We start from the raw sequence: 144,179 nt of genomic DNA on the forward strand, positions 1-144,179 counted from the left end.
ATACTATCCCTCCTCTTTCCATCCATGCATATAACCTCTTGCAGATAGCTATTTTTCTTTATCTCAACATTTGTTCTCAGAATACACAATAAATGACCTTCTGAGGTGAAAACATACTATACTCCAGCAAGGGGTATATTATTAATTTAACATAAAAATAAGAAATGTTAAAAATAGATAAGGCATATAAAAGGGCATGGAATTTTACTTGGTTGTATTGTTGTGAATCCAGGTTTAATTTGCAGACATTAACTAGAGATCTATAGGCTTGATATTTTTTTCAGATAAAGAACATACTCTGCAAAAGAAAGGAGGAAAAAGTAATTATTTTTGTGAGCATAAACTATCAAATTTGCTAATTTGGACACTAGCTTCACTCTGAAGCTTAGCCAGCCTTTTATAATTTAACAAGTAGCCCTGATAATCTGCTACATTGTGCACAATCAGTGTGGTATTTCTAATTAAATGTGACAAACCCCCTGAAACTTCCCTTAGACAAATGTGGGAAGTTTAGAATAGCTTGAACTGGTTTAACTATTTTAGGTTATATTTTCAAGCAGTCATTTTTAGAAGAGTAACAACAACATATAGAAAACTATAAAAAGCCTGTACAAACGCCCAGAAAGTCATCATGCACTTCTTTTGATGCTGTGTAAACAATGCTTACAAAACCTTTACCATATGAGATAGCATAGTGAAAGCACCTTTTTTTTTCTCTCTATGCATGTTAAAGATACATTGTGCTTATTTGGAAGGGAAGTCTTTGAGAAAAATAATTATCTCATATGCAGTGTGATCACAGCTGCTGTCTGGATGGCTGCTTAGACAGTTAAACTTCAAACTCCTGCTGCAAAATGCAGTGTGTGCAAGGGCTCTTATAAATGACCTACTTAATCTTGATGGAGGCAGTGCTGGACCACTTAATACAAAGGCATCATTTGATACCTTCACCTCTCCTGGAATAAGAGACGTCCTTGTAGTGCAATAAAAGAGTGACTGGAGGGTGATGTACAACAATTTGGGCATCAGGAAGCCAGAATCCTTCAGTCGTCATCTGTGCATTAAAATACAAAATTATTACAGTCGTCTTTTCCATACCTAACTGTGATTAAACCTGGTTGTGTAATTCAATGTATTTATAGAACAATATCTTTCTCTACTTTTGTGAAAATAGTGCAGGCCTTAATGACCAATTTCTTGATTAAGCAAATGAAACAGTGAGGAAAATGTTGCTAGTATATACATGTGCCATCTACAGTCATGTAAGAGGGTACGCATTTTGCATATTTCAGGAGATGAACTTTGCCTGCAGCAATGCAGCCCATTTCTGGAAAGTACAGAATAAATTCCTGAGACCATACATGGGGAAAAGAGAAAGAAAGTGGGGAAGAAATGACATGAAAATGCAGATCTGCAGCTATTCATATATTAGGGGACTTCTGGAAACTGATGTTGTTAACATCCTTGCAGACGAAGTGCTGAAGTAGCTTTTGTAGAGGCATTTCATTCTGGAACGAAAGTATATTTTTATTGATAGTGTCTCTCTTTTGCTATATGAATACAGAAGAGGTGATGCTGAAGCCCCAGTCTTGGCTAAGACACCTAGCTAGTGTTGTAATATACGTATAATATAAAGCATATATTCAGTAACATCTGGTTTATAACAAAAACAGAACTATGTTCTTTGCATGTATGTTTTGCAGGCAAAGAAATCAGGAGATTGGTGGAAATATGTGTTTTCATTCATACCTCTAAAGACAGTGTAAAAAAATGAACAAAACAAAAAAAATTGCCAAAATGTTTGTGGTTTCTGAAAATATTTATTTTTCTCTATTTTGCAGTTGTGACTTCATGTGTGACAATGTGGTCCAGGAAGAGAGTTCTGTTTCCTTGAGAACTTAATGACAGAGAAACTGGTTCAAGGAGAGGAAGACAGAGTTCTAGATAAGAGTTCTGTGATTTAGAGAGAAGAAAAACATAACAAGGGAAAAAAAATATATTTTATCTGTCTTTATTTCCCGTCTGTGTGTGTGTTTTGCTTCCTGTTACAAATGAGTAAAGGCAGGAATTTTGAGAAAAACAACTTCTATTTATTATTTTAATTTGAAACCAATTTTTGTAAGTCACTTGTGAAAAAAGGGAAGATATAAATGCCCATAAAAAGTTATAGACTCTCAGATTTCCTAGTGCAATAAAATGAGTCTCTCTTTTATACCTGTTATTCCCTTAGAGTGAGTAATGCACCTGACCTAGCCTATGCTTCCTTGTTTCCATCTTTGTTGATGAGATACATGAACAGCATTTATTTCCTGGCTGCCCTCTCATTCTGTCTCTCTTCTCAAGCACTTGGATTCATGTATAGCATATTTTGCCTTCATGCATCTTCTTGCATGATGAAGCATCTGCCTGTGGTGCCGAAGCTACTGGCAGTGCCTGTGTTTGCCCCAGAGCACATTACAGATGGTAGTGTCATTGCAGATAATGATAGCCTAATATACCCACGGCAGCAACAGGGGACAAATGCTGCTTCGATTCGGTTTTCAGTAGCAGATCTACCCTGCAGACTGGGGTGGAGAGGGGATAACTCCTCTTAAAACCAAGCAGAACTGGCAGTTTAGGTAATGGCCACTGGGTGGGGCAAAAGTGCACATCATTTAAAAAAAAAAAAAAAAAAAAAAAAATATCCAAAACGTGAATGATGTCGGAAACAAAAACACTACTCCTTAGGGTGACCAGAAGTTTCTCAAATATGTAAAATAACAATTTCTACATGTGAAACAGCATACATTTGTCATTAATTTTATAACTTCCACAATAATCTACATCAGATTACACAGGGAACCATTTCAAGGCATCTTGTCTCTCAGGATACAGATGTGAGTAAATCATGCCCTATAATCTTTCATCATCCGCAGTGCTTTTTCCAGGAGGGATTTACACTCACACATAAAAGAAACACTTAAACCCCCACTGTAGAATGGCAAAGGACCTTTCTTCCAGAGACTGCAAGCATCTAAAGCGCATACTATTTATCTTTTGCCTTTCTGCAGCATAGTCGGATGAGGAAAGCCTTAGCTTTAGATTAAATAGAAATTTATCACTATTTTTATTGAGTGTAATATTTTAACAGATTGAATTTGTCCTATTTCTCAGTTTACTATCTTGAGATCCTAAAAGAAAATCTATGTATTTTTAATGATGAACTTGATTTTAGTGCAAAACAACATTTTTTTTTCTTATGTAGTTTGCCCCACTAATGAGAGCATGGACTGTATCAGAAATATAGGAGAGAAGCCAGTAGCTGAGCAATTGCCCTGTGCATGAACTTCTTGTATATTCTTTTACCCATACTCATATCTGTGATCTGTTTTCTGCCATAATGTGTTTGCTCTGCTTGAAGCCCTTGAAGAGATTTCTTCCCATGGAACTGCTTTTCTTTTCAAATTTTTCTATGGGCAGGAAAACTGTTGGCCTGATTTCAGCAAGTCTTCAAAAAGGAAGACATAGGGAAGAAGGGAGGAAGTATTACAAGAAGTATTACAGAGATTTCTAACATTTTTTCCCAGATTTATTCCTGAAGAGTGATCAGAAAATAAATAAATAAAAGAATCACTATCATGTTTGTAACACAACTGTCATTTTCTAAATTAGCTAAAGGAACTGATCTGCATGCAGTTGTCCAAGCACTAACTCCAAGATAGAGTGTTGCCATTTCTCTTTAGAGAAAGACTTAAGAAGACCTTTTTTTCCCTCTTCATCTTCTGCTTCTTCATGACTGTATCTATCTATAACTCTAGAAGACCTCTCACATTTATGAACTCAGTAGCTAATATCACTTGTGTCACATGATTAGTGGACAGGACAGCTTATAACACAGTACAATTTTCTGGAGAGAGAAAAGAACATCATATCCTATTTTCAGCAAAAAGTCCAAAGCAAGGTGATAAAAGTCATTATATTTCCTCAGTCATTTAACTCCATGGCTAGCACCATTTTTCACTGACTTCACAACTAGCTTTCTTTCTACAAACATGTCTATTAGCATCTGCCAGTGCTGCAAGTCCTCCTGCCCCCAGGACTATTTCACCTTGCTCTTTTTAGAGGAACTGACCACTTGGACATATTTCTACTTGCAGTGCTCGGTCTACAAAATGAACTGTTGATTTCAGCCACTTTCCTGTGCAGCAGGCATAACAATAAGCAAAAAACATTAGAACAGATGTTACTATCTATTAGTAGCTTTAGAAGAGAAGACACTGGAGAGCTGAACTACCTTGCAGAAATTTCCAGATGTGAAAAGGTCTAATGCGCATCACTTTGTTAATGCTCCTAGCCTGTGGGTAAATGAACTTCATTCTCCATTGTTGCCAGCTTCACATTTTTCAAGATATTCGAAATTAAAGTAAGGAAAACAAGCACAGTCACAGATAACAGTGCTTGGACTGCACAGAGTGTTTCAGAGAATACTAGTGCAGTAAACAAACAAACAAACCTCTGCTACTGTCTTAGAATACCTTTTAATTGTCCTGTTCTGGTGGTGCTAAACACAGAAACAGAAAAAACTAAACTCAGCAGAAAAGGGGATGACTGAAATACGAAGACATTACCCCTGGCTCTCCAAGAAAATGTGTAGTACAGCTGGGTGCTGGATATCAAACTCATAACTTCTGTAGCAGCAAAATCATTTTTTCATGCTGTCTTGTACTTCGAAGCTAAGATAATCATGTTTTTTTTAATCATGTCATTACTGATAGCACTTATTACTTAAAAAATTGCCCAGTGTTGTAGTACAACTGCCAGTCAAACTGTATGTGCTTATACCAGAGCTGAATCTGTTTAGTAAAGCATTACAAAATCTGAAGCACTTGTAGGTAACCATGACCATGTACAAATGAAGAGACTGAAACGCAAGTTTGGGATTTTCCTTCAGGTAACTCTTGCTATCCACTGCTACAGTACAAAGCAGAGTAAAATTAATTCAGTTGATATTGACTTGAGGATACTCTAACTAGGTCTCCAAAGGTATCTTCGTCCAAGCATTGGTAGTCTGTGAGTTACATCTCTTCCAAGAATCAGTCATGATCCCTGTCTCAATTAGTTGCAGCTTTCCAGCCAATGCTGTGAGTACACTGTAGATTTCCATTTGGATTTATACCTCCTGACTTTGCATCCTTGTCTTTGACCACTGAGAAAGTCTGCTTCTTTATAAATGATTTGGGAATTAAACGTTGCAATACAGTCAATGTGGGTTCGATAGTCAATAAACAATTGTCAATAAAAACTTGAAATATTCATTTAGGGCCTAAAGTAAATTTAATAAAAATTGCATAAGAGTTAATTAACATAAAACAGCCAAATGCAAAATGAATTAAATAAACTAAAATAAAGTTCATGTTTTAATCAGCAAAGCCTTGTTGCTTAACAGCTCCTCCAGGCTTAATGTTCAGCTTAGTTTCTGGATCACACTCTTTCAAATTGCTCCACAGAGACATAAATCTGACTGTAGCTACTGTATACGCTTGTGAGAATGAGTACATGTGTATATTTCTGTGTGGGAATATAAAATATAGTGTGATGATGCATTGCATGTGAATTAATCTTTTCTGTAGTAGGAAAAAATACACTGCAATATTTTTCCCTTACAGAACACTTTCAAATATTTTCAACTTTCTTTTGTTCGAGGTGATACAGGGAAATTCAAGAATTATATTGGACTTAATTAGACTGTGTGAAACCAGAGTAAGGTTATTGACTTCACTGGAATTTTACTGAATAAACACAAACATCTTTGAAATCTAATGCTAGCCCAAATTTATTTCCTTTGGAGTGCCCTCACTACAATATTTCTTTTATTGAGACCAAAAAAAAAAAAAAAACCCAAAAAAAAAAAAACCCACACAACAACAAAAAACCCCAGCAACCTGTTAATCCATTGATCTAGGACACATATTTCAAAATAATGTCCAAATTACACTTAAACCCACGGAACTAAATAAATTACCTGGATTAGGGCACATGTGTTATCATGCTCTGACTGATCCATTATGCCTCATTGTGCAATTCTCTGAACGCTGTCAACACAAAGCTTGAGATGCCTTTTCTCCATCCAGTTTCTCACTGAAGTTCCAAAAAACTTGACCACAACATGCTGTAAGCAACAAAGTTGCTGTTGTTTTAGAAGGTACAGCACCTGAGGAACCAATGCACTAGCTGGCTGCTTCTTGGATCTGAAGTGAGTAGGTTGAACTCCCAGGAAATGCCCACTGGTCCCCCTGGGACCCTGCCTTGCTTCTGTGTCTCTGGGAAGATGGAGACAGAATAATTCTGTAGCCTTAGCTGTAACACTGACTCCAAGAGGTATCTGGCAGGTATTTTTTGTGTACTCAAGGATATGTCTGAATTGTCCGTACAGATGTTAAAAAACCCTATAATTTTTGTTGCTAACTACATGGAAATCTGCTTGTATGGTCACCTAGCTTACATTAATGATCTACTCCATTCTTCAGTCTATACTTCTGCGAAGGACTTCTACTATCATATAAGTTAACTAAGTTTTTTTCCCTATATATAAGATCATAATGGTACTGTTCTGCATCACAAAGATTGTGAAGCTTAATAAAAGTGTCAGGAAGTGCTTTTTGAGCCTCAGATGGAAAGTTTCACACTACTGGAAACTGTCTCTTTATTTTCTGAAGTCTACAAATGAATCTGCAGCTCAGAGCAAGCTTGTGAAAAGCAATTCTCTGAGGCAAAATAGTTCACATGGTCCTGCTTAAGACAAGAAGGTAATTTCTGTTGTGGAAGTTATGTGTTTCAAGTACAACTAATTGAATTATAGAAATTTTTGTGTGGGAACAATTACTGAATAAAATCATGCTAACATAATTAATATTAAGGAGAACTTGCTCGGGGTTTTTTTTAAGCAGTACTGATTTCAAGTATCTCATTAAATGTTTGGAGATCACTATTGAAGAGTCCCCTCTGACAAGCCTTTAGCCATCCGTACTGTGTCTGAAAAACTACACTTGCGGGAAAAAGGCCAGTCATCCTTTTACTATTTATATGAGTTAGAGAGTCACTGTGTCAAGTTTTCTGGGGTTAAGCACATACTCAATGGAAAAGATTTTTAAGGGAGAAGCATGACAATATGTTTGACAGACAGGAGAAGACAACCCCTCAGGTACATGCTTGATTTTAAACAAAGTTGCTAAGATACAAGCTTATGATCAATGATTTTTATAGTTTGAAATGCTTTCTCCGGGACCAACAACGCCACATCCATATCTCACTGCTAGACCCACCCAGTTAAACTCAATTGATTTTTATGGTGTGGAGGAAGGTTCTCAGGCCTCTTTAATTATGATTTCCTACAACTTCTCTTTGGTATTTTTTTTCAACAGAATGAGGCCTAATGGCTACCCAAAGTGGTTTAAATGCATCACAAACCAGAGGAACCTCACGAACTTCGAAAGTAACTATTGAAACACAGGTAGGCTTTCCCTGCCTTGTATCCCATGGTGCAATGTCACTTGTTCCCATGGAATCTCCTTTGACAGTATGGTGGAAACAAAAGCAGATTACATTCTGCCTATTTCTTGGCAAGTTTTTGTTTCCTGATCATTGATATTTCCCAAAAGAAAGGGTGGTCCTGGTTAAGGCATCCAAGAAATTCTTCCAAGGGCTTTAAATACATTTTAAAGCAGATTATATCCTCTTAAACAGAGCAAGGATATCAGCCCTGGACCTACACCTTGTGCAGTCTCTGCACTAAGCTGAGATACAGCACATGCTGCTGCTGCTGCAAAAAAGTGTGGCTGCGAATTTGTCAGCAGAATGCCCCCAAATCAACGCAAAAGTAGAGGTCAAAGCTAAAGTGGAGGGCAAATCAGTTATTGAGCAATCTCTAAAGAAAACCAAGGCCAGGTTAAATGCAGCTTATGCAATCCTTTTTAAAGAAAAAATTCAATAAATTTACAGAGTTGCAAGCCTCATTCCCAGGCTTGAGCAAATGAGGGCTGAGTGGACAAAACATTTTCTTTGTATCAATCTTCGCTGTTGTGCCACAGACAACTGACCCTGTGGATGACTTGAAATATAGTTCTGTCAGTCATTGGATCCTTCAATTGCTGTTTCCTTACCTGGGATGTCTACCCAGCAGAACATTTTAAGTTTTGACAGATTGTTCATCAGTTATAAGGACAACTATTCGGAGTGAAGTATAGGATCGCTCCAGACAGGAAAGAGAAGATAATGTACCAAAGTGTAACAAAATTTAAAACCTTCAATGTCTAAGTTTAGAGGATCTACAATTAAGAATAGTTTGATTTCAGAGGACTTGCTTTATTTGCAGTTGTTTGTCTATACGAATTGCGTATCACTAGGTCATTTGAAAATCTATATGTGCAGACTACTGAATGCATTTTGTACTATATTCTAATGTAACCATTTAACACTCATCTTCATAGAGCTTCTGTTGATATAGCATCTACAGTAATTCTATAAATAGTGTGGTTTTATTGATTTAACTTATAATGTCCCAGCAGATTATTCTGATGCATTTTGTTCCTTCAAACTAAGTGAATAGACTTGAAAAGTGAATTTATATTTTGGTTTCTGATTACATCTCAGAACTACTGGTCAATATTAGATAAGCCAAGCAACTAACTGCATTTGTCATGTTCTTGCACTTCTTATTTTCAGTGCATATTTACATTCTAGTTTTGATAGCAATGTTCATAATCTATCTTGCAGATACATTGAATCTACCTTAAGAACTAAAGGTAAAACGATGAAGGTATTTTATTTTAATAAGTAAAGTTCCATCTGCATCTTCACAAACCTGTAAATCTTACAGTATTGGCATTCTTACTGTCAGCTAGGTCATCCAAGTATGGATGGCTTTGCTAGAGACAAAATATATGTTCAGGCTTAACAAATCAGCCCAGTGTTCCACATAGTTAAAATTAGTTTTATTAACAATAATCATTGCACACAGTTTCAGGTCCATGCTATAATGCTCTTTCCAGCCAGCCATGAGGATGAGAGGTGTACTGTCTTCCCAGTTTACACTGATTATTACTTTATACCCAGGGAATTAAAAATTCACGGTAGGGATTAAGGAGTTTGATTTCTACATAGTAAACAAAGAAGCATTCCCTCTGGATTCTCTTTTATTTCTTTTTCTTCTTTTTTTTTTTTTTTTTTTTTTTAAATCAACGGGGTTTTTTTGTGGGTTTTTTGTTTGTTTTTTTTTTTTTCTTGCAAACACAGATCCCTGTTGGCTATTTGTATACTGCATTAAAATATTCTTTTATCTCTTTAAAGTGTTACTATACATTTTTACTCAAGTTTCTTCATGCCATGTTACAGCAAAATAGATGAATGCATTGAATTGCTTTTTATAGATTTCAGTGTCTGATAGTGACTATGATTTTCAAAAGTATAGAGGGCATTTGATATGCAGCTCAATTCCTTCATGTCTCTAGGAAAGTAGTAACCTCATCAGACATCAGTTTTTTAGGCTCTTTCTTCTTCTCATTTGAGAAGAAATGCTCTTTAAAATGTATTTTCTTTTGAAGCAGCTTGTAGCAAGCAGTAGTAGACTGCCCTTTGTCATAATCTATTTAATTGGAGATCATGCCTGGGACAAAATGACCCTGTGTATTCATGATATTTCTGATGAATAAATTTAGTTTGTGTGTTATTCAGGATCATTTCTGTGCTAAGAATGCTGTATTTACTGAACATGAAAAAGCAACTAGAAAAAAATACTGTCTAGATTCTTTAAGGCTGAATTTTTTGTCAATGGAAAATAACAATTGAAGTTAAAAAACTCTAGAAACATTTTACTCCTCTACATTCCTCTACTTCATACAAAGAAATCTTCTTAACCTCTCTATATAAAAGACTTCACAATGCTCATAGATATTTATTGGGTGACCAAAACCAAATTCAGAGTTTAATTTCAGGAAAAGAAACCTGAAATTTATTTTAAATGTATTTTATTGGATACGCAAGGTTTCATGGGTTTTGTTTTACATGTTAAGTCTTTTAAGTGATTTTAGTATGTTCCTTTTTGGGAGGTTTCTCCTGCTATATTGTGATATACTCTTCACTTAATTTCTTCTGTACTCCTTTTTTTTTTTCTTTTTTTTCTTTTTTTCTTTTTTTTTCTTTTTTTTTCCCAAAAGATAAGCACTGCTGTTGAACCAAGTAATTGGACTGCTGAGGACCGAATACTGTTGAATGTGAACATATAGCAGAGTTCCTTTGCAGTAATTATGTGAGTGTTTTAATGTGTCTGACGCTAAGGTCAGGCAACCTGTATATCCCTCAACTATTCTACAAAGGGATAAACATTATCAAATTTCTTTTATTACATCAGAACAACTGACACATTAATTAACATCATATTTAATATACCTTATGTTGTAATTTTTTGTAGGAGTTGCCTTTAAAAGTGGAATTTATCTATAAATTTGTGATTTAAAAGAACATTCAAACACCCTTGAGTGTTCTAAGTAATGAATGTTCTAAGCATGAAATAGGTTGGAGGCTTGTAAGTCAGGTAAGTAGTTATACCACCTTAGTGACTATCTCTTAATGGAAAAGCATCACAATGGTACTTGAAGTTTAGTCAAACTGGGAACAGTGATTTAGTGATTTACTCTGAACTGAAACTAGCAAAAGTAGCCCAAAATTGTATTTAAAGAATTTTTAGAAGTGTGTGCTCTCAGGATGGCTTAGTCTCAAGTTATCCTACAGCTTTTTTTTGTTTTTGTTTTTGTTTTTTATTCCCCTCTTTTTTTTTTTTTTTTTTAACTTGGATAACACCAAAAGAAGTAGCAGATCAAGTGGGGAGGTCAAAATATACTGAATGTAGATTATTATACTAATGAAAACTTCTGGACTCAAAGGGAGCTTGTTCTCATTTGTTTGGTTTTGGTTTTGGTTTTTATAGATATATTTAATCCTGTGGCATATCTTCAAGCTTAAGTAGCCTAGAGGAGTTGTGGAATATTACTTTATGGAACACTTTATCTTGGAGAGGCATCTGTATCCTTAATATTCCCTTTATGGCTAGTACAATTCTTCTTGTCTTCAGTGAAAGTTTTGTCTGAATAAGTAGTGAAGGAGCTATTCACATGAATAAATAAATAAATATATATATACACACACACGCATGCACACAGAGTTGCATGAACATACATATATAAAGACAGAATAGGTAAATCTCAAAATACGATCAATCAGAAAGAAGGATAAAGAAAATATAAGAATAAAAATAATACGAGTGTCGGATTTTAGACTGGTGAGTGTACCATTTCAGCTGCTGGGTAAGAACTACATTTAAATTCAACAACAGTGAAATCCTTTTATTTCAATATGTCGGTGGTATTATTCCATCAGAAATGAATCAGAAAACAATAAATTAAATTTTATAAGGAATTTTTAGTATTGGTTTGTCTTGATTGTTCAAGTAAAAGAGTTAAGGGTAATTCACAAGTGAAAAATAATGTATATTCCGTTGAGTAAGTAATAATTAGTTCATGCTTATAAAGTGCTTTCGGGAAGCACGTTGTTACATAGAAGGAGATATATTTTTACCATAGTGTCATGTAACTCCTCTAGCTATTTCCTACTTTCACAGTATATAATTTTAAATTGTTCAGTAATTGATACAGCCTTCCTTCTTGGGCAAAACTTGCGTGAAAGAACTCATCATTGGATTGCTCTAGAAAGGTAAAAAAGCGACACTAACTTCCTGCTATATACACTTAGAAATGTTCCCATGAAGTTACAACTAGTTTTGTGACTGCCTTATTCTATTATTACATGAGAATTGCAACCCTGATTTAGATCCAAAGCTTATTCTGAGCTGAGTATCTCTCTGAGAAAGTGGCTGGTGTCAAATGCTTTAAAGTACTGGAGCCCTCTCCATAGGCAATCCATATCATACAGTCTGTCCCCACTTGACATTTTTTTGTTTGCAAGCAGAGATTCAACCTCCAAGCATGCGATGCTTCAATATGTCTCAATATAAAAAAAATCTAATACTTGATATCTTGTGGGCAAAAAAGCTACGTTCTCCAGGTAGAGATGGATGAAGAATAAGTTTTGGCAGTTAAACACAGAGACAACTGAGTGAACCAGTAGGCTGCCATAACAGTCATAATCATGTAAGGGATGCTCAAGGAATAAGAGTCCGTGCAAGGAAACTCCAGCCCTTAGCTGTTTTTCATTCCCTAAAACCATCATCACCTCCATTATCCATCATCTTATTTTCAGTCAACTAATTTGCATCCATGTTATGATTTTACTTCTCTGATGTTTTATTTCACTACCTGGGGATTATATCACAGTGTAACTTTCTGAGTATGCTAATCCTCTCACTCAAACCATTTATTTATTCTGGGTTTAAAACTAAACCAAGATCAAAAACCTTCATAATATTTTGGTTTGTGTTTCATTTAGATAATTTTTGGTAGATCTTATAGATATACTGTCCAAAGACTAAAATGCTACTGCAAAAGTGGTAATGAGTGAAGCCCCTTCTCTGTAAAAATATGACTGAAGTTGATACTAAATCCTTGATTATGTTCCTAATGTGATGCCGTTTGAGTCTGTATTCACTGTATCTCTTATCAGGCTCTATTCAGTTTAAAAAAGATGGAGGGTAGTCGATTCCTTTGCAGTAGAAGGCTTTTTACTTTGTTGAGAAGTTAGTTACCTTAGGCTCCTAATTTCATTAGGAGACTAACTGCAGTTGGTATCCTCAAGGGCCCAGCAGATTAAGACTTGTGAACTAAACTGAGTTTATGAGTTCTCATGGGGGTGTACTCTGCAGCTGGCACGGAGTTATGGGGATCACCTATCCCTTCAGCATGTCCATATGCAAATGGGTACCAGAGGTTCTGGTTAACAGCAAATGGTCATTACTGAAGGGAGCCCCTCGAAGCACTATAAATGGATGTAATGAGCACATTTTGCCCTGGAGGGTCCCCATGGATCGAGGGTGGTCTAAATCTCTGAATTGCTCTCCAGTCTTCTTGAAGTTCTTTGGTTTGCCTGAGATTGTCAACCTACCAAATGTAGGCACCTGACATAAATGCTAAATTAGGCAAGTGATCATCCTGCAAGCCAACTACAGTCAATGAAAACTGTGGCCTCTGCAGAGAAAGAAGCCACTTCAGAGCTGAACACATCCCTTTGATTTCCATCAGTTTTCTTCAGGTAGAAAGACTATGTGAATGTTGTCATTTCCTTATCACTTCTTTCTTCCAGGTAAATAGTCAAGGACAAAACTATAACACACTGTATCCTTCAGACCAGAACATCACTGTATACCCAGTCCCAGTGAAAAAGGAAAGAAGAAAGATTTGACATAGCATTTTGATTTGTTTTTCCTTAAATTTGTAAGGATACTGAAGAGCAATAAATGCAGTTTGGTGCAAATAAGCCTTGCTCTAGCACTGCTGTGTAAAGACACTTACTTCTGGGTTGTGAGCTGGAATACATTCTGACTCTGTTTCCTCTCTCCTAATTAGTTTTTAATCCATAACATGACTGTGCATCATCCTCTCTCATTGCTTAACATCCTCAAAAGAAGAATTTGTTCAAAAGGCTCTTGAAATTTTAAATCAGTTATATTGCCTGCTCCTATTATGTATATTGTTAACTATCCCAAGTAGTACTAACCCTTTAATAATGTAAAAATCTCTGTAACAATGAGCTTTGTAGTTTTTTTTCCTTTTCATGATGTCCTCATCAGAGATTCTTATGGACCTTTGGTCACTGATACCAATTAAGAACTATAGACATACAGGAGGTCAGACTTAGCTCTGTACAATTCTTGCCTGTTCCTATCAGTACCGAAAGTGCCTGGTATACAATTAATGTGATATGCATGGTACCTTTATTAAAACATAGCATAGCAATTACCATCTGTGAATTCTCTCTAACAGTGAGGTTTTTAAAATTTCTTTTCTTTAGTAGCCTATCTACTTAAATTTTAAGGGCTTGAGTAGATGTAGTTTAGACTACAGACTAAGTCTTATATATATATATACATATATATATACGACTTTATTTTTAGATATCACAAAAAATGTGCATAATGGAATATTAAGACTTATACCCTCAAAATGAATATATGGGAACTCATATTAGGGGTTTTTAATAGGACTTGCTACCCAGAAAGGGCAGGCACAAGCTTTTGCACAATCAATATTATTTTACTTCTTTTATGCACAAGAAACTGTGTAGAAGCTCAAATGAGAACTTGCTTCCTTCAAAGCATGAATCCAGTCCACTTCTGTTCCCTCGTGCCTTATTAAAGTGTGTATCACCTCAGACTGACAACTGGCAAATGCCCATAACCTTTCTGCTGGTCTCCTCAGCAGTGTCTGACACTGTCAGTCATACATTCCTGCTGACATGCTGTACAATTCTAGCAAGTGTAGGCAGAAGCACACTGAAGTGACTCTGATCTTTCTTGTCAGATTAATCCCAGAAGGCCCCATTTCCATCTCCAGAACTTGCCAATGAATAGCTTTGTAAGGTTCAATTCCTTCCTCTTTCTCATTCAGTATCTGTATTTTGGGAAACTATGACTTGGCAGAGGCTTGGGAAAAGACTAGGAAGAAGAACATATACCCCACCAGAAGAACAAGATAAGAACCAGATATTATAGCAGCAGATGTGCCCAAATACCTTTTATTTTGAGCTTCCCAAAGAAGTATGTGTAAAGTTTCTGAAGAAAAATCGAAGTGTAATTTTTATCTGCTTGCTTCTGCCCTCTTGTCCCTAGTTTTTGTTCTGCTATTTACGTATGGACTTGTGCTGTAAGTTGGTCAGTGAAGACATCTATGTCAAATAAAACACATTTGAAGCTTCACTTTTTTATTGCTTGGTCAACTTGAATCATTGATCTGATCTATTTCACAACATAGGCTCATACACAAGATGCCACCCCAGCTGATGAGACCGTGAGCAGCAGCCTGGGGGTGGGAAGGAAGGAGAAGAGGAATGTCTCAGCTGCCTTTGTTGCCAGTGACACCAAAACACACAGTTCCACCCCTTGTCTAGCTGAAAACCACACATCTTACAAATGGCAGTGAATTTTCAGATGCAGGTCCTCAAAATTCATGCACTTGGTACATCCAGTGCCTGAAAAAAAATGAAGCTTTAAGAAGCACTTTGAAGGCAATTTCATGATACATATTCATTTACTTCTTAGTTTTACAGAGAAAAAGAATGAATTTTCTGTTGAAGATACAAACTCTTCATGGTCTTTTGTTTTAAAAATGTTATTTGATCATGGAACATTATTTTCTATTTCATCTGTGAGAAAAGCAGCAAGTAACAGAATTAAATACTAATAAAGAAAGATCGAGATGTACCTCAGTTTTGTGCGTGTAATTCAAGGAGTTAAAAGATTTTTTTTTTTTTTGTGAAGTCATGTATCAGAGACTCTAACATACCATTTGGACTGTTTCTTTTCTACACCTAAATGTTTCTGAGTCAACAGGCAAGAGTTTTACATATCTTATCCCTTAGCTTCCATTTCTATACCTATTAATTGAGTAAATAGTAAGATCTTCTTCCCTTCTTGTGCAGCTTACTAAGCTATCTCATGAATAACTGTACTTCAAAGGCCGCATATTATACCCAGTCATTCCATCTAAATGCAGAACTGGAGTAAATTCTGTAATTCCTAATTTACCCTGATCTTAAATCCATGGTTTTATGAATTAACATAAAAATCCATTTTTTTGACTGGTCTGGTAAAATTACCTATATATCCGTAGAGATTTTGCTTTTCTTTCAGAGGCATCAAAGAGTGCTTTCTTTTGAAGTGGTAAGTACTTGGTATCGTGGCTTAATGTAGTACTGTATTGTTTTGTTTGGCCTCAGCGTGCTGTTGGTCTGATCCTTCACACAGCAGAAAATACTGTGATCTGATATCTGGGACTGAACCAAGTAATTGCAGGAGCTAGGCTGCACCAGGGAAAGGGGGAAGGTTGTGTCTTTATCTTTCCCTGCTAATACCTGCTGTGTACTCTTATCTCATTTGGTAGATTAGAAAGAATTTGAAAAGGGATAAATACCAAATATTCATATTTTTCTTTGTTTTTTTTTTTTTTTTTCCCCTTTTTAAACAGCTATGTTGCAGCTTCTACTCACTGTAACAGGTTGATAATATGGCGGGAAATGGCGATGGTGATTGTTGCCCTCTGTAAATCGATCTCAGAAATAGTTTAGAGAACTTGCAGACAATGTTTCAAACAATGTTAGGGGGGTGACATACAACTGATCTTGAATCACACATCCAGAATGATCTGCCAGGGTTAAACAGCAAGATGTTCCTGAGCCTGTACTGCCAATGTTACTATTTTAAATGTTCCCCAATTAAATAATCAGGTGTAACATAATAAATGTTTGAACATCATTTTCTCCCCTCTTCTTTCAGTCCAACTGTCTTGTAGTTTATGTCACTATGGCCTACTTTTCAGCAAAAGCGTGTCTTAATATTGAGTGTATCAAATCTAATCCTACGGTTTATTGTGGGCAGCCCCAGTTGGTCCTGTTCTAAGGCTTTCCCTCCCTTTCTGGTGAAAAGCACTTGTACCGTAGCCCTGCTGGTGGCCTGAATCACCTCAATTTGTTCTAGCAATCAGAGGCAGCTGCTCCATGTGAAAGGAGTGTGGACCACTGAACAGAGCATTAGGACTGACCTCGGGCTGAATGCAAAAGGCTCAGCCTTTTCTGCCAGGCCAGTCGAGCATGTGCAAACAGATTTGCTGAAGTACAAAATGGTCCAGTGATTTAAAGCAAGTTTCCTTCTCTCTTTCTCTCTTTTAGCTTTTCAGAAATGAAACAGGATAGAGGATAGCCTGGGTAAAATCTTAGCAGCATCTGTTCCCTTTCACTAGGGTCTTGGCCAAGGACAATGTCTATTCAAAGAGGTACTGACATTTTATTGAAAAAGAAAAAAGCCTTAAATAAAGAAGCTTTTGGACATGTTTCCCAACACACACAGTTGTGTCTTTTTATGGGTCAGAATGCTTTTGAAGAAACACTTTATTCCCCCTCCTCTCTCCCTTTTCTGGTAAAAGTGTCAGAAAACAAATCTTCAGCAAATTACAGAGCTCAGTGGTCTTAGAACACTGAAGAACAGTTAAATTTTCCCTTGTTTGCTTTTATTCTCTGAACCAAAGGGTGTTTGACAACTGAAATCTTAACCACACTTAATAAAAAGTGTGAAGGAATTTATGTTTAAGAATCTTTGACATCTGTTACTTTCTAATTTCCACATTAATTTATCTTTTAAAACAACTAGTAATAGAAGTGGAGCAACTGCAGCATTTTAGCACTATTGCGATGACTGATATTTTTTGAAGGTGTATTTTGTAAAGTTGTTAGGTTTGTTTTCCTGTGTGCACTCCTCTCCATCCCCCCCACAACCCCCCACCATAAATAGTAATTCCATCCAGCACTTACGAAGAGGCAGTTACCTGTTTCTGTCTCCCTCTTTTCCTCACATAGCTTTTCACAGGCAATTTTGCTCTGTCCAACCATGACATGCCTTCATAAAAATGACAGATGAAGCAGCTGAGTAACTGGTGGGTATATTATCCTCCTGCAGGCATCTGCTGCTCAAAAGGCACCTATTCTTTTGTTGGCCTTGAGACTGAGGATGTATGTTGCATCCCATACATGAAGCCATTCTTTTCAGCCTTCCACTATTTTGAAGGTAATCACAATAAATTAAATAAAAGCTACTCAAAAGTCTAGTAGCTACTCAATTGCATAGATTACCAATAAAGTTTTATATAAGTACAGACTTTTAGACACAGAAGATAGTGCTAGAATCCTCAAGAAGAAATCTTGCAATGTTTCCAGTTTTACTGAAATTTGTTCGATCAGGACAAGGTCATTAAAAATAACATTAATATATATGGATGAACACAAGCTCAATGACATGAGATGACTTAAAGTAGCTGACTTATTTGTATATTGTGTGCATGTATGTAGTAAATTATTTATATTTATCTGTATAGTGGTACTTCACACTGAGATCAGGGTGCTTGTGCTCTGTCTGTGTCCCATGGTTGACCAAAAAAACCCTTGTCTCAAAAAGTTCACAACAGAAATACATGACAGACTTCAGTGACTCAAGTGAAAACAAAAGCAGTACTTCTGTCAAAACAATCAAGGCAGGTAGGACTGGTAACACTAATGTCAGTGTTGCTGAATGATTAGACACAGCATCCTAGTGACCAGTGCCTGATGTCTCCAGAGGCCAGTGTGAAGGGGATTGAATCACTCTTCCTTTTGGTACTAGGGCACTAGGGCACTATACTATTAACCTGCTAAGTGTGGGAGGAAGCAGGTTTCAGAGAGCTGCTATTTTCTTTCACCTGCCCTCAGCCTTTTTTTTTTTTTTTTCTCTTTAGAGGTATGGGTAGAAATAGGAGGATATAGGAACTGATCAACCAATGTTTTTATTCTTGCAGCACAACCATTGGTGTAACACTGTGGGACCTGAATCTTCAGAGCAATGAGCAAAGATTTTCACCACTTTCTGCAGGGGTGAGAAAAAGTGCTGTGCTCCCTACACTGAGCTAGATTTCTAACCAACAATGACTTAGATCTTCCATAAAACTTATTCCTCTGTCACTGAATCAAAAGATGTTTTTCCATTGATTTTCATGAATGCAGAATCTGTCTCAAGAACAGGTAGAAGTTGGATAGGATTAAGGGATTTATAATGCTTTTAACATTTTAAATATAAAAGTAATGTCTGATTTGTCATTCATGAGGAATAAAAAAAATAATGGATATTTTAGCTGGGTGGAAAACTGACATATCAAATTATGCCTCCTTCAGCACTTACACCAAGTAATTGTGAGAGTGGGCAGTTCAAGATGATGAAGATAGTCACATTTTTTCTCTAGCTCACTTAGAAGATATTTCCTTCTGCTTCCTATACAACTGCTTACATACAGTTTTAGAATTCTTACTCCATAAATATTCAGGTATAAAAGTTTAGCATTTAGGTTAACATTCAGACATGAAAAGTTTGATTGCCTGAAGGTGAAAAACAAGGGTCACCAGCATGCTCCTTGCTTGTAGTGTTTCTTGTGCTTATAATGGTCAGATTTTACAGTTTCTAGATCTTTAGTGTTTTGAGGTTGGGGGATTTTTTGTGCTTGTTTTTGTCTTTGGTTTTGGGTTTTTTTGAAAGAAAGAGAGCAAGCTTGTCCAATTATTGCTGTGGTCCCTGGACAAATGTACAGGTAAATAAAATTTGCTTACTTAGCTAATGTGTTTACACAGGGAAGCTTATGAGCTTCTTGAATACCAGTGATGTTACAGGAGTAGAAATAATTTGGGCCGATTATTCAGAAGAGTCTTATAAAACTGCAGTTGCAATCTCTGGTTTTGTTCATGCAAGTATTCAAGCCTGTATTGACAAGCTACACTGGAACGCTGAATTGTGGTTTGGGTTTAGAGGTCAGTGGAGTAGTTATTCACATTAATTTTGTATAGATGCAGAGTATAGATTCTGACCTGATGTGACACATCCTGCTGTGTGTGGGCATTTACTGGTTTATTTGTGCATATATTGGCATTATTCACAAGTAACTTAACTGCAGAATTTCAGACAAGTGCTACACAGTAGCACCTCCTGAAGCGTGCAAAACTCCCTGAAGTCAGTTGGACTTCCTATGTATGACTTTTCATAGGATCAGACAAATGTTTTCAGTTTAGATTGCAATGCCTCTGAAAAATTGACCTTACTTGTGCCACAGTGTGAATGCCCTGCAGAATTGAGCTTAATATCCAGCAGAAACTTATCTAACCTAATTTTTTTCTGCATACATCAAAAACAGAGGAGTGTTGATTATAAAAATAGTGATGCTTCTTCTCCACCAGCAGGATCTTGCTGTTTCATCAACAGATGCTCATAAATGTAGCTATGCGAGGTCTGTTATAGAGCTAATGTTGAACTTGCCCAGTACCATTTCAATTTTAGTGTAGGTCCAAGGATTCAGAAGTAGTTGGCACTTTGTTTGCACTTCACAGAAACCAGATTTTCTTCTGCTCCTGCCCTGACTGTGCCTCTCCTAGTGTCTTTTGTTTGAATGATCTCCTTGCATGAAACAGAAAAAAAAGGCTTTTTAAGCATTCTTCCTCCCTTTCAATTGTCTTACATAATTTCCTAGCTCTTACTTCTAGTTTTTTTATTCTAAAGTTGTTAAAATAATTGTAATGCTTTTATTCTTAGCACTTTTCTTTGGCGGCTGCTGCTTTTTTGCCTTTTTTTTTTTTTTTTCCCCTATTGGTAACCCATACTTCTTGCAGAGCACTCAGTGTACAGCACTGCCAGCTTTGTCCTGCCATATTCTATCTCAGTGCTGGCCAGCTTGATACATCCACTTATGATATGATGAATAGTATCTGGAGCCTGGTCACACAACCTACGTTCTGATCTTAGGGATTTTTTTAAGCTACCTATCCTTGCTTGTACAAATAGTCATTCCTCTGTGGCCATAATGAAATACTCCTGTTCTATTTTCAGTCTTCTGACAGCCTACCTGCCATGTGCCACCGGCTTCTTGTGAGATTTTCAAAATTCTTTCCATGCGGTTGTTTTTCAATTGATTCCTCCTTGTGCTGTTCTTACTGCTGTGTGACTAATAAATTATTCTCAATGGCAGAATCTTTTAATTTTGCAGCCTCCTTATGATTAAATGAGCCTATTTTCTATCTACAGTTTCTTAACTTTACAGCGTACTTTTCTACAACTCCTTCTGTTGCCTTTCTCTGTTCTTCCTGAATGAACTCAATTTTTATCTGCATTCACATTTGTTACCTTAGGCAACAGCAACTTCATATTACTTTTACAGTTACGTTGCCTTAGATGATTAACTAGATTTACTTCTGAAGTATACCGTTCCTGCAAATATACCAGTTATCCATCTTTACTAGTATATGTAGGCAAAATACATAATCAAAAGACTGCAGAAACTCGTGAGAAGTTACATATGAACCTCAGAGTAACAGATGGAGCCATTATGGTAATGATGAATTGATAAGGTAGCACTTCGTAAGTGGAATGAGTTGTTGTCAATACACAGAGACCTCATAAATTCACCAATTCAATCCCCACTATTGTTATTTGCTACAGTTTGTTTCATATTATTATGTCTTTTGCAATGACAAATCTTAAGAGGATATTCTGCTAAATGTCTTCTAAAGAACAGGTTGGGGGTTACTAAGTAGGTCCCCGGTGGCTCCATAGGGGGTGGGAAAAACTCCTGGAATATAGACAACCATGTAATTGCTTCCAAAAATATGTTTAAATGGGGAATTAAGCCACAACTGGGAGGATACAGAAAGGTAGAGACACTTCTGTGTCGAGTATCTTCTTAAAGGCCATGAGTGTCTTAAATTTCAATAGGCTTTTTGGTTTTCCTTCTGCTATTTGTAGAAATGAAAACATAAGGAGACTGAAGTCAAGCAATCCTCTGTTCTAGATTTTAATCAGAGCAGGTGCAACCACAGCAATAAGCAGTAACTTCCCATGTGATACAGAAGGTGAGAAATCAGAATTAATGCCACCTGTAAGTAATATCTCTGTACAGCAGAAGTCCTTACCTAAGAATGATATACGGAGGCATTAGTACTTGTACAGGGCAAACATGTGGTGGTAAGAAGTGTTTTCCTTTAAAAAAGATCTTAAAGTGCAAGCTCTCCTATCTGCCTCATGAAAGCCTAATATCCATATAAATTTTATGGAAAAGTAGGGAAGAGTTAGCATTTTGCCCAAGAGGACAAAGGACTTCTGTAAACTGTTGCTTTAACAGTCAGAAGAGTTGTACTCCAGGTAGCCAACCCCCTGAGACACAAGACAGGGATGGGGAGTAGAATGAAAAATGAAGCCCCAGTAATCCAAGGGGAAATGGTTAGCAACCTGCTGCACCGCTTGGACACCCACAAGTTGGCTAATGTGATGCTCATCTACAAGAAGGGCTGGAAGGAGGATCCAGGGAACTACAGACCTGTCAGTCTAACCTTGGTTCTGGGGAAGGTCATGGAGCAGATGATCTTGAGTAACATCACACGGCACATACAAAAGAACCATATGATCAGGCCCAGTCAGTATGGGTTTATGAAAGGCAGGGCCTGTTTGACCAGCCTGATCTCCTTCTATGACAAGGTGACCCACCTAGTAGATGAGGGAAAGGCTGCAGATGTTGTGTACTTAGACTTCAGTAAGGCCTTTGACACCATATCGCACAGCGTTCTCCTGGAGAAGCTGGCAGCTCATGGCCTGGATGGGTGCACTCTGCGATGGATAAGGAACTGACTGCAGGTCTGGGTCAAAACAGCTGTGGTGAACGGAGCCAAATGCAGTTGGTGGCTGGTCATGAGTGGTGTTCCCCAGGGCTCAGTATTGGGGCCAGTTCTGTTTAATGTCTTTATCAATGATCTGGATGAAGGGATTGAGTGCACCCTCAGTAAGTTTGCAGATGACACCAAAGTGGAAGGGAGTGTTGACCTGCTGGAGGGTAGGATGGCCATACAGAGGGATCTGGACTGGCTGGATTGTTGGGCTGAGGCCAGTTGTAAGAGGTTTAACAAGGCCAAGTGCTGGGTCCTGCACTTAGGTCGTAACAAACCCAGGCAATGCTACAGGCTCAGAGAAGAGTGGCTGGCAGAAAGGTAGCTGGGGGTGTTGATTGACAGCCAGCTAAATATGAGCCAGCAGTGTGCCCAGGTGGCCAAAAAGGCCACCAGCATCCTGGCTTGTATCAGGAATAGTGTGGCCAGCAGGAGTAGAGAAGTGATTGTGCCACTATACTCAGCACTGGTGAGGCCCCACCTTGAATCCTGTGTTCAGTTTTGGGCCGCTCATCATAAGAAGGACGTTGAAGTACTAGAGTTAGTGCAGAGAAGGGCAACAAAGCTGGTGAGGGGTCTGGAGCACAGGTCTGATGAGGAACGGCTGAGGAAACTGGGGCTGTTTAGCCTTGAAAAAGGAGGCTGAGGGGAGACCGTATAGCTGTCTACAACTACCTGAAATGAGGTTGTAGCATTGAGGGTGTTGGTCTCTTCTCCCAAGTAGCAAGTGATAGGACAAGAAGAAATGGCCTCAAGTTGTGCCAGGGGAGGTGTAGACTGGATATTAGGAAAAAAATATTCATGGAAAGGGTTGTCAGGCATTGGAATAGGTTGCCCAGGGAAGTGGTGGGGTCACCATCCCTGGAGGTGTTTAAAAGGTGTTTAGATGAGGTTCTTAGGGACATGGTTTAGTGCTAGAGTTAGGTTATGGTTGGATTCGATGATCATGAGGGTCTCTTCCAATTGAAATGATTCTATGATTTTATGAGTGTATAATCGAAGTTACTCCTGTGCACACAGTCAATGAATTACTAGCATCCAGGTAGCAATTACCAGAGATCATTGCTTTTTTTCAGTCTGTACATATAGATGGTATGGATAGTAATGCTGATGTTTAGAGACTGTCAGTGGCTCAGGAAACTGAGGACAACAGTAAACGTTTTCCATTTTCTTCCTCGGGTCAAAATCCTCCCTAAGAAGTGACCATGAAAGTTCTTATTGTGAAAGAAGCATTTGAGAGCATGTTTCAGATCAGGTTTTGTGGTCCTAAATCTGTCTGTGTATCTGCTACACAGAACAGCATCACAAGTTGTACTGTGAAGAGGCATCCTTGATACTTTCAGAAGTCAAAAGCTGGGAAAGGTGCCAGCACCAGTGCACCCTTTGATGCTGCAGTCAGTCTTTATGGGGCCTACCTAAGAGACAGTCTAGCGTGGTCCAATGTTTGTTTTTACAAATTGTAGACTTTCCTCCAGAAACAGCACACCTGTACCTCTCAAGATGACTAAATGCACCACAAAACATATTAGAAGGAAATACAACAGCACTGTAAGTATGGATTTCAGCCAAAATTATCCAGCCAATGTATTGGAATGGACTGACTCACTGGCAAAAACCCACCACCAAGACAGTCAAGAACAAATTGTATTAAAAAATATACATTTGCTTATGTTACTCAAAATGGTAGATTGCCAAAAGTGACTATGAATAATTGCTTCTTTATATTTTATACTGCCTGTGCAATGAAATTAAATTGGCCTGCTTAGTCACACTTTTTGCTTGGAGACACTGGGCTGTTTTGCTCCCATGAAAGTCAAAGGGTTTAATACATTTTATTTTGATATGACAGCATAAGCATTTAGAAAAACAATCGGACAGAAATATCTACCCTATTTTCAACATGGTAAAAATAAGTTCAAATGTTTTCACAGGCATACAGTTTAATGAAAGGTTTTGCTTGAGAGAATATAGATTTTGGAACATAAAGCACATCCTTGAGAGAGGTCTGGTAAGTTAGTAAGAACATCATGAAATACTCTGTGAAGGTCTACACATGAAAGCTTTTTAATTGGGTGATAATTGGCTATTCCAATTCTACATTAAAAATATCTGGATCAGAACCAAAATCAAGGAGAAAGAATCCTTCCTTTATAGATTTTAAGTGACTGTAAAACTGTTCAGTCCCTATTTTGAATCTGAAATCTGTAGAGCAGAGTGAGTTTGAAGGTGCTGTCCCTTGTAGTTTTGGCTAGTTGGTTGTTTTGTTTTGTTTTTTTGTGTTTTAGTGGTTTTTTTTGTTTGTTTTTGTTGGTTGTTGTTATTGGTTTTTGTGTTTTTTTTTTTAATATAATCCCATTCCCAAACAAACTTTTTTTTTGTTTCTTTTCTCTTTTTAAACTGTTCTATTTTCACCACTGAAGTCACAGAAACTGAATTAAGTAGGAAAAGATAAGGTTTCCAAGAAGTACTGGTTATGTCTCAGAACGAATTTGAAAGAAGATAAAGCAGAGGTGTTTGTGATATTTAGTGATGAAAAAAGATAATCTGTCCTTGAACCTTGTCCTCTAAGGATCAGTGCAAAGAGTCTTATTTTGATTAAGTTGTGAAAGATGAATTAGGGATTGGGGGAAAGAGGACAAAGGAAAGAAGAATCCTTAATTACAATCTTAAGCAACTGTGTGCAATCATGTTTCAGGATTTTCTTGCCTGAATACATCTTATTACATTGTAACCATGCACTCAGATGCTCCATAACTTGCAGAATGAAGATTGCTTCTAGTTGCCCTCTTTAAACCACTTCTTCAGTTCACAAATGCCATGATGCTGAATTGCCTTTCTGATTAGAACGGTGACATTGAAAATCACGTCTGAAAATTAAGGTAAAAAGTGAGGAACACATAGGAGTTACATATTGCATTTACTAAAATACTCATGCATGTTTGCACTCGTGTATTCAAATGCTACAAACACATTCAGAAATTAAAATGATGTAAAAAAATATTTTGTGATCTAAACTAATGGGTTTTGTTTGGGTTTTTTAAAGAGGTAACTGTCCTCAGACTACTATATTCTTGTTGACACCACACTTCATAGTATAATGTATCATGTGTAATAGGAATTAAAGTTAATTATAAATGCACATTATTAGTTTGCTCATGGTATGTTGAGAATGCCTTTCTGGTAAAACTATAAATCAAAAGACATTTTGTTGGCCAAGGCTCATTTCTTACAGTTGCCCTTGGTACAATCCATTGTTCTAAAAACAGTAGGTGTTAAAAATATTTTTGTCCGTGGAAAATGTCAGTTCAGCAGCTCTGCCAACACTTGGAACCTCTACTGCATTTTTTTTTCTTTTTTTTTCAGGAGGCATCCTGACTCCTGGCTGATCACGTCTCAGTTGTAGATTTGTTTCATTCTGCAGATCCAAAAGGCTTCAGCAGTGCTGAAATGAGGCAGAAACTTTGTGCTGCCGCTTTCCCAGCCGGACCAAGTCCAAACAAAGCAGATATTCATTTCTCAGAGCGGCTTCCCCGGGCAGCTCCGGGGTTGCGGGGCTGTGCGTGGCTGCTGCCAGACACCAGCCCCAGCATGACACTGTGCCTTCACCTCCTGCCGCTGCGCAGAGCGCCAGCATGGGCACAGTCGCCTCTCTCCACCGTTTACTGTATGAAAACACCTGTTTTATTTATTCCATGTATTTTTTTTTTAATCCTCTCCTCCCCCCTTCATTTCCCTCCCCCTACCTCCCGGTTTATACGGGGGGGGGAGTAGGAGGGACAGCACAGCACTGGGGAGGCGGAGGGCAGTAGTATTACGGGGTTTTAGGTCCCTTGAGTAGGTCTGTGTCTTGCCCCGGGAGAGCTTCGCCGGGACCTGGAGAGGGAACCTGGCCCGTCCGCTCACTGCCCCGTAGCCCCCGGCTTCCTCACCGCCGGCTAAGCGAACGGGCCGGGGAAGGAGGTGCAGATTTTGCAAGTAGAAGTAGGGCAGGCTGGGGAGACTGAAAGGGCAAAACTGTAAAGAAGGGAACCCGCAAGTTCGGATTAGTTTTGCGACTTTGCCTTCACGCCTCAGGAGCTCAACTGCTAGCGGCTTCTGGGACAATTTGGGCGGGCGAATTAAAAAAAAAAAAAAAAGAAAAAAAGAAATCTTAAACTCTCTCATTGAGCTCCCTGTTTCAAATGCAAATCGGGAGATAGATTGGCTCCCGCCCCACCCCCTGGCCCGGCTCCTCATTTTTATCCAAAATACTCCATCTGTATATCCTGTCAAGGTGGTGGAGGAGGAGAGACGGCGGGGGGGAGTGGGGCCAGGCAGGCTGCTTGCTCCCTGGATCCCTTTTCAATAGCCACCGCCGGGTCTTGGGAAGGTACAAAGAGTCCCCGTGCCTCCTCCAATCGCCCTCGGACGGAGCTGGCAGCCGGCTCCGGCCGCTGAGCGGTGATATCCCCTTGCCCAGAGCAGCATCCCCACCTCCTCTGCCTTCTTCCCTCCCTCCCCCCTCCTTCCTTCCCTCCCTCCTCTTCCTCCTCCTCCCGCAGCCACGATCCGCACCCAGTCGGAGCTGGGCTTGGCACCGGCACCCACTTCTCTCTTCGTGTGCCCAGCGGCTGGCCGTGCCGCGCCGTGCCGCGGAGGACGAGGAAGAGGAGGAGCGGCGGCGGCGCTCCTACCTCCGCGGGTGCGGGCGAGTGCGCGGGCGGGCGCGCAGCCCCCATGCCAGGCGGGCGCCCCGCCGCCCGCAGCCCTGCCCCCGCCTGGGAGCATCCCGCCAGCACTTCGCCGCGGAGGCACCATCGGCCCTTAGGATTAAAATACTCACTGCGCTGGGCAGCCGAGGGAGGGGGGGAGAAGGTAAGTGCCGGCTGCACCTGTGCCTTTCCTTGCTTTCCTCTCCCCTTCCCCCTCCCATGTAGGTACAAGCAGATCGGAGTAGTTGCAGGCAAGGGCTGCGTGCGGTTCTTTTTCTCACCCGTGTCCCTAAACTGCTTCTGCTGGGCAGCGGGGCTGTGGCTCTGCGCAGTCAGCAGGGCAGCGCTGCCGCGGCGCAGCGGTAAGTTTCGGTTTCCTCCTGCTCGGGGGCGGCGGGGAAGGGACCGGCGGGGCGGCCGGGGGAGCGTCCGCGGGGGCACCGGCAGCACGTATGGCAGGGAAACCGTGGGAAGTAAGAGCCCTAATGGTAAACGCGTGTGTGCACCTTCTGAAACATAAGAGAACAATAGCATCTCTCTGACTCTTTGGAGAAGTCTCACAGACGATCGGGGAGGTAGAGTGGGGGAAGGGAGGACCACAGACTTCTGCAAAATACAGGCAACACTAAGTCCTGACTATCTCGGTCTTTTCTGCCAAGCCTAAGTGTCTGTCTTGTTTGATCTGAGAGTCTGGCACTGATGCTACAGAGAAAAAGATTACTGAGGCCAGGAAATTTCCCGTGTTATTTCCCAGAGCTTTCCTTCTTTTATGTTAAGGGTGTCCTAGAGTTTGCAAATGTTGAAATGATGGGAGCTTATTTCATTGATTAGTATTCAGCTGGTAAGCCTAGCTCTGCAGTGCTTGGCTGTTTGATACTGACCCTTCCCCCTCTGCCCTGTCCCCACATCTATCCACACACAGGCATGTCCTGCTTTCCTGTAATAGGTTGTGTGCACCAGCGGGAAGTGATTTGTGATCTGGATGCTCAGACTTCTAGTTGCTAAATGAAGGAAAAACTACCCCTTTTTGAGATAAGATTTAGTCTTTATATTCATGTTTTCAAAAGGTGAGGTAGTTCAGGTGAGCCAGGATTCTGCAATGTCTTCCCTGGCAAATTGAGGAATTTAGGGAAGGACGGGAGACGGACACTAGTGAGGCGCTCTGATTCTGGGAACTGTGATGCTGATACTTTAATATTTTCCTATTGCAAGGATAAAATCTTGTGTTCCAATAGAAAACTTCTCAAGTTAAAGCAGAGACTTGAAAGGGCAGCATATACTTCATAGTCTCTCTAACAAGACATACTGCCTTACCATTTTTCAGCTAAAACATAGGTGATTGTACAGCTTTGCAGAAAATAAATCACTTTTCCTGGACAGATAAGTAAATAAAGGAGCCAAACTCTTAAGAATGCCAGTTTCTGAAACAATCTCTCCTTGATAGTGACGTGTGACTTTACTTTTCTACCCTTGTTATGTTTACTAATTGTTCCTTGCAGGAATTGTTACTGGTCAAAGCCAGAAACTTATTCTGTTTCTGAAGAAGATAGGCCTATATAATCTCAGGTGAAGATCTATTCAGATGGACAAGTTAGAATAATAACATGAAAGCAGCATATGTAAATTAAGTTTGCTTAGAATATAGCTTCTGACGGTACAACAGGTCAATAGTAAACATCAGTTGGGAAATTATGCTGCTTTGCTCATAGCAATATTACAACAGTTTTAAAGATGCAAAAGTGAAGTGAGGATGTTTAGAAATAATACAACTGTGCCTAATTAGAGCTGGTTCAGTGCAACGGGTGTGTTATCGTCTTTGGGGGGAAAAAAAAGAACAAAAACCCCACTAAACAAATCCAAAAGAACTATCTAGGGACCAAATGTGACATCGTGTTTGAAGTCCTTGTACACACTTTTCTAGCTCTCAAGCCTGCAACTACCAGGGGATCTAATCTAAACACATTTCTTTTTTAGGGTCATGAAGAAAGGCTAAGTAAGATTTGAAAAACAATTACAATAAAATCCACAGCAAGGGGAGAAGAGCAAAGAACCTAAAAGCTGACTCTAACAATTTTAATGTAAAGTATGTGAAATATCTTGGGTTTGAGTACTTAATATAGATTAAAAGCTACCTGGAATATTAGGGAAATATCAAAGGTAATAATCTGAGGTACCACTGCATGTTAGAAGTGCCTGTCAGTTAAAGTGAATAAAAAAACCCAAACATCAGTAATGTAGACTATTTTCTTGCAAAAAGCCATTAAAGATTGCAGTTTTAATCAGAGGGCATTTCACCCTTATAATGGGAGACTTTACTGTAATTAAAGGCTGATGTAGGTCATTAGAATTGTGTTAAGAGTCAGATGACAGCCTCACAAGTCTCTTAGGTCTCCTTTATTGATTTAATAGCAAAGCACTCTTGATTATTTGCTATTGATTTAATAGCAAAGTATTCTTATCTTTCCATATAAAAGGGTAATTTTAATGTATTTCTATAACTGCAGATTATCCATGAATTATCTGATGAGCAGAATGGATATAGCATCCACATAGATTTTTCGCCTATCCTTTTCATATATAACTGTGTGTGTGTGCATGTTGTGTCCATATTTTTCTGTTTCTTCAGCAGAGACTTGACTGAAGAAAATCATTATTAATGCAAAACCTTAGGTTGTTCTACTCTAAGTTAAAGTCCTACTTTCTTATAAACCTGGCTAAGCGTTTTCTCAAAGGTATTCAACTCACGGATTGACTCCAGTGTCAAATGAAAACAGAAAATATTTTCAACTTGACTTGGGTGTCAGTTTCAGTGACAAGTTGGCTACTAAGTTTCTATGTATGATTTTGGCTATTGATTCAATATCTGATCTGCTAAGCAGCTCTTCAGTGAAGGCCCTTCCTGAGGCATTCAGTTATAAACCCTTTAGTTTATTATGCACATTTTTTTTCCTATGTATGCTTTCATGCTACTACTGGGTGTTTTCTTATGGCAACAAAAATAATTAGCTTCTACCTGAGGAAGGGTGCATAAAAGAGATGATGGTTACTTCAGTTCTTGTCAAACCAGGCTTAACTCTAAGCGGTAATGCAGGAGTGCCTCCTCTGGGAATTCAGCGGTTCTGCAAGAAAGTCATCCCTAGGTATTATGTGAAGTTCCTCAGCTTAAATGAGGCTGCAGAATTCGAGCTTGTGGAAATTTAAATATTTAACTTGATTGGTCACAGGTATACAAATACTGCTGGTGTTTCTTTTCAATAACTGATCAAATTAGCATAATCCTTTCCAGCAGTTCAGATCTAAATGTACCAAGATAAGGTAAAAAACCAACAAAGCACTTTAACAGGGAGGAAATATTTTTTAAAAAACAAAAACAACTTTCTTTTGTTAATTTTTCTTGGGGGGAAAAAAGAAACCTACCAACAACCTAAACAACTTAGCACTCTAGCCACATACAATCTTATGATCAACTGCAGAGCAGAATGAAAGACCAAAAGCTGTTGCCTGGTTTTCTTTATGCATTTTCTGAAGCCATATCATTTATTGGAGTGTGCCTAGCCTTTTTCTGTTGTCTCATCAGTTCCTTTCACCTGAGTCAGGGGGTATTGGAGTTGGTTCAGTGTAACAGTGCCATATGTTTGGAGCAGGGATAGTTTTTTGCTTGATAACCAGATGCAGACTGCAGGATGTGCACTACATTTACAGATCTCCCATGTGAATATTTGGGCCAGTTAGCGGCAGGAGGCTGTGGTCTGTAGTTGTAATGTCATCTGGCACAGGGAGTTAATAGGTTGCATTGCACTGCCTTGACTTGCAGAGCTTCATTTCACTGAAAGGTCCTCACCTCACTTGCTTCAAGGCACCCTCCTTTTTTCTTTCTTTTTTTTTTTTTTCCTTTCCTTGAAAAAAGTGATAACCAGACATTACAATCTACACCATAATTAGACATGTTATCTTCTCTAAACACTTAGTCTCAAGGATCACAAAGTTCCTATGCCTCCAAAAGAGTCTCCTGTGATATTTAGGATGTGTGACATGGAGGACCTGCAGGCTCATAACAAAGGGGAATTTTCTCTGCCACGGAAAGTGACACCCTTTCCAATGGTCATTGTAAAATTGAATGTCAAAACATAAATACTTCAGTGAGGGTAGTTCAGCTGTCAGGGGGCTCACCTGCTGATTCCACTGTGTTTAAGGAATCATGGTTCAAAATCCAGTGGCAACAGCCACCCTCAGAATTATCTCAACACACAGGGTCTTATTTTATTGAATGACTAAAGTAGAGGAAAAAAACTCCCAAACATGAGATAACTGTGCGCTATTGACCAAGCTAAAGCAAGATTTACTAGCAAGTATTGTCTGGGTTGCACTTTCAGAGACAGTGAGGTCCAGGTTTTACAATGGTATCAAAAACTGAAGCAATATGACGAGAGGAAAGTAATGCCAGGGAACGGGGAGAAGGAAGGCAATAGGAATGGAAAGCTCTTCAGTTGCACCTTAAATGGATGCCCTGAGCTGATGGTGAGATTTCAGCACAGAGAAGTGTAATCCAGACTGGTGGAGTTTAGTAATGAAAATGTTTTAGATTCCTACTTCTTCCCAAATAATTTTGTGCACTGGAAAGACTTTAAGACAATACACAGTGAAGGACAAAATTCCCTGTTGGGTTGAAGAGGCTGATAGGCAAATGATGTGGTTCATAGCTTAGGCTGGTACTATGACACTGGTAGCAATATGTAAGTGGAAGTCTGTAGGAATTTGTACTTTAGCTACAAAGGTTAGATGGTAGGAAGATGACTTTAACAGCACTCAGCAAATGGCCCTGCGAGGCTGGGGGAATCTCAAGGGTAGGGAAAAAGAGCTTTCACAAGGATATCTAGGAGACTGAAGATGTATTTGTCCATATCTGCAGATTCTCACTGCTACACACAAACAGCAAGGACTAGTCTTGATGTGTTGTTTTAGAAATTATGGAGAGAAGCAAAATATTCAGAGAGATTTTCAGTGGGTGTAAATTACCCTTAATTGCTTACAGAGAGGGGAACTACTCCTTAAAGCTGAGGATCTTATTCATGATCTGAATGTTTTCAACAAATCAAGTTTGCCCCTCTGAGACAATGTATAATAGTGTCTTTTTGACATTAGCAGATTGTTTTGGCAAAGTAGAGTAGTAACATTTTTAAGATTAGCAGTGTTCAACAGAACACTTCTGCTACTCAACTATGGCTTAAATATAGTTCAATTTCCCACAGTAGATGGGAGAAAATGTAAGTTTTATGGTATGCATTGAATAAGGAGGTTATTATGTTTTCAGACGTAGATTCTTCAGTCAGATGTTTTTACATATCAACTAGCAATTTAAGAACGTTAACCTGAGAGAGTAGGTATTTAGTGGATATTTTTTATGTTTTTCTTTTGTATTCTTATAGCTGCTCACAGAGACATCATGTTACTGCTCTGGTCAGACATGGTATGTGCACAGTCCAGAGCACATAACATACTCTTTGAACTAAACACTGGTTGATATACTTTATATTTTTCGTATTTGTGATTGTCAGGGCTATATGCAAAGTACATATGGAATGCAATCTTAAAAGTGAAAGATACAGCCTAGTGCTTTAACTATACCAGCGGACAAAGCAGTTTTATTTTTAAAGCCTGAATTAATTTTTATGTGCCAAAATGTGAGTGAGGAGACAAGACTGCATTTGCTTCTGTTCAGGGAGGTGAGTAGCATTTTGGAGATCCAGAAAAAAGATGCTAAGGTGCACTTATGGCCTGAGGTAATTAATGACATCAATTATGAGCATAAATATTTCTCATTTTCCTGTATTCTGAGTCCTGTTTATTCTGAAAGTGACACTATTTTATAAAAAAGCATATTTAAAGACCAACTACAAAACAATTGCAGATCTGATCTGCCTTCACACTCAAACCTATAAATGCAGATGACAGAGAAGGCACTGGAATCAGAGCACTGCATTCCCTCTATTGTTGTCAGTGTTAGTCATATTCACTTCTGCAAAAGTGTAACTCTGAACATTGAATTTACGTCTTGATGAGATTAAAAAAACCCAACAGCACCTTTTAGTTTTCAGTTTAATGAATGCTGTGATGTTGCTTATGTCAACTTGTCAACTTCATACTTATGCACTTCACAGAACAGGTGATGCTGAAATGCTAGTTTTGCTTGAATAGAAGTATTATTTTATTTTTAATACATAACCATAAAATTTACATATATTTATATATTTATATCAGTAAGAATGCTAGCAAAATGTAATTTAATCAATAGTTATTCCTAAACCAGAAAAGATTTTTAAATACCAGAAACTTTTCTTTTGCTTTGGGAAGTATTGCACTCAAAGGCAATGTGCTGAAAGAACTATAAATAAAAACCAAAAAAGAAAGGGCTCTAAGAAGAATATGAAGACTTATCTTGAAGAAGTAGAGGAAGGGAGGGAAGAATGTTTCAAAGCAGAAAGTACCACCACACAACTGAATAAAAATAATTGGAATTCTGGAGACTGTATGATGAAAGTATTTGAGAATGAGTAAATAGGAACTGGTTTGTTTTGTCTGTGTTTTTTGTTGTTGTTGTTGTTGTTTGTTTTTGTTTTTGTTTTTTTCCAAGGGGTGTAAGTTTTCTGCTTTTCATCAGATTGTGCTGTCTAGCATATGGGCTGGATTTCAGTTGGTATTTTGGGTGCATTTTTCAGTTCTGTGCCGTGGTGTGTGGCTGGGGACCATGGCACTCCATATGGTGGCTTTCATACTTCCCTGCAGGTGTAAAAGAAAGGATTTAAGAGAACACTATTTGAGATAAAGGTTAGAGCAATTCTAGGTTAGAAATGTCTGTTCAGAGCAAGAACAAGACATTTCAAACTGCTTAGCAGAAAGACTCTAGCATATTGTAAATGTTTTACTGACATTTCTTAAGAAAATCCATTTCATATTTTTATCTCCGTTAAATAACAATCTGCTGTCTCTTTGAAATAAACTGGCAGTTTATCAATATCAGATGACTTTAACCTGATGCGATGTCGACACAGAGAGGGAAAGTACAGGGTGCATAAGCAGCCTCTAGTACAAACAACATTTACCTTGTTTGAACTGAGTGGTAGGAAGTGAACGTATCATCAAGGAAGCAGAAACACCCTCCCTAAGAGTCGAGGCAGCCCTCTCAGTAATTACTATGTCCTGTGGTCATGATTTAAACAAAGGGCCAGATCAAAACTGAGCTAGGACTAGTTGGGACTAATCATTTTAGACTAAGCTAGCGAGGATGACACCTGTGTGTTAATCCTGCTGTGAAAAGAATCTTGGTCCATGTTGGAGAGACGCCTTTTATAACCATAGCATCACGTCTTTGAAATTAGAGTCTTTAGGTGAGACATTGTGTGTTCTCTTTGTTTTGCCTGTAGGGAGACACTGGATTTTCATATATGGAAGCTTTCAAATTGCTGCTGCTTAGCAAACATGCTCAGTGGGTTTGTGGTTTATCCCACCAGTCTCTAAGCAAAGCCTTTCTTGTGCAGGGCAGTACCACAGAAGGGATTACTATAAAAAGGCTTTAAATACAGTCTGTAATCAGAAGAGCTTTTTATTTGTTTCGTGTTTCTGCCCTCTAGGTACCTTTGGCAGCACGATGCATAGGCTTTCTCCAGCTAAAAGAGCCTGACATACTGAAAACAGCAGAGATCACATTTCACTCAGCTTTAATAGTAGTGGGTAGGGATATAGTGATTATCTAGAGCATTTAATGTGTATGTGATTTAATGTCTAGCCTTCTTAGATTAATTAAATGTAGAAAGGATGAAATCTTCCTTCTTTTTAAGTAGCAGCAGTTCACTTCAAATGAATGCCTTGATATCTGTTTTAAATTTGCCCTCATTTTCACCTTGAGTTTGGCACTTCCTAAATACTTCTCATCTGTCTCATTGCTCACTCGAATAAGGAGGATGCCTATGTCAGAGAGAGCATTGCTTACCTGGGGTTAATGCAGGTGATTCCCCTGAAACACAAAGCTATGTTTCGTTCTGAGTGACAGAACTTACACTTCTGAAAACATGATATTAAATATAAGTTTTTACTTGGCCAAAGAGGGCTCACAATTGCAAAAGGCGGGAAAAAAGACTTCTTTAAACACAGAAGGTGTTTTGTTGTTGTTCCTGTTTGGTTTTGTTTTTGTTTTTCTTTGATAACTCATTATTTTTATTGAGATCTACCATTTATTAAACAATCAAGATTTTTAAATAAAAATGGACAAGATGCACAAAAAGATAAAAATTATATGTGTTAGTGGTGAAAAATCATTTGTCACTTAATCAAGGTTTCATTGAAAACACAAAATCAAGTTATCCTGTGATCTTTTTGAACATATTTGTGAATAAGTATATAAACTAGTCTAACATGCTTCTTACCATCCTTGACATTTGCTTTAGGAATGTGGTAAAAATGAGCAGGGAGACTGCAGGCTTTTTAGCAGGTCAGATTCAGATCAGAACAAATTACAACATCTGGTGTACTGTGACTAAGAATCAATCGAATTGTTCTGATTCATCTTATGCTCCTTTATTTTACCTTTCACTTACATGGAAGAGAGTTAAGCTAGCATATGTCCTTGCCATTAATATAACTTCCTGCCTGTTACTGGTTTGTAATTATATCATGGCAATGACAAGTAAAGCAGATTGTAGCAGACAGAGGAGGAAAAATCAAAACAAATAACTGTAAAAAACCCTACACTTGCTTTGATTATTTTAAAGAGAAAAAAAAATATCAGCCTTTGTACTGGGCAAACTGGTGTGTTAAGAGAACACTCACGAGAAAATTTTATAAGTGTAAATACAGAGCTATCAGCAGGAGTAATACCATTCAAGGAATGGTCTCTAGACTCTGAGACTTACTATGTAAACTCAACTGTGCTGATGATGAGAAAAATATTAAGTAAACATTTTCAATGCATTATGTGAAAGCTGCAAATGATTTGCATTCTTTAAAGGAAAAAAAAAGTTCTGACAACAGTTCTTGTCTTTTTCCTGGATAGGTACCTATCACACCATTTCTTTGGTGAAGGCTCTTCAGCAGTGGTGACTTCTTCCAATCGACCACTCTACAAATTATTATCTCTGGACTCCCAGTTGACACCCTGCCGGAGGCTAGAGCTACTGAGACAACTGGATTTGTGCCTGCTCTCATCAAGGTTTTATCTTACAAGGGGGAAAAAAAAAAAAAAAAAAGATGAAGTTGGGCAAAGTGGAGTTCTGCCATTTTCTGCAGATACTAGCTCTTTTCCTGTGTCTTTCTGGGATGAATCAAGCAGAGTTCTCCAGGTCCAGGTCAAAGCCCTACTTTCAATCAGGGAGGACAAGAACGAAACGCAGCTGGGTGTGGAATCAGTTCTTTGTGCTGGAAGAATACATGGGTACAGACCCACTCTATGTAGGAAAGGTAGGGGATTTAAACAAACTTTGGACGGTGCAGATGCTTGTTTGTTGGTGTGTTTATTTTGTGCAACCTGAAAACTACAATCCTGTTAGTGTGGTTGAATTAAGCCAGGATGGGACCATGCCATAGTTTCAAAAGGAAAAGTGTTTAGCATTTAATACCAGCGATGCATTATATTCCTGATTCCTCCTGCAATTTTCTTTAAGAGCTCTATGTGCTACCTGTGCTTCTTTAAAGGAGTACAGTAATGAAAGTGGTTTACCACCAATGATACAAAGAAAATATTTGATTACCTTTTTTTTTCTTTTTTTTTTTTTTTTTACGTAGGAACAGAGAAATACAATTTTTTTTTGTTTATTTTGTTTTTTTTTTTTTTTTTTTTAATAAGACCTGAAAGCTAGTCCCAGAAAATAGAGGTTCTGTGTTGTGTTTTTTGCTCCCTAAAGATCACTGCTGAAGCCAAGAGAGAAAGAACTGGGTGTCTGAGGGTGTGAAAAGTAAAAAGGAGGGCATGCCTGTATTACTGCTTTGCTTTGATGTTGCCTGTCTGGCAGAATGGGACCTTGAGGGCCTTGCTGCCCCCCATGCATAGCACAACCTTGTGGCCTGACCTTCCCTCTGATGGGCACCAGGCCAGTGCAGAACAAGCCCTTACATCAGCGCATCCCAACTGGCTCGTTTTGGCCGCCTGTGGCTGCATGTGGAGCACACTGAGCACAGCTGTGAATCTGGGCCTCAGCTCATTCACTGCCTTGTGCTGGTTGGTAGCACACTTCCTTCAGCAACCATGAAGGCTAAAGAAAACAAAACAACACCCACAACAATAAAACCCACCCTCAAAACCCCAACAAACCAAACAAAAACACTCTTACGTTTCTATGTAACATTTACGTGTAATCATCTTACTGAAAGAAAAACCCATTTTTCTATGTAATATCGGAATCAATAAATAGCATTTCTCATTAAAATACAACAAATGCATAGGAAACAAGGGAAGAAGTGACAGCTTTTGGCAAAATGGCATGCTTACAAAAAAGGGGATGAAGTAATCTGAAATCCACGGCTTCAAATATACAAGTGCAATTTCAGCTGACTTAATTCATCCTACTGAGACAAAACCTTGATGTTTGTGTTAACACAGTTAAGCGCTTAGTATTTAATCATGCCAACTGAATAATCAAGCTAAATGAGAAAATACTCTCATGATTACAGCTATGGTTGTGTTTAGGTGCTTTTCTGAACTGGGGCTAGTACTTTGCGCAATTAAGCCCTTAAGAAAAATGTGCTAGAATCAGAAATACCATTTCGTATTGCAGCAGTCCTGAAAGTTTCTCTTAAGTTGTAGGTTACGTAGCAGTCTGCATTCTGATGCCTTACAGCTGCTGCTTCGCTTTGTGAGTTTTGTCTTTTAGGCAAAATTTTTCTCAGGTTGGAGCTTCTGTTGTGCTTCTGGAAAATGACATATTTGGCATTCTTGTCCACCAATAAAAAGAGAAGTGTGGCTGACAATTTAGCATTTCTCTGCTGGAAAATAAGTCTCTTTAAATACTTGACTGAAGACAGCTTTTGATCTGTAGCAATTCTCATGTTCATTCGCTTGCTATATTATGGCCAAAGATGCTGTGGTAGCGCTAGAGTACATGATATTTGCATGTATGTGGTATTTTTAGCTTTACAGTCTGCTCTTTCCCGTCCTTTACAGGAGTTCTAGCATTCATAAGCAGTTATCTTCTGAAAAGCAAACCATTTTTTTTTCTGAAACTGTCTGTGCCCAGCCTGCTTTTGTATCAGCAGTATGAATTGTTGGCTCAGGAACTCACATTTGTACCAGCGTTTCATTTTGTAGGAGAAGCAGATAAAAATTTGCACTTGGAAAAGGGAGCCCATCTTCCTGGAAACAGAGCCCTTGCTGAGCATCTTGTAAGATAAGACGTGCCCAGTTCCTAACCTTCTCACTGTAGAGGCTTTTTACTCTGTGGTTCCTGAAGTGCAATCATGACCGAAGCAGCATTCTCACGCAGGGGAGCGAAGAGGTGAAGAAGTGATTTTCTGTCTGTGTATTAACTTATTATGTGTAGCACCACTCTGAAGTGAACAGCAGTTTCCTTCCTCCCCCTCTTTGCCCCTTAAAAATATCACAGATAGGGGCTGAGAAGATTGAGATTTGGAAAGAAGAGTTGGTTGTTTTTAAATTTTATTTATTTATTTCCCTTTGGTGAGGAAGCTCTGGCAAGCAAAGAGCTGGCGTAACTCACTTCTCTCATCAAGCAAAGTGGAGGCAGCAACCAGGCTCTGCCTTGTGTTCTGCAGAGTGCTCTGCTCCTGGGGACGTCCATCATACACTGCCTTACATTCAGGATGCTTTGCAGGGTGCCAGTCTAACCGCACATCCAGGAATGAGGAACCTTCCTACAGATTTTAAGGGCTGCGGCATAAAAATGCTTCAGAAACACTCACGCAAATGGAGATGCAATAGGGAATATTTTCTCCCTGCCACTATTCAATTTTACAAAGCCCTAGGCAATTCTGCTTGGAAAGCAGCATTCACAGAACGTTAGGCTTACATGGCAAATCATTCAAAAGTCATGAAATACCAATGTTAATTCTATGTTCAGCATTACCTCTTTTCTCCTGGGCATGTGCATCCTGACACTTTAATTGCATAATCACGCAGGGTCAAATTCTATTCCTTTTAAATAATGTAACAGGATTTCAATTCACCTCAGAAAGAGGGGTCTTTCACTTAGAATAAGTTTTCAGTGTTTTCATGTTTGTTTATCAACACTTCAGATCCACAGGTGAGATATATTGTAGCCTTCCTTCTTCTTGCAGCCTTGAAATCCATTTATTGGCAGAATGTTTTTTCTTTTTCTTTTGTTCTCGTTCTCATTCTTGTTCTCTTTTGCTTTCGCTTTCTCTTTTTCTTCCTTCTTTTTTTGTTTGTTTTTTTTGTTTGTTGGGTTTTTTTAAGATGTATTTATTATCTTTAGGCAGCAGGATCTTGTTTCTCATGTCACTCTGGAGAAACCTCTGGAGCAGTTCCATTAGTTCTACATTAATAGGAGTCAGAGGCGACTCAGGTTTATTGGGTTTTTTTGTTTGTTTATGTATTTTTTTTTTTAATGTAGTTCTTTCTTCTCCATGGTATGAATTTTAATCATATTGGATTCAATCCTGAGTAATTCTGAGTGCCTCTTGGGAGGTACTTAGCATGTAATCAGATTGTGGACTGAACTATACACAATTTCCTTCTGTCCATCAGCACAGCATATATTATGTTCATTTAAAGGGCTGAAGCATTTCACTGTTTAGCCCATATACCTGTTCAGATAGGAACTGTTATTTTCCAGATGTGCCATGTAGGAGATGAGGCAGTTAACTATGATGCTAATTTAGTCAGAAGCATAGGTGGCTTCTGCTTTCTGGAAAATATTTACTATTCCTTGGTAATATGTTTTGTGAAATGGCTTACTCTGTATTTTCCATGTAAATGACTGTAATGGAATCAATGTGGGCATAAAAATAATAGTACAAAGCAGTTTTAAATGATTCAATATATAAACACATAAAATTAGGAAAAAATGTATGCTATTTTATCAACTATTTGACAAGCTGTATACAATCACGTAATTAAGGTCTATATAGCCAAAAGGTCCATTGGCAAAAAGGAGTGCAGTTCAAGTGGAACTTTAAAATTTTGTTGATATCTTTTTTGGTTTTGTTACGTAACTATCAGACATCCAGGCTTTGTTTTGGGTTGAGGGGTTCTTTTTCATTGTTATTGCTGGGTTTTTTTTGTTCTTTCTGTTTTTAATTTCATTTTACCAGTGCTCTGCTGCAAAAGTGTCTGTGTCCCCAAAAGCGTTGTAATGACATAAAGTCTCAGCCAGTAACACTTTCATTTTTCTTATTAAAAGAAGAAAAAACAAAAGAAGCCCACAAATAAACCTGGAGAAATGAAACAAGACTGTGAACTCCATGTGAGATGCTGTTTAGTGGCTAGCTTCACTGTTTTCTTTTGGATCCAAACCAAAGTTCCTTTTCCAATGGCTCTAAATTTAGGTATAGTTAAAGATAGGGACACTCTCAAGCTCTTTGCTGAGTTCAACTATTTTTTTTTTTTTTTTTTTTCCTGAAACCTCACTAACATGTGAAGGACTGAAAATAAAAGAGAAAAAGACGTAGCCTTGATTGAGCACAAACCCAAGAAGCTGATATTTGACTGGAAGGCTCACTGGTACTTCTCAAAAATAACACTTGGAACTTGTAAGATGCCCTGCATGCAGCTGTTATTTACAGGTTTGTGCTAAGGCAGAGTGGGTAAAGGTTTTTCAAGCAGCAAAATAACAAGAAGTGTTATGTTATTGTTGCCACAGAAAGTGGATTGTTTTTTCCAGCCTCATAATTCTGGAGGGATGGAGGCCAGACAGGGAAGAATACTGGCTTTTTTTGTGTTTCTTTCATGTTTTTCAAAGGTGTTGGTGAATGTGTCAATAAGATGATAGAATTATTCACTTATGATATTTATCTGTGGTGTGACTAGATCAAGCCATAAAGACACAGTCAGAAATAGATCATAGCCTGATACTTTCAGATGTGACTAATGACTTTTTGAGTGCCTTGGATAAAATACTTCAAGGTGGTGAGAACTGTGGTAGTGCTGACCACTCAATCAAACTCAGACCGATATGCAGAAATATCAGCTGCTGAGAAACTGAGAGAACTTCGTCTGTGAATGAAAAAGCTGAGGACCTCTGAATAGAAATCAGCCCAAATAGCTCTTCATCTCTCTAGAAACTACACTCCAGCAGTTTTACTGACACTTTACTGACACTTTGGGAAATGGAGAAGAGATGGGGTGAAATTACTAGAGGCTAAATGTGGGTGAAAGAGGCTAGGCTGCCTAATTTGCAGATAACAGGGCAAGAGGTGGATTGGGTGTGATTCTCTTGAAGGTTCTGTCCCTCCCACTACTTCTGGAGGCAACCTACGTGTGCTCTCTGCCCAGCCTGGGATCTTGCCCCTCCAAGTATCCTGCACAGAATAAGTGTTCACATCTGGTCTGCAAGTAAACTCTCAGCTGAGAGTAGCTACAGCTCTGTATAGATTTTTGTTGTTGTTGTTCCCCTCAAGTACTTTTGGAAAAAAAAAAAAAAGAACAAGCTAACCTAACAAAAAAAAGCCAAGCACAATCCTAACTGACTATTCTTCATCTGTCTTTGTGGACACTATGTGGAAAACAAAGATGGCATAAAAACTCCAAGAGAATCTTCCCCTTTGTTATATATTTTGTTTCTTTTCTGTTGATGCTATTTTTAGTTTTAGCATAATCTTTGAAGTGCTGTTGTTTTATATATTCCCAAAAGGCCATTTAAGAAAGTGACAAAGCAAATCTGCTGTATTTCTCATATTTATCTATCTCAGGAACTCTTTGTTGTTCTGTGCTATGTAAATTGATAACAGGTGACCTTTTAAGTAAAATGGGACATGCCATTCCTGTCAGTGTTTTTCTTTCACAAGTGCTGCAAATGAAACAAATGAACAGACAAAATAGTCAATTGCTGCTTACCTACTTTGTGGATTGACTAGTTCTTGGTGAAAGTATGCTTCAGCTGTACAACAGTGGTATGAATTTATCATCTCAGCTTGTACTACACAGTCACTAGTAGCACACAGTTTTCTTTACTTTTCTTTGTGGTGGGCTTTGTGTTATTCCATGCTTTACTTTATTTGGATTATTCCAAATAACTCAGATCTGACTGAGTCTGACTGAATCTGGCAATCCGATGTTTCCTACTTGACATGCAGGGCTAAAGTGTCTCTGGGGAGAATGGTGAGATTAAGGCCCACAGGAAGATTTATCCAAAGGAATAACCTAAAATCTACTGCTTTTCCTGGTTGATTTCATTAGCCTGCACAGCTATAGTGTAATTTCCTCTTTCCCTCTTTGTAGGAAGTCGTCTTCTCATATAGCTGAATGGATACAGAAATGGTTTTTATGCCAGGGATTTAAAGTGATGACAATTTCACAAGCACAAGCACTAAAAGACAATTTGTATGTAATTTCATTATTAGAAGTGATAATAGAGTTGAGAGAGTTATGATTGGATACTGAACCAGAACAAGCAGCTTTTTGATCTTTTAGTACAATATAGAACATTGATCCTTAACATGTGACATTACAGACGAGGAAGGTTAGTGAAGGTGAGGATGACATCCATAAATTAAGTAGCCCTCATTGCAGCTTTTTTTCAATGGCACAGCTATGCTATTTATATAATCCGGTAATACCAGTTCTGTATTTCAGTAGACTAATAGGCTCTGCTGGCAGTGTTCTGCTTCTAATTTCTTCTGGGCATTATTTAAAGTAATATTTTATGGGTCTCTGACAAAATATAAAAACAAGAGTAAAAGCTAATTTTGCAGTGAAACGTAGATGCAATTCTGTATGCTTGGTTCCATCATAAGAAAATACCTTATTTTCATGAGAGCATGAGATCTACAGTTTTTATGTCAGTCAATTTCATATTCTTTAGCTGACTTTTTTTATCTGTATTCCAGAGTTCCTTCTTTTCGTCTGCTGAACTTGTTTTTAGTCCTCTAGTTCATGCTATAACCTGTCACTAAATATCCAGTTTTAACTCTGTCCTTTAGTCTCACAGTTGTGTATTAATGACATTGGAAATCCAGTGCAGTAAAACTAGGGCTACCAAGAACTGTGAGTATTTGCATTATTCTAGGGCTAAGGAAGTTCATTCATGAACCAAATTCCCATTGTGCTGGGCACAGTGCAAGCAAACACAACCCCTGCCCTGAAGCAATGTTCTTGTAAGACAAGAGGCAATAGTGGGTTAAAAAGCAACGACAGAATCCAAAGAAATATGGAAACATTAGTAAACATCCAGAAAATAGCTTGAGAACAATAGCTTACTGCTCTGAAGATAGAATATTATTTATTACAAAAATAAGGCTCATACAACATTTTTGAACATTATGAAGAGATAACAGGGAGTTCTTCCTTGCCTTTATTTTCAATCCTTTACAGATGACAAGTTAGTTGAATTTCATAAACTAGATCTATTTGATATCTGTTTTACTACAAGACTACTTCTTCTTTCAGACCAGTGAAGATAAAGGATATTTTTCCATTGCTTTCAAAAGATCAAACTGTATATGCTTTACATTTTACATCTTGTAGCCTACTATCACACTAGCTTTTTGATCTTAACTTTTTTCTTATACCTGTACTGTTAGACATAATGGTCTGTCTACCAACCCATTGGGCATTCTTTCTGTGTATTAATTATTCTCCATGTGTCACAGTCTAAAAGTGCTGCCAGGACTATTGCTACCTTGTCACAATTCTTCTGCTGAATGTCTTGCTCCACACTACAGGGCTCTTTTTTTTTTTTTACTTTTTTTTTTTTTCTCCTTTTTTTTTTGTGGTGTGTGTAATCATTTAGTACAATAGTACCTGTGTACACATATCAGTTTTTTGTGTTAGTTAAGGGGAGTACCTGGCACAACTTATTTAGAGACCCTGAAAAAATCAAAGAATGGTTCCTTCATATCCAATAAGTTAGCTTTTACATAAATATAGTGATGATAACCGCTGGAAAATCTCTGTGTTATAATCTTTTTCTCCTAGCATAATGCATTTCCCTGGAAGAAGTGGCTGAACTAAGTGCTAATGGTGGAACTGCTGAGAGAAGAAATAAGTTAATACACAAGGTTGCTCACTTCTTTCAGAATAACTATTAGGTGCATTATGCTACCAGCATCTTCTCTTGTCAGTTTTGCTTTGGAAGAGGCACATACTGTCACGTAAATTAGAGATAAGTAACTCTTAGAAAAAGCAGTGGAGTTTATGCTGTTAGAACTGTAGTTCTGTCCCAACTGTCCAAACCATAGTCATGGTATGAATACCAGCCTACACCACAAGCAGAAGTTTGTGGATGTCATAATGCATAATCTCTCATAGCTTCAAGGCTGTAAGCCAGTTAATTTTTTTTTTTCCTATTTTTTACTTGATAGTAAAAATATGTTGTCGACACCTAACTATCCATCACTTGACATATATCTATAAACAGGATCTACCTTAACCTTCCCAGGCTAAGGGTGAACTTAGCCAATGAAGAAGCTCTATTGACAACAGAAGAACACATCATGAAAAGGTACCGATTACCCAAATCAATAAATCTGCTAATAAAATAATACAATATATCTAGGGTTAATTCTTGCAGATGTTTTTGTATTAGCTAAAAATTTACTACCATTAATAGTTCCTTTCATGTTCAGTAGTTGCTTGCTGGTGCTATAGCCTTATGCTGTTGCAAAGGGAATGTTGTTATTTATGTGGGTGTAAAACATGTAGTACAGTAGTTTTACTTTATAAATCATCAACAATATAGTGAAGAATAAACTTTATTTTATCTTTCAGATAAATAGGAATACAAAGACAAATTTAGCTCTTTTGCATATGGTAGTTCATGCACAATTACTCATGTAACAGAAAATAAAAAAATATGCCTTTACTGGCTCAATCTCAGGCTTTCTTTTTCAGAATGCTCCGAGAGAAGAAGGTAGTTCTAAACATTTGAGAAGTCAAAAGTTTTTTAATATATGTTGGTTATTAAGTTATGCTGTTCACAGAATAACTGAAGATTTAATCCAGAATCTTGAGATCAATATTATCCACACTAGTAGAGTATCTGCAAGTGTTAATTTCTGAATACAACTATTTGGCCATTTAAAAACTGAATTTTTAGATGCTATTTTATTATGTAGGTTAGCAAAAGAGGAATACTGAAGACTGTGACAACAGGTAGCAACGTATTCGACATTTTGACAGTGAAAAAATAGTGCCTTCCTTTCATATAGTCATATAGTATTCTTAGAGCACTGGATACCTGCTTTATGGTGTTTCATATGGATGAACAGGATATATGTTGAGAACAGCTAGGGCCAATCTGACATAATGTTGTATGTACATCACATGGGATTCTTTGGCCCTTTCTGAATAGAAAGAAATAAATTTAATATCATTTTCCAGGTGATATAAGGAGATTTTGCTGCATGATTTTCATGAAATGTTACCGTAGTTGTACCATCCCATTTAGTTTTTCTATTTCTGTAAATCACGAGAAATTACCTTGAGGACTACAGAGACGTGCAATTTTGGTGCTGTGGAGTGAGTGTGAGAAGGATTAAACTCACAAAGTTATTTTCCATTTGAAATGCTTCCAAAATATGGAAAATCTGGTACTTGGATACATGTGTGAGGATGATAAGCTGCTGCCTAAACATTTTCATACTGAGGTACCAAATTGTAACCCTGCTGAGTTGGCAATCAAGCAATTCATTTTCCTTACGAGGTAGGCAGGTGCTGTATTGGGCAAAGTTTAGCTTGTTGTTCCCTAACAATGAAAAGTTTTCAGACACAGTTGGGAAAAGCAGATGGTCATTAGTTAAGTTTCCATATTCATGGTATAAATGCAATGCCATAAATTAGCAAAGTACTTAATTTGTCTTTCTTATACAATTTACACACATTATATGGGCAGAGTAGGCATTTGGGAAAGTACTTGGCATATTTTTGTTACTTTTTTAACTTGTAGGGCTATAACACTGCATAGTGTTTACATTAAAAACTGTGAAATAATTTCTCTTGCTCCTAGATGTTCATAATCTTCATGCATATTTAGACTACTGTCCTCCCCACCCATCTTACCCTTTTCCACTTAACTGTTGCTTAGCCAAACAATACATATTTCACGCTTTTACAAAGTTTTCCTCATTAGTCAGCACTGCAGTACAACACTGCAGTCCTGTGTTCATCTTCACTGGTCTTTTATTCATTCTCTGTATTTTTTTTCAATATCTTCCCGACAATAAAAAGCCCTGGACAAAAGCACTCAATTACACCTTCAGCTAAACAGAAAATAAGCCAAGTGAAACTGTCATTTCCTGTCTCATTGTATGAGTCAAATTGTACAATTCATGTTTCTTTCTTTTCAAGCTCATGTCCACTACTACTCAGAGGATCTTAAAGCCTTATTGCTTTTCTGTTTTATACTTTTTGCTGAATCAAGTATAATCCTGAGTGTGTATCAATCCCTCTTGAAAAATTTGGAGAGCAGAGGATATATTAGTTGTTTAAAAAGTTGTTTCAATTTTTCTGTTTGGCTGATAAATTGAATGAAGTCATGTCAAAAGAAGTTTTGTGGAGGAAACCAGCAGGAAATGGAGTGATAGCAATGATTGAGCATATACATAAATGTGTGCCTGTGTATATGTATAGGAAAAAATTGAGGTAAGTTACATTGAGGAATAATTCCCACTTGTACTGACACATTTATTCAACTCAGATAAATTTTAAGATTAAAAGAAAATTTAGAGATTCTAGTCTTAACAATTTTAGTACAGGAAAATAGAGACTGAAAAAGTTTAAGAGAAGAAAAAGCATCCCAGAAAGTATATGTGAGAATGCAAGGACCATGATTGTATTGGTTCACCTGAAATTGAGGTAATTTTCCATGAAGTTAGGATCTTTTCTACTTAGTAGCTAGCTCAGTGCTTTGTCTTGGATTTAGTGTGAGAATAAAGGAGTAGCACTCTGGGACAGAGTTAACACTTTCTTCCTGTAGCTTTCCAGTGTTTTGGTTTTGATATGTAAATAATGTAAGAACTCATAGACATCTTGGCTGTTGCCAAGGGGATTAAAGGCTTTTTCAACTGTCCAGCTGCAGGTTCAAGTTAGCAGCTGGAAGACGACATAGTAGGGCAGCACCTAGACTGACATTCAGGTTTACCAACAAAGTATTCCACACCATGAATGTCATGCTCCATATTTAAGCGGGAAGTTGCTGAGGACTGGCCATCTTTGATGGCCTCTGTCCACGAAGGGTCCTGCTCCTGCTTCCATTGTCTGATTCCAGTGATTTCCCTACACCTGCTGTGATCTCTGTGTTTGCTGGACTCATTATCCTTGCAGTGTCTGACCTCTGTCTTTCATTGGTGGGAACCAGTGTTATAGCAGCTAAGTATAGCTCTGTATATTTTTATAGCTTTGTATATTTTATGATATTTACGTTGTTTTTCACTCTACTATTATTCTATTAAATCTGTTTCCATTTCAAGCCATGAGTTTTTTCCTCCTTTCCCCTTCCTTCCTCTCCCATGTAAGGAAAGGCAAGAGAGAGCAGTTTTTTACTGTTTAGCTGCTGTCCAGGCTTAAATGGTGACAGTGATGAAGCATTATGATATGTTTTTCTCACTCCAGAGTCTGCTGTAGAGATGAAAAGAACATACCAAAGCAATCAGTGAAAAGATTAATTTAGATTAAGGTGTAACAATCATATGTATAGATATTGATTTCCTTTGCTCTTTGCTAAGGATTCTATATGCACCTGTATGGGACATAAAGTGGCTTAAGTTGCATCAATCCACCACACAGTTCTAGAAAAAAGGCCTTGTAGGCAACAGTGCTAACTGACTTAGTTATTTTAACACAGATGGGAAAGGAGGGCAGCTAGCCAGAGATCTAGTAAAACCCAGGTTTGAGAAATCTGTAGTAGACTAGGTCTGTTAACTAGCAGCTGCATTTAAAAGGGACAATAATCTAAGTAAAGCCCATTTGTAATTGAAGGAGGAAGATGCCATGTACAACAAGGTATTCTGCGGTACAAGACAGCAGCAAAACTAAGTACCATCGAGACAATGACTAATAGAAAAGTGATCTTATGTTTTTTTTTCCTGGCAACAGGGGAGCAAAAGGTAGAAAAGTATAGAAGTAAATATTTCTTATAAAACATTACGAAAGAGGGTTAGAGAATTTGGAATTTGATCACAAAAAGCCTAAAACATGAGCAACATGGTGCCCAACAACATAGGACAAGAAAAAAGAGCCTTCCATCCCTAGAGGTTCCAAGAATACTGGGTCAAGGTACAGTGTGGATAAGCAATAAAGCAAAAAAGCAAGTCTGAGCTCTTAGCAGATGGATGTAAGACTCTGAATATGTCCAGCTGCTAGTACAGTAACTGGACTGTGTCCAGATTGTTTCCAAATGAAGAACTGCTAATCAAAAGGATTAATGCTCTTGACTACCACTAAGGAAGGTAAACTGCACCTTATAGAGTAAATTTGTGTTTGGAATTAAGGGGATGAAATAATGACACTAGTCGGTTTTCTATGTCTTTCAGAAACTCAATAGACCCCTTTCCTTCTAGACTGGTATTTCGACATTCATCATTTTATGTAACTGATTCCTTCAAGCTATTTGCAGGCTACATTATAATTTTTCCTGCAGATTAATTTCAATGTTCCGTCAAGACTAGATTTTTTTCTATACTATGTAAGCCACAGTATCACATTCAAACCTTTCCTTTCTTCTATTATTTTAGTAAGTAGAGCTAGGTAGAAGATGATGGTCATTCTGCTAGTCTGATGGCAAAATCATCTTTCCAGGATGTTGGTTTTTGGCCAATTTTACTTCTAGAAGTACACAATTAAATCAATGACTGCTTTACATGTGGGATGATACAGACTGAGGGCCCAGGTCCTTTGTCTTGCTTCCAAAATACCTGCCAAGCAGACAAGGAGGCTATGAGGATGACAGAAGGATTAAGATATCCACCTTGATGAGAGATCCTTCTGATACCTTTAGAGATATAAGGGTCTGTATCTGCAGACTATGTTAAAAATTCAATATATTCACCTTTGCTTCTGAAGTAATTATATCTTCTTTGTGTTAGATATAGTGGCTCAACTTCTGACCATTTCACGTGTGCTTTGTACTATGCTTGAGCTGCAAAGACCAATTTGGAACACAGATTTGGACTGTAGCAGGATGAGCTAACGGGTTGTGGATCAGATTCAATTCTCCGGAAAATTACTTTGTAAGGTAATTAGCAAGATACAGGGGAAGCATGCTGCAGCTTGACCATCAAGGTCAGAAGAGTTAAGTTTATTACAGTGAACAAAGTGATCAGCAATATTGCAAATTTTCCTGGATTCAAACAGTCTTGCACTTGTAAATAGCCTTTACTGATGACGGAATATGACAAATATGACCCCAGAAGTGTCATTTTAGAGAGTATAGGGGTGAAACCAGATCTTCTTTTCCCATAATTACTTGTATCTGCTAGAAACATAAATACAAGTGATGATGAACATTGCGTTCAATGCTTTTGTAATCTATTCTCAAAAACAAAGTACACTTTTGGTTTTGTTGGTGGCAACAGAAGTAATGTAATAAAATAAGATAAATTTTCTTGAGCTCTAAAGAATTAAGATACTATTTAATAATGTTTGGTAGAGGATAACATTACTTTAAGCTGTTCTGTTCTTCATACTCCTGAAGCTGTTTCGCATTAATCGATAGACTTTTCCTGATGTTTCGCTGTAAGGTTGAGCTCAAGGAAAACATTCAATACTGTTATATATATATTTTTTTTTTAACTCAGCTGAAGGTTGAAATGCCTTCAGGGAGGAGCATGGGTCTGTCAGAAGCAGCAGTAGGTTGCCACATGAAAAAGGCAGTTCAGGGCCATGAGTTTTCACATTGGCTTAGAAACCCAGGGTGTCTTCACTAACTTCAATACAATGGTATAATATGTGTCTGATTGCTTACAGAATAGCAGATAATTTGCTCTTAAAAGCAACTGTATAAAATTATACTTCATTGCACAGTAGACTAATTCTATGTGTGAGTCACACCTGCCTATTCTTGTGATAATTTTTTTTCTACTTATTATTATTAGTCCTGCTGAGCTAATACAGCTGAGAGACAGCAAACTGTATTCTGTTATTTCTTGAGTGTCATCCACAGATGTTTGTTATGTTCCACTGACTTACACCTGCACAACCCAGTTGTAAGCTATGGGACCATACATTTTTACAATAAGAACAGAATCTGAATATAGTAGAAGTTTTATTTAGGTAACCAGAGGCATAAATCATGTCCTGGAAATAAAAAGCTTGCGTTTGCAAGACTCAGTCAAGGTTGCAGTACAAGCAGCTTACTAGTGACTTGTCCACTAAGTCTATTTGAAATGCAAGTCACAGAAAGGCATTGCTGGTTTTATACTACTACTTTTCAGCATGCAGAAAAAAAGAAAAAGAAAAAGCCTGTTTACTGTCTTAATGCCTTTTTTTTAATGATCAGATTGTTTTAGCTGGTTGGTTCAGTTTGTTCTTTGCCAGTTAACATTAACTAGATTTGCTATTGATCAGCTACTCTCCTTCCACTTTTACCACTATTTTTGTGTATGTATAGACACAAAACCACAAAAACATGCTTTCCCTTTGGTAAAATCTGGAGAATCTAATAGTGCATTCTGGTTCCTTTATTATCTTATACAGCCATTGTTTTTGTGTGTTTTAAAAGTAGCTGCAGGGCAGACTGAAGGGTATTCCTTATCCTGTGTTGTTATGAGCACTGACCACAAATGTTTGATCACTTCTGTAGAGAACATGCTTTAGAATTTTTCATGTATTCTTCACTGAAAACAAATTTAAAATAAAATAGCCAACAAGCGATCTTTCTGCCTTCGTGTAAATTTAATTGAGCAAATATGAATAGAGATTAATGAGCAAACAGAAGAGGAAGAAGCCATAGAAAAGGATGTATGTAGGAAAAAAGTAAGACAATACTAGCCACCCGCAAACTCCCAGAAGAGCAGAAGATCTGTGGGACCATTAGGAGGACAAAAAATTCACCAGTTAGCCATGCGAGGGAGAGTAAAGCTGAAGAAACACAATGACCTTTGGAGATGTATATAAATGTGTGGCAGATAGAGAATATAAATTCCAGCTGTGAACTACAAATGAGATTAGGAAGAATTTTCTGTTCACTTCAGAATGTTTGATTTTAATGATATTTGAAGTTTATACATCCTTGATCTTCATTAGTTTGACTGATCTGCTTGTGACTTTTCTTTGCAGAAGATTTTACATATTTATGTTATTTTCACAAGGTAGATTTCATCTATTCATAAGTAATATAACTTTTTACTAAACTGTCATTGTATTCAAATGACAATTTGCACATTTTTGAAGGGAAAAAGTACAGAAAAATAAAATAAATATGATTTCTGTTTCATGTGCAGAAACAGTTACTATTTGGAAAATATTTAGTGGATTTAAAATAACATTTTCCTTCTGAAAGATACAGGATTTATGGCAGTATCTATTGATGTATTAATACAAGGCCTAGAACTTTGTGAACAGGAATATAATTTTTTTTCCCCTTAAAATTATAGAAGCAGATCTTCACTGAATGGAAATTGCTCTCTCCTTCCAGTGCGCAGAGCTCTGCTGATTAACACCAAACTGTACAGAACTTCCCTAAGGGAGGATATTTAGCACAGTTTGCTAAATTAAGTGATCATTTTAATGGACCACACAGAAGGTGTAAGACAAAAGCGAAAATGCCTTGAGTATAAAGTTCTGAACATTACAACTGGTGACAGAAGGCCAATCAATGAGACAGTAATCCTATAAAAATACAGAAAGATCAGATTGCTTGTCGAATTAGAATTGCTTTAATATGGATGCATGCAAGGGGATAGCAAAGGAGCTGGAAACTTTCCATCTGCTTTGTATCTGATTGTGATCACTTAGACCAAGAGGATAGAAATGATGCACAATTCTGCCAGGATGAGACATGCAAATTGGATCAATTAAGCTTTGAGAGTGCTCAGACAATCTGGTAGAGAAGTTTACAAGCTGTGTCAAGTGAAACTTAGCGCAGATCTGTCTTGAGTGCTGGGGGCAAGTATTATAGTGATTTAAACTCTAATCTCCAAGATTAATTCATTGTTTTTGGATTAGGTTATAAAACTGATCAGATACTATAATAAAACAATCAGATACTATAATAAAAGATCCCTTTAGGAGATGTTTGATGGTATACACAAGATGCATAATAGATAAATTAGTAACAGTTATCTGATTTGAAACACTTGAAGTAGATGAGAGTAAATTCATATGATTGATCTTGTTTGCAGTTAATGGAATGCATGATACTTATAGCTCCTGTACTTTCATGTTGACCACAATGCTTCAGAAATGGGGAGTACTCTCATAAGGAACACACTGTGCACTCTATTGAACAAGAGCTGACTCAGAAGGGGAAAAACATGCAAATGATCATTAGATAAGAGGGCTCTAATTTATCAGGGATCATCTAAGAATTTGAATTATGTACCCTATGCAATGTCTTTTATAGCAGCAAAAGGACATATTTCCGATAATCAGAGGGGTCTTCATGCACATCGAAAGTTCTCAATATATGTGAAGTACTGAAACCTTCAGAAATGCGTTTCTGAAGGAAGACTTAAAACATTTTCAGTAGAATCCAGATGGCTTTCAGAATTAGAAACAGGTCTGCACAATTTGAATTTTAATGTAGATTCAGCAAGTATGCAAGACCAATGTAAAATAACACCTCCCATTTCAGTATTTTCTCATCATTTCTGTATCAATGGCACATAAATTGATTGTATTACCAGCATTTAATGGCAATGAGTAAGAAACACAGCAAGAATGCGTTCTGGTGAAAACACCGAGAACTGCTGAAAAAATCCTGGGTTGGCATCAGCATTGTACATGGCAAAAGTCATCTCTCTGTATTTAAAAAAAAAGAAGAGTGAATTCCATTTTTAATCTATAAATATCTCCTCTCATAATTTGAAATGTCGAAATATTATTTAAGGAAACAAGGTGTGGTGACTGCATAGGAATTTGATGAGATTGTCTTTATTAAACACTCATTGTGCTCATGAAAATAAAAAAATGCACCAGGAGAGCACTGCCCTTTACATACAGCTATTAAAATCCTTATAAGCTGGAAGGCTTTACAATTAACCTAGTATTGTTCATGTTAAGGCAGTTTGTTATGGTTTTGAAATACTAATGCATTATCCTCCCCCTCAAATGTTTTCTGAAAAACAGCACAAAACACAGGCATTAAAAGCATTTCTTTCCCAGCCTGTAATCCTATGGAGTAAAAATGCCTATCATAATATTAACTACTATCTTGAGGTCAGTCTGGTTGTATCTGAAAGCCCTGCCAGACCTGCAAATTTGAATGGTTAAAAAAAAAAAATGTTAAGAAGAAATCAAACCTTTTAAAGTATTTATTCCAAAGGACCAGTTTAAATGATCCAAACAGTTTAAGGCAGACTTTCAAATGTCTGTATTTACTACACATACCCTACTTCATCTTGTTCTGAATACTGAACACCTACAGTGTGAATTTATGAAATGGAATCCTATAAGCTTTCAATTCTGCTTCATACAATTAGTCTATGTGATGCATATTACTGTTCATTAAACCCTTCCTTTACACAGGGTTTAAGGATCTGTTTCAGAAAGGTGCTTAGGCATATGCCTAATACCAACTTTCATGAGCTTTAAGAAAGTCCTGTACATCCATGATTTCCTAACTTAGGGAATTCTGAAACAGAAATTTAATTTGATGTAGCACAGGGTTAAATTTTTCTACTCTTTGAAGTAAATTTTGAACAATGGGCTGTTAATTAACTAGCCAATATATATAGATGGATGGATATGTATTTTAAAACCACTTTTGGTTAAAAACCAATGTGATAAGCCATCTTCAGTGAAATACATAAGAGCAGGGGAACTAAAAAAAAAAAAAAAGAAAATAAGAAATTGTCCTATAGCCTACTGAAAAAATACCAACTTATTTATCATTCAGTGTTTTACCTTTACTGTACTGCAGTGTTGGTAATCAGTGACAGCATTTAATAGAAAGACCTACAGAAGTGTCAGATGTTTAATCAAGCCAGACAGAAAGATATTCTAAATTAAATATAAACACACTGACAACAGTAACTTGTGTTTTAAGATAATAAGTTAAGCATTGGACTCTTCTGCTCTTTTTAAGTGAACTCCTTTAAGACAGAAGACAAATGTCTAGGAAAAAAAAAATCTAATACTGCACTTTATTTGGTCATGCATTATTTTTTCATGTTTTATTTTCATACTAGCAATGAAATCGTAGTGTTTTGCTATAGATTTTCATTGTTGCCTTTTCCATAAGAAATAATTTATTTATATTAAAATGTTATAGTAAAATTTTTCATTCCAATTCTCTGTCCTTGCTTTATTTCTTTGACCCATTGTCCCCTCTGAGCAGTTATGACTCTCTCCCCAATATACCTTCCCAGGGACTAATTATTTGTGATACGGGCTTTTGTCAAATTTGTAATTTTGGACTTTAAATATAGGAGTAGTCCCACTGGTCTTAGTGGGAATACTAACAGGATTAGATTTGTGGAAATGCTTCAAGAAATATCTGGGTGGTGTGAAAGATAACATATAACCAGTAAGATCATATGAAGAATTTTCAATTTCAAGTTGACTATACATTTTTCAGGAAAATCAGCACTAAGTATTGCATTTATCCAAACAAATAAAACTGTATAAATGCAGGTGGTAAGAATAAATATTCAGGAATTCATAAACAGAATTTCATTTCAGTGGTATTTTCACATGATTTAATTCTTTTAGACACATGTATGAATGAGGTTAGTCATTGGTTCCTTTAATAAAGAAAGAGAATAGGAACTTAGTTTTTAAGAAGCAAACCACAATAACAAACACTGATGCCCTGACATGTATTTATAATTTACATACATTTAAATGGCAATGTAGACCAACATATTAGCTCTGCTTTGTTTTAAGAGTTTCATAAATTTTATTTAACAAGTCCTTAATCGTTTTTAGGGAATTATAGATTAGCGTGGCTGTGGACCCTGTTAATTACGGGGTTTTTTTTTCTGAATTGTAAATCTTGCATCATTAAAAAGATCAGATTGTGCTGTCTTTTGTAGTCCAGTACTTTACAAGCTTCTGCAGACACAATTAGTCACAGTAATTACTTCAGCTGCTTCACAGTTACATATTTTGCCCTTGTCTTCTAGTCTGTCAAGGTTTCAGCCCTTACACTGACACACAAGCTGAGGTTACAAGTGGATTTTTAGAAGCATTAAGCTTTCAAGAGCAAATGAAATTTGAGGAATTGATACAACATAAAACTAAACCAAACACAACAGAAAAAAGTTCTATACCCTCTGGGTATCTATTCCTTGCTACTGATGTTCTTTGGAAGCAGGTTCCTATGAGAAAAATCATTATCAACCAAGCAATGCTGCAAGCTATTTTGGATAGTTGAAGCAGAAACAGGATAATCACTCTAAACTATAGATCAGTAGTTTGACAAAGAAAAAACAATATCAGAGGTATAATTTCCACTCTAAAATAGAGACATTCAGTGTAAGTGCATATCCTATCTCAGAAAAAGACTTTAATACCAAATGGATTTTTGTTTGTAGATTTAGTATTATTGATATGGTAGTCAAACAAGAAGTGTGTATGATTATTTTTCCCACTCAGTGCTATTATAGATAATATTTAGATTACAGACTTAGATATGAAAACAGAGATCCTCTAATATGCTCTCATTTTCCAAGGTTGAAATCTTAGGCCTGAATTATCATAGCTAAGTAGAAAAAGCAATATGGGAGAAACAACTTTCTAATCAGCATATTTGTATTATTTTTTCTAATTTCTATTTTCAAGAACAGGGAAAAAATAAAAGCTTTTATTTTGCTTTATTGCAGGTATATAAAATCTGCTGTTGTCTTTGTTTCATCTCCCCTCTTTCTTTTCTGCACCATAAAGCAAAGTATATTAATGCATTCTCTGGTCATTAAAAAAATCATAAATAATTAATAAAAAGCTTAAATAGGTTAACATTTTTTTACCATATACAGTGGTAAAAGAAAGGAAAATATTCATATCACTGTATATATGTATGTATTTATGCATAAATACATACAAGTATTTAATTCAAGAAAAGTGTATGCTTAAGAAAGAGTTCTTTAGTGCATGTATATTAATATTGTGCAAGCAGAAATTGTTTCATGTGTACTGGAGAAGTAATTTGAGAAGAAGGAGTGAAGTTTCTTGAAGGCTCTGTTTCTGTAAGCTGCTACGTGTGCATAAACTTTTTAAGACCATAGACATCTGCTAGCCCAGAGATATTCTGCTATGAAATACACTAGGTTTTTTGGTATTTATTTGACATGCTACATTTTTTAAGCCTGATCACTTTCATAAAAACTATATGTGGGGAGTGCAGGGAGAGAGCATCCTCACACAATTTTATTACACTGCTGAAATAGAGTAGTGACTTTAAGAGAATTTAGTCTCACAGCTTCAGTGACTCTTGGCAACAAAATAAATCAAATCACTAGGCTGGTAAATGTGTTAGTTTAGTATATAATGGCAAGTAGTATGGTGCATTATGAATAGATGTGGATCATGTTGAAAATACTGTTGGTATGTATGGAAGAGAACTTAGTCCCTTTCCTTGAGAACAAGTAAATGCAGGGACCCAAATACAGGTAGTAAGAATAAGCACTCAGGAATTCGTAGACAGAATTTCATTTCAGTGGTATTTTCACATGATTTAATTGTTTTAGGCACTTGTATGAATTAGGTTAGTCATTGGTTCCTTTAATAAAAAATTAAATCTATTGGGGTAAAAACAGAAACAGTTTTTATATGGTAAGTCAGATATCAAATCGTGGCTTGGTTTGTCAGTGATGTAATTTTGATTCTGAAATACTCAGAATCAGTGCTTCAAAGAATAAATATTGATGGACTGACAGTGGTTTGGGAAAATAAACCAAACCAAACTAAAACTGAATATGGAATATGTCTGTAAGAATTCCAATGTGCATGTTGTTTATAAACAGTGTAATTTGTTTTTCCCATTCTAAATTCTAGCAAAATAATTTCTGAAAACCTTGAAGTGTGTGCGTGAGGGAAAAGTGGGTCTCTTTTTCCATTCCTGTTCTGAATGTGTTATGTTGCCTGCAGGCTCTTGGTGGTGCTACAATACAGTATCGCTGTGCCCCCATCCCCAATAAATATTATGCAATTAGTACATGATGATGCACAGTAGACAGATGGCTTTTACCTCCCAAAGCTGCCAAACTGTCTTTTTAAGAGTGTGAATGACAAACAGTCATTTTGGAGAGCGACATGCCATGATGATGGCCCATTAAAACTCCTCAAGAATACTCAGCCGGCTACATATGCCCACTCAGCTCCATCTACAACAGCAGCAGCTGCTTCTGCGTTCCTCCTGTAGCTGCACTAGTCTTAATGGACTGGCTGCGCAATTCCCTGTTGCCACAGGGCATTTTGTGTTCTTATTAAAACTGGGCGGGAGAAGGCAGAGATTTGTGAGTACAGCATCTGCAGAGATTGGAAGAGTACAGAATAAGAAAATTAACATGTGTGCATATGCATATGTGTGATACGTATATACACTTAAATGTATGCATATATTGTATACATATATATGATCACTATATCACTGTCTATATAAAGAGCTAAATTAAATAAGTGTACAGAGAGAGAGAACACTGTAGACACAATTGAGCATTATTAAGAGAAAAAAATGTCATAAAAATGTGACATGGTTGCTCTTATCACATCCAGTTTTCAGTATTTCATATTAATTATTCAGCTCACTAGCCTTTAGATGACAGTATCTCTTATTCCTAGAGGAACGGTTCATCTGAACTTTGTCTTCCACTTAGAAGCCTGGAGGGCTTACTTAGATACTAACTGGAATGTTATGAAGTGTAAGTTTTAGAATTTTGGTAGTTCTATTTTGAATTTTGTTTGAATAATAATCATCAAGGAATTGAAGACATTTCACTCCTATTTCACCCCCTTTTTCAAAAGGTTATAAAAATTAAATATTCACTTCTTGTGGCTGAGGTGATAAGGTTATTACCCTCCTGGAGCACCAATCAGTCCTTAAGAGTGTGAAAGCTATATATTTTTCATTAAACTGAACATTTTACTGTGGAAAGGTTCCACTTAAATTTGAGAAGAAACTTCTTCACAGTGAGGGTGACAGAGCACTAGAACAGGCTGCCCATGGGGGTTGTGGAGTCTCCTTCTCTGCGGACATTAAAAACCCACCTGGATACGTTCCTGTGTAACCTCATCTAGGTGTTCCTGCTCCGGCAGGGGGACTGGACTAGATGATCTTCGAGGTCCCTTCCAATCCCTAACATTCTGTGATTCTCTGAAAAACACAGGGGAAGAAGGGGACAGTAAAGCCTAACTGCTTATTCCAAGTTTGGTCATGGGAGAGATTAAGACTGAGGAAGTTAATAAGAATTCTTACTATTTTAATTTCTTAGGCACAGAAACATACATGCCTTTTTAATTCCTGTTGTATTAAACAAAGCATGAAAAGAAGATGCTGGTAAAGTTATATAGCTTTACTCTCAAATACTGTTCTTGCCTAATACTGATCAATCACTGAAGAAGATCAGCCTCACTTACTACTTCAGTGTTTTCTTTCATTTGTACCTTTTATTTTTATTGTTTCTTGCTGTTTTCTTCCATTTCAACTTGTCATTCTTCCTTTTATCTTCATCTTGCCCCATCTTCTCTGCCTCATCACATTAGTTCAAGGTCTTTCATCAATCTGTTTCCCATTCCAGTTGTCTCTTGGTCCTTCAGACCTGACTGTGTTCTCATGTCCTTTTTTTTTTTATTTGTGGATTTTTTTTACCTTCTTGTTTTTTTTTAGTCCCAGTTTCCTCTCTTCCCTCTTCATCCTCCTTATTTGTTTTCTCTCATCCTATGCTTTCTTAATCGTGCACCTCCATGAATACCTTGATTGCAGATGGAACTTTGTTCTCACTGGCTTTATATACACTGTCAAATATGAAACTCTCAGAGGTAAAAATACAGCAAATGACTTATCCTTTGTCTGCAGGAGGGCCATTAAGGACAAGCTGTGGGAGTACACAGCTGGTATGCCCAAAGGAACATGCCCTGGTTTTACCTTGAAAGTGAAACGTGCTCACGTGATAGGTAACCTTTCATTATCTGATTGCCTTCATGGCAATCCTGGCTAGATATATTGGCTTGTGGTCATTCGTAGGACTCTATTAATAGTATTATCTTTAGTAAGGCAAAAAAGGATTCAGAGAAAGTCTGAGTTCAGGCAGCCTATAAGGACACTGCTGGATGTGAAGAGATCTCACTAATCTTTTTCACCTTGGTTGTTTCAGCATTTCTTAGGTCTTTGGTCAGATCTGAGTGCTCTAGACACAATTTTGGGGGTTTTAGATCAACGCAGAACAGAAGTCTTGTCCAGGCTGACTGGGTTTTGAGCAAGCCTGTCACCAGCTGCTTATGTTAGATAAATATATTGTGGTTATATTCTGGTCTGCAGCATGGGACCTTGTTGTATTCCCGTGTGTCTATCTCTGCGCTTGCCTGACAAGGGGAAAGTCTGGAGGCAGCAAAACAGTGCATGAAATTGCTAGTATGTCAAAGGGGCAAATTGTGCCACTGTGGCACAGATATCTATGTTTGTTCCCTACTACACTGACAAAATTGCTGAGACGAGGAAACTCTGGCAGCTTTACAAGCGTATTCCTTCTTTTCAATCTCTAATTAAAAATGTTAAGGTTATGAATATAGCCATTCATGTTGACTTGATCTCTTGTCCACAGTATTATCTGTTATGCTGAAAGCACAGAACATAGAGCAGCGTTATTTCCTTCTGAGCCCAGGCTTGTACTATAGTTTTACATAAATTTATAAAAGCAAAAGCAAATAAAAGCCCTCCAGGAGCTCCTTTATCACATTCTCAACATTTCTTGGAAAAAAGACTTCTATAAGAAAATCATTACCTGCTGAATAGTACTTTCACTAGTGCTTGGGTGGGAAGTCAATTATGTGATTCACAGGCCTTTACTGACATCAATAATACGTTGAGGAACCTGGTTTTGTCCCACAAGACTTTTGTAATGAGACTGGAAAGGAAATTCAAAAAGATGTCTTAAGCTGTTGATATTGAAATATGGTTACAGTTTACAAGACTGCAAGTTTCACAGCTCACTCTGAAAATAACAATCCTATCAATAACTAATGTGTTTGTGAGGCCCTTACACATTGCAGAAGTGTGGTATGTGTGCATATTGGATTTTATTTAGATGTTAACTCCATTGTCTATGTCGAATTTTAAATATTAGTTATTATTTGCATTGAAATTGTTCCAGATCAGCAACATTGACCCCTTATTTATCCTGATAGTTAACAAATATAGTGTTAAATATTAAAAAAGAAGAAAAAATACAAATATCTATTACTCTTTGAGTCATCACAATTCAACACCCTTACTAGTAGTTATAATCTGTGGGGAAAAGGAATTTCAAAACCACCTAGTTGCAACCACAGTAAATACTGAATCCATGAACAGAAGTTTTAAGAACCTGGCCATTGAGTTGAGCAAGATTTAACAGAAATAGCCAAATTAATTCTTTGTTTCTAATCACGTACTTTCTTTCATGTTCTGGCAATTGCATGTTTAATCTGTGTATGCCTGACATATTCCCTGTTTAAGTCTTCCCAAAAGCAGAAGGGGGCATGTTGTATATGAAGACAAGAGTGCTTGTCTACCAACCACAACGAATACAGTTGTGATAGTAAGTTGTTTTTATAATATGGACAAGAAGATTGCTCTGGGTTTGGTATTCTTCCTTCCTTTTGTCCTGTTTTGCTTATATGTCCCTCCTTGCTTTTAGTTAAAAGGCAGGAATAAAGCTGCAGTTGCATTAGTCCCAGATTGGATGCCTGCACCATCATGAGGTAGCAGTTTTCATTCCTCTCTTTCCTATTCTAGTTACTTTCACAGCAAGAAATGAAAGGGTGCAGGTAAGGTAACTCCTCCTTGAGAAAACTTTTCAGTTTTTCTGCAGACAAGTGCACATTTCTCACAGTCTTGGGGAGCTACGGGAGCCAGGTTGGATGAAGCATCTCATGTTTACTCTATGTGCGTCTTTCTCACCTTCACCTGTCTGATCTTGCGGGTGCTGAAAACTCGGCAGCTCCATGTTCCCTCCATACTTTTCTTCTTCATCCAGAATCTGTAGACTCTGCAGTGAAACATTAGCCACGCAGCCACAGGGAGGAACAGCTGCAAAGATAGATCTTTGGGGAAGAAAAACAGAGAACAGAGGCATAAGAACATTGCACCTTCTTTAAGGGAGCCTGAACTGAAAACGAGAGAAATAGCAAACCTCTCATTCAGACCTCAAACAGATCAGTAGTGGCCAGTTAAATTGCTTTTAGTGCAGTGCAGTACCTCTGCTTACTGATAGAAAGAAATGGCCGTCTCTATTGGAATTACTACATTAGCATACTTTAATAGCAAGTGATACAAAATGACATCATCTTTGGTTGTACAGATCTGTACCTACAAATAGAAAAAATCTAGAAAATACTGAGAATTAGGGATCTTGAAAGAAGTGCATTATTTAGATTTCCATAGAATAATCATGATCCCAAGGGTCCCAAGAAGTAAAAATGCATTGAGTGAGTTTTTATTGCTGCATAGACAAAAAAATTAAGTGAGGACAAAATTGCATTCATTAAAGGAGTTAGGGTAATAGTGACTTTGCTACTGAGTGAAGCTGACTGCTTTCTTCTCTCACGCATGTTTAAATTAGAATTTTCTAAAACTGAGAGGAGTTTTAGGAGCTGGGCGTAAGAAGATATGGGTGCCTTCTTTTTAGCTTGATTTCAGGCAATTAGAAGGCACTCAGTAAATCCTCTTCTGAAAGAAATTTAAGTGCACTTTTTGTAAGCACTGGCTCTCTCTGCCTCCACAAAGCTAATGTGACTTTTCTTATTAGATTTGCTGACTCTCTGGTACTTTCCTAGAATATCAAAAAGTTATCCTCCTGTTAAATTGTGTCATCTCTCTGCAGAAGCTTGCTACTTCCCTTTTCTGTTCTCATCTACTCTTTCTTGCACATGGTGTAATGCAGGGAACACTCAATGCCAAAACATCTAAAATCTCCAGGTTACATGTATGTAGAAAGTAACAAAGAAGCAATAGAATCAGCTTATAATAATTGGATCACAAATTTCATGTTAGAAATAAGGTTTCTTGAAAGCCAAGAAAACTGGAGAGTTACTGTCATGGATATTGCAAGGAGGTGGCAATGGATTAAATTAATTGGAAATATGCAGCCACCTTTACTTATAGCATTCCCGTTTCAGAAAACAGAGAGAGGAATGAAGCTCATTTCCCTACACTGTGGCCTAGACTTCCCTCTTCTCACAGAATAGCTTGTAGGGTGCACAAGGACAAGAGATTATTCTATTTACAATATTTATTGCAAAGTGCCTCTGAAAGAAAACTTCTCTGGGATGTTCCAGAATGCGATCAAATGAGATTTACCCAGTGCATCTTTGAATTCTCCATGTCTCTTGGAAGATGAATTTGATCCGCTCTACTTCTAAAACCATAGTCCCCATATTCATTTATAGACTGAGCTGCAGTTCTGTCTCCTACATGGATATGTACATAAAGTGGGAGGAGTGATAAAAAAGCTAGTAAATGGCACTCCCACAGCTGCTTTCTGGTGCCTTCCTGTAAATTACAACTGTCCTGGAGACTAATATAATTCTGTATAATCATTGCCAAATCAGTCACAAGAACAAATAACAACATGTGCTTAATTCCAGGTACCATTTTTAAATGTACTTCTGCTCCTTAAGGAGAAAAGAAAAAAAAAAAAAAAGAAAGAAAAAACAAGGTCCAAACTGTTTTCTAAAGCCAACATTATAAGGAAAATATTACTTTTTATTTCTTAGAATGTTAAACTAAATAGCTGGAAGTACAGATAGTATGGGACTATGGCATTCAAAAATTTTGTTCCTAGTTGAAAAGCACTGATGCCTCTACACTAATGACTTTGAAGATCACTGTTTGGAAGGATTATATTGCAGGGAGCTGGAATAAATGTGATCTAAAAACTACACCAAACACATCTAGGATTCTGTAGCCTAGTTTATTTTTAAATGTTCTCTTGTATTATACTTTTAAGTTATCTCAGATTGACACTAAAATACACATAAAAATATTGAAAAAAATTCTTTAGAGTGGTTTACACAGAGTTGATTGTACTATAGCACCAAAGATAAACTAAATCTTGAGCTGTATCACCTTCATGGGGGTAAGTATGTAGAGAATGGTGCTTCTACCTGGGCCACCATTGTTTGTTAAGGTCTTAGTAGAACAAAGTTTTAATAAAAGAAATTTGCTCTTCCAGACCCTCAACCCTGGAGTAACAAAGATCGTTGTTACTTTACTCATCTGTCTGGTAGCAGTTTTCTACTAAGGCATCACTCCAAAAAAGTGGTTTGTGTTCAGTATTTCACTCCAGGGCACCAGCCACTGTAGTGTAATCCATGAGGAGATTTATGGACCTCAGAGTGGGATTCCTTAAAAAACAATGTTAATCGGCAAGCCTCTGAGTGAGCAAACAGGAAATTCTGAAGCTACAGAATTTCTTTTTTCTCTGCTATGTGAAAGCCTTACTCAGTGCATCTTTGAGGATTTGCACTTCTGGCCTCATCTTTGAAAGTCTCCTGTCTTTCAAAACACTGCTAGAAAGTTATTCAGGACAGGGCTGGATCTACATACAAGGTGAAAGGGAGGCTGTGCAGCCCTGCAGTGTGAGACCCTGCTGTTGGTGCCACACTCTAATGTGCTGATGGGCTCAGCTTCACCCTCATGAGGCAGCGCTGTGTTGCTCTCAGCAAGGTGACATGTGGAATCTATACCCTTCTCTGCCTGAAGAGATCTAATCTCACATCTCTAACTTTCAGAAAACTGCTCTGCCTGGTGAACTGCAGGGTATGCTGGTGTTATCTTCTTTTCTCTCATCTAGCACATCCTTAACTATGCCACGAAAGGTGGAATAACTTTTACAGGGAGAACGAGCCTCAGCTGCCAGAGAAAGACCAGTGCTCTGCTAGAATATGGGGTATGGAGAAAATAGAATCACAAGAAGGCAAAGGCATTGTATCTTTGTATCCCATAACTTCAGTTCTTGGGTAATGTGATGTTCTTCATTTCAGTCTAGACTGTAGGATCCTGGCTGGATAGAGGAACCCACACAATGCACATAGGAGACTTATGCACCCTGAAATACATCTTAGAAAAAGAAAATAAGAAAAAAAAAAGTAAACAAAAATCAAACACAAGCCAGACACATTCTTACTTGCACAGGCCACAGCTTTCTTGTAGGAAAAATGGGTATTTCTTCCAGTCAAGTTTGAAAAACAAACAAGACCCCTCAACTGCCAGATTTGTGAGATTAACAGAGGTACGTTTTATTGTATAATCCACCAGCCATTAGGGATGAGGAATATGCAATGTGGTGGATCTTGAAAGAGCCTGAATGTAGAGACACATCTTACCTTGGTCTGCCCACAGTTCCATCATTGACTGTTCCTGAGTGTTCTGAGAAGTAGGACTTGAGTGCTTGGAGAACTCCACCAAAGAAATCTGAGGTTTGTTTAGGTATCTCAGCAGTCAGGTAGCAGCAGAATGAGGATGAGCCACGTTTTCAAATAATGTTCCTAATCTGATATAGACACCCTAGTTCTGTTTTTTGATCCAGTCCAAATCTCGGACTCCATTTCCATCTTAGAGAGTGCACTGTAATTGCGTAAGTATGATATATCAAGACAATGTAAGTGAAATAATGTGTAAGAAAGAGGCAACTTTTTATCCAGCTGAAAAATCCAAAACTGATCACTAATACTTCCCTGCTGAAATAGTAAAAGCTTTTGCAGCTGGGCAAAGTTATGTCTGAGATAGCAATTTTCTATATGTATTCTGGAAGTGATTATTATCTCAGGGATAACCCCAGCTGAGAGAAAAAAAAGCAAGCAAACAAACATGTTAGTGGAGGAAATTACGATGATGATGATGACAGTAGAGTTACTTCCAAACTCAACATGACATGGAATTAGAGCAGGTACAAAGTAAAGACGTAAAGAATCTGAACATATTTAACATTGCGCTCGCTATTTATGAGTAGTAATGCACTTTTTAACAAGTGAGCAAGTCCTTTGAATTTTAGTGGTGTTCTTTTCACTTGTACCATATTAAATATGTCATGTGTTTGTGTTACTTTAATGTGATATCCAAATCAATTTCATTGCTGATACAAGTTTGAAAAGTATATAAGAATTATTTGAGTCTGCATTCTGCAACAGGAAGGTGAGATTCAGTAGACATATAAGAACTACAAAACCTGTGGAATCTTGCTCTGTAACATAAAACGGCTTGCATGATGAGGAAGAAAGTTTCTTTCTGTAAATCTGTCCTGTAATTCTACTGGAAGATACATTTTGACCTACTGTGGTACATTTGTTCTGCACCTGCTATGAGTAGTCCCAGGGAAACTACACATGACTTCCAATGTTGTGTAGTTCAGGCAGTGGTAAGACACTTCTTGTTCTTTCTCAGACTCCACATTTTTCTAAAGTTAGATAATGGAAAACAAGATATGGAAGCGGCCCATCAGATAGTAATCTATAAACCAGTCTACTTTAATTCATTTGTTAAGTTTTACTGCTCTACACTGTAAACAATCAGTATGTCATTTCCCATACATGCACAGGAGCAAACACACACAGACATTAAATTTGTAGTGACATTTGTTTGAAGTCACATCCTGCAGTAGGGTAATAAGCTGAAACCATCAATTTAATCAAACTCAGGTAGGAATAGTCACTATTATAATCATATGTGTGCATGTATGTATGTGTGTGGCTATGTAAAACTCTGATATGACAAGACTGTAAGACAATATCAAATGCATTTGAAAATGCGATTATTTGCAGGAAAGAATGACATTATGTTGCTCAAAAGAGCAAGCTGACAGAATCTAATGGTCCCTCACATGCCGTGCATGATAAACATTCAGCTTATCTTTCCAAGAACAATAAAATTTCATGTACTACTGCTTGACATAAGAATTATTTTTACATATCTCCATGCCACTGACTCTCTTGTAAGTTAATCTCATCTCTCATCAATTTTTCACCAGCTTCACTCTGATGTTGATAAAGGAGATGGTTCCATCAAATACATCTTGTCAGGCGAAGGGGCAAGTTCCATTTTCATTATTGATGAGAACACGGGGGATATTCATGCTACAAAGAGGCTGGATCGAGAAGAGCAGGCCTACTACACACTCCGAGCACAAGCACTAGATAGGCTGACTAATAAACCTGTGGAACCAGAATCTGAGTTCGTCATTAAGATTCAGGACATCAATGACAATGAGCCAAAATTTCTGGATGGTCCTTACACTGCTGGAGTTCCCGAGATGTCTCCTGTGGGTAAGTGCAAAATACACTGTTGGTCGTGTGGGAAATTTGTTCCTATTGCCTTTTTAAAATTTTCATTATTTTTTACTGTATTGTGCTAAGCTACTTAATTATCTATGAGGCACCTGCAACAGTTAGATATTTCAAGACTTAACTGGAAATAACATGCTAGATTAAGTATTTACCCTCTCAAAAACACTGTGAAATTCAAATAGCTATGTAGGGATTCAGATAAGCATTTATGGCAGATTTTTCATTCCAATGCCCAGAGGCTTTGTTTCATAATTCTCATTAACAGTAGTAAGTTTCACACCCATGCTATGGTACCCAGAGGTGATAATATTTCATTTTGTTCAAATACAGTCCATTCTTGACAAACTCTTGAAACGTCTGCTAGTGCATAGCATACATTTTTTTTTGTAAGAGTTGCATATATCAGGAACAGTTTACTTTGGATCTTTTCTAATACTGAAATCCAGATCTCTGAGAAATATATGCAAGCAGCAGGGACTGGGGTACAACTTGAGATAGTTTCAAAATTCCAGTGGAGTCAGGGAAGAATGATTTTTTGAGGCTTCACACCCTCTGTTGGAAGAGAAGAAATACTAGTTTTTACTGAGTTCAAATCAGGAAAGAATTTCAACATCAAATCTGCCATGTCTTCATTTTAAAGAGACCAAATGCTTATCCTGTTGTAAGGTGCCACTGTTCTTTTGAAAGCTGGCTGATTGAGACCAGATAGCAATTTGGCCCAGAGACATCTTGGTAAATTTTACTTTAACCTGAAATTATAAATGCAAGCATGAAGCTGAAAAAGCAGAACTTCATCTACTTCAGTGGAAATATGTGTATGAGAAAGTTGAGTTATATGGTGATTGAAATTAGGATTTTCTTTGCATGACTGATTTTAAACTGTATCAAAGTTTGATACTCTTACAGTAAGACTGCCCATATAGAATTTGCTATAGTTTCCTCAGTGTCTTTTCCTGTGGTTTTTGACATTAAACAATGCCTCTAAATTAGAGCTAGAGAGAAAAAAATAATCTTCCCTGCCTAAGTGCTCTGCAGCAATCATTAGTCAACATTGCTTTTGTATTTGAAATTCAACTTAGAAGCCGATAGGAGATAACTAAAACATTGCTAATGAGTTTTCTGTTTATTTATTTTGCTAGGCACTGAGCACAGGCACTATTTCTCATTTGATGCTTGACAGTTCTTCATTGTCACTCAAATGCTATGTGGAGGGCTAAGGAGGCAATAGTAGCCTTGGAAAGAAAGATGGACATCACAGCTTTTGAGGAGTATCAGCAAGGAGAGGAAGTTGCAATACATTCCTGAGAACTATTTACTGATGTGCTTTGGAAAAAAAGAGATAATCAGATAATCTTAGACTGTAAAACATAAATTTTCAGTACTTAAAAAAAAATGTTCTGTAAAAATATATATATATTTAATTGCAGTTTTATTTTAAAGTTATTTAAAGTTATTATTTGAGCTGTAGCATGCAGCAATGATTAGATTTTTGTAGCTTTGTCTTGTGCCTTGAAGAGCATTATCTCCACGTAACCCTTTTGCATGAGTTACCTCTGTCTTGTCCTGTACTGGCATATTGGCATATGGACAACTACTATAGGTATGAGGTTTACCTACACACACAAATCTGTGCCTTTACCTCTCACCCATGCTCCATTTGTTCCAAACATATATTGGGAATCAATATGTTAGGAGTGCACTGTGTGCAGAGCAGGACACAATGATTGTTTTTCAAAATGAGCTGCTTTTGCATACCTTGTTGAATCTTTGCCACCTAAATGACTAAGAGAAAATCTCTCCCATACAGAATGCATCATATATTCAATTTAGGTGGAATATTGTGTAAAACTATTAACAGACATCTGCACTCTTTGGGATTTGTTCAAGTAAGGGCAGTTTCATCTTCATGAGCTTCCTGAAACAGTACATTTTAAACATCTTCATGGTTTGTATCACACAACTACCAAATATTGCAGTATTACTGAATAAAGGATTACCATGAAATGCCTGGGTAGCTCATCTTACATAGTTACACCAATTCATAGTATATTCATATAATACAATTTTTAATTAATCACCTAGAGCATTCATGAAATATTAAGGAGAAACAAAGAATCTACCTCCTATTTTGTTTAAAATTATATCTATGACAAGGATTTTTAAACAAAATGAAAGAGATCATAGGATTATAAACCCAAATTAACTGTAAAGCTGGGAGAAATATGACCTTTAACCTGAAAAGTGATTGTGCAAGTATGATTCTATATTTTATTCGACAAATATTTTAGGACATTATCTATATCTAATTGAAGTCAATCTTTCCTGTTATTTGAAATTACTTAGGGTTAGGTTCCAATTGTATTTTGTTCAGGCTCAATTATATTGATTATCCTGGATAGCATAGATATCTTGATGGATTGTAAACCTATTAATAGGATACAACTTATCTGAAAAGCATAGGCTTTTTTTTTTAAGTATGTTTCTTAAAAAAAAAAAAAATTAGCAGTTATATTTCAAACAAATAGATTACAAATTATAATTAAAATAGTATTAAAAGAGTGTTCCTGTGATGTTCCAAAAAAAATAAATGATGTGAGATACTGATTTGTTCAGCTTATAGCCAAGGGAACTGGGGGTAAAAGTTTCAATACCCAGTATTGTTTTGGTTTTGTTTAATCTTCAGTTCTTCAGACATATTAACAGATTTACTTGTTTCCCAGCACAGCAAATATATTTCTTGCCACATTCAGTATTTCTGATTGAGATGGATAGAAACAGTTGGTTTTTATACCGAAGGAAAAAAAAAAAAAGAAACCAGCCAGCCAGCTGGAAACCAAAACGAGCTCTCTCTGCTGCTCTTTGTCTGACCTTGCTGCTGGGCTGGGACCAATCTTGGGCAATCTAATGAGTCTGTGGGAGGAGAGGAAGGAGGTGAAGAAGGTAGAACATGCCTCTAGGTGCTGTCTTTCCTCCTTCACAGTCCTGGAGGAGAAAAGCTGTAGCATCAGCTTTGGGTGAGGGTCAGTGTCAGAAGCACACAAATACGAAGTCAGAACCAGGCTGGGCTGTTGCATGTAAGGATTAAGACGGTATTATGGATAATTTGCTGGTAAATGTCTTTAATACTTCTAGTAGCAGCTGATACCACATAGAAATGTGATGCCATCATGGAATTTTTTGTGTATTACACATTATTAATTGTCAACACCTTTAAAAATTGAGTGCCCTTAATGGTCTATTTTTAATTTGCTTAATGTGGCTGCTTATGCAGTTTCAAAAATTAGGATTTTTTAAGTTCATCTACTAGTGGAAACCACTTTTGCATTACATGATTTCACCAATGTTAAAAATGGAAGTAAAAGAAACATTTTTCATATAAACTAATTTTTAAAAATTGGTAAAATATCGCACAGATTACTAGCAAGCTTTTTAAAAAGGTCTTTGCATAGGTTTCTGAAACAATAAACTCAGACATTTAAAAAGGATGCCTTTGAAGGATCTCCAACTCAAAATAAACTCCAGGAAACAGTTTACCTTTATCCAACCCTAGGACAGAAAATGTTAATCTCTGCAACATGTTGGAAACGTTGCTGAATCTTGACTTGGGTAAATTAAAGTACAAATAATGTTCTAAATTCAAGGTCCTCCTTACAAAAGCCATTCCTTTCCCTTTATGCTAATGTCAGAGCTAAAATAGGTCAAGTTCCCAGATTACTGCTATTCTGTAATATCTACCAATGTTTATTAAAGGTTACGTTAAAAATGATACCTTAAACATTCAGGGGAAAAGAAAAGAAGAAGGGAAGGGAAGGGAAGGGAAGGGAAGGGAAGGGAAGGGAAGGGAAGGGAAGGGAAGGGAAGGGAAGGGAAGGGAAGGGAAGGGAAGGGAAGGGAAGGGAAGGGAAGGGAAGGGAAGGGAAGGGAAGGGAAGGGAAAAGAAGAAGAAAGGAAAGGAAAGGAAAGGAAAGGAAAGGAAAGGAAAGGAAAGGAAAGGAAAGGAAAGGAAAGGAAAGGAAAGGAAAGGAAAGGAAAGGAAAGGAAAGGAAAGGAAAGGAAAGGAAAGGAAAGGAAAGGAAAGGAAAGGAAAGGAAAGGAAAGGAAAGGAAAGGAAAGGAGCCCACACACAAACAAATCAAACCAAACAAAAAACCCCAAAGAAAGAAAAAAAACCTAGCAATCTGTGCCAGCCACACAAAATTCAGTGTGTTATTAGCTAATATCAATAAATATGTGGAACACCCTTGGATTAGCATTATGGATTTTCCCTCAGTATTTCCTGCAATTGCTGAAAAAATTTATGAAGTTGCTACATGTAGAATCCTTTTTAATGAACTGATATTCAAGCTTTGTTGCATTGTCATAATTGTAGAGGAAAATAATTACAGAGGAATCCATATCTGAGAAGGAAAGACATTTTTTTCAGTAAATAAACCCTATTATTTCTTTTCAACTCGTGTCAGATACACAAGCCGTAAGAAATATTTAAAGTTGTAGTTGTGAAACTACAGGTTATAACAAGCCACACATGAAAGTCTTGGGTAGGATTAGCATCCTGTTTACACCTAAACTCTACGGGTCTGAACAGTGCTGCCATAACTACATTTACTGGGACACTCGTTTTGTTGGAAATAGTGAAGGTGTGGTGTCATTTGCTGACTGTCCCGTGTTACCTATAAGTCCTAATCTTGGATGCATGCATGAAAGCTGACTGTCTGTGTTATGAAGCAGGGGAAAGTGTTCAGGAATAAAAGGAAGACTTACTTTCAGTGCAGGAGCACAAATTCTCCTTTTATAAGATAACATAGTTGGAACTATGATGCAACTACCCATTTTTCTTAGCCTATAGATTTTTTGACTATCCATGAGTATTCATAGAGCTTTATTGGTTACATTTTTTTAAAATTATTTCCTACATGCAGGACTTTTCATATCATTACCATACCCTATGTTAACTTGCATATTTAAATATATATATATATATATTGTGCAGAAACATCTTTCTTGCCGTGGGGCTTCTGGAAGCCCAAAGTTTTTGTGTGCAACTGATAAAGAAATAATGATGACAGCAGTTGTTTTAAAAGATCTTTCCCCCATGAGGTTTGAGAAAAGTTAATTAGCACAAAAGGACTAGAAAAGTATCATTGTTTTTTAGTTACTGATTATAGCCGAGTGGGATTAGCGCAGAAAGATTTGGTGTTAGAATTTCTACCTAAAAAAAACCCCAAAACTTTTCAAAAGGATCTATGTGTTTGTATGGGCAAATCTTCATTTTAGCAGAGACCCAACTAGATTCAGGTACTGACTTCATTAATCTCACAGAAGTTGAGTTTGCTACATCAATAGATTTTTACAGTAAACAAGCTCTACTAAGCTTGCAGGATTTCCAAAATATCTGTGTTGAGGTTGCAGAGCCTTTAATTTCTTTGATCTTGTGTTGGTCTGAAGTCCTTGAAAATAGCAAAAGCAAGGAACAAAGATGTAACTGTCTGTGAGGTCTATAAGCACTTTTGCCAATATTTACAGACATAGTAAGCTTCATTGGCAGGGCTTAGGGACTTTGTAAATATGGTAAACCTGACTTTCACGAAGAACACGGGATGTCAAATAGTCATTTTGACACTTATACTCAAAAGCTGGAGAGACTCTGGCAAGTTTAAAATAGGTGCCTGTATGAAATTACGTTATAGAGTTATCTGTAAAATCAGTTTGACATACTGAATCAAAGCTCTTAGTTACTGGTGAACAGAAAATTGATGTATTTTAAGTCCCATAACTGATGAATGACTTGATGGATTAACTACCAATTTTCTTTTTGAACTTTCCATCTCCTTAATAGTTGGATGTGGAATTTGAGGTTGAGAATAACCTTTTCTCTGTCTAAAAATATTAGGCAGTCTGCAAGAGAGAAAAATTGCATTTAAAATAGAATTGCAATCATAATACTTTGTCATGGATATATCAGGAAGAGAGATCAGGAATGCGGGTTAGCTAGGCCATAACTTAAGTTAATGAAGTTAACTTATTAATGATTATTTCTGGTCAGAATTCATTCAAGCAAGTTCCATCCCTTGTAATCTCTGCCATTTTATGGCAGAGGGCTGCATTTAATCCTGTCTTTCTCCAAACATTCAGGCTTGTCCAAAGACCAATTTATGATTCTCTACTTAGCTGAGAACTGAAAAGCCAAAAAAAGTGAATGGTGGACATGCTATATCAAACATGGAAGAATTTTAGAGAATTTTCCCACCCATGTCCTGAAAAAATCCAAATAAAACTGCCCAGAATACAATTTAGGTTAAGTTCACATGGGACGCACTTGCTATTACAGTTTTCTAGACTAGCTACTCTCATTTTCATATGTCAAAAATGTGTTCAATCGGAAAATTTAAACTCTCTTTCACAAATGCTTTTCTCTAATCTTGTGTCTAAATCCAGTTTATGAAGGAATCTGATCCTTTGTTGAAGACCTTTACTGGGCATCTGCCAAATTGCTACAATATTAATTTGCAACCTGGCCTCCAAATGGGTCCCTGGGCTGTTGAACGGAAGGTCTCAATGTTCCAGACAATCTGCCAGTGAGAAAAAATAATACTTTCTGGCTATCAAAAGGTGGTGACCATGACCAAGACCCTGGCTCTCTAGTGTTGTTTTATTCTGCTCTCAGCATACATCATAGAAACTGTTGTACAGAACAAAACAAATGGGAACTGACATGGAGAACATACTGAATAGGAGCTGGATGCAGAATGAGATCCTCGCAAAATATTTCCTTCTTGCCAGCCAGTTAGACATTCTGCTTTCTTATTCCTGTCAACATAGAGACATGTCTTGCTCAAGAAATGTTTACAAAGCAGATTATTATCACAACTGTTGCAGATTGTTGAAGGAAATTAGTACTTCTAAAAGAAATTTAGAGACAGCTTTCACTAGTTTTTCTCTGAACTGGAAGAGAAGCTCCTCAGCCTTCTCTTTATAAAAGGATAAATAATTTTACAGGCTAAAATTAATTTTTATAAATTAATTATCAAAATTATCAAAATATATAATACTTGCCTATGTTTGCATGTTTGGATCTCTAATTGCAATTTTAGCATGCAGACTTCTCTTCAAAGGGAAACTATTACTATATGTCATACTTAAGCATAATTGAGGTGTCACCATCATTTAAGAAATATTGCTCACATACCCTCCACCATCCACAGGCAGAGATAGAGAGGGGGAGCTACTGAGTGAGATGGTTTTTATTGCTGTGAGTCAAAGGCTGAGATTATTTGGGAAGACAGAGCTTTATAATAGCTGATACTACTGGTTTACAAAGAGAACCTTATACTCTAAGCTGAATCAGCACGGAAATTACGTACAATGATGAAAAAGCCACCTCACACTGTTCCAGATATATATTGGCGCAGCATGTTGAATAAGTGTAGTCCAGCTATTTGGATCTTTTATGTACAATAGTCCCTTAAACATTTTGCAGGTACCTCTGTGGTTCAGGTGACAGCCACTGATGCAGATGATCCTACTTATGGCAACAGTGCTCGAGTGGTTTACAGCATATTGCAAGGACAACCCTACTTTTCTGTGGAGCCGAAAACAGGTAATTTTCCATAAACTCTCTGCAGTAATGCTGAGAAAAAAGAAAATGTGCATTAAAACTTGCTAGGAGCTTATTAATGTTGTCTCTTGGTTAACTGAATATATTTGGATTCTGTTGATCTCTAATTTGTTTTTCTTCAGAATAGCTTATGAAAACCTGACATCTGAGCTATGTGATAAGCAGAAATTGCTGGAATGGGAATTTTTATATTATTGTCAATCTACCGCTTCCCAGGTCTGCTGCCTGTTGCTGTATTTCTGACTGATGAAAATTTCAAGATGCTTTGAGCAAGTGTTTTTGCAAATGTTTGTTTCAGAAATATCTAAATGTCACATAGACAGATTCCCTGAAAAGTAGATTTACTGCATGATCACCTCTCCATCCTACTTTTTAAACGGAAGTTTTTTGATGGGAAATGTATCTTTATTAGTTTGAAGATGAAAGCACTGTGCTTCCTATCCATATCTGATATAACATTTTGCTGCCAGTTTCAAAACAAATTACTGGTGAAACTTTTTTTACTATTTTAATGTAATTTTGTGAATACTTTAAGTCACAACAAGATGCAAAGTTTAATAATCTGTTGATTTAAAAAACATTACCCATTCTACTATACCATTTTATAGACCAGGAAAACAGGTTCTCGCTCTGCTCAGTTCACTTTGGTGCCTGAGCTGTCATTTACACCAATACGGAGAAGAGTTATAATCTTCATTTCAGAGATGGACAAGTTGAGACAAAAGAGAAATAAACTTTTTAGCCTATTGATCATAAACAATCTGGATAAGAACCAGACCTGAATCCCAATGCTATAACTGAAAGATCACACTCTATTTAACAATATCTAAATTTGTAGTAATAATTAATATAATTATCTTCATATTGCAACAGATCCATCCTCAGCAGGGATATGCAGCACTTTCTTTTTTCCTCCAATGAGCATGCTTTATAGTGGTTTTCTCTCTGTGTCTCTCTCTCTCTTTACATATATCTACAACATATATTGTCATGACTACAGACAGCCCTTGAACAATAATATGGTAGTTTCTGCTAAATCAAAATCTTTAAGGATTCAGACTGAAATGTTTGCATACATTTTCACTTTGACATGATACTCAGATTTCCTGTGTGCATGATAATTATCTTCCAAATGATTGGTTAATATTGCCTGGCAATTTAGCTATGGTAGAAAAACAAGACGGCCAGAAAACCTGTGTAGAAACAATAACATTATGAAATTGTCTATTAATTGCATTTTAACATGTCTTGTAAAATGGGTGAAATAGTGTCTGACACTCTGTTTATGAAATAAATGTTTCAACCCAGAGATGATTAATGGCAAGTCCTGCATTCATAAGGGAAAAAAGAAATAAAACTCTAACTAAACATTCAACAAATATCAGATGAAGAGATATGTGTCCCAACGTGCCTCTCCTTTAGTTTGTTTATGTTTCCCTTGCTGCTGACACTAAGTGCTGGTGGAGTAAATGGCTGCTTCTCTGGAAATCAGAGTTAGCAGCTGTACTGTGTACTGAGCATGAAATATTCATAAAGTCATCACATTTTGAGAAGGCATATTTATTTTTGATCTATATCAACAGAAGTGAAAGGATGAAACACAGAGCTTTCTTCTGGTTTTCATTTCAAATCAATTAATTACAAATTATATGCAGATCATTGAATGGAAATAACAAAATCTACTTCAGTTATTACACTATTTCCATTAATAAATTACATACTCTTAATTACACTAATGCTTTAGAAGTAGGTATTGTTAGAGCAAATATATGGTAAAATAAGATTATTTCATATACATGCAGAGTGTGACGTGGTATCAATATTAATAAGAGTTAATGTGGTGAAAGACTATTCAAGACATTGTGAAATGAAAGTTGACCTTGAAATCTTAAAAATAAATGGAGAATATTTGGTTCTTCCTAGCTCTGAAAGAGTGGGAAATTAAACACAGAAGATGAGATCTTCCAGGGAAGGGAGTGTTAGCCAAGGCATTATGAAGTCTAAAGTTCAGGGACAAGATATTCGGAAAAACACAGTCATGCATGGCATTACCCAAAGAATCTCATACTAAATAAAAATCGGAGGATTTTGGTGACTACTTAAAATAAGCTTGTAGTACTTCAGTTTGACTCCAAGTCAAAAACTGTGATATTAATGTTGAAATTAATTCATCCCTCTTGTTGCAGTCATTGGTCTACCATTACCTTTCAAAGGCAAATTCAGCTTTCATGGTAATGTATTTGCTTGAGGAACCATTGACATACCTTGTCTTACTGCAGGTGTTATCAAGACTGCCCTTCCGAATATGGATAGAGAAGCCAAGGACCAATACTTACTAGTAATTCAAGCAAAGGACATGGTTGGGCAGAATGGTGGATTATCAGGGACTACATCTGTAACTGTCACCCTGACTGATGTTAATGACAACCCACCCCGCTTTCCACGACGTGAGTTACTGTGTAAAAATGTGACTTGGCAATAATTTTTTCTATACATTGTTGTTTTCTTTACTTGTCATGCTATTTCTAAACATAAAGTGCTCAGCTTCCATGTGAAATACGTCAAGAATCACTGACAGCAAGCTATATTATTATTATTACTACATTGGAAGAACCTTTTTTCTTTACCTAATATGTTTCAGATCAGTTGAAATTATGATGTACAGCAAGTGCATTTATTAATGTATTTTACTTGCACTCTGTGAATAAAAAGACAAGAAAAGGCAGACTCTAACAGATCCTTAGATTTTGCCAGCTGGACTTCAGAATGCATAGTTCTTTAACTTGATTCTTAATCCTTGATATTCCTTTGGCATTTCAGCAGGATTTCTCTTGTGCATGCAGTGTTTCATAAGGAGTTAATCACAGAAGAGCCAGAAAGTCATGTTCCCTCCATTTACTTTCCAAGGTGGCTCCCATCCTAACCAAATGAAGGAGTACACAGTTATATGCTCATACCTGAAGTGTTCAGTTTATTAATAGAATTCTTTCTGTGGTGTCTTTTTTTTTTTTTTTTTTAAAAAAAAAAAAAAGGCCTTTCTGAGTAAAATCAAAATAATGTGAATAATATATTCACATCCATTCTAGCCTCACCTCCAATGGTATAAAAAATAGATCTGTACATTATAGATTTCCTGTTATTTCAAGCCACCAACTGCTTGAAATAATAAAAGAATAACTGAAGTTATTTTTGAAGGTGAGGGTGTTATTAGCTACAGACTGCACTCAGGCTTTTGACAGCATATATATAATTTTCTACTTGAATGAAAAAGCTGGAGTTTTCAAGAAAGCAGATGGTACACTCACTTTTAAATAATTTAATATATATCAGTTTCTAGTCATATTCATATTGTGAACTGCCTAATCAAGATACACAGCTGTAAAATAATGAGAGGTTATATTGATATGATTTGACTTACTTGTTTTTCTTCCTCTTTTGTGGAAAACAAAGTAAAATATTTTCTACATTGGAACTCTGTAGCAGGCATTCACCTCATGATCTACACTTAAGTTTTGAATTATGTTTTTGTATCTTTGATTTGTACTTCTCTCATCATAGCAAGAAATCATGCTCATAATACTTTAAGTAGAGTTCATCACAAGGAAAACCTAGCAACAAAAGGTCAATTCTATTTTAAACCAACAAATATACAATTCAAAAAAAGTTAGAAAGCTAGATTTTTTTTTTTTTTTTTTTTTTTTAGCTGACAGTCCCAGAAGACTCTGAATTCATTAAACTTTTAAATTTACAGGATCATATCAGTATAATGTTCCAGAGTCTTTGCCAGTGGCCTCTGTGGTGGCCAGAATAAAAGCTGCAGATGCAGATGTGGGACCTAATGCTGAAATGGAGTATAAGATTGTGGATGGTGATGGTTTGGGAGTGTTTAAAATTTCTGTTGACAAAGACACCCAAGAGGGAATCATAACAATTCAGAAGGTAAGTCTGATTTCTCTCACTGATTCTGTTTGGATATGTGCAAGATGATGAGAATATGAGCTTTTGTTTCTAAGTGCCTTATCTGCTGTAAAAGTTTCTATTGGCATATTTCATCTTACCTTCAGTGTGCGTGTGATTTTGAGCTTTTTAATTACTTGTTGTTGTTGTTGTTGTTGGCAATAGCTGTGCTGCTTTGATGAAGTTTGTTTAAAGTTCCTGTACATACAAGTTTGCATGGCAATCTAAGCTTTAGTCTCATTTATCTTTGCATTAAAGAGAAAATGTGAAGATATATCTTACAGTAAAAATGGAAGTTTCAAATACAAAATGGATCCCAAACATTTTTTTTAAAAAAGTATCTAACTGTATTTGGCTAATGTGCTGTTCAGAGGCATACATTACTAATGTTAAAATTATATATCAGTAAGAATAGTTGTTTTACAAGATAATATATTACAAAAATATTATTAAATATGAAATATTTAAATAAATATATTTTTACTCTTAGCTTTCTATATGCACAGTTAGAAAACTAATATTTTAAAACTTAAAAATCATGTTTATGTAAAAATATTAAAACTCGGTATTATTACCTAGCTGCAACACATTTTATAGAGTATCCTTCTGCAAAATAAAAGTGCACTGAAATATTTTGCATGAAAAATTACATTTTGAGCAGAACAGGAAAAAAAACCCAACACCCTAGACAGAAGAATCTCTTCTCATATAATTTTATACTCTTACTGTGAGAATGCTTGGCAAAGACAATACTGAATCTGTGGCCTTAACTCTGGTAAGTGATGTAATACCTCCTAAAATGTGAGACTGACTTGGCATTTTGGAATATGTGTGAGGATGTTCCTGAACAAGGACCTATGTTTGTAGTTAATATGATTCCATAGCAGATTTTTCTTCCCTGTATACACCTACCAGTTCTGTGGGGTTTTGGGGTGTCTTTTTTTTTTTTTTTTTCTGCATGATGTTGCAAAGAAATGGCTTAGTTCTCTGATGCCCTGAACACCTGCTGAGAGCTGGTAAGCATCCATAGATGTCATGGCAAATGGAAGATGTGCAGCACCCTTGAAAGATCAGGCTCTAGTATGTGTAATGTGAATCATCCTTTTTTAAGACAAATACATGCATCTTAGGCTCCTTGCAAACTGTGCTAATTTCTGCTTTGCACCTTTGAAATACAAGTGATGAAAAGTTATTTGTGTCTTTCTTCAACAGACAAATTCAATGTAACACCTTCGGTTTGCTCGTTTTAGGTTTTCAAGCAAAGATCTGGAAGAAATATGCCTGTTCTAGAGGGAGGGCATTTATCAGTGCCACAGTGAACAACAGTGAAACAGTCAGGGTCTTCAGTGTTCTAACGTGAGATCTGATTAATTCATTTTAATTTTTACTGTGCTCAGTGTTTGTTCCTGGAATATCCTGATTCCAGTGTTGTACTGTGCACCAAATAATTTCCATTCATTATTTCTATAGTCACTTTAGCTAGGGAGATGAACTGGACTTTTCAAGACTGAACATTTGTCTTCAGGAGTGCTCTGTGAAATAGTTGGACTGCATTAAAAAGATTACAAAATTTTGACCTAATGAAATGCTCCAATTTGCTTATCATTTTTAAACCTAGATAATGCTAAATTTTGACACCAGAATTCAAACTTTTTTCTCTGCAATGTTAGAACTTTACTCTAGTTTACCTACTATTAACTACTTTCTTTCCCCTGTCATATCCAAAGGGGAGTCCACACACTGACTGCCATTTCATTTTGGACTCCATGAAACTTGGTGCCTTGCCCAAGGCTGAAAGATCCTCCATGTCAACCTTGCAGATTAAATATCAGGGAACACTGGCTAAGAAGGAAGAAAGAAAGTTAAGAGCTCAAGCACAGTTACTAATAGGCAACTGTGCCTTTTTATTCTCTGAAGGACATGTACATTGAAGACTATTCATGACCATGTATGTGGGTTAAATGGGCATCAACCACAGAGCCTAACCTGCCAGATCACTATGGAGTCAGGCAGAGATTGTCCCTGCATGATAATGTGTGCTTGTTATTAAGGAATTAGGGAAGAAATAAAGTCTGTAGCTTGGAATCTGCCTAAATATTTTACCATCCAGCACGTGATACTCTGTAGACCTCTGAGTGCAATTAGCTCTCTCCTTTTCATGTCTGTGAAATCAGCTGAGGCACTGAGAAACAGCTCAGCCTCCAACTGCGTGCCCATCATTTTTAACTCGTGTGTATTTATGTGCTCAGATGACATGCCTGTGTACACATCAAGCAGGAAAATGCCAAGGCAAAGACTTCTGAAAAGGCACACTTTGGCTCTAAATGCAAATGCATACCTTAGCTTTGAAGACTTTTGCTGCAATCATACATACAAATCAGCAGCTCAGTCATGAAAACCACTGCCAGTATCGCTGAGCAGCTGAAGTCACTGCTCCATTCATTTTTGTGCTGGGTGTTGTGAGGAAAGTTTGACACCGGGTTATCAGAGTTCCACATGCAAACTGAGGATTTTATGTTTTGTTTTTAGAAGGATAACCATTTTGAGACAACTTCAAAAGGTGACTTCCTCACTAAAAATTAAGGCTTTTTTTAAACACATCAGGAGTATCAAATTTAAAACAAAAAAAAAAAAAAAAAAGAAAAGAAAATGTTTTCATGTAAAAAAAGAGAAGTAAGATTTAAGAATTCATTGAGCAAAGCTGAATTTTTGTATGCTCCACGTGAATGGAATATGAAAGAAAATACCCAAGGTTCAGCAAAAATTAATTTATAGATATATAAATATATAAATATATATATATATAAATTTAGGAAAATGAACTTTTTTGCAAAAGAGAGATACCAAGAATCGAGATATTAAAAAGAGAAAAGTGTTACATGACAAGGTATTTCCCAAGATTACTTGTATACATTTGGACACATTTATTCGCTGTGTCCTATGACACAGAGACTTCACAACATCAAAAGTCAGCAAGAAAAACTTAATTGTGGTTTTACTGTAACAGTGATCTTCATCAAAATATGGAGTGTATTCTTCCCTCATTTATATCTCTTCTGCATTCCTAAATCCAGATATCTTTTTGGCTTGCCCTGTTTAATCAGGGTGGATCTTTCTTTAAACAGTTTGAGAACCATGCTATTTTTCAAATATTATTAGTTCTGGTTGTAATTTTAGAGTGATAGCAGGACTGGGTATTATGTGTTCCTGAACATCCTGGTACTGTTGTTGCCCAGTACCTAATGTCAGTAAATACTAGCTACTAGGCTAAACCTCAGTTCAAGGTAACATTTTGACAATAGACTGGTACCCGTATAATAAATCACTTGAACACAGAGAATCAGACAAAGAAGAAACACTTTCTCTGTGTCCTGGTCTTTATCCCTCCAAAGAGTAAAGAGCAGGATGGTACTACCTTATGCAGCACAACTAAAGATCATGCATGCTGTACTGCTCTGCAATAGTTGTTGCTATGTGGCTTTTCACATGCTTGTGACACTTTATTTTTTTCCGTCCTGGTTAGGATGTTTGAATCAATGTTACATGAATGAGATGCGAAGTTCATGTATTCCAGCAAGTTGGTTAAGTTCATTCTAGGGAAAAAAAAAAAAAGCAACAAACTTTTTCAAAATAGTCTTTGGGACAAGGACTAACTTTTGATTGTGTATTTATGGCTTTAAATAATAACAGGAGGTTATGTCTGGCTGGAACAGATTTTTTGTGGGGTTAGTGAAGCTAGAACAGGAACTTGGAACAGGAACTAGTAAAAATGGTATTGAACCATTTACTTTTTTATTTGCACTAAAAAATAAAGTCTACCTTCTTCTGCAATACATTAACTGAGTTCATTGAGTTCATATAAAAAAAAAAAAATTATCCAGGATGTATCTGGGATGGTATGTAAAAGTGTGTAAGTTGTTTTTAGGATGCCATACTCTGTTTCCAAACTGCAATAGGATATGAAAAATGCTAGAAGACAAACCTTGTTTTCCAGAAGCTGGTATAAATCACAAGTGATTGGGACCCATAAGCACAGTTCAGAGTGTTATACTCAGCTTACAGGAAGGGAGGGAAAGTGGTGGGAAAACTAGCGGGGGTCTTTTCCTGTGACCTGCAATGTTCATACTGTTTGTTGCCTAGTAGCTTAAAGTCACCTTCCCATTTCTTTTTTTCTTTTCCCCCTTTCTCTTTTATTAAATGATAAAAATAAATAAATGACAAGGGGTTTTTTTTGTGTTTTTTGTTTTTTGTTTTTTTTTTTTTTTCAAATAAAACAGAAGAAAGCTCTTACTTTATTTTTCTGGAGATACCAGCTACTCAGAGTTCATGCTAGAGTTCCAATGTTGCAAATAATGGGAACGTTTGCCTATTCTCCACACCATAGGCATACTCTGTGTAGTGAATTCCTAAATAAAACTAAATTACATATCTAAGTTACTTTAAAACAGGATTTAGGAAAGCATTCATCTTAAGTGATCTTTTCAGAAAAAAAAAAAAAAGTACAGTTTTGAAAAAGAATTGGGCATTTATATTTCTTGAAAGTATTTGAAAATTTTATCCTAGCTCACACTGTGATTCAATTCTCCATCTGTAGAATAGGATCAATTCCTTCCTGTGATTTCATTTGTCATTTACATTCTGCTATCAATACTCTGCTAGTAAGGACTCAGATCATTTGCATAGCTGCATTTCACAGTGGTGAGAGTGTTTGAAAGAGTGTAATTTTTTCTGAATATACTGGAGTTTCAAAAAATGTGTTGGATTTGTCTCTGAAGTAGCAACCTTAGAACTGAAGAAACATTTGTGGATGTGAATAATGATTTGGTTATTTAATACAAAAAATCTGAAGGGTCTATGGAAACCTATGTGTGTACAATTTCAAAGTGGATTCATCTTGACTGTTCGCAGAATCCTGATTGTAATACACAGGAATGGAATCGTGACTTCACTTTCTAAGCAAAATGCATACACAAGACTGTATTTTTTGTAGCATTCAAAGCACTATTCCTAGAAATAATGCACTGGAAAAAGGATCGTATAAGTACAGATCTCACTTTATTCACAAAGTTGCAGGCTATAGTTAGACCTCAGTAATAATAATAGCTCAATAGCAAAACATCTTAAGATAAAACCCTGATAGATTATCTGTATCCACCTACACCTTTATCAAATACTTGATGCTTAAAGTAGTAATGGTAATTTAATAATAAAAAAGGCTGCAAGGCATATTTTTGTCATGTGTATCATATGTGACTTTTTGGAAGGCGATGAGATCTGATTCAAGACATTTTGAAGTCTGTGGAGAGATTTTAGTGGACATAAGTGCAAAAAAAAAGCCTGAAGACTCTATATATAGAGTTGTCATGTCTCACTGTAGCAAGTGACAAGCATTAAGAAGATTTTCCATGGTACAGTTCTTGCTCTCTTTGCCTTCATTTCTCCCCTGAATACACAGCCCTGCCACCAATATCACCAACCAATTTGAATGTTAGAAGGAAAAATGTGAAAATAGTGCTGCAAAGTACTTTCTCATAGGAATTGACTGCTAAGAGATTATTCTAAAACCTGAGTTCATTCTAGGAGTAATACTGGCAATTATAAAAATGGGGGTTTATGTATAAGCTTTTGAGTGAAAAGCTATCCTTCTATTATTGTTAACATTTGACTTTTTTGCAGCTAGAAAATTTTCTTTCAATTCTATATCAGAGTTTAAAATATAAGAACTTGAGACTTCCATAGTTCCTTTGAGAGATAATATGCATTTGTTTGATGTACTGTAGTTTTCAATGTAAAACTGCAACCGGGTTTAAAAATGGGATTTTCACCTCTGGAAAGAACATTATTACAAAGTTACCATACAAGAAAAAAATGAATATTACAGAAGTGGCCTTCCTGTGAATGATAACTTCATATCCAGCCTCTGTACTATAGATGACTTATTTTATAATTTCCTTTAGACAGGATAAAATTCTTATGCCTTAAGAGGAAAAAAAAAAAAAAAAGAAAGACCCCACAACCCCCCTATATTAGAGAAAGATGGATGGATCCTGCACTAGATCTCATCAGATAACACTAATGCACAAATTTTAACGAAGCTGTCAGGCCCTATTCACTGTACTGAAGGACTGTAGTATACCTTGTCCATTTACCCTTCAACATTGATGATTTGTACTCTGTTGACTTGGTATTCCATTATTGGAATCTTGTACTTTTGTTATACCAGGAAATAATGAAGGCATGATCCGAAAGCCAGTTAAATAATGGTCTCTGTAACACACACACACCAGTGGCAATTAGATAAGAAGAAAAAAAAAAAAAAAAAAAAAAAAGAGAAATATTTTCAGTTCACATTTTCAGTCTTTTATTAGTGTCTGTAGTATGCAATGTCTACATTATATTATCTATGAATTGTTGAAACATTTCCACCGGGTCATGAACTCTTGCACACTAATCATATCTTAGAGATTTAGTTTATTTTTCTCAGGTTATACTCTTCCTCAAAACTTGGTACCTGCATATTCACCATAGCATCTGAGGACGTGTTTATTATAGGAACAGGCTGAGAATGATAACCAGAGCTTTTGTCGACATTGTCACACCTCACAGGAGACAGACTCAGATACAAAGAACTAAAATAAAACAATATTACTACCCCTCTATAACACAATAACATTTAATGTCATAAAACCCTTTTGCCAGCCCGTACTTCCCCTCTTCTAAACACCAACTGTTCCCCATACATAAGTTAGATTTTTTTTAAATTTACTTTTCATTAACAAGGACCCTTATAGCTAGGGCCCTATCAGCAACACTGAATGCCACAAGATACTTGAGGGAAACCTAGGGCAGGATTCATTTGCTGAAAGCAGAAGTTTACTTCTTCCAGTTACTGAGACTCCTTTACTAGTGCCTGGTGAAAAAAAAAGCATTCACAAGTAGACCAGCTGATTTCATCCCTAGAAGAATTTTGCTACACTCACAGTAGGCACCATATGGTGGTTTTCTCAGATGTACATGGCCAAGTTAGAGTAGGTGAAACCTGGTCTTAGTAAGCAAGCCTGTTTAGGATATACATCTACACCACTGTTAACTTTGCATCCTTCTCTATGAAGAAATACCTTTCTAATGAAAGTGAGATTTGTGTATTCCCTACTTATCTAACACTCCTGTAATCCAGTCAAATAAAGAACGATCTCTTTCTACATTACAAAAATGAAATATGATTATTTAAATGTGCATGTCAGCTCTTGTGATAAACATTCAGGTGGAAACCACATTTTTATGGTTTCAGTTATTAAAGTTCTAATTTTGTCTCCTTTAATCAGTATAGAAACATGGGAATGTCTTTAAAAATTAATTTAAGTAATATTTCTTCATTATTATGCTTAGTCTATTCAAATTAAAAATGTACATAGTTTGTCCAATTACACATATGTTCCCTATGCACTTTTATTTTTTTCTCTCTATTTTTCTCTATTTCACTATTCAAAATTGTCTATTGTCTTTTTTTTTTTTTCCTTAGGATGACTGTGATGTTGACATTAGTATATCATAAGGAGCTATGTTGTCTTCAGTCTCATGATATCTTTCCATGTGTTTGATTAAGTATCCTTGTAACCTCAATTGTCCTATTTCAACAGATATCACTGATTAGTGAGAATAAATTAGCCATCACTTCTCCACTACATATTTTTGCACATTCTGACTGAAAATATGCTGTTTGTTAAAGGCTTGGGTATTTGTGGTTTGGTTTTGATTTGGGGGTGGTGGGGTTTTTTTATTTTGTTTTAGTTCTACAAATGTCAGCCTTTTTTCTTGACATTCTTCAGGTTATTTCTTTATTTAATATGATGCTTTTATTGGAAAACAAGAAGTCTTAAGATATTTGTCTGCTTGGTTGTCTTCTCCTTAACCTTGCTGCTCATCTGATCATATCAGTTTCTCAGTAGTTATCATGACACAATATAGTCTGAGACATTTTTCATCATCCTAACACCACATTACATTTGCGCTGACTGTGAGATTTGTTTCATAGAACATATATTGTACTTTAAATATAAGACCAAAATTAAAATTAAAACTAATTAAATGTGCTTTAGTAATAGATACTGACCAGTTGTATTCAGTATAGTGACCAGTATCCAGACAACCTTTCTTTTATGGCGTATCTGTGTTTGGAGAACTATGGATACTACAGCTCTGATTCTGTGCAAGAAGTAAGAAGTAAGATCACATGTACTGCCATTTGGAGAAGCCTTTTGCTGCCACATAGAGTTTAAAGAAGTTCAGTGTCTTTCTGAGTGTGATGTGTTACAATTCATTTTTCATTTTTAAATCTAGACTGTTTACAGCTGCATTGTAACATCAGCATAATCACTGACTTTAAGATGCTCATTTGGGATTTATCCTACTGTAACTCGATGAAGAACTTAGACCTTTGAATTTGTAGGTCAACAGATGTGTGTTTCACCTCTGCTGCTCCTCAGAGTGATTACAGGCATGTTTTGCAGATGCTGTCAGGTTATTTTGCAAGCACATCTCTGATCTCTATGATGTATTCAGAATCAGAATGGCAGAAAGCCTTTTTAAATCTGTTCCATACACTTGGAATTATAGTTTGAAAAGACACTTGAGTAACCAGACTGTGGTTTTAGAAATGCTTTGGTCTTTTGCTTCTGTTGTTAGTGATTAAACTTAGAATTGCAAAGAAATATGGTGCTAATATTAACATGATGCTTTCTTTCAATTATTGTTTGTAAGGGAAGATGACTGTGCCTCCAAAATAATTTGCTTTATGGGACAGTCCTCCAGATCACAGATTTCTCCTTGGTTGTGGGTCATTTTTTAATTCTAATGCAGTATTTATTCCAAAAGAAACTATACTTTCATCAAAGAATATTAAAGCAGAATGAAGGTGGAACAAATTAATGTGTCTTTTGTTTAATAAACAAAACAAAACAGTCTCCAGACTACATCTTCATACAAAATATTGCCAAATAAAGAGTGCAGTTTAACCAATTGCCACATTTGCTACACAAATTTCTACAGAGCTTGAAGTAATAATTCTTTAGACAATTCCAATGCTATGCAAAACAAACAAATAAACAAACAAACAAAAAACCCAACCAACCAAACAAAAAAACCCACCAAACCCACCACACCTCAAAACCATAACTTTCTGAATGAGGTGTTTTCACCAGTGAATATTACATTGAGTTCTTATGTCTGACTAGTATGACACATTGTATTTGGCATTACCTTAAATAAAATATGAATAAGATAAAAAGAAGGATTCATTGACAGTAATGAAATAACAGGAGAGAATTTGCTCTTTGCAGAAGTCACAGGAAGTTTTGCCATTACCTCAGAGAATTCTTGTTTCATTCACAGGTAAAACTACATTTACCATTAAAGCCAACGGGGAATATTCACTAGCGAAAAACTAAATAGAGTTTTGAGAAAACTGAAAAATGAGGCATCAACTATGCTCTGTCAATCAAAAGTGTTGCTTGGATACAAAAGGCAAAGTTAATTTTGTATTTACTGACAGTTGTAAGTGAAACAGTTTTGTGGCAACATTACGGGATAATAAAATTTCCATATAATTTTATCTCTATAGGAGTTGGATTTTGAAGCTAAGACAAGCTATACACTGAGGATAGAAGCAGCCAATATGCACGTTGACCCTCGCTTCCTGAGTCTGGGACCTTTCAGTGACATGACAACAGTGAAGATAATTGTAGAAGATGTTGATGAGCCGCCTGTGTTTACTTCACGTTTGTACTCCATGGTGGTGTCTGAAGCAGCAAAGGTTGGCACTATCATTGGAACTGTAGCAGCCCACGATCCAGATGCCTCAAATAGTCCTGTCAGGTAATTAAGATGCCTTAATTGTTTACTTATTTAGCCTTTGTATTGAAGTTCTTCATTTTGTTGTGGGAGGGTCTTTGGTTACACTGAAAGCAATTAGTTAGCTTTTTCCCCTTGCAGAGGGAGACTGAGATGTTCTAAGAATTTGTGTATTTTGACCTTTATACTTCTGAACTACAGAACATTTGACAAAAATAATACATTTAAATCTCTGTAAAATAAATATTTGTGTCTGTGTGTACGTACATAATCATTTATATTCTGTGTGCACTATGCCCAAGCATGTAATAGCACATAGACTCTTGCATGGTAAACCAAAACTGTGGTCCCACAGAAAAAAAAATGTTAGAAAAAACTCTTTAAATGAGAGAAATGAATAGGACAAGACACACCCAGTCCTAGTCAAACTAGTTAAAGGCAATAATCTTTTGGCATTTGTAAATTCTGCTGCAGCCAAATATCTTCCATTTGAATGGGAAGAGATAAAAATTTGAAAGGCCTCTTCATCTTCAGTGTGTGAAGAACCTGCAAGTCTTCCAGAATCTAATGTTCAGGATCATAAAGAAACCATAAGAAACCATAAAATATCAATCTTATGTTTGCCTTTATCTAAGGTTAAAGCTCACAAAGCCAATGACAAAGACTCAGCACTTAAATTAAACCAGTAATGAGTTACTTTTTACTTTCCTGGTGCAGAATAGTAATAGTAATTGTCAAAGGAACATGCAAAGAATCTAGAGAGTAATACTTCTGACTTGAGAATTTTACAAACTTAAACATCTGCATGAGGAGGAACATACACACAATTCACAGCTAAATTTTAAATTAAAGTTAAAATAAAAGTCTAATTTGTTATTATGGTTCATTTATGGCGTACACAGAAAGGAACTTCACAGGTACAGAACACGTTTGGGTGTCACCTTTTTTGGTGATGATAAATTTTTAACTTTCATGCATTGTAGATGAACTTGGAGCTCTAGTGTAGCTCTGTGGTTTCTAACGCAGCAATCTCAAGTTGTAAAAATAAAGCATATGTTTCACTCCTAGAGGTGATGTAAATGTTCTCACTCTCTCTTTCATTATACATTTGCAACATATTCAATATAGTTGAATCCTATAATGTATAAACAGCTCCTAGATGGATGGTTGGCAGGGATTTGCTTGTGACATTTTTCTTTGCTGAGCTGTTTCTTTGCTGTAGCAGTGTTTTCTCACATGGATGTCAGCATCTGGTTCAGCAGAATCATGTAGAGTAGTTCCATAAATGCAGTCCATGCTCGGAATGCTTTTAATTCCTGCATAAGCATAAAGATAAATTTATAGGCCTTGATCTGGCTAATTTTTACAATTCCAGCATAAAAAATAGTTATATCACCAGCTTAAAAACATCCTGATGATTTCTTCTGCTTTGAAGTTGTTTGGAATTTGAGAAGGAGGAAGAAGAGAAATAGTGAGGGTTTATCTATATGATTACAAACCTGCTATATACATTGTTGGTGGTACTGACAGATCTTATAATTTAAAGCTCTCCTGCATCTGCTGTGATGCATATCAGAGCCAAATTCACCTAAAATTGGAATGTGTTAAGGAGGATTAACACATAATACTTTTAATTATCTATTTAAGAAGTTTAAATTATTAGTCTATAAATAAGTATTTGAAATTCCAAACATTGGATTATACTGATAATGATTTAAAAGTAGATTTGTTACAGTTCAGAAAAACATTGAAATTGTTGTACAATTCAGAAATGTTGAGTACTGGGGAGGTGGGGGGGGGTGCAGGGAGAGGGAAGTAATAAATAGTTTGAAAATAAGAGGTTCTCATATATGGACCTGAGAACTACTGATGTTTGAACTAGCTTAAATAAAGGATTTATAAGTCCTGCAGCTCAAGATTTTCAAGTATTACTGGCTGCAAGGAATTAAAGGATTAAAAGTATTTAACATAGGGGTTTTTTTTAGAATTTGAATATGGATACAATGCTTGTAAATACGTTAAGGGAAACTGCTTGCTTCCTATGCGTAAAAATGATTTTTATTCTTGTTTCATAAGAAGCTGTTGTCCAATTTATATTGTTAGCTTTTCTCTTCTCCCTCTATTCCTCTCCTCTCCTCTCCTCTCCTCTCCTCTCCTCTCCTCTCCTCTCCTCTCCTCTCCTCTCCTCTCCTCTCCTCTCCTCTCCTCTCCTCTCTTGCCCTCCCCTCCCCTCCCCTCCCCTTCCCTCCCCTCCCACTTTCCCTCCATCCCTTCATCATTTTTATTGCTTTCTTTTTGCTTTCTTTTCCTTTTCTGTCTTCCTCACCTTCATTCTCCTTCTCCTTCTTTCTCCTTCTCCTTCTCCTTCTCCTTCTCCTTCTCCTTCTCCTTCTCCTTCTCCTTCTCCTTCTCCTTCTCCTTCTCCTTCTCCTTCTCCTTCTCCTTCTCCTTCTCCTTCTCCTTCTCCTTCTCCTTCTCCTTCTCCTTCTCCTTCTCCTTCTCCTTCTCCTTCTCCTTCTTTCTCCTTCTCCTTCTCCTTCTCCTTCTCCTTCTCCTTCTCCTTCTCCTTCTCCTTCTTCTCCCTCCTCCTTCCTTCTTCTCTTTCTTTCTTTCTTACTATGTTTTTTTTAAGAAAGGTCTTTGGCTCTTCATGTTGCATAGTGGTAGTCTTAATAATTGGGAAATCTAAGGACTGGCACGAAACTGAATCCCAGCTATGAGGAGTGCCAAGACTGATGACATAGCAGAGGTGACAGGCATAGTCTCATGGGGAAGCTTGTCAGCCACAAAAAGGCTGAAGAGCACTGCTGACCAAATAAATGACAGTGCTGGCATGAAATAAAAAAATGAACTACAGGTAACATAAAATGAAAAAAAAAAAAAAAAGGTGTTAGAGAGCCTTATTCCATGAAAACTGCTGTTACTATTGTTGTTACAACTCTTTACCCTGTTCTCTCTCTCACTGTCACATAATATGATAAAACAATTCTAATTATGTAACAAGTCTCTGCTCTAAGATTTTGCAGTCAAGAGGGATAGACAGAAACATCATAATACAACAAAGTAGAAGCTGGTATGTTGCAACACAGAACAAGCAAATAATGTCTTAAGATAATTATATCCAGGAAGTCCCATTTTTTTTAACTATATCTTCTATAATTCTTTTCTTCCACATCATTCAAAGGATTTGGTTAATTTTACACCAGCAATCTAATATATTGTCAGTGTGACAGTAATTTTAATGATCACACTTGGTTTGATTAGGACATTTTAATCATCCTGAGTGTAAGGAAGTGCACTGGAGTACATACTTGATCTAAATGAGAGTGCAAAAATGTAACTCAATATTAAATCTAATGTCAAGAATATTCCAGCTGTAAATCTAAACCTGCCTAATCACCTGTCCCTTTAAGGATTATAAGCAAAACACCCACAGGCATTTTAACCTTTTCCCTTATGCTGTTTTCTGTTTGCTAAGGACTGTATTTCCCCTTCCTAAAACAAATTTAGAGGTAAAATATATGTTAAGCTAAAGAGTTATGGGCACGAGCCCGTGTTTGTCTAATGACAGTAAAGCACCAGGAGCTGACAGTGTTCACATGCAATCCCTTGACCTGCTCTGCATAATCTCTTTTTTTGCGTGATCCTGCAGCTCTGGGTGATGTAGGGGCTCTTCTGTTGGCAATGGAAAGTTTTGTGCTCAGACTGCCAGTCCCCATGGGGCACTGCCTGGTTGGTAGAGCCATGTAGCAAACTTCCAACTTGCCTTGTCCTCAGGTGGGGTTCAGGAGTATGCTATTCTATTAATAAATGAAATACCTATAGCCTCACTTAAGAGGACACTGTAGAAACATAGCCTGCCACTGTTAGCATAGGTCACTGTGTAACTCACCTTTGCAATGGCTTTGCTTATCTCAACATCCTAGAGAAACTCGACAAAACAAAGCTCAAAATGGCGAAATAGTGGAAACACTTTCTCTCTAATAAGAAATCAATGAAACATTTTTGAAGCTGTAATTGAACATAAATAAAAAGTTTTCTTTCATCATTCACTTAGGTACTCAATAGATCGAAACACAGACCTGGAGAGGTATTTCAATATTGATGCCAACAGTGGAGTCATTACAACTGCCAAATCTTTGGACAGGGAAACTAATGCTGTTCATAATATCACGGTTTTGGCTATGGAAAGTCGTAAGTAACAATTTAAAGATTTTATTGTCTGTTTATCTGTAAAACTTCAGGCTTCACTGTGATCAGCTGCACTGAAATTATGACAGTTTCAAACCATGGCAGGTAAAAATAGCTTCTTACTCAATGTAAAAGAAACCCGTGTCATAAAAACAGATTAAGTGTTCACTCTTCCCTTTGTCTCACACCATGTGTAGTCTTTTGACCTCTGAAAAACAAGTACAAAAGAAGATGAAATGTCTTAAGTCAGCAGTCTCAGACCAGGTATCATTAGAGAAAAAGTGATATGGAGTATAGAGGAGAGCAGTTAGCCCATCTTAGTGATGGCAGTCACTTAGAGTTGATTGCTGTTGGCCAACCACAGCATTCTTAAGAGTTATGAAGGAAAGGGGATGTGAAGACTTGTGTGCTTTCCACTGTAGAGGATATTTTGTGCTTCATATCTTTTCTGGTGTGAAATGAAAAGTGTTGAAGAACTGAATCCTTCAAACACATGCAACAAGAATTTTGTTAATGCAAGTTTAAACCTAAACTTATTCAGGTCTGAATACATTCTGTGAAAAACTACATATTTTTGCCTTTATATTTGAAGAATTTATTTCTTAAAATTTCATCCTTATTCCTATTCTGTTGGGCTGTGTTAATAAAAGAGTTATCAGTTCTCTGGCCTGCTATTTTAAAAATCCTTACTTCTTGCTTTCATTGAGATTAATTTAATGTTTAACCTGAAAGCTAACATTTTTCATTTAGTGTTTGTATGAATTTATCTTGCATTCTCGGAAGTAGAATTTTGGTCTAGGAGGCCAGCATGGAAAAATTTTTCTGGATAGTAACAAAGCTGACAAGGTAGTCAAGGGGCTTACTTGACACAAGTGAGAGTATAGGAGCAAAAGTAAAACCTTACAATGCTTTAATTTATATTCGCGGCCTGATTGGTTTTCAATAAGCTTAGATCATCAGAGGAAACAGTGTCAAAATTGCTTACTCCTCTGGTATTTCACATGTGGAATAAAAAACCTAAGCAAAACACCTTGTGATCTACATTTGGATGCATTTCTTTAAACACTTACAATATTTACTAAAATGTGGTCACAATACCCTATAAAATGACAGATACATATTTGAAGCTTTGTAAAGTTTTTCATTCTGCCATACATTATCACTAATATCACTGTTTGTGGTAAAGAAACAATACAATCTCTCTTTACTCCAAAACACAAGTGTTTTCTAGCAAAATAATTATAGCACACGCTGATGTCCTTTATGCTTATAAAAAAATCTACTATAAAAGACTAGATGATGACACTGGCCTCTGAACAGATTCATATTTTAGCTAAAGATGTGCATCAGTTTAAGAATATTATTCATATTTAAGGTGTTCAACATGTTAATGACAGTGTTGAAATACTTAGTTGTGTGTGCGCTTTAAATACTTCGGTATTTACTTGGGAACACAGGTTCCTCTTTTTTTTTCTATTATAAATAGCTGAAGGAATTCTGGTTTTAACTTCTTAATAGCTGGTCAATCTAAATCGCAACAAAAATGTGTTTAACCCATAATAACCATGCTATTTGTGATATTAATAGTGCTGTTCTGGCTAGCTATACTCCTTGGTGATGGTTTTACATCTTCTTGCTCTTATCCTTCCACATTATGTGATTCAATGCTGTGATTAGTGAGTTAGATTTTCAGTTTATCCATGAGACTAGAACCTTAATTTAATTAAAGTGGCTGGAAAACAAAAAACATTGTTTCCATGATGTCCAGAAGATCATAGAATCACAGAACAGTTTAGGTGGGAAGGGACCTTCAAAAGTTGTCTTGTCCAACCCCCCTGCAATGGGTTGGGACATCTTCAACAAGATCAGGTTGCCCAGAGCCTCGGCCAGCCTGGTCTTGAATGTGTCCAGGGATGGGGCATCTACCACCTCTCTGGGCAACCCATTCCACTATTTTGTCACCCTCATTATAAAAAAATTCTTCCTTATGTCTTGCCTGAATCTCCCTTCTTCTAGTTTAAAACCATTACCCCTTGTCCTGTCGTAACACACCCTTGTAAAAAGTCTGTCTCCATCTTTCTTATAGGCCCATTTTAGGTACTGAAAGGCTGTGATATGGTCTGCCTGGAGCCTTCTCTTCTCCAGGCTGAACAAACTCAACTCTCTCAGCCTTTCCTCATAGGAAAAGTATTCCATCGCACTCATCATCTTGGTGGCCTCCTCTGGACCCTCTCCAAGAGGTCCATGTCTTTCCTGTACTGAGGGCTCCAAAGCTGGATGCAGAACTCCAGGTGGGGTCTCACCAGGGCAGAGTAGAGGGGCAGAATGACCTCCCTTGACCTGCTGACCACTCTTTTTTTGATGCAGTCTAAGAAATAGTTGGCTTTCTGGGCTGCAAGAGCACATTGCTGCCTCATGTTCTGTCTTTCATCCACCAGAACTCCCAAGTCATTTTTGGCAGGTCTTCTCTCAATCCCTTCTTCCACCAGCCTGTATTGATACTGGGGGTTGCCCCGACCCAGGTTCAGGACCTTCTGCTTGGCTTCATTGAACCTCATGAGGTTCTCCAAGATCAAGCCAAGAACTTCATATGTATTTCTAGGAACAATTGTAATGGATTTGACATGTACACGCAAAAGAAAAATGCAAATGAAAAATGTACTGACCCAGATAATAACGTGCAAGGAGCAATTTTTAATTGTTTTGTTGGCTTCTTTTCCTATAGAGAATCCAGCACAAATTGGGAGAGGGTATGTAGCCATCACTATCCTTGACATCAATGACAATGCCCCTGAGTTTGCCATGGAGTATGAGGCAACTGTCTGTGAAAACGCTCAACCTGGTCAGGTATGGCTTGATCGGGTTTTTTTGTGTTTATTTTTATTAGATAGGCAGCCATTCCTTATGGAAGCCTGCCAGCTTTAAGATAAAATATAACCAGCTTATGCCGATAAAAATGACGCTGTGATGTGCAGCACAAGCACAAATTAGTCAAACCTGAACATCATCACCATATCTCTGAATAGAAAGACTTGGGTGTAAAAATTATTTGTTGAAGGTACTGTTAAAATCTCTGGCTTTCTTACTGCTATAACTGACATATTTTGCTAAACTGACCTAATTTTGAATAATATTAAGAATGCTTACTTCCTCCTAATTTTGCTAGGAAGTGGGAAATCATAACATGGAGGTTATTCTGAGATGAAAGGACTAGCATTCCTAAAATGAGTAGGGACTTTTATTTCCCTCAGGAGAAAGTATGTGTCATAAGGACACCATTTCACAAGAGAAATATATTCCTACCATATTCCACAGGGTTTTTAACTCCACAGATATCTCCCTAGTAGTCCCATACTCAAAGTGTCTGGTGTTATTTACCCTTGGTGTCTCTCATATTTGGACTTTTCTTCTCTACCTTGTACGACCTCAGAAAATGTATAGATTTTCTCATTCTCTCTTTTTTTTTCTCATGGAAAAACAGTAGGTGTTTCACTCACATAGATCCCACATATTCCCTGGAAGACTTTGCACTTTTGTGTATTTTCCCAGAATATTGTCCTTCCTGTGGCAGACATTGTTTATTGCACATTTCAAAATCACAGCATAATTTAAATCCTTAACAGAAAAGACTATGATTATTAGCTTGTGTTCATGAAGAATATAGAATATGCATGCTCTTATTGGAATACCTGTTTGTTACTCTGAATTGTTAGCTCTGGGTATTCATACGTTATGGATTTTAAGCAATGATGGCCCTCTTTTTTTAGAGGCAATTTTGGACAAAATTTTAGAAAATTAAGTCAGAAAAATAATTATAATAATAAAAAATAAATCCCAGGAGATATTAATGTACTTATGACTTGTTTTTTTATTTCCATGATATTAAAAAAAAAAAAAAGTAAGTGAATTATTGCCCAAAAGCATAATCTTCTTCTTGTGAAAATTTACAACATCAATTGTAACCACTTCTAACTACATTGAGGTCCAAGCAGAAGATACACTTCTTCCACTGCTATGCAGTTTATACTCCAAGCCCTGGAGAATGACAGGACCTAACTTTCTCATAGGCCCTACTGGTCATTAATTTTTGACAATAAAGTTGGTACAGGGAAAGTAAAAAGTCACATTTTACTTTTAATCCTGTCTGTGCATACGTAAGAGATTAGAAAAGCAAAAAGCAATAACAACAAGGCTCAAGGGAGGATTGATACTTTGATAGGTAATAGAGGGGTTATACAATGCACATGTGTTTATGCTTTTTAACCATTCCAAACAATGAAACAATGAATCTCAAAACAGGTGATCCAGAAAATCAGTGCAATTGATAAAGATGACCCACCAAATGGCCATCAGTTCTACTTCAGTTTAACAGCAGAGGCAGCAAATAACCACAATTTTACACTGCAGGACAACAAAGGTAAGGACATTTTGTTTATGTAAATATTCATCATTTTGAATGTATCATGCTGATTATGACCTACCTAAACTTCTGTTCTGGTAAGGACATAATTTAAGTCATAATCAGCCTGCAAAATAATTTTATCTCTAGATTATTTGTCAAAGAAATTAAGCTGTTGTTTGAATCTTTTAAAGCCTTGAGCCTAACAGAGCAGCTTCTTTTTTTTTTTTCCCCAGGAGTCATTCTTCTCCTTTTTTTTTTTTTTTTTCCCCCCTGTATTTATAGGTTTTTATCTAAATTAGATTTTACTTTGGGTCAGTGACTGAAAAATGTCCAGGAATTCATGTTGTATTAGTATCACTCAGGGCATAAAAAATAAGTGCATAGTAAATCAAGATTTTTTGTTTTGTTTTTTTTAGAAAAACATATATTTTCAGTAAGTATACCATCTATTGAAGAATGCTTTTGATAATGGAAGCTACTTACAATATTTATAGAGACTTCTTATGACTATTTCTGAAAGACTTATGCAAAGACTCCTGTTGACCTCATGTTACTATTAGTTAAAATATCTAAGAACAAGCTTCTAATTAGTGTTCTCATTAGTTGCATTGCACAGCATGGCAGCTGGGCAGCTGGGTGTATATCAGTCAGTTGGGATATTAGCTGGAGCAAATATAACTAAATAGACACTGTGTTACTCTTGCATTGCTCTTTTATGGATCAGTGCAGAACGAGAGCTACAAAGTCACCCTTATTAATACAACAAGAAAAACAGACATATGGTGGACTAAAGGATAATGTTTGTACAGAAAGGCTTTGAACAACATTCACTAAGTACAACATGTGACCTAATAAAGTTCTCTCACACAGCTAATTATTGCCTTACCCTGCATGTTTTTACTGACATGCTTAATTTTCTTCATATGAGCAGTTTGCAGTTTGACAGTAGAGACTGTAATAGTAATAATGATCAAAATAATAACAATGCATTACAATAACACCCTATTCAGAAATCTGACATTGTTATAAGTACTGTAAAGTATTTAATGAAAGACAGGCCCTCTTCCAGGGAACTTATAATTTGGAAAAAGTAATAATAGACTTTTGCAATGCCAGTAAAATGCCAGTGGAGTTACAAGACAAAGCAGCAGTTGCCTCTTTTGACATAATTTTATGCGTATCTCATGTGATGCTATATGAAGAAGTGCTTGCATCTTTTGCCAGACAGGTCATAACAGATGACACAATAAGATAACTTTACAGGACTATTGTATGTTAGTCTATAGATAGATAGATAGATAGATAGATGGATAGATGAGTAGATAGACAGACAGGCAGCCTGGCCGACCAACCTTTTCTATACATTCTAGGAGATGTAACTCCCTGCCTCTCAGGAGCTGTCAACCTGTATTGAGCACAGTGAGTTTTGCACATATTTTCTGGAACACATGGACTTTTTAATCTCCCAACTCAGAGCAACATTGGACCACACATTTTAGATTTATTATATTAGTCAGATGAGACTCAAAACAAATGCGTGTCTCTGTCACATGTGCACTTACCTGTCTTTGTGCATCAACTGGAATTTTTGCATTAAAAAATATTTCATTGGTCTTCAGAACTTATTCTCCTATTAATACGTTCATCTCTTCCATTAATACAATATCTATATTTGTAATAATTGAAATAGATCCTTGGAAATTAAGAAGGTATCTTGATACTTAATCTGATCACTGAAATATGATTTTTAATTTTTTTTTTAATAATGAACTAATCTTCAACTGTCTATTGAGATTGTGGAACTGTGAGCTTAACTAAAAGCAAATATACCTCTGCAATTTTGAAACAGTCTTTCATGGAAAATAGAAACCTTTTTCTTTAATTAAATAACATTTCTCAGCTGATCTTATCTCTGCAGGTTCAAAAATGTATGACCAGGAAAGATAAACTTATTGAAATAATATAAACATGTTTATAAATTCTTTTAAGTGAAATGTTATTATTTATAGGCTTGTGTTGTAGAAAGGGCATATATTTTATATTTATCTTTTTTTATTCCTTTATCTAGATAACACTGCAACAGTATTAACCAAAAGAAATGGGTTCCGAAGACAGGAACAGTCTGTTTTCTACTTGCCAATATTCATTGTGGACAGTGGAACGCCTTCACTTAGTAGCACTAATACCCTTACCATCAGAGTCTGTGATTGTGATGCAGATGGTGTTGCTCAGACATGCAATGCGGAGGCATACATCTTGCCTGCAGGACTTAGCACTGGAGCCCTGATAGCAATATTGGCTTGCATCTTGACACTGCTAGGTATGTCTTCTTTCTGCTACCCTTATTTTCTGTTCAAAGTATAGCAGCAAAAAGTAGATAAATACATATGTACATAAGATTCAACACCACCTTTTACCCCTCCTCCCTGTCCCTCCCCGCCTCTTGCCCCTCCCCCCCAGCTCCAATTTCTCTAAACAGGGATGCCTAACATTCCAGGCAGAAGAGCATTTTGTACCATGAGCCACACAAAACCTCTAGTTTGGAATTTTCAAGTTCAGATACCTTGTTTATATGTCAAGCTTCCTCCAGACATATACATGAAATAATAGGAAAAGAGAAAAAGATCACTTGCATTAAATGTAATATTTAAGAGATAGACAATACAGTTTAAGGAAGTATTTGATTTAGCATATCCACTGTATAACCAGTATCCCTTTTTCTGAGATATAACTATTTTTAGATATGTATTGATTTGCACAGAACAAAAGACATTCAGAAAATTCAACAGATGTAATTTGCTGATGGGAATCATCATATTTAATTGAACATTTTCTACAGAATGATCTTTTGTTGCTTCTGCTGTTGGCAGAACAGTTGGATTTTATGTTGTGAAACTGCAACTAGATAAAAGTCAGTGGAAAACAGTGCAACAGTGTCAACACCCTAGTTTGGTTAGTGTTTCTCATTTCATGACTAGTCCTTAAACAAAATGACTACATGGTAGTACTAAAGGCCCAAGTCAAGGAGTAAAGATGAAGGATAAACTTGCATCTGGTTGATCTGCAGGATACAGGTGAGCAAAAGTACAGTTTTGCTTATTGTCAGAAAGATCACATGCTAACAAGGGTACCAATTTAGCACACAAGAATTTTCTTGAGTATTATTATCAACGGAGAGATTTTTCTGTTCCCCGGCTGTACACATGAGTCTAAGGAAAAGGGGAAGACCATAGCCTCCTCAGGTTGATACAATCCCAGTGGTGGTTTATCTGTCACTGTTATCCAAGTAATTTGAATAGGTCAAATCAAGACTTTTGTCCACACTTCTGTTCATGGCAGTATTTCAACAATGTATAGATTTCTTATCAACTTGAATTAACCTCACTGTAAACCATTAGAAGCAAATGTCCCTTCTGCTACAAACATTTCTAAAGGACTGTTGTGGTTTAACTCCAGCTGGCAACAAAGCACCACACAGTCACTCTCTCACTCCCCCCTGGTGAGATGGAGGAGAGACTAGAAGTGAGAAAAACTGTGGGTTGAGATAAAGACAGTTTACTAAGTAAAATGAACTTTACATGAATATGAAGCTAAATGGTAGAGTTCAAAAACGTATATAAAAGATCCTTTTATATCAACTGGCATTGACATCAGTGGAAAAACTCCCATTTAAAGCTTTGGTCCAATGTACGTAAGAAGAAAAGTTCTGTAACAATAGCAATTCGCTTCATCCCAAATTGAAATGCCATCATTTCTGTTATATGTGAAAAGGGAATTTCTAAAGATTGCATAAAAAATACTATATATAAAATGCAGCCTGCCTTGGGCATGAGCTTTTCTTAAATAGGAGTCATATGTCTTAAAGAGCATTGAATGGAGAAATAGCATGTTACCAGGGAATAACTTGCTTATTCTACTCAGTACAGGAGGATGCAGATACAACCAATAAATCAAGAAACATAAGCTTTTTATTACAATCATTTTTAAAGTGTGCCAAACAAGTGTTTGTTAAAAAATTGAGGATAAGATCTCTGAACATAGTGTTTGAATAATAGGCTATGCGCTGAAGAGGAATCTGGCATATGGCCACCTTGAAGTTGACTTTATTGGCCAAAAACTTGGACTTACAAATTCAGCTGCCTGAATGCAAAGCTGCTCTTTATCCAAATAGACATTATTATGTGCTGTTATCACGTCCAGTCTAAACTGTTCCTTTTGAGTACAATTCAAAGCTGCGGGCACAGTTTAGGCTGCATTTGTATGCCAACCCTGGCTTTGAGTCCTGCATTTTGGTACTGTGTCCTGCTGCTGTTTTGGTCCCTGCCTGGTGCCAGTCATAAGGAAGAGGTGCCTAAGCATCACTGCAGCTCAGTGAAGTCAAGTGTTGTTGCTTCTCTGGTCCCAGAGCCTTTCTTTTTCTCTCATTTGTTCCTAGAAGACATTTTCTGGATCAGCTGAATGGTAGTAGTACTGCTAGGAATTTACCTTCTCCCTTTACCATTGTTCTTTTCACATCCATTCTCAAGAAAAAATCCTGAAGATCTGCTATTGCAGCATAAAAAATATGCTTCAGCTGTTGGCAAGCAGTTCCAGGGCTGGGACCAAGGGATGCACCTTTTGGTGTAAGAGTTTATGAGTCAAAAGACGAGACAGGCTACTGGATCAAAAAGTTTTTTCTGACCCAAGTTTAACATGCAGTGCAAATCTAGTCACATTCATCAATGTAATTTCAATGTGAGTGCTAGTTATAAAGCAGAGGATGCATGAGATTTGCATAAATATCATGGATACATGCATCCTGGCACAAGCATCTTGAGTTCTCAACAAGCTCTTGCTTTCTTAAAATAAGTATAATATACTTTGATATTTGTTCATGCCCTATACATCCCTTTGTCTAATAAATAACTGTTTGTCTTGACTAAGGCTTAGATTGTCTCAGTGGCATGTGTTAATGTTATTATTTTTACTTAAGCAACCAATCAATTTTAGATAAGCACAATGTTTTCAGTAGCACTAAGAAGGAAGAATGTTTGGAAATCATACTAATTCATTATAATTGCATATAACATGGTGTAGACTATTTTTTCAAACTAAAATAATTTTTAAATGTTAAAAAGGTTTTACTAGAATTGTTTTACCTCCTCATATTGAGTGATGGAGATTAAATTCTGAATTTTATTCCACAAGAATTTTCCAATACTTTGCTAATTACTCAAGAGAGCTTTATAATCACAAACTGTACAGTGAGGCTTTGTTTTGAAAGAAAAAAAAAAAAACACACAAAAAAACCAACTAAAAAAATGACTGGAAGTTATTCTACAAAAAGCATATGAAAAGCTAGTTATTATACTTTTTAGACTGTACATAATTTTTAGAGAAGTAAGCAGGTATTTTGTAACTCCTCTGAAAATTATATGGTAATATAATTCAAGGTAATTTGCTTTTCAGTTAGCATCTTCCAGACACAATAATTTCTTTTATAACAAGTGTTTAGCATTACATTTGTACATAAAGTCACACAAAAAGAAGAAAGTTCACCTGTAGATAACCCAATCATATTTGAGAGGTTAAAGACTTTCTTTGTATTGAAACAATGGAAAGATAGATTGACATAATGCTTTTTCATTATTTTTATCTTCCATACTTCTGCATATAATCTAGAAGTACCACGTATTTTCTTAGAAACACATAGAAAGCCTCCTGTTAGTGTGCTACTAGAGTTTACAAGTTAATGATGCATTGACTAAATTTCAAAATACAGAGAAATTTTTACTTTTTCATTGAAAGATGAGGAATTTGTTATTATTATCATGATATCACAATACCAAGAACCCAATTAAATCAGTACACATAATTTTGTGATTCATAAACAAGAAGAAACAGTCCTAGTCATAAGAATCTTCTTCTCTAAATAGATAAAATGTGTACAGAATGTGACTATGTAGTATGTGTGGGTTTTGGTCTTGCAGTTTTAAAAATGACAAATCTATAACTGTTCTAATTTGGGGGTATCCAAATTAAGTCATTTAAAAGGCAGTTGAGTATGCAATGCAGAAGCTGTTTTCTGAAAGTTACAGAGCCTATTAGGGTCACTCAGCGTAGGCATTTAAAGGTCACAGTCACTTTGCAAATATCAATCTAAACTGATCAAACAACAGTTATATATGAAGCTTGTTTACTGGGAATTAACTGCAGGTTTCCTGAGTCTTGGTCTCTGTAATCCTCAGATCTCATATGACTGTACTGGCAACCGCAAGGTATAACTAAATAGGTTATTAGTGTGCTGCTTACATGGCTGGGCATCCCCAATCTTCAGCTTTATGAATCATGACACACCTAAGGCATAAACCAATGTGCAGATTTGCTTGCAGCTGATCTGGCTTATTGCTATAGTAAATGCCAGGCTTAAGGGTATAGCATATACATGGCATGTTAATGCTTGTGATTTAGCTCTGTCCCTTACTGTATAGCTCTGCATCTAGTCTCCATTGGGTTGTCTCAGAGATTTTATGGCTTCCTTACCATTATGTTGCAGTTGCCTTGAGTACAAAAGGAAAGATTAATACTAAAAGAGAGAAATATGTTCAAGTGACCTAAACCTGACTTTTTAGCAGATCAAACGAAAATGGAAATCTCATAATAATTCCATAAACACACTGCAAAATGGCAAAGCAAAAATCCACTCTCATATTGAAAGGTGTTTGTTTAAATACTGATTTAGGTGAACTGTAACTACTGATATTGTCTTAAAATTTATACTGACACAATGATAAAACACATATTACCACAGCTAATACAAATACAAATTATACCTTTTCTTAGCTATTGTAGTTGTTAAACAAAATCAACATTTCTAATAATTCGGGTAAATGAGAACAAAAACATTTCAGTTCTTTATTAGTTCTGGTTATTTAGTCTTTATAATTAGTTACTTCTAATATTGATTGATTGGTTTATTTATTTGTTAAATCACATATGAAATCAGTATTGCTATTTCATCTCTTTAGCATGAGTTTTGTGTACCAGTATGGAGCCCAGCTTGTGGCCTCAACATGCAATGCATATGTCCCTAAAGCTTTTCTGTTATATTATTTCTTCTCTAACAAGCATAAAATTAGGTTTTCTAGATGTTTGGCCAGTCACTAATGATGGACTTAATCTCTGCTTTTGTGATAAATGTAGCAAAAAACCCTACCATGTCTTATTGAGAAATGGATAGTTTAAAACTATTTGCACTTGATTTAGATATGAGTGAAATTTGTTTTGGGCTTGTATTCATCCCAGCAGTTCCTGCAATGCAGCTAATGCTGTGTTCATTTAGAGGTTAAACTTCATTGTTCATAGCTATTTGAAGGACTAGAAATTAATAATCTCATAAAGCCATCTAAATGCTAAAATATTTAACCTTTAGAAAGACTCCATATTTTTCTTGGCTTCAAGCAAGTGTGGTATGTACAAGGAATACTATATAAAACATTCATTGTATCTTGATTTTTATCGTACCTTTAGGCACACCTGCCTACTAAGTTTCATACTTTTCACTTCTTAGCAGGTATTTAACCTTCAAAATGAAATATTTTTAGAGAGACAATGATGTTAAAATGCATTTACACTTGAGTAAAGGAAATTAGCTGCTTACTTAAATGGCAATAAAAATGTGGCAGTAAATGTTAAAATGAACAATTTAAAAAGTTGTGTCAATACAAATTGTGGTTTAAATGTATATTTGTACTGTTGGCGAGCTAATTTGTCTTTCACTTTAAAATATCTTTTATAATAAGGAAAAACATTCAGAGTATTTTCAATGACAATTTTATGTTCGCTGCTGTGTAATTTACAGCTCAGTTTGTGTTATACAAATATTAGAATGTTTTGAAATTTCACAAAAGCCACTTTAAAGGTCAAAATCTTACATTGTCAAACTGCTTATGTAAATATTGTTCAAAGCAAAATGCCCCAAACTAGTAGCTTCTGAATTCAGTACATAGAGCAAAGGTGTCAAACTCATATTCACCGGTGGCCACATTAGCCTCGTGGTTGCCTTCAAAAGACTAATTTATACAGTCCTAAAATTACATTTGGCCCTTTAAAGGCAGCTGTGAGGCTGATGTGGCCCCCAGTGAAAATGAGTTTGATACCCCTGACATAAAGCATGAATCAAGGCAATGCCAGGGGCAAAAAAAAAGTGATGCTGATGTTCCAGTAACATAGACTCACAAGGCATCTGTTAGTAAATGGATCATTAGATGTGTGCCTGGTAGCTACTGAAAAAAAAGGGGAAAAAATGTTCCCTAATATATTTGTCAAAAAGTTTAGAAAAAATATTGAACTTTTTCCAGTGTTATTTTTAGACATACATGGCTCCGAAGAGAAATAAAAAAAAAAAAAGCAGAAAGTCCGCCTTTACTTTAAAGTCATCTCATGCTTTAACCAATTCCAAATAGTACCATAACGTCTGTATGTGTATGATACAGTTTTCTGCATGCACAGTCTCTGAATGACTGGTTTGTTCTGACCAAGTGATTCCAATATTAAATCATGCCTCATGATGTCTAGATTGATATTGATTTTGAAAATTCCTATCTGAAAAGAAGGGAAGAAGGGCTTTAAAGAATGGCAGTCCTATATCACACAATTTATGGAGGCCACTTTTGAGACTACTCAAGGTAGCTCAAGTTTAATTTTATCTATATAAGCTTTTGCTTTCCCAGATGTTTATACATCATTTAGTTGGCATATCAAAGTACTGTAAGTAAAGATTGTAAACCTTAGGCATATGAATTCATATCATCACATATTCTTAAAATTAAAAATAAACATAAAATCAGAAGAGATTAATTGAATGTGGAATGACACTTTTCAATGTACTGTTATTTTTACAGCCATAGCGATGCCTGTTATTTTGTAGGAGTATCATTAACTCAGCAAATGTTATCCAGATGCTACAATATAGTGTTAAGCATTTTCTAGGAGGATGATTCACACTCCATCATGTCTCACAGATGGGTGCAATATTCATATTACTGGTTCCATATTTTGTGTGTCAGCAATGATGTTTCTTTACCAAAACTGTATTTGAACAAGAGCAGCCTTGATTTAGTTTCTCCTGGTTCTTTTGACTGTCACAGTTTAATATTAGGTTTTAAGATGAAAGAAACTTTAAGGATTAAGATTAAAAAAATAATTACATTTCTAGCACTGGTTGATCAAATAAACTCCAGCCCTAGCCATTTTCATTAGATGGAATTCATAAACCTCGAGTACAGTACTTTGCACTTTATAGGAAACTGAGGTCTTGCATAGAGATACTTTTAATCCATGAACTGGGACAGTCTTATTTTACACATTGCTTAACAAGTCAGTGTACTCCAATCTACTTTTTCAGCAGAGATTTGCCATATATTTTAATTCAGTCACTTCCCAAACCACAGTTGTTAAATGCCATTCGGTTACTTTATGAATGTGCTTTTATCACTTGGGCAATTAAGAGTTCAGGAAAAGGTCCCTTTTTATTTCATAGCTGTGAGAATGTTTTAGTCAGACTGTAGCAGTCCTAAAATTTATGTTTAGCAGACAGCATAGTATATAGAATTAGAGATGAAGACGTTAATCCAGAATGGTTTTGGAAATAGATTCTTTAACGTCTAAAAAGCTTGTTGTTTAAAAGCTGTTTAAGAACCTGCTAGGTTCCAAATCTAACTGCATAAATTGCCTGCTATTTCCTTGAGCCATACAAGTTAATGAGTATTTCCACCACTAGGAAAATTATGAGGAAAATTTAGCATTGCTAAAACTCCAGTCTCTCTGTCTTCCAGTTCTTGTCTTGCTGATTGTCACTATGAGGCGACGGAAAAAAGAGCCCCTCATTTTTGATGAAGAGAGAGATATCAGAGAGAACATTGTAAGGTATGATGATGAGGGTGGTGGAGAAGAAGACACTGAGGCTTTTGACATGACTGCCTTGAGAAACCTCAACATCATCCGGGACACCAAGACCAGAAGGGATGTGACACCTGAGATTCAATTCTTGAGCAGACCAACTTTTAAAAGCATCCCAGATAATGTCATTTTTAGGGAATTTATCTGGGAAAGACTAAAAGAAGCTGATGTGGATCCCTGCGCACCACCCTACGACTCCCTGCAGACATATGCATTCGAGGGGAACGGCTCGGTGGCAGAGTCACTCAGTTCTTTAGATTCAATCAGCTCAAACTCTGACCAGAACTACGATTACCTCAGTGACTGGGGCCCTCGCTTTAAAAGGCTTGCGGATATGTATGGGACTGGACCAGACTGCTTATACTCATAGCCTTGGAACCTTTCTCTGAAAATGCACTGAAGAATACTGAAACAAAAAACTCAACCTTACGGACTGAAGAAAGTTGTAAATATTTCTCCATTTTTAACCTTTTAGGTTTTCTTCCCTTGGTGGAACATACCTTCATGAGACTTGTCTTAGGGACTGCACTGACCACACAGAATATGAGCATTCGGTGGCATTTTTGATAAACTGAAATGCTCAGCCACATTCAAATAGATAGCAACCCTGAAATACCTGCAGAGGCAACTCACTTTCGAGAGTATGTTATGCACTGTGACCTCAATGAGCCAATGACACTCTGTAGATGCCTTGGCAGCACTGCTATATCTAAAGCGCAGAGTCTCTGGCATGAGATAAGTGTAAGAAAAAATAAAAGTGAATTTGCAAAAATAATTCAAAACCACATTACAGTATATAGTATTTACAGATACAAGGGGGTTTGAACAAATTTTCCTTATTACGTTGCATGCAGCTTGCTAGGCCAAAAGCAGGACAGACATGAAAACAAACAAAAGCCCAGCAGATATTTTTTTTTTTTTCTTCTCCCTGTTTGTTCCCAGAGCTATTTAATTGGAAGTCCCTGTAATTTCTGGGTAGTTTTATGAAAAATTATTGTTTGTACTAAGAAATTCCACAGTGTTTGTCATTGACTTACCAAGTAGTTAACAAACCATATAAAATGAGAAATATGGAGGTGTATCCTTATGATTGAAAAGTTTTGTGATGCCCATGTAGGTATAGAAAAGATGTTGCTATCTATTTGCTATTTTTTATTGTATCTTCTGATTTGTACAGGAGAATTTATTCTTTTTTATTATTATTTGACATAAAGTGTTATATTTATTTTGGAGCTCCAATCTCCACTAAATTCAGGTCCATTTTATTGCCTAATGGTATTAGACTTGTCAGAACATGCTGATTTTTCTCCAGTCTCAGATAAACGTAGGAAATGAAGCATGGAAATGGAGAAATTACAGTAAAGGAATCTCACTTGTCATTCATCTCTCAGAAAAGTGAGTAGCTCCAAGGACATGCAGTTGTTCTTCTGAGCCATTACAAAGTCTGAGACATTTAAATAAAATATTTATACGTTGAATTTTTGGAAAGAGGACTACAGAGGTAGCTGGGAGTGTCTTTAATGCAAGATTTAATTTTCAAGGTTAAACATGCTATAAGCTTCAAAGACTGTAAACGCCTTGCTTTTCTCCTTCCCCTTCTCTTTTGCTGCTGATGAATCACAGTAAAAAACTCTTTTCAATTTCTTTCTTATGTTAAGCAATGTAATGCTATTAACTCCAGAAATCATCTTTAGATCCTGCTGCATAAAAGTATTTTTTTCCCCAAAGCTGGTAACTCACTGTTCATAATTTCTACTCTGGTTCAGGAGTGCCAAAATAGAAAGACAACTGCTGTTGGTCAAAATACTGTACGATTTTGAAGTAGGATTTCTTAGAATAAGACAACTTTTTTATGATTCTGAAAATATTTATACTTCATCTTTCATGATTTATTACTAGATAACAAGGCATATATTCAAGTAAAATAGTGGTTTTAAACATTATTTCAGACTGTTTTGTTTTAGATAAACTGTAGATGAGTTCCTAAGGTAGACTGTGCTCCTGCAAACCTTTTTGCTTGTATCTAACTTGAAATTACTTGTCTTGCCTGTGATTACTGAAAGGCATACAGAATTGTTTGCAGGACTGTGTTTGTGAGTAGAAGGTACTCCATAGAGGATGATGCTCACTCTAAAAGTACTTCTTTCTGCAAGAAGGATCCTTGTACTAAAGTCCTAAAGTATGGGTGACAGCAGGCTGGGTGACAGTGACCTATCATTAAGGCTTTGTAATTTTTGCAACCCAGCATTATCAATTAACTATGTGAAAGTGGCCTTCAGCTCCATCAATGAAAACAAAATAATTTTAATCATCTGCAACATATTTAATTTGAGTTACATTTTGGTAGACAATCCTTGTTTCATAATTCAGTATATTTGCTTCTAGTTGTATTAAATATATATATATAGGTATATATATATATATATGACAGATTTTGTAATGGAACTGAAAGATATCGCCCATGACTTTTAGTCATACATGTAAGATTTTCAATAAAAAAATAATAAAAAAAAAATTAACTGCGTGTATGAAATATAATGGGAGCATGATATGCTGCAGAAGTTAAGCAGGTATTAAATCAGCAAGGTGCTGAGAGAACAGTTTTTATTAATCTCCTTGTTGTTTGTGGAAAGATAATTCATACATCTGGATTAAGATGTCAAAAATGCTGATTTTAGCACATAACACTCTAAGGAGATTTAAATGTGGTTTAGAGTAAACAGCACAATTCTGTTGATTTTCCACCTTCTAGAACTGTAAAAACAAAAGCAGATCCCCTGTTATGAAACTCGTTAGAGGGTTTTTTTTGCTGTGTTTTCTATGGAACAAACTCTTTAATGCCATAAAAACTCTTGCATAGATGTGTTTTCTATTGCACAGCTCTAAAATAATCACATAAATTTGTTGTTGTATTACATATGCTTACCTATTGATTATATTATCATCGTAAGAAAGAAAGGTGGAAGTCCCTTACATTTGATGACAATTGTTACTTTAGTATATGCATGTGGTCTGCATTATGCACATACTATATAATGGTCTCCATAAGTTATGATGACTATAGGTTTTCAAACTTTATAATCTGATGCCAATTCTTTCTCTAAGTGTTGTTTGTATTGCATAGCCTGATGTCATAAAGTATATTCTGCTGACTACATACTGTAAAATATAAGAAATATTTTCTCTTCCCTGGAAAGGCTATGAAATTTTTTGAGCAAAATTATTAGAAAGACCTTTTAAATAAACTTCCCATTTTATTTATTTATTTAACTTTCTGAAGAGCGACAGTATCTAACTAGAAGCCATAAATACTCCTTAAAATTATGTCAGATATTGCAACCACTCCCATCTTATAGTGCAATGCCAACACTTCTTTTATTCCACCGTATGAAAATTGAACAGGCTTATTTTAAATTGAGATTTCCAAGCACCTTGACAATTATATGGTTCTGAGAGAGCTACTAAAAAAATCCACATGAAGACAAACGTTTTGAAGATTTAAGGCATGACTCCTTACTCTGCTTTGACCAATGTAAAATCTGAATTCAAGGAAGTTAGACAGTGGGCATTTTGATATATTTTTTATTCAAAAGAATAAACTTAGTGTATTTACTTTATTAAATTATATCCCCAGTAAGGCATAGCACAGGCCTTCCTAAGCCTACTAATTCTGACAGTTGGATTAATACTGTAGGATTCTTGAAATCTGATGGTACCAACCGAGACCTATCCTTATCCCTAAGACTTAGGGGGGGGAAAAAAGCTTCATTTTTTGCTTGCTGTTTTCTGTGTTGTTTTGAAAGAGGAATTTCCCTTTAAAGTTACAGATTTTTCTCAGTTACTTTATCCTATGTAACTTCAGGTGCTGGCAGTCATCAATAACAAAATATTTCCTGTCCTTTTTGTTTTTCAGAGATTTTGAATGAGAGCATGTGATGAAACAGAAAATAGCAGTATCTTATTTTTATGGACAAGTACTCTTGTATGATATAAAGACGAGTAGTATTTTGTCTCTTATCTCATGTGAACACATATTTCTTAAAATCATATGTATTTTTAAACATTCTACCCACACCCTATTTATTTTTAAATACCTTAGTTAACCAAAGAGTATCTAAAAAATTAACCTTACTCTCAAACACTTTGTCTACTTCCATTAATGTCTGACTTAGAAAAATATAGCTTAGATTCAGGAAAAACTTTTAAGATTGCTCCCACCATATCACCATATTTTGACGCAAAATAGGTGTTGCAAGGACTGCTATTTCCATGATGATTTAAAGCCATAGGTTATTTTAGAATAAAATGGTATCCAATTGAACTTCCTATTCCTAGAAATGGTGTCAGTTTAATGGAGTTTAAAATTTGGTTGATTAACTAAGGTCACTGTGGCAGTTGCACATCCCCCTCTGTCTCCCTTCTGCCGCCCTCTTGGTGTGGAAGGTGCATGCACACCTCCACCCTCTTCCCCAACACCTCCCGCCTCTCCTGCTATGGGGCAAGTTAACAGCTCCTTTTGTTTAACCATCTGTCAGTTAGCTAGGAGAAGGGAATCGGCACCAGAGAGTTGGGAAGTTTCTGGCTGCCCACAGCCAAAGTAGGGGGTGCCGAGAAGTTTCTGGGTGCCCATAGCCAGAGTGGGGGGAGCAGAGAAGCGGGGGAGCAGGGAAGCTTCCAGACTGCCCACAGCCAGACCTGACACGACTATAAACGGGGTCCACCAAGGCTGCCTTTTGTGTGGTCCTCTTGGAGCGCAGGCCAAATGCTGCAGCCGAGAGCCCTCCCGGGACCAGGATGCCATCTAAGGTAACCTCCCGAAAGAAAAATGGGACTGCCTCATCTCCACATGTGGGTGAGTGGTAACTTAATAATTCCTTGCCAGATTCAGGAAAGTGTATATCCTTAATATAATTTCTCACTAAACATGTGGGTGTATTTTTCCTGGAGTCAGGAACAGCTCTAGCATTGCTTTTGGTGAGCCACATGTATGCACCTGTGGATCTGCATTGTTATTATTTACTGTATCCCAATAATTTCCGCAAAGTTGATATCCGAATCTGTATTTTATATTACCGGAATAACTGATTGTATAAACCCTGTTTTTAATTGGTTGTTTTCCCAGACTTTCCCAAACTTTCCCGGACAGAATAAAAGTCTGTTTTGGACCTGGTTGTCCACCTAAAACTAACTCTGTGACAGTCATAAACCTGTTGTGCATCATAACAGCAATCTGAATGCTGAACCAGGACTAGAAGAAAGTAAAGGAATTTATTTTTTTCTTCTACTCCCCACCATCTCTGCCAAAGTCAGAATTTCTTTTCATTGTACATCAAAGCAAAATCATCTTGAGTCTAAGACAGACACAGTAGGAAATTGGATCTCGGCCTCCTGCTCACAAAGACAAGAAGACTATTTACCAGATCATTCTATTCAATTATTCCTGTGTGATCATGTCTTGACTCCTAGGTCATGCTAACTGACACCTGTGAAGTTGTTTATTTTCTTTCTTTTTTGCTTTTGTTAAAACTGGTATTCTTAGCTAAAAGCTTACATTTGGATGAGTTGACTTTTGTAATTGGATTTTTTGTTTTTCTTTTTCTTTGGTCAAAAAAAGATGCCAGCCAGGTATATCCTGACTTTTCTTCAGTTTTGACTTCAAACCTACCTTTTTCTCTTCTATTAATAACAGAAAAGAAAGTCCCAAGATGTTCCTTCTCTTTGATGTCAAGAAGCTATAGAGAAAAAGCTAAACATAGCATCAACAGACTGCAGTGAAACTAATCTGTCACTTTCTGTAAACACAATCTCACAAACACTGTAGTTAAGCTGTCATTAGCACCATTCAAATGATGGCATGGGTCTAATTTTACAACTTTAAAATATACTGTCATTTTCTGGCACTACTATCAGCATTTTTTACATGTTTAGTAAAATCAAATTTTACAATTGCCAAGGTTTTTTATCTGTAGCTCAGTTACATCATTATTATTTATATGGGTTTAATGTACAAAAAGAAAGAGGGAAAAGTAACAAAAGTAAAACAGCACAAGTACAAAATGCCTCTATGTGCACTGAATTCTAATGTAGTGTTTTAATTATTGCTCTGCCTTTCTTCTCCCTAATATATTGATAGCTTTTTCTCTCATTGGGACTAACTACTCATCAATTAGGATAAGTGTGATATTGAGCCAGACATTCAAGCCACATTAAACCATTCGAGTCTGACAAGAATGGTCAGTCTGAATTTTAATTTCCGTATATTACTTTAATGACGAAAATATTCTTTATTATTATCACACTGTTGAAATTATATGGAGAAAGAAGTTTTTACTGATGCACCTAAAAATGCTAGGTGGAATTCTGATCATGTTGGAGTACTTGGCAGATGTCCCTATCGTTTTCAAGAGGTGTCAAGATTTATACATTGTTAGGGGAGACTGATAAATGACCACTTACAGCAGACGAGAGACTGTTAATTTGAGCTGGATACCCATTCTTTTTAAGCAGGGCTTCTACTGACTTTCCCTTTCTAGAAACCACAATCTGCATCTTTTAATGGTAATGCAAGTAGCTTAATATGATGTTTTTAATGGCATAAGCTACTTGCTATTAGCAGAATACATATAAACTTGCTTTAACAAATGGTACATAGCTCACAAAGATAATTTCTGTGCACGTGCAAACACAGACAGTGTTAGAAAAGGTTTACACTTGATGAAGTGGAATACTGAGTGCAGAAAAATAAATATCTTTCTCCCTAAAATTAAGAAAATATAGAATTTGTGAATTATAAAATCAAATTATTATGTACTGCCTCAGACTGTGTGACCATTCGTAGCTTTACTGATTTCTGTGACTGTAGATACAATCCAAATGGATCAAAATCTTATTTTGGAGTCTCTTATCTTGCTGGCGCTTGAGATTTTATTAATATAGAAAGGGGCTGGAGCAAAAAAATGACAGACAGAACAAGAGTACCAAGCTTTTCCTGGTGTTTTTTTTGTTGTTGTTTTGTGTGTGTGTGTGTGTGTGTGTGTTTGCTTGTTTTTGTTGGTTGTTGGTTGTTGGTTTTTGTTTGTTTGTTTGTTTTTGCTTCATGTATGACTTAATGATGTGAAAAATGACATTTTACCAGATACTACTGGAATACAATCTAGTCTGATCCAATAATGTTTCCGTCCGGTGGAACAATGTCTTCCAATAATCTACAGTACTTGGCCTAGTCTCATATTCTTATCAAAATATAAAGAAAGAACTATTAAGGAGAATGATTAAATAACTAAGTGATAAGCTTAATAAGACATGCTATTAAAACATTATGTTTTCCTAGTTTATATGTGATGAATACATGACTGGAGCTCTCATAGGACATACAACCTGTTGATGCAGTTAGTATTTCTGGCTGAATGTTCAGTCATACTTTTTTTCCCCTTCAGTTTCTAGTAGAGTTTGACTGTAACGTATAGAAAACAATGACAGTTATGAAAAGATACAGTCTAGTTACCTCCAAGGACACTATGAAGATTCAAGCATTGTAAAAAATAATTTCTTTAAACCAGGTTAGTGAAAAGAGGAACATTTTATCTCCCCCTTTTTCTTCTACTCTCTCCTACCATCCTCTGTCCCCTCTAAGATAATATATAGCACTAAAGCTTTTGCTCATATGTCATTTTGATGCTTTGGATACACATTCATTATCTTTTGTAGTAGTCACATGTAGAAGGTGAATGGAGAACAAGCCAGTGTCAAAGTCAAAGCCTGGGAATCAGAAAAAGATTTAATAGTTTGCTACTCTCTTTATATGACCTTGACAAACTAGCTTTGAGGTAAAACTATGATTTATCTTTCAGTGCAAATTATTATATGATAACAAAATAAAATAATATGAAATAATGATGCTTAGTAACAGCTGGTCATGAGAAAAATATTAATATATTATGTATGACGTTTTCTTACTGTGGCTTAGCACAGGTCAATATACTTTATTATGACTCAAAGATTAACATAGATCATCTTGGCTTATCCACAAAGCAGTTTCATGAAGGGATTTAAATTCTAATAGCTACTGTGAAATGGGGGGGGTATTTCAGCATTCAAAAGCCACAGTTCCTTGGAGATAAACAGAGGTAATCAACAATCCAGACTTCTTGTCCTTCTGGGAAGAGGTAGATATACAGAGAGAAGACAGGAAGGGGAAGTTTTCTAGAATTTAACACCTGTAGTGAATATATACATAAATTAATTGACTACAAATGAAAGCAAGACAGAAGCAGAGGAGGCATCTTTCGATGGCATGCATTCCAATCAGTCTCGTTTAGTCAATTATTGTAATCTGTATTAAGAGTTCTCTTACTGTAGTTTGGCCTTTGTGTACTACAAAAAAACACAAGTTCAGAAGCTGAAAAGGTTTCTGTTGTCTTCTGGTGAATTTGCATTAATGAAGAAGCAAAGCAAATACATACCAAAACTGCAGCAGACTGGCAGTCTGTTCTCACCTGCAGTATCGTTAAGACTGATGGCACACAGAGACCATGCTGAATGACAGTGTCTTGCTGGCTCACTCTTCATTCTTTCCTGCAAACATCCACTGCTCATCTCTTTCTCGAATTGCTGTTTCCTAGAGGAAATTTTTATCTTTTTGAATTCTCTCTGTGTGGTGCTTCACGCAATTGGTCACAGATGATGATTAGGCCGTCTAAACAGAGCAGCAGCACTACTGTTACTCTAACTACTAATATTAACAATGCTGCTGAAAAGAGACATTGTTGATCTTGGAATCAGAATATCAGGTCATCTGCCCAGCTTTGTCACTGATCTGTTCTGTGACATTAGTTGATTCATGTGTCTTTTGTGGTCTGCTGATATAAAGGCCTGAAAAGGAATAGGGTTTTCAGTATTTTGGAGAATGAAAATAGTATGTTAACATCTATGTAAAAGTGTTTGTTTGTTTGTTTTCTCTTTTAAATTGAAAATATCAATTATACTTGTGGACAGAATTCACTCCTGGCATAGTCTGGAGTAAACCATTCCTGAGCCAATGTCAGCAACAACGTAATTTCAGTGTTGTATATGGGATGTCAAAGGAGCATCAAGAGACAACGTGCATTCCAGAAAATGATTTGGCATTAGGAAGGCATGCAAATGCAATATGATAATCATATCAATGGGACAGAATGTGGTAGGAAAAAAAAAAAAAAAAACAATAAAACCAAAACCAACAACAAAAAAACTCAAACAAACAAAAAACTCAAACACACAAAAAAACAACCAAAGAAACAAACAAACAAAGGCTGCCAATACTTTAATTTCATACATCTTGTTTTCCATAGAGTTTCAGACAAAGGAAGATTGAATTAATTTCCTTATTAATTCTGTGTTTGAAGTAGGTGTTCCCTCAAGCCTACAAGGAAACAGTGGTGTATAAATATATTGGAGGGCTAGTATGCTTTGTTATCAGGTAAAAGAAAGCTTTATATCCTCTATAGAGTATACAAGCAGATAAAGGCAAACACTTAACTGATGTTTTAATACAGAAGAAGCCATATTTGCAAGTAATGAAGAAAGGTTGGGAGAATGCATATTGCCCTCAGCTAATTTACTTCGACAGCTGGAGCTTGTTAAAATCCATTCCTAAAGTAAAGCATGCCTCTTTGTAAACCTTATGGTTCAACTAATCTGAGATTAATAAATATAAGGTTTATTAACATGGAAGCTCTATCTGAGGAGGGAAAGTTAATTCATCCTTCTTGCCATTTAATCACAAAAAAACCAATGTTTTTGTAAATTAAAAAATCTGTCCACCCTTTGGAAATGACAAATTAAAGGCTCCCTCACTAGCAAGTTGTACTGGCAAAGCAATGTGGGAAAATCAAATATCTTGAACAGTCTACATCACTGGATAATCTGTCATGTGCATCAAGAATCATTGCTGTGTTAGAAATGAAATCGGAGGTAGCTCAGGTAAGCTATCATCAACTTCAGTAACAAAAGAGGTTTTGCTCTGTCACTTTATTTCTGTAATTTGATGGTGGATGGAAATGATATAAACCAATTAATACAGACAAAATTGATACCTTATTAATTTTACAATTGATCATACTCTGCAAAAATATTCTGTGTGAAATAATTTATCAAGCTTCAGGCCAATAAAGCTAGACTACTCAAATTTTGCTAAGTGAATTAAAAAGGATGCAAATACTCTGATACCAAAATTGTTTTCTAAAATAAATGGAAACTCACAGAACATGTGTTCTTCTGGTTGCTTTCAACATGTTTGAATGAAAAAAGTGAGGGAAACAGAAGATATAAAAGTTCAAAGAGCTCAAAGAGGACTTTTTCTAACTACAGCGGCTATTTTGTCATCCAGTAGCTCAGAATTTGTGCAATATGGTAGCAATAATTTTGTTCTAGGGCAGCAGTGAATTGTCCCAGAGAATGTCTTTCATTGAATAAGGCCAGGTTCAGATCTTCAAATGTATTTAGGCGTATGATCAATGACAGTGTGGCAGCTAAATTTTGCTAAGGTTAAGGATCAGAACTGTTCCCTCATCTTCTAAATTCCCTGGAGACCAGATATGTGAGCACAGCACTCTTTGGACAGCGAAATGGGATACGGCCCTCTTCCTTAGGAAATCTAGTTATCAGAGAAAAAAAGGTCACATGTAACTTTCAACTTTTTGTATTTTGTTATTATAGTGAGAGAGTTCATACCAGTCTTCTATCTGTAAATGATGAAAGCATTGCATGAAACTTTATCTGCACAATTCCTATTAAAACTGCATTAGCTAAATTATTTAGAAACGCTCCTTGATTTTTCTTGGGAATCTTTGATAGTTCACAATGAAGACTTTAATAATTTCTAATTATAATTTTAAATAAATTTCATTTGCTATGCCTTCTTTCTCAACCTGCTGCATGAAGAACCATAGAGTAGGTCTATTTTTTTAAAAACAGAATCTGATCTTTCGACATTCAATGTGAGCTGAAGTGTAGAATCAGAACATCTTGTGTTTAGGAGAATAGCAAGCTCACTGGGCTTAGGACAAAACTGTAATAGCTCCTGAAACATCCTATTTTTAATATTTATGATTTTTCTGTAACTAAAATCCTACTGACCTTTATATTAGAAGGCACAGAGCAAATTTAATAGTTTTGATACATATAGTCCAAGGAGCTAGAAACTCAAGTTATTTACAGCCAACAAGCAGAAGACTGAATAATATGTAAGATGACATGATGTTGTACTGGAAGGATGCAACTTTAACCAACTTAGAAACAGGGCATCTTGTTTACAACCGAGTGCATTCATCAGCGAGCTGTTGAATATGAATTACTAAACTTAGTGCATTTCACAAAATGCAATTGAACATGGAAGGCTAAAGATATAATTTATAGTCTTCAAGTAAATAAATTTAGATTCTCCTGGCTCTAAAATATATATAAAGTATAGATTAGCATACATTTTAAAGGTCAATTAGTAGTGTAGTCCATCAGTATTTTGTAGGTTTACCATGTTGGCAGCTTGAAAGACAAATGGCTGATCACATGACTGCTGTTACGCCCATACTCCTTCACCTTTCTCTGTTACTTTTCCTCACCTCATTCCCCTTCACTTCTTTCCTCCTTTAATAAATCTATTTTATTGTACAGGCTCTCAATTTCTAAAAGGTTAATATGTACCAGGTACTCTCACTATTTGGGTTACAAAATTACATTGCAGCTATGGGTTTCTTAATCAGTGCTTCTCGTAGCGCTGCTGTCTAGATCCACTGAGAACAAAATTCTCTACCAGTGTCTACATTCATTCAGGATTTTGCCTATTTCATATAAAAACCAGGAAAAAGACATAAAACCAATGCACTACCTGATGTCTTATCCTTCTGCCTGTGTATTCTATGAATTCTAAACAAAAAGAAAGAAAAAAATTAGAAACTGTGGTATTGTGTGGAGGAAAGGACAGAGTAAGAAAAGGGACTTTGTGCCTCAGGAAGTTTGTAACGAGTTGTGAGTGAGCAGGAGATACTAGTCAACAATATTTAAAAAACATTACATTACTCTCAGCTGGCTGTTTGGGATGCTATGCCAAACGAATTGATTTTTGAAACCAGGTGACAGAGAATAAGTCTTCACATAACTGCTGACCATTAATTGAACATCTTTGTTGGCAGTCTCAGAAAAGACAAAAGGTACTGGATTAACACACACATTGAAATACCCTCTCGCTTTCCATCTGATTTCAAAATCTTCCCTTCAGGTCATTTTCTTTTAGTCACACTGGTGAAGAAAACCTGTACTAGCTGTCACAGAACAAGATCAAGAAAGCTTCAGATGTTAATGGACTGTTAATTCAGCATTTTTATAATAGCATTAAAAATAAAATCGTTGACTAAGCAAAGATAATTCAAGTTAAAGTCAGTTATAATACCTTTCTGATATTTAGTCATCTGCAATGCTCAACTTTCAAAACTTTTACAGTTATGTTAAAATCAGGTAAAAAAAAATCATTAAGCCAGGTATGTATTTAGATTCAATTTTTGTCAAATTTCCAATACCTTTCTTCTTTTCTACATCTTTTTTTCCTTTATCCTGTATGAAATTGCAGATGTTCAGTGTTCAGTATGTAATAATCTCAGTAAAATTCTAGAAGTAATAAGTAATATAATTATGTAATACTATAGTTTTTGAGACAAAAGTGAAATAGTTATAATAACTGTAGGGACAAGATACTCTTGTACATGGAGCTGGTAGATATGTCTACCAAATACTGAAAAGAAACAGCAAAAGAAATTCTTTTAGATCCAAAAGTATTTTTATAGCAGAATTAGCCATGAAAGTAGCCTGTGACAGATATATTGAAATGGAAGACAAAAATAACCCCTGCCTTTTTAATTTATTTCTAATTGGTGATGTTGATTGGTTTGGATGAAGAACACAAAGATTTGAATGTGGAACAAGCGAAGAATTTTTCTTTAAAAGGGGCAAATTTGAAATTGATCTTTTCTTCAAAGCAGGAGGGCAAAATATCTGATGTGAAAGAAGTACAAGGGTTAGTGAATGAAAAAAAAAAAAAATGAACCAAACAAATAAACAAAACAACCTCAAACATGTCCAAAAGGATATTAAGAAAGCAAGTGCACAGTATAGAAAAAAATCTGCAAGAACGATGCCTATGACACCATTGCAAGGCAATACAGAAACAAAATGAAAATAGTCAAAATACAGTTAAGTCAAAATTTTAAAGAAAATTACAACTGTCAGTGAAAAATATAATAAAAAAAGGTGAGCAGGGATAGGGAACAGAAGAAAAATGATACTAATACACTCTCAGAAAGGAGTAAAGATCAAAGTTGTCTTATTCCAGTTGCCAAAGGAATATTTTTGCCTCAGATATTTTTTAATGTGGCTGCTATACAGAAAAAATAAGGGTAATATATCATCTAAAAAAATAATGTAACAGGAATAAGGATACCTGAAGTGGAATCAAAGATTAGACTGCATATTCTAACAAAATCAGGATAGCCCATCAGTCTCTATCCCTGAAGAATCTGTTCCTTAAAAGAAACTTTACTTGCAATTGAAAGTCCAGTCTTATGAATAAATGATGGCAATGCTTTCTGAATGGAGAGCAGCAAATACAACACTGCATATATATCAGCTATATGTACATTACAGTCCTCAGTGATCCATAATGGCTTAGAGCACGTTTTGAGAGTTTGGAGTCCATGGAACTCTGCAGACCCTTGAGTAACTTACAAAACTGTATTAAAGAGATAGCACGTTAGATTAACTCTATATGTGTATATATATATCCACATTTTCTGAATATTGATCTATTAGATCATCATAGTCAAGTCAGTCCAGTCTACAAAGTATGAAGAAATATACTTCAGAATTAATGAGAATTTAAGCCTGTAAGTGTAAACTACGTCAATAGTATGTTGCAAAGGAAAGAAAAAATCTAAATGCATTTGTGAGTAATAAAAAATATTAATGATATCCTGGATGCATCAAGCAAGATATTCTCAGTACAGATAGGAAATTAACCTGCATTGGATGTACAAGACTATAAGGATGACTGAGAACAGAAAAATCCCTATGAAATCATGTTAGAAGAGACAGTGAAACAAATATTGAGAGATGATTGCTTGTTTTGTAAGTGTGCAAAGGACAAGGATGACCTGCTTTAGAAGACAGTGTTATGCATGATCTAATGAATAATTCTGTCATGGCAATTAGAAAGACATTTCTAAGTAAGGTTTTGGGATAGCCTTTCTAATGTTTCTGGCTTTAATACAAAAGTTGAAAATACTATGGAAGAGGGAATCACATAAAACAAAAATACATCAATCCTAATTCTCATGATGAAAGACTATGTATATTCAACTCATTTAAATTTTCAAAGGCTGTTGAAATAAAATAGTTTCATTGATCAAAAAATACGTATTTGGTATCACACAGAATTTACATGTTACTGAGATTGCCTCCTAAATCAATACATTGGCTCTTTTTTTTTGGTTATCCGTTTTTTACTTTCCATTTTGAAAAGCACTTGGGAAGCTGGTCACAGGCTACTGTACAGGTTTGCATTTTTCAAGTGCCTACATGGTATTTCTTGCTTAGATACTCAAGCAAACATCACATATGATTAAATTAGTAGTGAGGAAGTCATCCCAAAGACTGATTCGCAGAAAACATTGAAAAGTTTTAATCCTTATGAAGTGTCTTTACCTAGTTGGTTTCATGTAGCAAATGCTCACATTCTTCCAGGAATAAGGGTCAGTGTCCATGCCCTTGATGTTATATTTCCATGTATTTTTTGTAGCTTTTGAAGTGATTTTGAAATACTGAAGTTTTTGGCTTGTTGAGAGAAGATAGTGGTGTGACTTGTGAGACTTTCAGCTAAGATTTTTGGTGCCTACCCAAATAGATGTTCTTTAATCTATAACTGGTGAACACTGGGCTCTATTGCTGTAACACTTTTATTTATTTACTATTTTATTTTTGGCCCTGTGTGCTCTATTTCCTTATTTACTCATGAGTTTAATCTGTATTATTGACGGTTTTTCCAACCTGATAACAGAGATAGTACCACATTTTGTGTAATTCTTGTTCTTTGGGGCCTTAAAGCAACTTTCTGGGTCTGTATTACTGAATGGGTATGAGTTTGATCTGGGATTAGATGGAATCTATGTGATATTTTAAAATTTAGGATTGACATTTTAAAGAACAAATATGTATTAATATATACCTACAAAATCACTGGGTTTAGTCAAGCAACATTGACTTAGCTTTTTTTCCCTCTACTGATACTTATCTCACCATTCCCAATTTCTGTCATTTTTGGATGAATATCTGAAACTGCCTCTTATCATTCCCCTGCCGTATGTCACTCAAGACCACTTTCCCAGTAGTTAATTGGGAAAAGACATCTCACCCTAACAGGCTCTCTCCTCGTGATATTTGCACACAGGAGTCTTTATCACTCAGTTATCATGACTGATACTGCTCTACATACCTTTTTATAGAAAATACCAAAAAATTCAGAAGGCATCTCCAATATTTTTCTTGCACAATGCTCTAGAAGAGAAATAGGGGAACAAGTAAAGAGATTCTGTTAGAGTTTAAAAAATTGACAATTGAGACTGAGTGAAGGGAAATTCATATTTTTAATATTGAGGAGGAAACATAAGATTTAATAATTCAAATTAGCAGGTTCTATTTTATTTTTACATACAAAAATAAAGAAATATAAACCAATATGGAAACAGGCTTATATGACAATGTATTTTGTTCCTTCATCTTTGTTTTCTCTACTGCTTTCTCTGCTCTGTCATGACAAGAAAGTAGCAGGGAATTTTAGGGTATATTTCCTTCATTCTTTTGTTGTCTGTTTTAAAGCAGTGTTTAGTAATTTATACATAATAGCTTCACAAAGTACGTATTTTCGAAATAAATATCATTCATTTACAGAAAGCAGAATGCCTTATAATTTTAGATTCCTTGACAGCTGAATAATGCTACCTTTAAATCAGTAATGTAATTGTTTCCCCTAATTAGGGAAAGGTCAGTGTAGAATGAGAATAATAATTACAGTGATAAAACTTTACATTTCTATTATGCGTTGTGTGTGAAGAATTCAAAGTGCTTTTCAAGCTTAATAGCATTTAGCCAAGTATTAGAGGTCTATTTACACCGAAGCAGCTAAGAATCAGGGCATAGATAGTTTAAGTGATTTACGCAAGGCCACAAAACAATTCAGTTCCAGTAACAAAAATAAGATTCCATAATTTAAGTCTCCCTTTTTCCTAGATAGACCTCATTCCTACCAAGCACCTGTCTTATAGACAAATACCCGTGTTCTCAATAGAGAAGTGAAATGAAAGGAAATGAAGTCACCTTGTGTGATTTTATTAGCTGACCTAGCTTAATGAAATATTGAATCCTCTAAAGACACTGCATAGAATTTATCTTTCTTGTCCTAAATATGTTAATAATATTCTCTTACACTTTCCCTTGTAGAAATTTTGGAAGTGTCACCAGAGGTACCTCCTTAGAGCACCAGCTTTTACAGCTGGGTAGATTTAAGAGTAAAACAGGGCAGATATGATAGCAAAGGACTGACTGTATGAATAGCTTAAATAAAAAGTAAATGGCATATCAGACAGAAATGTGAAGGAAGTGAAATACCTTCTATCTAAATATACACATGCAGTCACAGCTGTTTCCGAGGTAACACAATGTGCCTTTCTGAACAGTAATTCCTAAAAGCAAATGCAACATTCAAGGGATGAGTCAGTGTAGAAAGACTTTCAGACCTATAACATTTCTGACACCAGCAGTTAGTTATTTTAGGGGAATTTTTCCTCATCACAGGCTTTTATATAGCCACTAAGCAAAAGTTTGCCAGGAAAATAAGTGCAGTCTTCTGGCAATCTCTATCTCTGCTTCCTGTAGAGTGATCTGTGCTTCCGTATGTGGGTAAAAACAAGAACAAAAATAAGTTAATAAGAAAGTCAGGAAAAGCAAGAAAGAGTATTTGATTATGGCTTCACTGCCTGACAGAACATCTGTCTATAAATCTTTTGGGCAGCTTTTAGCTTTGCAAAACTGGACACTAGCCAGTGGTGTACAATGTGCTGTAGGCAGGGAATCCAATTCTTTACTGCCTAATGCCTGTGTAATTTCTTATAGCTTTTCAGAGGGCATGTAAAATACCACTATTCTGATCATATTCCTTTGCACATATGATAGTGAGTACCTAAGGCAGTGTGGAATCAGATCAAGAAAGACAGAGGAGAGGACTCTTTCCTTATGATCCATATTTAAGTGGGAAAATACAGAACAATAACAAACGTGCATTTTCATGAGTTTTTCCTTTTTTTCCCCCACTGTTTGCAATAGCATTCATCACTTTTTAATTATGAATTCAGGTAGGTACTAAAATATTCAAACTGTATAAAATTTTCCAGTGGATTACTGATGTATTCAAACCCACTTAAAATTACAATTTTGTAGCACACCTGTAAAAACTGTTACTTAATAATCCCTGTGGAAGTTGTATTTAAAACTTATGCACAAATTTAGAAAAGTAGATTCCTGCTGTTATTACTTTCACATGCTAGAATGTACCCGTTAGTACTTCACTCAGAGTGCTAGTAGACTAAAATATCTAAGAATGCATGGAATGAATATGGAACATATACTTGCTAATCTTAAGTATACTTTGCTGTACCTTAGTTGACATACAACATACTCTAAGGGTGGTTTACAGTGAAGGACTGCAGATTTGCGAATGTAATGGCTTTTATGGGCTTGTTATTGCATGAGGTCCCACAAAACATTTTACATTATGTAATTAACTATTTGTTTCTCATTCATAGTTACATTTGTCATTCAGAGACTGAAAGCAGAGGCCTACAGACAAGGGAGATAGTGCCTTTCAGCACTATAATGGAGGCTAATCTTCCATCATTTTATTCTCCTTCTCCCTCACACACTCTCACTCCTATGGTAGCAATAACTGTGGTCTAGATGAACTGCAGAAAATATGCAATATCCATGTTCTGCTGTATTTTTGAGAAATAACAATGCATTTATGTGAATAATTTTAAATATTACATCAGCATTTTAGGTAAGAAGAAGATGATGTCATTCAAAGAAGCCTTGAAAATTTGGAGAGGTATGTCAGGGCAGAGGACAGATTAAGAAGTTAATATCCACAAGAACATAAGAATGGCTGTGGTTCAGACTAAAGACCCTGTAATCAAAACTGGAAAATTAATATAGAAGGAACCCAGCAAGGAGAGGATGTGCTGAACTGTTCTCAAAAGACTTTCCCAGGGTTGAGATGGGAATTGCAGTTCCAGGACTCAAGGTAGTTGATATGTTCTTCTTTGTACTACTCAGATGAAATCTGGGAGAGGAAAGTGCTTTCACATCCCTAGGTAGATATGTTCTTCTTGACTTTTATCTCACTCAGATTTCACTTTCCTCAAAACAGTCACTGTATAAACACGCTGCACTTCAGGGACTTCATATTCTTTGGTAGTGATCAGTTTACTAGTCAGAGAGTCAGATCATTATGAGTTTGCTCATATTCTTCAGTTGTCACATCTGACCAGACAGCAATGCCTACTGATTTGCATGGTTTGCTTAAAAACTATGTAAAAACCATAAAAACCATACCACTTGTATCAGGTCATCAAGGATGTACTCCAAAAAAGGACTATCTGACCCTCTAAAGTATCACAGCATGCTGGCAGGAATGCATAGAAGACACCAGTCCCATGTTAGTCTGTAAGTCCAAACTGAGAGGAAAACCCCTCTATTAAATATATATATATATATATATATATATATATATATATTTTAAGCTATACTGCAATTTCTATCAAGTCAGGTTAGTTCCAGGCTCTACAAGCTATAAATGAAGTCTGTACATGAATGTCTCACATATAATTAGTAGGTGACAATTTGGAATATTAGCCAGACGCTGCCTACGTGTCCAGATAATTTCAAAGTAATTAGCGCCTCCTGAGTATTAGTTCAGGTTAGCTGTTTATCACTGTACAGTTAGTGTTCTTCCATACTATACTGCCCGTTAGTTTCAACACCACTAGTATTTGATTGCTCAATAAAAATGAAAGAAGGAGGAAAGGAAAGAAGGAAGAAAACACAAGGGTAGGAAGCAAGCAAGCAAGACTTAAGAGCAATAAGGTAATTCCAGATTTATATTTATAACAGCTAGGAAACTTACATATTTGGGGGGAGGGAATGTATGTGAAGTACCGTTGTTTTCAGTTTCAGCTTTTTGCTTAGACATTTCAGTGATTCGGTTCCGAATAATGTCCTTGGCTTGATCCAAAGGCACAGAAGCAGCATTACTGATTCCACTTGCCTTGGAGCACGCCATTGACAACCAGATGTATGGACCAGGCACAGATTTAACTCTGATGTCCTGAGCTGTTTTTTTTTTCCATGCAGAATAAAAAAGTAGATGAGAAAAAGAGAGCACCCGCAAGTCTGAAATTTAGCTTTGTAGCAAATGAAACAACAGCATCAGAATTCCACAGCTGTGCTTATTACCACTGCACAACAGTGATAATTACCGAATTTCTATATTTATAGAAAACTGGTGCCTCATAAATATCCAGCTGTGCTTTTATCTAAGTACAATATGTGACCATTTTCTATAAATACAGACATTTGGTAGAAACATTTTGTAACTGTTAAAATGCAGGATTAAGTTATAAGCATGTTCAGAATTTTATTTATTTATTTATTTTTAATACAGAAAAATAATGCCTTTCAGGAAAATCAATATGACTCATTGCCATTTTCGGTGAACTTGTCAGTGACTGTTTAGCAATTTTTGATCACGTGGGCTTTTTTTTGTTGTTGTTGTTGTTTTTGTTGTTGTTGTTGAACACTGTCTTTACAGGAAAAAAATTAACAGTTTTCTATCATGATGGCTAATGTACATAATCAACAATTATGCTGATTATAATGCTGGAAACACGGCACCAAAAAATCTATCAGCAATGTGGAGCTGTTCAGGTAAAATAAAACAGAGACATTGATCCCAGTTAGACAGGTGGAACATTTCAATTATTTATCTGCAACCAACCACAGCAGCAGCAAAACCCTGACATAAGATAAGATGGTTAACTTTGAACTTATAGTCACCAAAGTACCTCAGAGGCAGAAGGCAAGTTGTCAGTAATTATTGGCTCGTGGATTTAAGAAAAAAGCAGGATGTCAGCATTTACACAGGGAGGGGTAGAAGAGTATGTGGGACCAATCTAGCTGACAATTGCAGGGAGTTTTGCAAATGTTTGCAAGTGGCTTCTTAAGAAATATTCATCTGAAAATGGCTATACCTATAAATGGATTATGGTATCTAAAACTCCACATGCCTTTTATTGTCAGTTCTGGCTGCTGGTCGTCTTCCATCTTGTCTAATAAGATTTACCTTAAAATGTTTGTCCTATTTCAGCACCAGCAGCAGCAGTTGAAGAGAAGAAAAACAACCAACTGCCTTTTTATGCCAGACAAATCTCTTTCTTTTTATTAGTCCAAATGGTTCCAAAGGCTGTTTTTGTATAATGCATGATGTGTGCCTGACTGCAGTGGCTATATATAACATAAGGACACAAAACTGGCAAGGTGGATTTCAGTCTACTGCTGATGAGCTGGCTCCTTTTATCTCTCTTCCCTTCCTGAAATAAACTGCTAAGATTTTAAATGCTATCCTGCCTCCATGTAGTCACTTGACTAAAACAGATTTTAAACTTTTCACCTGTTAAAGCTCTTCTTTTGCAAACAGCACTGAAGGAACCCAAAGCAAACCCAGTGCCATCCTGACAGAGGGAATGGGAGAGCTCAGGAAACTAAATTGCTGCTCAAAATGTCAGCAACTAAAATTAATTGAAAATAATTAAGTAACTCCCATCTTCATCTAATTCTTCTGCATTTATTTAATTTTGATGTTACTACTATAGTAAGTTCATGCACAGGGTGCAAACAAGTTAAGTGAGCTGCAGTTTCATTCCTGATTCTTTGCAGAAGTGTGTCAGGGCACTGTGGGTGCTGGAGGTCATGCCAGGGCAGGGCTGGCAGCCAGGGCCCATCCCATCACCTCAGCCAGGAGCAGGGCAGCTGGAGGGGCACTGGAGCAGCCCCAGCCCTGGACATTGACCAGACTTCTGGGGACAGGACCCATCCCACAACCCCAGTAGCTGGAGGAACACTGAGACAGCCCCAGCCATGGGCATCAGGCACCTCTCTGGGGACCGGGTGAAACAAGACTGGACTGGGACATGAGCCTATGGATGTGTCCAGCTTGATGGAGCCCAAGGCAGGGCTGTATGGACAAGGACAGGCTGAGACCAGTCCAGAGTGTCCCCACAGGGCCTCTCTCCAGGCTTCAGAGAGACAGGGCTCCCTCGGCCACACGAGCTCTGAGCTGACCTCAGTCCTTGGCAGGGCCCTGTGCTCTGGGCCCTGCTGAATGATGCTGCTGTGACCATTTTAAGGAGAGGTACCTCTGTACAAAGGTCTTTTACTCATGGTCCAGGCAGGCTGCCCTCCATCCCTGCTTTGAGTATCCCCTTTTTGGCATTCCTTTTTCCCATTTCTTCTCCTCCACCTATGGAGGGTCTGGATTTCTAAGGCAAGAATAGCCTATGCCAGCATGGTAACTGCTCCCCATGAAGGTCCCTGGTGCCCCAGGGGCTCAGCAGAACAGGGACAATGCAGTTTTTGGTCATCATCTCAGCTCAGGGATCCCCACCTCCATAAAATTCACATACAGAAGAGGAAGCTTTCTGGGAAATTACATTTCAAGAAATTTTGATAGCAAACATATTTTTATATTTTTAATTATGAGTACCCAAGTACAGCCAAGACATAACCATAACCATATGAGAAATCTGTCCTCCTTGCTTTTAACAACTGAACACCATTCAATTCTTCTGTTTTCCAGCAAGGATTTTAGCAAATAAAAATTAGAATATTTTTTCTGAAATTAAAATTGGGGAAGAGAAGACAACACTTTCTAAACCAAAACTCTTAGTGGAAGAAGGTGAGACAAGTCTGTAGTGACAAATAATATTCTTAATTAAGAAAAAATAATATAGTTTGAGAACTCATCATCTTTTTTTTTTTTTTTTTGTATCTAAAAGAGAAGGAGCAGAGCTTAGACTAAAACTGGTCTGGTAGTGACTGTTAAGGTTCATATAGCTGCCCCTGGCTTCTTGTGCCCCTGGCTTTTCCTTCCCAGGGTCAGTCATGCAAATTGTGGGTTCCTCAGCTGTGACAGGAAATGGTTGTAGGTCACAAGAATAAACCACATGAGTCAAATGATCTAGAACAGTTTCAAGCCTTGGGACCTAACAAATGTGGAACGAACTACATCAAATCACACCCTGAATTTAACTTACTCATATTTACTGTTTTTACATGTTTTCAGACTTGATTTGTGTTGAGCGGAAACAAAATGTTAGGTATGGGAACAGTAAGAAAAGTGTTTTAATCTGCAGAACAGGGAGAGATATTTATTGTCTGAGAAACATTAACAACTGCACAGGAGTAAGGATGAAGGAAAATGCATACAGTATAAAAGAATAGCCATGTTTATCCTTTGATTTTTAATGTTAATTTTCAGGGGAGAAATAAAAGAAAAAAAAAAAAAGAGGTTGATGGGAAAAAAGTTTTATTAAAAATAATTTTTTTAAAAGTGAAAAAAGTTTTCCAAATCTGGCTCTGGATTAGCACTTCACTTTTTTTTTTTTTAATTTATTTTTTTTCTATATTCAATATCTTTCTCCGGCTGCTATTGTTCATGTCATACCCTTGCTGGCAACAGAACATGGAGTGTTTCTTACTAACAGCTTATCCTTTACATCTTACTTTTTAAGATGTCTGAGCAATGAATTTTCTCTGTTGCATACTTCCTGTCTCATAAGGTCTTCCTCACTTTTAAAGTATAATTTACTTTCTCCTGTCATTTTATTCCTTTAATTTATTTTCCAAATTCCATTCTGAGTCAGAGCCTCTCTTTCAATCAGCTGGTATGCTGCTGGACTTCTGTTTCTTTTAGATATAGTGTCAGGTACAGACATATTTGAAGTTGCCCTCGTCAGCATAACTCTCAGCATTACTACACCTAGTTGTATGGCACAAGCCTTTTCATGACACAGTACAGGCTGAAGCTAACCTAATCCCTTTTAAAGATGAATTACAAGTATAGCAGCCTGGCGAATGTGGGCTAAGCACCCAACCTTCCCTAACTGACCGAAAAAAAAAAAAAAAAAGAAAAGAAAAAAAAGTATAGAAGTACACAAGAATGTTAAAAGATTCATGTTTATAGTTTCAGAATTTCCAAGTCTGTCTACTACTATTATTGTTATAATTATTGACATTTTTTCAGAAATCAGCTGGACAAAATTCTGGGCAACTTGATCTCAGTTTGAATTTAACCCTCTTTTCAGCAGAAGGCTGGGCTAGGTGAGCTTCAGAGTCTCCTTTGAACCTAAATTTATCTACACTTCTATGAATTATAATGAACTTGATGAGGACAGGCCTCTGTTCAGTAGTGAATTTAATGCTCATTTTCAAACCCCCGTGACCTTCACTATTTTTGATTTATTTTTATCTCAAGATTTAAATGACTCACTGAAATTCTACTGCTTTTTGTCTGACATTTTATCTGATACACTGGGGTTTTTTTCTTAAAAAGTAACAAGAATAGAATGAGTTGAGACTAATAGTTAGTAAACTTATTCACTTTTTTCTTCTGTTTTTCTGTAATTGTATTTTACATTTTGCGATGTTTCTTTCCTAAAGAATTATTCTTTGGGAAACTGACTGACATCCTGACAATTTTCTTAACAAGCTATTGATTTTCTTGTGCTTTTCTCTCCACATCAGACATAGAAGTTTCATACTTTTGAATACACTGTAAGTAGGAAGGCAATACAGCAGGTATTTTTTGAACCAGGCTTCCCCTTTCATTACTTCAATATTATGTTTCTGTGAGTTTTTCAACTACATTTTCCCACTATCTTTTCCAAACAATCAAGTACCCCTTGAAGGCACAAGCCTTTAAAAGCCCTAGCAATCCTGAAAGAACATTACTGGCTTCTCCTTTTGGGACACACCCATAAAGCACAGTTTAGGATTACTATATAAACCTTTTTAAAATTGGAGCAAATATGCTGCAGAATTAGGCTAGGAGGAAATAAAGACTGAAAGAGCTCATTAATTTATTTCCCAAAACAAGAATATTAAGTAATCTCATTTTGTGTCTTTTCATACCCTACCACACAAAGCAGATACCTATTGAATGTTCCATTGCACTCCTAAAGATATGTAAGAAAAAACCCCCACACATTTCCATTGTTATAGATAAATATTGAAGAGGTTCTTACAGATGGTCTAGGTATGAAGAAACCCTCACTGAATATAGAATTAGCAGAAATCAGTGTTATGTTTATTTTTCAGTAAAAGGTATAGGATAAATATTAATCTTCAGTAAATATCACAACTAGGTTTCTGTACTTCCCAGTAAAATCATGGGATCCAAAGATTTTGGAAGGCAGGCCACTTGTTTGGGACAGTAAATACAGTCAGGAGGCCAAGACTACAAATCCTCTTACTTGGACACCAGTTTTTCAGATGTCCATCCTTTCAACAAGTAACCATCCTCCTACATGGTCACATGCAGCAGTTCTGCTGGCAATGACACTTTTTTAGGTGCAAAAAACAAACAAATATTTTAAATAACTTAAGGCTGGCAAGAGAGGCTATTGTTTGTTCTAGGTGCAAGCAATCAAAATATGATAATGTGAGAAAGCTGCATGTAAGTGTAACAAGTCATGTTTTTTATAATTTTCACTTTCCAGTTGCAATATGCAATATGCACATGTGGAGAGCAGAAAGGGTGCTACCTCTTGGACTTTTTAACAGGTATTATCCTACCTTATTTACTGTTACTTCTGACTTGCTGTTAGTTAACAACATAAGAAAGTCGCTGTTCATTTGATAGTCCTACAAGGCATTAAATATATTTTATAAAATAAAAGTGCTCATATTTGACTGTAGACATGCTTTAGAGAGGGTATTGTTAAATGTTGTTACATTTCAAATCCTACAAAACAGTTCCCTTCCAAATGTGTAGAAGCTGTGAATGTTACATATTTTCTTAACAGCACCCTGCAGTTCTCATGCTCTTAGTCACTGAATCAGAACTGGAGTGTTTCTGGATAAGGGTCATATGACTATTCAATGAAAGGAACGCTATGCAAATAGTTAAATATTGATGTCCTGTAAAAGTGATGTAAGATAGATAAATGTTTTTATTAGACAGCATCAGCTTTTAAGACAACAATAAAGTTTCCTGTGTCTAGGTGCTGTAGTAAATTCCGGCAAGGGATATTTATGTAACTGCATATTGATTAAAAACACCTACTGGAAGTGTTAACATTGTTAGATTACAAGTGGAGAATTTTACAGACTTTCTGTCAAATCTCTCCTACTTAGCAACTGTTCAGATAATTTTTCAAAACCATATTCAAGAGATATTTTGAAGAGAGTGAATAATAATTACAAGCCAGGATGACTCCATATTTGTGATTGAATCCCTCCTCTATTTGACCTCTGGACTCGTAACCTCTCCTCATTTTGCATATTCTCCTTCTGTATCACTTACCCCGGTTTCTGGTCAGAAATTGTAAATGCTCTGATTCAGTGTTCCTAGACAGATGAAGACCTTTTAAAATCCTTTTGTTGTTAAATATTTAATTGACTTTATATGGACATTTTAAACTAATCCATACTTACTTCTCATCTCCACGTGCACAATGAGATCTAGAACTATTAAAAAAGAAATCACAGAGGAAAGGAGACCTTAAGAAATAGACTTTGATCACTTCTTTCTATTTCCAAATTTCCAAACTTTCTGTTTCCAAATGCATCTCATAGCAATTGGTCTTTCAGTCACCACACACGGCTCCAGTAGTGACCCTCTCCCTGGTTATTTCTATTTCTGTTCATTTATATTGAGTAAGAAATTGTATCCATGTTAAAAATTAGATTCTTCCTTAATCACATCTGTTGTAGAAAATTTAATTTTATTTGTCCTTTTTGAGAAACTAAGTTTTTGAAATCCATCAGCAAGACTACAATGTGTATAAACAGTATAGGTCAAGAATTTATGACTCTCCAAAGAAAGAAAAGCTGGAATTATTGAATGAAATAGAGAAAATAAAAATAAAAATTGAACTTAATTCCTCAACAGTTTAGTGAGACAGTTTTCCAATATAACTTTCTTCTGTGTTATTAAAGTATTTTGTTAGAAAAGGAAGAAAAGGGAAAAATAAAAGGTACACAAAAGAATCAAGACAAAATATGGAGACTAAAGAAGAAATGAACATAACAAACATAACATTTCTCAGGACATTGTTAGAGGGAATTAAAAAAATAAAAATTAAGCATTAGAAGTTTTCCCCAGAGACCCCAGATGAAAAGGTTTGGGAGATGGTGACCCAAATATAAAATGAAGGAATACAAAATGTTCATTTGTGAAGGACTGGAGGTAGCCTAAGATGATGACAGGATACTTTCTGAAGTCAGGGATTAAGAAGGAAAAATAAGCTGCCTCTGGTGCTGCTGATTACAGCTATGTATATTTGCCTAGAGTTTGGAGGAGCAGCAGCAAATATCCTGTAACGGATACGATTTTGAAGGACAGAATTTAGTCTCAGGTAAGACTTTTCTTACTAGTCTGTCATCAGTTTTTCATGATTTTTCCATAAAGAAAAGAATCATCCCCAAAAGTTCCACAAATCACAGGCTGAACAGACCTTCCTCTAGAAATCAGAGGACTGTGAAACAGGTCTTTGGGAACAGTTGAAGTCTTAAGTGTTTTTTTGTTCAGAAAAATTACGTGCAGTGAAGACCCTTCATAATTATATCAATTGTTGAAATATCCTTTGTAATTTGACTTATAAAGTTTCATAAAAATCCCTATAGTTTTGCTTTAAGAACTTAACCATGTTGTACCAATTCAGTAAAAGAGCATTCCACGAACAATATAAGTTCCTTTTTCTCCCTGGCTTGTTTTAAAGTTTAAGTCTAAACTGTATTGCTTACTAGGTATATGGCTCTCTAAACATATGCCTTATTGATGGTAGGCGTATGTGCACATGGAGAACTTTAAGGAGCGACACTTCTCAGCAACTCTTCAGAGAAGACATTTAGACCTTTTTATTATTGCTCAAGTCACATTTGTTCTGGCTTGGAGTATGCTTTTTTTCTTTGGGAGACCCGATGTTACCTATTTCTGCACAGCTCCTCCTTCCCCTTTCTGTCTTTGGTGATATATCCCTTTATATTTAACCCCTACTGATTTTAACTCCTCTACCATGTTCCAGTTAAGCATGTTCACTTAAATTAAACAGTCAGCTGTCCTTGTCATTAAGAGGCACCTTTTATTAAAGAAGTTAAAGTCCAAAGAGCAGAATATCAAAAAGGTTAATCGCAAATGAAATGGTGTATTTCAGTGTTACTTTGGAACTTCATTAAAATTTAATAGCCATTTCTGGTCTTTTTAAGTTCCCAACTTCCATTGAATCATCTGGTTTTGTCTTTGTAGTTCAGTTAATAATTTAAAAACTTTTATTTAAAACACCTCATATCAGCATCTCTGTCAGCATCATGTTAATAATTTTTACTTCACCTCAATATATAAAGAGGGAGATCAGCACAGATAGAGAGAATGAAACCTGAATTCCAGCCTTGCATTAGTAATCAATCAAAGTAAATGTATTTTCCAGTGAGGGATAGCAGCAGTCTAAAGAGGACTTTTTTTTTTTTTTTTTTTTTGTTTAATAATTAATATTTTACTGTATGCTAAATAGAATCATATGTTTGTACTGCAGGGAATATTTATATGAAATGTAGCTATGAAATGTGAACAACAGATCACATGATGAAGACATCTCGTAGTGGCTTATTGCCTGCTAGTTAGTATTATACTGCCAAGCATTATCATTCAAACAATGAGAAACAGAGAGGGGAGTGGGAACGGGATAGGGAGAAAGACAGAGAGAGGGGAGTGAGAGAGACAGACTGTGTGCAAATCTTCATGTTCTGATTCTAATATTAGTTATGTTCAAGTTATTAAAGGAAAAATTATATAGGAAAGTCTTGGGAAATGGCAGAGGTGCCTGAGGACTGGAGGAAAGCAATTGTCACTCCAGTCTTCAAAAATGGCAAGAAGGAGGACCTGGATAACTATAGACTGGTAGCCTTACCTCCATCCCTGGGAAAGTGATGGAACAACTTATCCTTGGTGCCATCTCAAGGCATATCAAGGATAAGAGGGTCATCAGAGGCAGTCAGCATGGCTTCACCAACCTCATAGCCTTTTATGAGGACATAACGGGGTGGATAGATGATGGCAGAGTGGTGGATGTGGTCTACCTTGACTTCAGCAAAGCATTTGACACAGCTTCCCACAGCATCCTTACAGCTAAAGTGAGGGAGTGCGGTCTGGACGATCAGGTAGTGAGGCGGACTGCAAACTGGCTGAAGGGAAGAAGCCAGAGAGTCGTGGTCAATGGGGCGGAGTCTAGTTAGAGGTCTGTATCTAGTGGAGTGCCTCAAGGGTCAGTACTGGGGCCAGTATTATTCAATATATTCATCAACGATTTGGACGGGGGAATACTATCAGCAAGTTTGATGATGACACAAAGCTGGGAAGAATGGCTGACATGCCAGAAGGCTGTGCTGCCATCCAGTGAGACCTGGACAGGCTGGAGAGTTGGGTGGGGAAAAATTTAATGAAATATAACAAGGGAAAGTGTAGAGTACTGCATCTGGGCAGGAACAACCCCAGGTTCCAGTATAAGTTGGGGAATGACCTATTAGAGAGCAGAGTAGGGGAAAGGGACCTGGGGGTCCTGGTGGACAGCAGGATGACTGTGAGCGAGCACTGTGCCCTTGTGGCCGAGAAGGCCAATGGCATCCTGGGGTGTATTAGAAGAGGGGTGGTTAGTAGGTTGAGAGAGGTTCTTCTTCTCCTGTACTCTGTCCTGGTGAGACCATACCTGGAATATTGTGTCCGGTTCTGCGCTCCTCAGTTCAAGAAGGACAGGGAACTGCTGGAGAGAGTCCAGCGTAGGGTAACAAAGATGATTAAGGGAGTGGAGCACCTCCCTTATGAGGAAAGTCTGAGGGAGCTGGGTACTTTAGCTTGGAGAACAGGAGACTGAGGGGTGACCTCATTCATGTTTAAAAATATATAAAGGGTGAGTGTCACAAGGATGGAGCCAGGCTCTTCTCGGTGACAGACAGTGATAAGACAAGGGGTAATGGGATCAGGCTGGAACACAAGAGGTTCCACTTAAACTTTAGAAGAAACTTCTTCACAGTGAGGGTGACAGAACACTGGAACAGGCTGCCCATGCGGGTTGTGGAGTCTCCTACTCTGGAGATATTCAAAACCCTCCTGGACACATTCCTATGTAGCCTCATCTAGGTGTTCCTGCTCCGGCAGGGGGATTGGACTAGATGATCTCTTGAGGTCCCTTCCAATCCCTAACATTCTGTGATTCTGTGAATATAACTTTATAATAAATTCCTGTTTATTCCTTTACATTTATAACATACATTTATAAATTTTATGTCTGCAGAGATGCAATCCATCATTGTCATATTATCTCCATGAAAAGTGTTTTTCAAAAGATAAATAAAAACATTTTAATTAACACACAAATTGGCTGCCATAGAATTCGCAAACTTCAGCAACCTTTTGTCTTCCTTCACATACTCATAATGGAAACCATTTTATATTTCACCAACATCTAAAATATTATTTTCACTTAATAATGTAAGTGGTTCTTATTCAACAAATAAGAATCTTGTTCAATGGAGGCTGATTGTTATTGTTCTTCCGAAATATAATTTTAACAGTTATTGTTGCTCTTAAGAAATACACGTTTTTAACCTGCTTTGTCAATTACAGACAAACAGTATTCATCCATATACATTTCTTCTCTTTTTTTGCTGTTTGTAAAATGAAAAGAAAAAAAGAAAAACATTTCTTGAGGAAGTAGCATCATAGTGAAGTCTCATATAATATTTTTTAGCTTCATAAATAAAACAAAGGAAAATGTCCACTTTTGGAAAATCTTGCCAAATACCTGGGTTAGTCTGATGGACCAAGATTCTGGAGATTTCTCTGACTAATTTACATTCTAAGAACTTTCTTCAGTATTGGCACTATTATGTCAATCAAAACTTATGAAAACTTTAGTGTATGTAAGATATTTCACCAAAACAATAATAGGCAGAGAAAGGATGTTCGTTTCTCCCTCAAAGGAGAAATGTTTTTCATATTGCAGGGGTGTCAAATTTATTTTCATGGTGGCCACATCAGCCTTGCGGTTGCCTTCAAAGGGCCGAATGTAATTTCAGGATTCAGCCCACAGACCTTGTGTTCCATTCAGTGTGATGTTAAATGTTACTGTACTAGTCTTTATAGTGAGAGATGATGTTTTCTATCTGTGAGTGTTGGCCTGAGTTTTGCAACAAGAAGATGGAAAGCATACTGTGACTGATTTCTAGGAGTTTCGTGCAAGGCTTTCATGTATGATTTATACTTGGTGATGATTCTCTTTAGGCATTATTTTCTAGCTGTTTGTTTGTTTTCCCTAAATACTTCCTACTATATGATGGAACACAAATCTTTGGGGTAAAATCAATAGCAAAATACGAGTATCTTTGTAATTCTTCAAATGAGTAGTTTTCTGCTAGAAAATATAAGGTAATCATAACTGAAAGTTTGCACGGGTCGGTCTGATTTGTTGACTCTTAATCAGCCACAAACAGGCTTCAGTAACATCCAGATTCTGCTAAACTATCACTTCAGTAATGCCTTTGAATTGGATAACTGCAGTTTTCATTGTCAGAAACAGCAAAACAGACCTGATGTCTAAGCTATCTCAAGGCAGGGCACTTGTAGCACAGCTGGACTCTATGGGATCCTGATGGACACTGGCTTGCAGTGAGGCTTTCAGAATTTAGGTTTCTGACTCTGCAGCAGGGTGTCTGAAAATCTGGAGAGCCTTGATTTTCTAAGCCCCTTGCTATAGGATCCTGGCCAGATAGTCTGTATCTCCTGATATACTGATGAAGCAATAATAAAGAGCAAAAAATATTAAAGACTTGAGAGTCTGAGAGATTTAACTACATAAAGAACTTTTTGCCAACTTTTTTTAAAATGAAACTTTTTTGTTTTGTTTTTAGATATTATTTTCCAATGTCCTTTTTAGAAGTATTTTTGAAATTGACTTAGGCATTTTTCTCCCCAAATTTTAGAATGTCATAAGAAAAGAAGTTCAGATTTGTGATTTTGTGGTTCTGGCTCTGTTTTCTTTATGGACTAGTCTAGTCAATTCCCAATATTTTAATTACTTCCTAAGATATTATTAACAACTATTTTCATTTTTCTCTCCTGGATAGTAATTCTTTTTTCTCTAGTACAAAGCTCCTGAAAAAAATCTTAACAGTTACTCATAATGCCTTCTAGAGTGAGTTGGAATACAGGAGAAGCACTGACTTCATGAGTATGTGGAATACTTTCAGTGGTGCGAAACTACCTACCCCTTCCCAAATCTCTTTTCACTTCCTTGGAGCAAGGCTGTATACTAGCTATGATCCTTTAATTACTCATTTCATTAGTTTGTAGGAAAATAGGACAAGGACAAGCCAAATCTTGGATCTTTAAACTGTGAAAAATGAGCAAACTATCTTCTTTTAGAGAATCTTCAACTAATCTTGAAACTTTTATTACAAAAAAAAAAATATTGCTTTGTAGCTTAAGAGAGAAACCAGACAGGTTTCTCCATTTTATGGAGAAATTAGATACTATCATTTAAGAGAGAGCTTATCAATGATTGACTGGAAATTTTTCACTGAAATATTTCTGACAGTAAATGAATTGTCAAAACTGAAATTATTCCCAGAAACTATTCTCTTGATTAAAAACTCAGTTAAAAAATTGAATGGAAATTTAAAATTGTCAAAGCATTCTACTTTATATTCTTTAAGTAGAAAATTTACATTTTAAATTGTGAAAGACCATTTCCCTATAAAACTTGTTTCAAGTTGTCTATATATTTTGTTTTATAGTCTTCTCAATGCTGGTATTCTGGTATTTCTGATAATTATTATGCCTTTTGGTTTACTATATTAGACTTGAAGTGAAAGTAACTATTTTCTTTGAGAAGAAATGGTCATGCATATTCTAGTTTCCTTATATTGTTGTGCTATACTGTCAGCAAAATATATTAAATTTTACTAAACGGAAAAAATGGCAAAATTGCAGAGGGATTTTTAAAATAAACCACTGTTTCTTCTAAATGCCAGGATTAGGATAACTTCAGAAAATGATTATTATGAATTGTTAGCCTTTTGGAATAGCATACATTGCAAAGGTAGTTTGTATTCTTAAATATTTACCAGTGTAAATATGGCCAGGCAGAGCCAAATTTTCCTTCAGTCTTTACTTTGTTCTAATTTGATATTGATTTCTTTAACAGAGAACTTAAAAATGGTCAGACTTACTTACCTTCCTAAAAGTACGTGTTCAGCATTCACAAAGAGAATGTTTAATATTAATAGGAAAGTACACTTCAACCTTTGGGAAAAAAAAAAAAAAAACAACTCAAAAATCAGAACATTTGTGTTTAGGGTAAAGGATGTATTTTATTTTACTTGTTTATCTTTAAAATTTTCTGTATATTTAGTTCTCATGCTGCACTGAAAATATATTATTTGAAGTTATAACAACAGCCAGACACACAGATTTTTCATATTGGACCTCTATTCTCTCTTTTCTATAAATGTTCAAACTTGGCACAAACAGAAATACATAAATAAATGAACTCAATAAATCATACAAGAAAGAGGGAAGGTAAGTACCAGAACAAAACATAAATTTATCACTAACAGGAAATATTCACTTGAGAAAATACTGAAAATTATGTTTTATGTATGTGTTACTAAATGCATTCAAAATTCTGTTAGTTTGAAAACACGTTACCATATTTGCAACATTCTAGAGCACTATTGTGGCACTATTAGCTATATAATTATGGTATGAGCAATTCTTATCACTAGTTTTCAGATCTTGTACTATGTGTAATCCAAAATAGGTGCTTTTTATCAATAATATATTATGCCTATATCAAAACTCAATACTTTTTGACAAAATACCAGATTCATGTCAAATGTAAGTTTATGTTTTTCTTATGCTGGAAAACTCTGTGAAGTTCAAGATCTAAAGACTACTGAAATATTCTTTCACAAAAACGTTGGTTAGTTAAAATTTCTACATAGTTCTTTCCCAAATCAGATAAAAAAGCTCCAAATTCACATTTCAACAATTTTGGAGGAATATTTATGATTTCTTTAAACTGAGTTTAACTGCTATAGATGTATGCTTCAATCAGTATGGTCTGTTGGAAAGTATTTCAAAATATTTAGAATTTGAATTTATCTGACTGTCAAAGATTTATTTTTTAAGTAAAATCCAAGAGAAGTTAGAAGAGAAGACCTTCAATCTGTCATTATAATTTAATACTTAGCAATATGCTTACAAAGCTCACAGATTTCTTTCAGTGTTAGTTACAATATTTTCTTCTATTCCAACTAGATTAAAATAAAGGATTGGGGTAGAGATTTAATCATTTTTATAAGATTTTTTTAATGGCATTACTTATACCATAGACATAATTTTAAGGACACAGTAACTGATTTGATCTTGTGATTATTACTTACAGACAAAGTTAAATATGCATGTAAGATTCTTATCTATCAAAGCAGCTTTCTACTCCTTTATTTAACTACATCACAGAACTAAATTAATGTTTGTGTACTTTCTCTTCTACACTTTTTTTGTACAGTGAAGTTAAAACCTCTTCCTTGATAAAAAGCAAGCAGCTGTTTTTACACTGGTTATCTTATCTCAATTGAAATAGTACTTTTAAAAAGTGTTTTCCCCTGTCTCTTTCCTGCAACTTGGGTTTGCAAAAGCATAATACTAGAAATAATTTGGAAAAATAAGATTATATAGTGTAGCTGGGAAATCAGCTCCTAGCATGCTGTGTGTTGACATTTTGTCTTGAAATCATACTGAATACATTCCTAAACCCTTTGTTTTCTGGGCAGTTCCATCTTTTGCAGAACACACATCAGTATGCCTTGTTAATATGTCATTTGCATGACAGCTTCAATGGCATGCTGAAGCAACACCTCATCAGAGCAGCAGAACACTGATGATTTATCGCTGTAACATATAATCAGAATGAGGCACACTAATAATATATGATTAAAAAAAACAAACAAACAAAAAAAACAACAAAACCAAACACCAAAAAACAACCTTACAGAGGTATTATGCATATTATGCAGCAGTGGATGCAATCCAGTCACCAGAATGCAGGTAAAACTTGTAAATGTTCAAACCATTGTCATTGATGTAACAGCATTTGCATTCTTGCCGAGTGTCACTTTATTGTCTCCTCAATGCTTTGTCCCTTCAGCATGAACCTTGAAGCTCTGTGGACATGCAAGGTGTCTGGTCACCAGTACAATCCCTCCGACTTCTCTTGACATAAGACAATGGTTTAACTATTCTCTGGGGTCCAGTTTCACTCCCTTCTCTGTCATGGCTAATAGAGGCACAAGAGTGTGACACATAATGCACTGGTAATGTGCTTCTGAGAGATGCTCTCAGAAGGTATGTCCTGAAGTATGATGCAGTAAAAAAGGACTGTGTCATTTATTATCACTAGTTACAAGGTGAAAGTCAATGGCATGCAAAACATGAAATGAAAATTCATGAAAAAACGATACACAGAGAATGCATTGCTTAAAGATTGTTTGCTAAGTATGTTCTTGACATGGGAAAGCTTTGCTACAGGGAAGGGTCAAATAAGCTGAAAAAAGTATGTAAGAACATCTAAGAAAATTAAGAACTGAATTTAGTTTTTGAATGCTTACCAAATGGAAATTGCAAGGCAGTAAATACTCCTCCTTTGGTCTCAGTCTTACTAACTTAAGAATTCTGCTGCTTTTCTGCAGAATACATTGAGGGACTCAGAAATTAATTCTCTGGGACTATATATAGTTTTGTTGAAATGTCTCATCCTTTTTTATTACATTATTACATTATTTTTGACTAGCATAAAGCGATTCTGCAATGTGCCAGGAGTTGGACATTTCCAGCTAACCAGTTGATTCATGATAATGGAAAGCATCATAAAAGTGAATCTTACAATTACTAAAGATGCGCTTATTAATTTAAATATTTATGTAGTGTTATCTGTTAGAAAGCATTAGCAGACCAAGATAACAATAACTAAAGATGTTAAAAATAGATTAATCACAATATTTATATGAATACATAATAATCACTTACAAAAAACCATGCACTTATGCACATATGGACACGCAATTCATATAACAGCTAAGTCAAGAATGGAATCATATCTCATTAGTTAACTGACCCAGAGAAAAATATTTTCTGCATGACTTATGCAGGCCACTGAGGAGCAAGTATGATGCCTATGTATCTTCAAAGTGGTGTACAAATCTTGGCTAACTAATCCATTTCTGCTAATCCATTTGTTTAAAGCATTTGAATCCAAATGACCTTTATGAGTCAGGCAGAACCTTTTTATGTTTTCTCAGAATTTTTTCTACAGAGCCTTGTTTTATGGGTCATTTTCTTTTTTTTTTTTTTTTTTTACCACTTCAGAATTGCTGAATAAAGCACATCTAGAGCTACCTGCATGTTAACCATTAGTGATAGCTTTAGAATTTAAGACCAAAAAGATATAAACCATATATTTTTATCTGCCCTGCTGATTTATTTTTTTTCTGTGTACCACCAAGAACCTTTATTTTAATTCTAAGAAACCTTGATAATTTTTACCCTGGAGATAGAACACCGCAAGCAACAGAGGAGGTGTCAGGTCTTTCTTCTGAAAGGGTCCCTCTATCTGTACATCTGTAGATACACAACAGCTTTTTTTTTTTTTTTTGATAGACTTAATTTTTGCTGTGTCTCCTTCTGAATTGTCCGCTTGCTGCTGCAGTTTTTTACTGAACAATTTCAATTAGTACATAATTCCAAAACCGATGGCCTCTAAAGTCCAAGACCTCCCATAATCTCTAGCCCCATAGACCTATTCTTTACAAAGACCATAGTATCATATTTCACTTCATTTAGCATTCACAATTCATTCTCCCCACAGTTCAAAAGTATTTTACTTGTTTAACATTTCTTATAATCGAAAAGAAAAATGATGTATCAAAAAACCTTGCCCTGTCATGTTCATATTTCAATAGACAATTTAACTGACACATTTGATTGATAATAAAATGTTTAGTTAAGATATTTCACACTAAAGATATTATGGAATTAACTTAAACATGTGGTTTATTTTTTTTTTAATTCAATATGACTTTTGAAGATGCGCTGTGTTTTACTTCCCTTATTTTATTTGGACTGTTAAGGTGTTTTAATAATCTGACTTGTATATACTATCTTAATTTTAGGCAACCTTCCTGAAGAAAATAAATATTTGAAAGAACAGACATTATCTAATGTAATCTCAGTAAAACAATACATATTTTCAAGTCCCATGTTTTCAAGCTATTCAACAGCAGGATTCTCAGATCAGTTCTAGAGGTTGTCAGTGGAGGTGATTTTTCTAAGGAAGTGATCCAGAATGATTTAAATCTTGGCATGAACTGAGAGTTTGTATTTTTGCCTTTCTGTGCTATGTCTAACACATATCAAGGTGTCCCAGGCCTTCTGTTATTTGTCTCTCATTCTTCGTTATCTGTCTGCTATCTTCAGCTGCTCTGGTTTGACTGGGTGATCTAGGCTTTCATTGCTGTCCAGGAAAAAAATTCTGATTTACTTGGCTTTTTCAATACATAATTAAACCATTACTATCCCACTGTCTTTCCTATGTCCAGTAGTGTTAGATGGATTAGCTAAATTAAGAACAATACTGAAAGAAATGAAATTATTCTACTCATGTTGCAATTTATATCAAAGAGTTTTTAATTAGTGGTAAATTAACTGTACTCAGGATTAGGAATCTGCTGATGGCAAGGACAAAGAACTGAGAAACCTTAATGTTTATATTATAATGAACAGTAATACATAATAAAGTTTTATTACTAACTGCTATATTTCCGTAGTTTGTTTCCTGTTATATATGCCAGGACTTAAATTACCTTGACAATCACAAACAAGCAACATAATAACATTTCATAGAATCACAGAATGGT

The 144,179-nt window shown here is 36.3% G+C and overlaps 1 protein-coding gene across 1 annotated transcript; it reads left to right on the top strand.

The window, feature by feature from the left end:
* The first annotated feature begins 27,164 nt into the window (after positions 1-27,164).
* CDH7 (cadherin 7) lies at positions 27,165-109,992 on the top strand. Its single transcript, XM_082045354.1, has 12 exons — positions 27,165-27,267; positions 36,151-36,554; positions 66,540-66,834; positions 74,333-74,452; positions 76,750-76,917; positions 78,222-78,409; positions 88,047-88,300; positions 92,334-92,470; positions 95,193-95,314; positions 96,767-96,884; positions 98,938-99,189; positions 106,685-109,992. The coding sequence occupies exons 2-12, from the start codon at positions 36,345-36,347 to the stop codon at positions 107,176-107,178; spliced, it is 2,358 nt and encodes a 785-aa protein (XP_081901480.1). The 5' UTR covers positions 27,165-27,267; positions 36,151-36,344; the 3' UTR covers positions 107,179-109,992.
* The last annotated feature ends 34,187 nt before the right edge of the window (positions 109,993-144,179 follow it).

Source organism: Streptopelia decaocto, assembly GCF_964273445.1.
Source record: "Streptopelia decaocto genome assembly, chromosome: 2".
Taxonomy (NCBI): domain Eukaryota; kingdom Metazoa; phylum Chordata; class Aves; order Columbiformes; family Columbidae; genus Streptopelia; species Streptopelia decaocto.

Excerpts from the sequence above, each read along its gene's own strand:
- CDH7 (XM_082045354.1), top strand. The coding sequence starts at position 36,345 with ATGAAGTTGGGCAAAGTGGAGTTCTGCCATTTTCTGCAGATACTAGCT. Across the intron at positions 76,918-78,221 it reads CCCACCCCGCTTTCCACGAC|GATCATATCAGTATAATGTT; the intron begins GTGAGTTACTGT and ends TTAAATTTACAG. Across the intron at positions 95,315-96,766 it reads AAAACGCTCAACCTGGTCAG|GTGATCCAGAAAATCAGTGC; the intron begins GTATGGCTTGAT and ends ATCTCAAAACAG.